A 132252-nucleotide genomic window follows, 5' to 3' on the forward strand; every position below is an offset into this window, starting at 1 on the left:
GGCAGTGACTGTAATCCGTGATGGGGGCGGGGGAGCGGCGTGGTGCAGCTGGGGGTGCGAGGGCCACGAGGAAGTCATCAATAATAGCTCAGGTGAGCGGGACAAATGCAAGGTCGGGCCACAGGAAGTTTCTGCGCAGCAGAAAAAAGTCTTTCCTCTCATTCCTACGCATCCATGAGGAGGAGGACGACTCAGTCAAGAACTGGGGGGGGGGGGGGGGGCAGTTAAATATTTAGCAGCGAAGGCAGCTGCTGTCGTGAGGGGGCCGGAAGAGTGACGGGTGCGATGAAGCTGTCTGGGTCTGTGAGCATCTTCTGGAGCGGGAGGAGTCTTGCCCCATGTCCCAGCACTCTCTCCTTCTTTCCAGCAGGAAGACTGAGAGGCGCTCGCAGCGCCGCTCCTCACGTCCCCATTAATCTGTCAGCGCAGAGAAATCGCCAAGGGCCCTCGACTCCTCCACCGCCGGGATCTGGGAGGAGGGAGGCAGCTGGGGGGGTGGGGGGAGGTACAATGGAAGGCGTACGCCCGGTGGGACAGCGTTCCGGGGTCTCCCTGCGTCACTCTTCGCCCTCTTCCACGTACGTAGAGGGGAACCAGCCCACCTGCCAGCACAATGAAGAAAAAGAGAAAGAAGCAAGAGTTCAGAATTAGCCTGGTGAACACACTGCAGTAATAACAGTGTAACACGATCCTCCTTCAAGAAAGGCATCTGCCAACACATAACCGTGATTGTTCAGGATGTTGGGAAGATGACACATCCTTCACGGTACATTGCCCACAATGCTTGCTGCACCGGGCTACTGAGGCGGCGCACTAGAGTTGCACTGGGGTAACAGCACGGTAATAATAATATCCAGTAGCAGTTTGTCACCGTCCTACTTAAGGCCTCAATCTGGCGACTCACCCACAGAGTCTGGCCTCCGTTATCTGTAACTAAGAGTAGTTTACCTTTCAAACATGCTGCTACTGCACACAGAGGCGATCCTCGACTTACAACACATTCGACTTAAAACCAACCGGATTTATGACCACCGTCCCATAAACCTTATTATATTATTTTTGAGTCCCAACATTTGGTCATAACGTCTATATCTCTGACCACTCCATCTGCTAGACGGTAACATCAGCTCTCGTGATCCCGCAAGACCCCATAACTGCTAACCGTTTGGGTCTCTGTCAGTGTTTGGGGGTCTATCACTGGTTTTGTTTGGTTTTTAAAACTTTCCATTTTGTGATTCCCTCAAGTTACTTTTTATTTAAAATGGCCAGCAAGCGAAAACATGAGTGTTTGTTATTCATTAATGAATATCGTAGAATATTAACTACGATATAAATAAATAATTACCTGTACTGTATTTCGTTTTACAATTACTGCACTCTATTTGGATCATTATTATTATTCTATGTTATTAGTTTAACATGAAATTAGTCTTAAAAAATACGTTCATACATGTTAATTGATTATATATCCTTATGGTTCACAAGATTGAATTTTATAATATATAATATATAGAAAATATAAAAAATAAAATTTTGAATGATGACAGTCGGATTATGATGGGTTGTTGGAATGGAACCATTGGTACATCCATGATAAAATGAAGTGCAATGTGAAGGCTACTGAGAGAGATCTTCGCAGCAGGAAATGTAAGTCCATCTTGCCGTCTCACAGAAAGCCCCGAGTTCTGGAGGCGGGTCGGGCTTTCTGGTCCTTCTCACATTGCCCCTGTGTGAGCAAGTGGAGATACTGGAAAAGGTGTCCTAGATGTCTCGCTCCTACAGTAAGCTGAGGTGAGACGCTGCGAGATGTGAAGGTGAGACGTCACCATGCTGGTGGCATCTGGCTGAAGGCAGAAGGGGCTGAGCTGTAAATGACGCTTTTAGCCACAGCTCTATGGAGGCGACAGGCAATTCGAATCCAGTCCACAGGACCATAGGCTAGATACCAGGGGCTGGGTGCTGAGACTGACGGCGCTCCAGGTGAGACTGAAGTGCGCATTCGGACCTTTCCATGGTGCGAGTTATGGAGACTCAGCAGGGATTTGACCTTAGTTATTTGGCCAATATGAGCCAAAGACAGCCAAGCCCAGAAGATCATCCCTGGAACCCTTGGAACGACACAAAATGGTTTGGTAAAGGGATGCAATTTTCTGGAGATCCCATTCCCATAAGAGGAATAAAGGACTCACAACAATCCCTGTGTTTGTTTGTTTGACCGTCCGTCCGTTTGTTCGTTCATTTGTTTAATGGGGCAGTTGTTACCAAAGTGGTTAGAGCTGCTGCTTTTGGACCCAAAGGTTGCAAGTTAGAATCCCACCTCCAGCTGTAGTACTTACCCTAAATCGCTCCAGTAAAATTACCTAACAGTATGAATGGGTAAATAACTTTAAGGGGCTTAACACTGTAAGCTGCCGTGAAGAAAAGTGTGAAGTTCGTTTGCTTCACTGGTGAGTTAATTGGGCGTAGGTGGCGTAGCGGTTAGTGCTGCAGCCTTTTGACTCAAAAGACAGGTTTGAATCCCACCTCTTCTTACACCCGGTTAATACAGGAAAAATTAACCTGCTGGATAATTAGGAAAGTCAGTGTAAGTTGCTTCAGGTTGTAAATTGCTTTGAAGAAAAGTATCAGACAAACAGAAACATAGTTCTGCCCTGAGAAAGTGGGGGTCTGCAATACCCACCCTGCCGTTGACCTCTCCTCTCCACCATCCATTAGCACCCATCTTGGTGTAGATTTTCACCACGTCCCCTTCCTGGAGCGAAAGCTCGCGCGTGTCCCTTGACGAGAAGTCGTAGCGGGCGATGGCGACGCCGACCACCTTGGGACTCAACACTGAAAGACACAAGACAAACGGCTGAGCAGAAGACCCAGAACTGTGTGTGACGCCACCACATATTTGCAGCCAAGGCATGTGAGTCTGGGGTTCGGAACCATTCATATGTACTAGCCGCCTGTTCAATATATATATTTTTATATATGTGTCTGTATGAATATCTATCTATAGCTATATATATTACATATATTCTGTAAAGTTGAACAATGACAAAATATTGTGTGTGTGTCTATATATATATATATATATATATATATACACACATACACTCACAATATTTTGCACTCACAATCTATTTTGCATATTAAAAATTATACAGTATAAAAAATGACTGGTGAATGGTTGTCTTACTGTCTTATTATGTCTTGGCTTTTATGCACATGAAGTGAGAAAATGGGAGCAGTGTTTTTTTGCCGCAGAGGATCAGACAAAAATATGGAAATCTGAGACAGGAGAGGCCTGCCGGCAGGCGTGTGTGAGCCTGCGCTTGCTGCATACCAACAACATGTTGCTCTCTCTGCTCTTATTGTGTGTAAATCATTACAAAGCAATGGTTTGAAAAAATGGTATTGATCTTTATATTTATATGCATTAGTGTGTATCGCTGTCAGTAACGCACACACACTGACTGAAACCGCTTGTCCCAAGCAGGGTCATGGCGAACCAGAGCCTAATCCAGCAGCACAGGGCACTAGGCTGGAGGGGGAGGGGGCACACCCAGGAGAGGACGCCAGTACATTGCAAGGTGCCCCAAGTGGGACTCGAACCTCAGACCCACCAGAGAGCAGGCTCCGTATATATATATATATATATATATGTGCACAGTGATGAACAAATACATACAGGGGAAAAATGCCAAAAAAAGAGCTTTTGGGGGGTGAAGAGAGGGAGCACTGTAGCAGGTTTGGATGGGACAGGCCTGGTCAGGTGGCTGAAACCAGTCGAAGGGGAGGAAGAGAAAGCTGTTACCTGTACCTGACCAGAAGGGAGCAGAGGTGGGAGGTGCAAAGCTGTAGCCGCCGGGAGTTACAAACGAAAAGCCACAGAGCAGCGGAGCTTTAGAGGGGGAGGGGAGAGAAGAGAAAACAAGGTTTAATTAGATGTGGCAGGGCAAGAAAAAGCTGCACAATCAGCTCCTGACTGGAATAAAGAGCAGCAACTCAAAGAGAAAGACGGCCGCTATCGACCGGGGTGCCCATGGCGATCGCTGACTGCCGCAGAGGCCGGAGGACACCCACCTCGGCACTGTTATCTAGCAAGGATATAGACATAGACTCGCACCCTCAACACACCATCGCCACCTTGGATCAAAAGAGGAGCACTTTCACCAACACGCTGGTCCAGCTGCGCTGCTCCAATGGTCGACCCGAGGTCAGGTGTAGGATGTAAGCTCTATGATGGGTCCTCACTCCATTGGCACAAATGGATGGATCTATCTATCTATCTATCTATCTATCTACAATGCATTCATAAAATCTTCACCTTTTTTTCAAATTTTTTTCCAAACCATGTCCAATTAATTCAATTTACAAAGTGCAGAAACATCTCAAAGACAATCAACAGCAATGGGATGTCAAGTGTCATAGCAAAGGGTCTGAATACTTATGTCAGTGTGATATTCCAGTTTTTTCTTTCTAATAAATTTGCAAAAATTTCTAAAATCCTGTTTTTGGTGTGTCATTATTGGGTATTGAGTATAGATTGAGGGGGGGGAAAAAGATTTTACCAGAAGATGAAAAATGTGAAAAAAAGTGAAAAGGTCTGAATACTTTCTGAACATCTATCTATCTATCTATCTATCTATCTAAGGTTCACATGTTCTCAGCCTTTCGGAAGCAGCCCCCCATGACTCTGTCTGGGACAGAAAGCTTCAATCATGAACAAAGACATCAACGGGGGGGCTGGGGGAGGTTTGTCTGCGACGCCACAGTGCAGGACGATGCAGCCTGACTGTAATCCCTGGGTGAAATTCACCATTTCCACTCACATTCTATCAGCCTCAGCTGCGTCACTGTTTCCTGTTGTGCTTCTCCACTTCTCTCTCTGTCTCCCGCTGAAAGCAACACACAGTCTCCCTCATGGTACACACTTTTCCAGCTGCATCAGGCCCCTCTTTCGCAATTTCGTTCTTTGCCGAAAAGATAATAGTTTAAGAAGGTTTCAGCAGTTACACCACTGATCTTTAAAAAGTGATTTTACATAAGAGTCCATGTGTGGGTAGATGGGACATAAAAGCACTTCTTCTCTACCTGTCTTTTTCTCTCCAGAAAATGAGAAGATCTTCATCTTGTTCAATGAAACAAGACTTTTGAGGCTTTCCGAAGCCTCCGGATTACATATCAAAACATCTGATTACATACCTTTTATACACATTGCTCCAAAGACTGAAGAAAGTGCATGTGTTTATTAATGATGCCGAGTAGTACAGTACAATGTGATGTCAGAGCACAGGGAAGGCTTCAAACTCACATGCACTTCATTAAGCCCATATTTCTTCCAGATACCATCAGGAAGTTGCACACCCAAAACAGAAATACTTTCATCCCAAAATATCCCAAAAAGATGCCGCACATTTCTTATGGTAATGCTGAAAGTTATATTTCTACCATCCGTGAGAGGGAAATCTTCATACATTTACATTTACTTTTATTCATTTAGCAGGCACTTTTCTCCACAGTAAGCAATAAACAAAAGTGCCTTTCCCAGCAGGTGAAGAGTTATAGATACAGACACACGATTCTCAAAGCACAGGCAGTTTGTCCAACACCACCATTTTTGTTGGCGCACGTTACACAAGTAACTGTCTATAGAACTGATCAGAAATACAGAGGTGATGGTGGCAGATATTAAGGAGCAGAGAGGAAATCAGGAGAGAAGTGAGTCTGAAAGAGATATAATTTGAGACTCTTCTTGAATGTTGAGAGGGACTCAGCAGCTCTGAGGGACAGGGGGGAGCTCATCCTCCAACATTGGAACCAAAAGCACAAAACTAAGGACTTTCAATTTTCGATTTTTCAATCATCTGGAGATGCGTGATGATGGAGGCAGGAAGATCAGACATTGGGTAGTTTCAGGGAGGGATACCACCATGGCCTGTATCAGAAGCTCGGTAGAGAGTGCTGTGTGATATGGGAAGATCCTGTAGATATAGTTATACAGGATGAATCTGAAGGATCAGGTTATGAATTCAATGTGTTGGGTGAAGCAGAGACTTGAGAGGATTGTTACCCTCAACCAATGAAGAGGATGAAATGAACAAATGTTCCTGTTTGATAGAGAGTTCCAGACAGGTGGAAGGACCTGCTGGGAGATGAAAGATCTCGGGCTTGGAGAGGGTGAGTTACAGACGTTGATCAGTCATCCTAGCAGAGATGTCCAAGAGGGAGGCAGCGATGTGAGAGGATACGTCTGTGTCGGTGGGGAGAAAGGAGACGCTGGGTATCATCAGAATAGTAGTGAAAGCAAAACCCAGGACAGTCAATGACAGAGCCAAGGGATGAGGTATAGATGCCAACCAAAGGGATCAAGCAGCAAAAAAGAATACATCGAGCATCACCACTGCTCCATAAAAATAAAAAAAAAACTATGAGTTACACAAGCTATAAATATCAAACACTGAGGCTCTATAAATCTGATCAGCCTCATGAGGCAACAAACAGATGAACTCTCAAAAAACCGATTTTAATCATACATTTACAGTATCTCTTGTGTAGACCTCTTAAAATGCTGTTTCTTTTTAACAGAGATAAGACCCACAACGCCGGGGCACTGAGGGCAAGTTATTTGTTCCGCTGTCTGCGTCAGTGGTTTGATTACACATTTCCTGCATGCGGTACGAGAAGAAAAGGCACATCGCAAAGTGATGATTTTAAAAGCAAGCAAATATTGCTAGAGCAACATAAAACAATACAGAAAATCGTTGGGAGAAAAGGTGTTTGTGTTCTTTGAAAGCAAGCCTTTGAGAGAATGAAGGGAAGGCAAAAGGAAGGGAAAAGAGGAAAGAACAAATATTCCCTCCTAAATTGAGCTCCCTTCACTGGGGGCTGTGCTGTTCCCACCAGCCCACCCTGTTTGTTTGTTTGTTTGCTCCAAAGGAGGAGGAATTTGAATGACAAGCTCTGCTCAAGGATAAAGCAGGAGGCTCACGATCCAGCCAATCTTCCCCACGTACCACGGCGACCTTCAGCAATCTCTGGAGTTTTTTTCCTCGACTTTTGTCTCATGACATATGGTGCTTCAATGAAATCTCATCTAAGCCCTGATTGCAGTGCGTCAGAAGCGCTCCATCAGTTGGAGATTGTGCTCGGCAGAGGCCTTGTGCTCACGACACAGGATTTAACCCATGTGCCTGTTCTGGTGACCACACGTGTCCATGCAAAGTGCCAGGTGACCCCTCATCGCCTGTACCTGCCGCCAGACGCATTAAAAACTGTATCACATAAATTATAGTAAAATCTACAACCTCAAGAGCTGTGTGTAAAAGCACACATGAATTCAGCACAGAAACAGTTAAAAGAAAAGCAAAAAATAAAGTTATTTGTGTCCTGCATCCACGCTGGACGTACCTATAAATTGATAGTTTAGTGTTTTGTAACTGTTATTCAGAGTCTAATCATTAAATTATTCATTTATATTAACCACCAGCTAGTGAAATGTTTAAAGCTGGCGCCTTTCAGCCAGAAGGACACATGTTCAAATCCCACCTCTGGCTGTAGTATCCTTGATGAAGGTACAGACCTAGAATTAATACAGTAAAAATTACCCTGCTCTATGACTATGTTGTAAATCACTGTAAGTAGCTTAAAACTGTAAATCGCTTTTGGGAAAAGCATCAGCTAAATGAATAAATTCAATCAAAATGAATAAAATTTTCTAAGATAGAAAAATCACATAGCAAGCGCAAAACAGAACAAAAAATAAATGAATGCACTTAACCAGCCACTTTATTTTGTACACCTGGCCGGTACTGACTGGTACAGAGGATGATTTTTGGCACATCACTTAGCATCATTTGAATGCCAAAGAGTACCAGAAAATTCTTGAAGACCAGGTGCATCCTTTTACTCCATTCCAGCCTTTCTGAAGACATAAGACAATGTGCCATGTCACAAAACACACATCATCTCAGGATGGTTCCCCAAACATGACAGTGCCCTTACTTTACTCCAGTGGCCCGCAGAGCCCATATATCTCAAGCCAACGCAGCATCTTTGCTTTGAGGTGGAACATGATGATATCAGAACGAAGGTACCGCCAAAAAATCTGTGTGAAGCCACTTCTAAACAGAGGAGCTGGTAAAGTAGTGACTAAAGCTGCTGTCTTTGGACACAAAGATTGCAGCTTTGAATCCCACCTCCAGTTGTAGTACCCCTGAGCAAGGTACTTACCCTAAATTACTCCAGTAAAATTGCCCAGATGAGTAAATAATGGTAGTTAGCTTAATGTTCTAAGTCGCTTTGAGCTGTACTTGTAATAAAATTCAATTACACTGTGGAAATGTCAGCAGCAGCTTGTTGCTATATTCATGTTGTTCTGGAGCCAAAAGAGGGCCCCCCATAGAACTTGCTATGTGTACCTAATAAAGTGGCCAGTGGACGTACGTTAGAATAATTACACTGTCCACATTCATGTACTCGGTAGACACCCTTATCATGAGCCCATTTACACACAGATGCACTCCCACAAATATAATACCTCCAGCAGCTCGTCTCTCCCCAGCTGGAGTTTTTTTTAGGAAAAGCTCATCCAAAGGCAGAGCATTGGCTCGACTGCTAATGGGTACTTACTGTTTGCCCCGTGCCGGTTGGTCCGTACCGCAGCAGCATTCTCAGTCTCTCTGTAGGGGAACTGCAGCGTGGTGTCCAAGCTGCGGAAGCCCTCCTTCAGGGAGTGATGCTTGTAGTAATCAATCAGCTCCTGTTTCCCAGGAAAGTAAATGCAGAGGTGTTCAAGCCAACATGCCAACACTCTTTCCACAAGCAAGCCCTTTTACTTCATACTCCAAACATTTTTAAATCTGGAACTTCAAAATCTAATGTAAAATAATGAAGTCCAGGAATTCAGGGTAATACGGTGGCTGACACTTTCTGTTCTACACATAACAAATCTTTGTCTCCCTCTCTTACATTTACATTTATTTATTTAGGACATGCTTTTCTCCAAAGCAACTTCCGGTGAACTCTATGTAGTGTTATGAGCCCATACACTTATTGACCAAGGTGACTTACACTGTTAGATACACTACTTACAATGGGTCACTCATCCATACATCAGTGGAACACACACACTCTGTCACTCACACACTATGGGTGAACCTGAACAGCATGTTTTTGGACTGTGGGAGGAAACCAGAGCACCTCGAGGAAACCCACGCAGACACGGGGAGAACATGCAAACTCCACACAGACATGAGTGGGGATTGAACCCATGTTCTCTCACATCACCCAGGTGCAGAGCCACTGTGCTGACACAGTAATGTATAATTCTTTATGTATTTAATTTTATACATATATACACACAGCCATCACTGTGGAAACCAAGCAAACGCTTAAAAAATGTTATGCACTTGCATTTGCTATTAGTATAGCACCCTCCAATAATAATGGAACCCATAAAATTTTAAATTGAATCGAAAACTATTTACTAGTTCATAATATATATTAAAACTATCATGGGCATAGCAAGGGATTCTGCTCCCCTGAAAGAATACTGCTCTGCCTCCCTCCCCCTTTTTCACACAGAATAAATTAATTATTACCAGAATTTTTCCAGGGCCTCACCAGGTGTTGGGCCCCTGGAATTGTCACCATCATTCACACTAGAAAAGATCCTGATTACTGTCATACTATTTCCAACTATTTTGAAATACCACACCTAGCAATGAAAATGTTACACATCTGTTTTTATACACTAAACGTCAAAGTAAGACATTGAAACAAAAATGTGACAAGGACGATTTGTATTCTAAACCGTAAACGCTTGCCTGCCAAGGTGAAGTCTCTAATTTCACCTTGCAAAGTACAGTTTTTTTTTGGACGTAGCCGAACGTTGAATCTGAACAAGCCGAGTACTTACTAATATACTTTGGAACCTCTTGTTCTCGGCGATGTAGAAGCAGCAGTCTCTTTTCAGGATCTTGATGTGCTTCACATCATTGTTGTACCTGTGGTTGATGAAAAAGTAATGAGTGTAATTTCCCGTCGACTGTGGCAATCGATTCGGACCTCTGCAGGGCTGAGTGCTGCTGTAATGACCCAAAAAGGACAAGAGGACCAGTCGAGGGGCCTGATATTCCATCACCCTACAGTATTTACAAGTCAAGGAGGCGGCCTAAATTTGAGGACCTGTATAGGAGTGGGACATAACTAAAGCGGCATCACATGAGCATTGGTTTTGGGAAGCATTCTAAATGTACATGGAACGTAAATGTACATAAAACGTAAAAAATATTAAAGAAAAATCAAATGTAAAAACAAAAAATATTGTTTCGTACATAATAGCTAACATTTCGTGTAGGGTGCTGGTGTTGCTAAGAACAGACCGGAGACCCGGGCGTGGACCCAATTGCGGGATCGTTTATTATTAAGATACTTGGGACAGGGCAATACTCTGAGTCGGGGGGAAGCATGGTTCAATACGAGGTGCAAACGTGGTCCGAGAGGAGAATCCAAAGATGTGGTCGATGATGCGAAGCGAGGTTCGGTGCTGTAGGAAACAGGAACATGGATGGGGAGACGGGCAAGGGAACAAGGAGCAAGGTTCTCGGAGGAGGATAGGTAAGGCGTTGAGGAAGCGTCATGGCTGTAGGAGGGATGGTTGTCTCTAAGAGATTCACCAACTAGGACGGAGCTGGGCATGGTTTTTATAGATGAATACTCCGATTGTGGACAGGTGCCTAATTGGAGTCAGGTGCTGCTGGTTGAGGTGCGTGCGTGGTCGTGACAGCAGGTTTGGGCCCGATGCGAACCATTTTGTCATCCTTGTCTGTCTTACGATACTTTCCTGAATGAGCCTCTTATCGCTTAGTAGCGGAATAAGCCCTCTAATATCGGCCCTAATCCATAATTTGTATTAAGAAATCCAATGACGTGCCTATTATAAACCGAAATGCCAAACTTAATTCAAAATCCCGGGGATTTTTATTTTCACGTACCGTACCCGTGACAGGAGATGTACTGCGCTGCCGGGGCTGAGGTTGAAGCGAGCGTGATATTTGTTTCAAGTACGTTTTATTTTGCAGGGTATATAACCCTACAAAAAGGGCCCCTTCCACACAATCTGAAGCACAAATGTAGTGCGCGTGCAGGCAATTAGGACTTCATTCCTGGTGAGACCGCACAGTCGCCAGGCTTCAGGAAGGGCAATAAATTAAGCGACGCTGCCGGGAAATTCATGGAGCAGCTCCTCCCTGACAAGCACACAGCACTGAAGCAATGTAAAACACCGGGTTATTAGAACGGACCTGCTTGGCGAGTGGCAGGGCTGCCACCGAACACATCCTTTCACAGACGTCGCCTCCGGCCTGTCGGCAAACTGTTATGTTGAGCATCTTTAATGGTAGCGGAAGCACAAAAAATACAGCAAATAATATGCTGAAAACAACAGAAATCAGAATAAGATTGTGTAAAAAAAAAAAAATCAGTTGACTGGATGCTGCAAAGATGAGCGCAAAGGAAGCCTCAGCAGAGTGGTGACTCCAGTCCTGATGCTGCAATTCATTGACTCTCAGTGGGACAACTGGAACCTTTTCGATTCTCTCATCTTCTAAGGTCCAAAGCTGTCATTACACTGAAAACTGTAGCGGCACTATAGCTCAAAACTTTTAAGAATTTGTCATTCTTCATGCAACAGGCTTATTGTTTACTAAAGCTGCTTTTTTTCACAGTAACACAGCGGTTTTACATGCACAACAGGTATTTTATTCACTGCCTACGCTATGCTTCACTCTGCAAATCGATCAGACGCTGTTCTTCATCCATACCAGCAAACTAATGACTGTACTTCAGACAATTATTAAGGTAATATACAATCACATCTGAAATGGCAGATTCAGATAACTCATAATAACATTAACTGGATAAACATGTAAGCATTAACTCAGTTAGCTAAAGCTTTAACCCTTAAAATACAGTAAATTAAATTTAGCTGACCCTTTTCTCCAAAGCAACTTATAGTGCTAAGGTGACAATTATTTATCCATTTACACAGCTGGGTAATTTTACTAGAGCAATTGAAGGTAAGTACTTTGCTCAAGGGAGGAAGACATTGTACCTACAACCTTTGGATCCACAGGCTGCAGCTCTAACCACTATGCCACCAGCTGTCAAAAACTGTGTTTCAACTGTGATTTACGAGTCGGATTCCAAAGGTGACAAAAATTATTCATTCCAGTGTTAATAGTTTGGATAATAAATAGTGGAATTCAATCGTTTCTGTTACAAATATTACAATATTCATTGATGTTATCATTGTCAAGAACAAAAAATGCTGCTAATATTTTATTTTACATAATATTTTTGTCCGGGAATGGTGGTATTCAGTTAGTAATTGTGGTAAAGCAACCCCCAATAAAAGGAATTTGCTTAATGGTGTGATTTCATGGGCCGCATTAACCCCGTGAGGTGTAAAGTGGTTTACAAGTGGCCACCTCTGCTCACACCTGTGGGTCACTTACTTTATGCTGATGGCGTACTCGGTGGACTCCTTGCTGCGGTGCCTCACCAGGTAGGTGCTGTTGCCCCTGTTTATGAGCTCCGCCTCAGCCTGCAGCCTCTCCATGGGCCCCGCAAACCTGAAGAATTCACATTAGCATCAGATAGGCCATCAGCTGGGCCACCAGACCCCCCCCAGTCGGAGGACAATGGTAGTGCCTTCCGGTTACCTCCTAAAATCGTTACCACATTATCACACTACTGCAGTTTGGCTAAGGCGACACAGGAACATTATGGATTATCTGGTCTGCTTCATTAATGTCACACAGAAAAATAGAGGACTTGGAGGTTATTTCTCCCAAATTGTGCTTGTTATTAAAACATAGAAAGATTTTGTTATTTATTTATTTATATTTCAACAATGGCTTTATTTTGTAATGGCTTTTGAAATTGGCTACTTACATTGTGACATCTCGCTATCATTATCGTTGGTGAAATGCTTCATTTCACCTTTCATACGCTTGAGAAATTATACATTTTTAATATAGGAACATACCAGGGCTGAGTAGAGAGGTCCACTGGCTTTGGAACCTATATCAGATAAAGACACAAACAAGTTCTCGCATTAGCAGAGTCCTAATGGCCAAAAGCATCACCTTCAAAAGGAGTCAGAAGAATTTCCAGAAAGTGCTTAGTAACAAAAATGTAATTTAAGCAATATTTAGGAAAAAAAAGGAGGCAAAGTAATACAACCATCTGAGCAACCTTGTTCTTGTGTAGCTCATTTGTCTAATAATAAAACCAAAAATACAGGTGGTTAAAACAAGGGCTGTTGAGTTGAATTTATCAGTCGCATTAATGGAAGTGGTTTACCATCTCCTTATTCCGCACGTCTCCGGAGTGTGAACACAGTTGTGAAATGCAAACTTACTCACTTTTGATAACCACTTTGAGTTCCGGGTTCAAAACCTATCCCGGAATCACTTGGAGGAAAGCTGAGGGGGACACCCTGGACAGGACACCAGTCCATTGCAGGGCACACACACACACACACATTCATACATTGGGGTAATTTAGCGTCACCAATTCACTTGAACTACACATCTTTGGATGGGGGGGGAGGGGGGGTATGGCAGGTTTGGCAGGGTCCTGCTCTCTAGTATGTCTGGGGTTTGAGTCCTGATAGGGGTGCCTTGTAACAGACTGGTGTGCTGTCCTGGGTATGTCCCTGTGCCCTGTGTTGCTGGGTTAGGCTCTGGTTCTCTGTGACCCTGATTGGGACAAGCAGTTGTGGGGGATAGGCTCCGGACCTCCACGGCCTTGCATTGGACAAGCTGTTACTGATACTGGGCGTGGTTTAAGTGAATGGTAGTTCACATGTTTAAGTAAGTAAAGCTAATTTTAGTGAACAAGTTAGTTTAGAAGTTCTACTTACGCACGGGCACGGCTTCACAGCATCACTTGGAAAGAATCCAGCATCTCTCGTAGGTAGGATCTTACCCTGAAACCACAACAAATTACTCTGTTTCATTAGTAGTGGTTACTCCATTTCCTTATTGTGGCAATAATGAATAGAAAACCATTGTTTATTTACTGCCAGTGATAATTATACTGCAATTTCTCTTAATGGAAGGACTTCATTAGTGTAAAAACACAAAGAGCCCTTGGCTGACAGCAGATGTTTGTCCAGCCTTTACCTGAACGGTACAACGATAGCGTGCTATGGTAAAAAAACTGAAGAGTGTCGGATCCAGGAGGGTTCTTGAGAATGGTACTTTACTTGAAATCCTCCAGTAAAACTGCCAAGTTGGATAAAATGCTTGCCAGCCAAGAAATTAATAACACCTTTTTCATCATTTTACACCATAAACCACATTTTTACATCAGTGTGCCGGAACTCCTGCAATAAATACGCTATTTGCATTTATGTCGGGTTAAAACATGAGCTGTCTTTGTCATACGAGCTGTCTACAAGAGAGACACATATTTTTGTTAAAAATGCTGCTGTTCCAAACTGGGGTTTTTGCTGAACGGCTGACTGCTCCATAATACGTTTTTCCATCTTCGAGCATCTGTAAAAATCTTTTTTTCAAATATTCTTGTAAAGAACCGATCACTCGTAACGGTTTGGTGCTATGTTTTGGCTCATCTATATCCAATACGGAATATGACACACGTCGACTGTGCCCCTCTCTGATTTATGTGGCGTTCTCCATAATGTAATACGGAATAACGCAAATTTAATCAATACTAATGCTTCTGCTGGTATTGTTGTATTAAATGATAGTTAAATAATCTGATGTGAATTTATGCCGTATTTGTTTCCTTTTTTTCTTCTTTGCCATCCTCTGGCCTCAGCAGAAAGCGTTTTCAGGCAGATCGCCCTGCGGCGCAAATTAGTTTAGGAACCGAATTCGTAAAACGTCCGCGATACATTTAGTGCAATAACATTCTATCAGTGCTCTTGAAAATCTCTTCTATTTGTTTTGCTGCAGATAAGTGCATGATAAAGATTAAACTTATAACCCTGTTAGAGTAAACAGATGCCAGCCAAAGGGCAAAATGAAATTACTGTGATTGATTGTATTTGTCTGGCACCAGTACAGAAATAATTGTCTCCAAGTTATGCGAGAGATGAATGTTTCAGCGTTCTGTAATTCTGCCCACTGTCGCCGAGGGGCTGTGGACATTAAGCAGTCTCCGTGCAGGGCCAGAATTTAATTTTGCATGAAAATAAAATAAATAAATAATGTCCATTTACATTTCCACCGTGCAGGATCTGCATTGCCCTAAACCTTGGCATCTGCTACCCCTGGATGGGAACTGTGCTGAGCCTACACACGAAAACAAAACATATGCATGTGAAACCCCCCAGTAGATCTCCAAGTGATTCTTTCATTATACATATTCATTTAGCTGATGCTGTCCTCCAAAGTGACTTGTAATTATTTACCCATTTAAGTGGGCAATTTTACTGGAGAAGTTTAGTCTAAGTGCCTTGCTCAAAAGTACCACAGCTAGAGGTGGGTTTTGAACCTGCAACCTTTGGAACTAAAGGCAACAGTTCTAACTACTACACAAGCTACTTTGTTCCTGTTCACATTTTTTGTGTTTTATGTAAATTTTCCGGGGGGTGCGGTGGCGCAGTGGCGCAGTGGGTTGGACCACAGTCCTGCTCTCTGGTGGGTCTGGGGTTCGAGTCCCGCTTGGGGTGCCTTGCGACGGACTGGCGTCCCGTCCTGGGTGTGTCCCCTCCCCCTCCAGCCTTACGCCCTGTGTTACCGGGTTGGCTCCGGTTCCCCGCGACCCCGTATGGGACAAGCGGTTCTGAAAATGTGTGTGTGTGTGTGTATATCCTTCATGTCATGGATTTGTAAAAACTAATCAAATATTTATTGTAATAAATTTAATTGAAATCAATAATGATCACTTTAAGTTTATGAATAAACAAATTCCCTGTACAAATTTACATTTACATTTATCTATTTAGCAGACGGGTGCATGTTATAACTGAGATTTTTCAGTAACTGCCATCAAACCCCTGGATGAAGCTGCACCTGTTGAATGACTATACAACCCATTGTGTTTGCATGCCTATTTTAATGTGCTATTGTGACACTTTAAAAACGAATCACTGATGTTGCAAGACCACCAATTTTTGAGTTTCCATTTACAAAAATGTGATTATCTGTTGTCACAAAAAAAATAAAAAATTCTTTGACACCATATGACCATGTCATGATGCCACATGACAGTTTTGGAGATTACTGCTTTGCTCCCAGGAGCCCAGATAAGGTTTTTCCACTATGTTGCCTCACCTGCCACCAGGTGCCGTGGGGGTCCGCACTCATCAGCTCTATGACGTCTCCAACCTGGATGTGGAGAGGGGGGCCACACATGGGACTCGGGATGCCGTAGTAGTTGCGGATCGCAAGCATCTTCGGCAAGCCTGCAGAGACGGAGAGGAGAAACATGGGTCCCAGTGCAGCATTCAGTCTGTTGATGTATCCCTTGTACTCAGTATGACCAAAGACCACCCTGGAAGAAGGGCTCTTGGAAAACAGACAGACCTCCTCACTGCAGCACCGCACTCTTCCCTTTTCTTCCTTTTCTTTGAGTAATTCAGGCTAAGCTCTTTGATCAGGGTGCTACAGAAGTGCTGGGAACCCATCAATCTTTACGCTACATGTCCTAAACCACTAAACTCTCTGTTGCCCTCTTTTATACTCGATACGGTTCTATTTCCAAGCCCATTTGTACTGTTTGTACCTTTACGTGACTACTGCACTTTGACCGAAAAACAAGGTAAACTGCAATCATAATAAAGGATGCAAAGGGTGCATGAGCAAAGGAAAATCAATATGATACCACATTAATTATTTTACTATTGATATCAGGGCTGAAATTTACACAGACATATAGAAAGACAGAAAGATAGATAGATAATACAGTAAAATTATCTGTTAATATATAAACTTTCTTATAATTACTTTTTACCTGCTTTTTTGTATTACTTCTTCTTTCCACTATGATTACAACCCACACAGAGCCTGTCTTTGAATTATGTTAATTAATAGCATTAATTAATTATTAACTGTAATTAAAACTTAATTACTGCTTTATCTGTGTGTCCAATAATTACTGCGTCATAACTTGTTACACTTTCCAAAAACTGTACATACAGTACTGTGCAAAAAGTGTTGGGCACTTAGATGTTTCACAAAAATATTTGTTTTGGACGGTTATTTAATGTCTTCTGCATTAGTGTCGATGGGAAAGAGTATATTTTAGATTTCTAAGCATTCCTTTTGCAAAAAGTTACAGCATTACAGTGAGGGTTTTGTACACACACACACACACACACACACACACAGTCTGAGACCGCTTGTCCTGAGCGGGGTCATGGCGAGACAGAGCCTAACCCAGGGAAGGGACACACCCAGGGCGGGACCCCAGTCCATCGCAAGGCACCACAAGCAGGACTCGAACCCCAGACCCACCAGAGAGCGGGACCCAGCCAAGTTCGCCGTGACCCTACGTGGGACAAGTGGTTGCTGACAATGGATGGTCACTAAGCTTTGTAGGAAGTTTATTAATTATGAGCATTATTTTTGGAAGCATTCTCACTTTACAACTTTCTTCTCCAACCAAGTCCCTAAAACTTTTGCACAGTACTGTGTTTATGTATATTTTGATGTAAACATGGTCAATTTTTGGCATTGCTTCCTCAAAGTTACCTATAAGCTTCTATAAATTATTATACGCTTTATAGCCCTATGTTGTTTTTCATCCTGGATGTAGAAAAATGCGTATGGTGCATTCCCAGCCATGTATTCACCCTGGCGGCTTATCCTAGAAAAAGCCATCTCTAGAGCCAGTCAAGAGTCTCTGTTCCTTCCAAGCTGCTTGAACCATAATGAAAATGGACTCCATTTATAATAGGGCACTAACACGCCATGCAAAATGAGTGATTCCCACCCGTTTGGGGCTAATGGAAAAGTCATGGACTCCAACGCCGTTATGAAGAGGCTTCCAGAGCAGATACAGAGTGCCATCGCGCACTGAATAGCGGTTGTGGCGGATCGTATTTGTTTTCATTATTCGGCCCGTTCCAATATCTGCGGACCGGCTCCAATTGTCAGTGGCAGGCTGGAAAAAATTATTCCAATTACAGATTGGAGAGATGCTTTTCATAATTATCATAATTGAGCTCAAAAGGTCTTTTGCTGCTGGTTAGGGAGCCCAGGCAGGCTCCTGTTCCTGGCAAACCCGCGCCGGGCGCAGGGACGCATGGGGCTGAGCCAGGCCCTGAGCCTTTCGTGCTTTTTTTCTGACAACTATTAGAAAAGAGATGTGCTTAAAATTGGGGCTTACCCCCGGCGGGTCACGAGAAATGAGCCTGAGCCGAGGAGCACAAGTGGCCGCCGATGTTGGACGTCGGGGGGGGGGAGCGGGTCCTGCTTGAAAGCGGTTTTGAAAGGCAGCGATGTCTCTGAAAGAACCCCCAGCCCCGCGGTTCTTGGGGGGAGGGCGGCACACGCAGGCCCCCGCTTTGAGGACAGGAGACAAAGGAGCTGTGCCAGTAAGAGCGACAAGCCTTTCTCTCTCCACGACAGCCTGTAAAAAGAGCTCTGGGAGCAGCAGCCTTCTTGCCAAAGCCTTAAAGGACCGAGGGGGAGTAAAAAGCAAGCAGAGCTCTGAAGCTCCTCTTAAGATGACGGAACGTTTAATAAGAATAATTCATCTGGAAGGCAAGCGTTTGCCGTTTTTGTGAAGTGCTTATAATTTTTTTCCGCCCCACATCTGTACGGAAAGTCTTTTGTGCGCGCGAGCAAACGGTACACAAAGCCGGGAGAATACAGCACTTCCAGGGCCTTCCATGAGGCATCTGAAGATGAGCTCCCAGGATTGTCTGTGTGTGTTTCTGTATTCTGTGTGTTCATTATCAATGTCAGTTCACGTGCCTTATGATGTGTGTGTTTCTTGTGCGTACTCTATGTATCTTCTTGTGTTTAGTATATATGAGCACTGCTGTTTTGGCTTTCTACTGTGTGTGAGGGTATTATGTGCTACATTGTGTTTTTAGATGTGTGTGTGTGTGTGTGTGTGTATATATAAATATGTGTGAATGTGTGTACAGTCAACCCCCGAGATACCCCCACTGAGGTTAGAGGAGTGCAACCTGATGCGGAGTTTTATTTAATACCCCTAATTTGTCCTACGAGGCATTTCTTCACTTTCATGAGCAGCGGATTTGGAGGTTCGAGACCCGAGCCACCCTGAGCTCTTCTTCTCAGTTACAGTTTGCCTCGTGTTGCGTTAAGTTCTCACCCTCCATCAGCCCTTGTCAGTGATCATGTCCCCGTTTGGACTGTCCAAACCATGTCCACTTGTCCACTGTGTGTCACTTCGTTCACGTTGTTTTCATTGATTTCTTTTCTCCTTACTGTTGAATTAATATATGAACACAGAATATCATATGTATATATGTTTTCTTTGTGAGTGTTTAAGTTTACAGTAAATACATAATAGGTGCTAAAGAGCTGAACAAGTTCAGGTAGACAGTCATACAGTATTATATAGTAATTAATTAATGAAGGAAACTGTACTGTTATGTTCTGTTATGATAACTAGTGTTAAGTACTGAAGGAACTATGTACTTTTTAAGGGGGTTTTGATAATATTTTAGAATAATGTCAGTTTTGGGTCTGGGGAATGCATAAAAATTCTTACTGTTGATACTGACTGTAGATATGTCTTTGACTTACAATAATTCAACTTATGAAGGGTTTTTTAGGAATTAATTACCTGAATAAGGTAGGCAAACACTGTGTGTGTGTGTGTGTGTGTGTGTGTGTGTGTGTGTGTGAGACGTGTAAGAATAGGCGGCAGGGCAGGCTCTTGGTGTGCTGCAGGCACCGGAGCTGGAAACCCTGCTTGTCATTCCAGGGTTCACCCCATTTACTTCAAATATTCATGAGTCCATTACAGCAGGGAGCGCAGCCCAGCGCTCCTGGCACAGCCGCCGCCGACACAGTACTCCATCCTCGGCGTACGCTCTGTCCGGCCCACGCTGCCCTGGCTGCCCAACAACAACCATTCGTCCTCAAGGGTTGAATTCCTCACTTCCTGCTTATTGATCCCACCCAACTCTAACCTACGGAAACATCATTCTACTTAATGAGCCCCTTTTACCCCTGTCAACAACAGAAAAAAAAAACTACGATTCGGATTTCTCCGATTTGCCCGTGAGGAATCAACTGGTTTCCCCGGCGTTCCGGAGCGGGTGTACTTCTTCATTACCTCTGACAGCAAATTACTTCTGCTTTAACTTCCACACCCCTCTTAGCGTGCCGTCCCAGCCGGGCAAGAAAACGCGAGGGATCTTCAAGAGTTCAACAGCGGGAGCCGTATGAACACACATCTGGGAGTTCAGCGTAATTGAATTAGCCTCCCGCTCTTCCCCGAGAACAGCGCCCCAAACCTGTGCTGCGTGGTTAAGAATTCAGCTGCGCTAGCAGTTCTCCCTGCGTGACGGACTAGCTTGGGGTTTTGTGGTCTACCAGCACTTCAAATGCCTGGTAAAGTTCCCTGGATTCGCCCTGGGGCAAAGCACCTTCCCCCTCATTATGGCTGCTATAAAAGTCGAGGCTTCCAGAACACAGGCAACACAAGTGTGAAAGCGGAGTGTCCCTCTGGACAAGGGCCCGCCATCGGTACGGAGACAATGTCATTGAGGGACATTCCTCCGCATTCTAACACAGCTATTACCAAAGACGACATATATTAGGCAACAAGCGAATTTCTTGGCTCTTCTGAGAGCCTCTGAGCTCAGAAATGCATCCTTTTCAGTGTCATTCAGCAAGGAAAGAAGATACAGTTCTACAAATGAAAATAAAAAGTTTACACTTTTACACAAACGACCCAATACCAGCGTTGCACTGTCGGGATACAATCCTTCACACATACAAACGTTGCTGATGTACAGTTAAGGTTTATCAGCAAATCTGCTCCCTACAAGACCTGATCACTTGCTTACACCCCTACCAGACTGCTGCGCTCCTCCACCTTTGCCCGCTTGGTGATCCAACGCACGAAAGGTCCAAAATCAAAAGCCCGATAGTTTTCAGTTCCGGTTCCGATGTGGTGGGATGACCTCCCCCTCTCCCTCAGACTTGCTGAATCTCTCTCTACATTTAAGAAGGGTCTCAAAACATATCTTTCGGACTCTCCCCTGATCTCTTAAGTGCATGACAAAATGTAACTGTTTATATTTCATCATTTTTGGATTAGAAATTGTTGAATAATGAGTAAACCTTTATGCAGGTACTTGTGTGATGTACACTGGTTCATATGATGGATTGTGACACACTGACTGTACTCTAGAATCACGTGTCTGCATCCAAACCTCCTTCTGTTAATGTGATGCACCCATTGTATTGTTTTCTGAGATGTACGTCGCTCTGGAGAAAAGCGTCTGATAAGTGAATACATGTAAATGTTTCACTTTTGGGAAAACCGACACAGTCAACGTAAAGAATATTTACCTTTTGGCTGAATTGGGGCAGTAGGTGGTGCATTGATAAGGACTGTTGTGTTCAAACCCACAGGTCACAGGTTCAAATCCCACCTCCTCCTGTCTTACCCGTGATCAAGGTTCTTACCCTGAATTGATTCAGTAAAAATAACCCAACTGTATAAATAGGAGGGGGGCGTGGTGGCGCAGTGGGTTGGACCATGGTCCTGCTCTCCGGTGGGTCTGGGGTTCGAGTCCCACTTGGGGTGCCCTACGACGGACTGGCGTCCCGTCCTGGGTGTGTCCCCTCCCCCTCCGGCCTTACGCCCTGTGTTGCCGGGTTAGGCTCCGGTTCCCCGCGACCCCGTATGGGACAAGCGGTTCTGAAAATGTGTGTGTGTGTGTGTGTGTGTGTGTGTGTGTGTGTGTGTGTGTGTGTGTGTGTATAAATAGGTGACTCATTATAAGCAACAATGGAAAAGTCTGAATGGTAAAGGCAGGTAATGTACCAATTTTCCACTAATTCTGAGGGAACTATCTACTGAAATGCTGCCAGTAAACCTGAATGTTCAAGTACTCATTTGCTCACCTGTACCCTGTGCACGGTAATTTAACTTTAGAGTTTGTTTGAGATGAGAAGAGAGATGGGATAAAATAGCGAAGAGCTCATGATGTTTCCATGGACAGGCATGTTGAGAACAGCCCACTGTGCTTCAGGCTGCATTAGAGATAACAGTTGAGGGATAAAACACAGATATGCGTCCCCTCTCTTCGACGTGCTGAGTTAGTGAGCTGAGTGCTGCCAATGCCCAGGAGGCACCGCGCTTAAAAACTAACCATAACAAGTTAAAACAAATTCAGAGTCCTTGACAATGCATACCACACGCATCAGGTGTCTGAGATTCACCTGCAGTTTCTGTTGTTGTTCAGAGACTTAAAGCTACCTGAATGTTGCTGCTCAAAATTCTCACCGAGGGCCCTGCACTGGTACCCTTGAGCGTGGTACTGCACTGCTACTTTACCAGAAAAGCATCTAACTGTATAAATATGTAAACAGTGCAAAGTTTTTGAGTATATAAGCTGGAAATGACGTTGAATCAAAGCATCCAGTGAAAACAACAATAAATATTATCATTGTTGTTGTTATTATAACTGTTATTATTATTACTATTGTTACAGTAATTAACACATTAAGAACAATCTAACCATATTAAATCATACATAAGGATACAGTAAAAATTACATACTGTACATTTTATATATATATATATAATATTATATATATATATATATAATATAATATATATATATATACACATATATTAGATGTATGAATACACATATATAAATACTATATATGGAACTGTCGTACATATACTTATTGCTATAGACACACCATATATACAGCATTTACAAAAACAAATAGATTAATTATTTAAGGTATTAAACAATTACAGTATAAGTAGTAAATAGAAGGAAAAATTTATTTTATTTATTTTATATTTAACAAATTTATATTTTGTTTTAGATCTAATTTTATATTTAATTTAATATTTAACTAATTTATCTAGAAAAATAAATTGAATTGAAAAAAAACTGTTACACAATCAATTGTACACACCTGGATCTGGGGATCTGATATGATCTGGTCTTTTCTGTAGGGGGAGAGAGAAAAGATCATGTGATCTGTGAATGCAAATACCTGCATGTAGACATGGAAACACACACTTTGTACCATCTTTGTCCTGTTGTCTCTGTTGCAAGAACTTGCACTCGCGGATATGATTAGATTATATGATTGCAACAGTAACAGCCATGTTTGCATGTAACAGAGACAAAATTACTACACGGACACAAAGTTGCACATCATGTCAAGCCTAAAAACTGATGGCATTGTTTTTAAGTATCTAAACGTCACCGAGCTAAATTTTCATTGCAACTGGAAGGAGGTGCTAAGCTGAACCTTGTCAACATGGTACAGATTTGATTTAAAGTTCTGTTTTTATGCAAGTATGAAACACATAGCTTTTAAGCACACATATGTCATTGATGTCCACAATTTAAAACATTACAAGCTTTGCTTGCAGGCTTGAAGAAGCATAAGTGTGTGTGTGTGTGTGTGTGTATGGGTCATGCAGCTGCACAGTTAAACCCTCCTGTTTTTTTACTCCAGTATGACCAGAAAACAAAGCAACAAGAATTTTAGAGGGAAAAATGTGATGCATCTACTCCCTGTTCATGCCTCCCTGACACACATACGTGTGGTGGTCACCCCAACAGCCCAGCAGACGGTCTGACAGCATTAGCGACAGCATTTCCCCACGAGCCCCACTCATCACCGCTCACCTGTTGTCTCAGGACACCGGAATCTGAAATGAGGTTGAAAACAGGCATGGTGAGCACACCGTTCCTAAAAGAACTTGTCACAGCAGTTGCAAAGACAAGAACCGTGTGTTTAGCGCCGAGCTGCAGCTACCTGACAGCAGCCGACGGTAAATAACACAGGGTGGAGCGAGCAACTCTTTTTTTCCCCCCACATTTATCTCGTAGTCTCCCTCGTGGGGCGCTGCCTAGCTACCTGTATCGCTCTGAACTTTGCCCAGGGACGCAAACACACACTTTACACATCATACGCAGCAACAATAAAAAGGTAACACGTGTTCTGGACGTGTGCTGCGTGGATTGAACACATAGAGGGTCTGATCAACATGTTTTGCACATCTCTTTTACAGCCTTCCCTCATATAACAGGGTAATAAACGGTTAAAAACTGCAACACTAATGAAAACAGAGCATTTTTTCATACAACAGCATTTTTCTCGGCAATGCATTGATTTTACATCCACGACGGGTATTTTATTCACTGACTACTCTGTTTCTCTCTAGAAAGCATTCCGACTATGCTTCCTCTAGCAACACTAGCTACTAACTACATTTCCTACGCCCTGCTTCCTACTTCCTGTTATACTGACTGTCTCAACCAATCACAGCGCTGATTGCGGTAAATCCACCTCACAACTAAAGCGGCAGATTCAATAAAAACTTTTGGAAATAAACTGTACAAACATGAAATTATTAACTCAGTTACACAAATCATATAATCTGCTTTTATATGCTTTTACATGGCTATGCACTATGAAAATAAAGTGTTTCTTCTGCCCAAAAATTCTTTTGTCCGCTCCATGTACAATTCTTGTTCCCGATTTTTTCATAATTTGGATAATAATTGATGAAGTTCAATATTTTGTTACATATTTTATAAAATATATTGATGGGGTTTTTATGTTTGAAAATGCCTTTATTTTTGTTATTCTTTTATTTTCGGTGAGACTTTTTACATTTTAACCCTCTAACACCAGGAATTGAGTTCATATACATACAGTATATGTACATACTTACATATATATGTATATATGTACATATCTCAAAACATCACGGCCAATATGTAGAGGTAAAACAGATCTTCAAACAAACACTGACTTTCCTTCATTAGGTTCCCAATTGTATATGCGGAGAACATGCAAAGCCTAAGTTCAAACTTTGGATAGTAAAAGTTTATAAGAGAAAATATTCAAGCGACAAGTATATTCACAGAGTGTCTCAAAGCCGTCTGCAGGGCACCGCGGAATCACGTTAGGACCTTGCAGTACCCAGGTGCGGATGGTGGTGCGGTTATTACATTCACACTATGGTTTCGATGAGCAATGCCAAGGCAAACAATATCAGGCGTTCCACGGGTACCTCTGCATACACACTGGCCCGCTCATTATCTTGTGGCATGCCGTTTATCTTACAACACACAAATGAGCAATATTCATTTTGCTATTATGGGGCCAAGCATAGCTACGCAAGAGTTTCATTTGTTTCTGGGCCGTGTTCCTAGATGCGACTTGTGAAAAGCTGTGCTTTCTAATTAATGTTTTAAATACTTTTAACCATCTGTTTTCACAAACATCTGAACTTTGGAAAGCAAGTAGCTTTACGATTAATGTACATGTTATTCACTCGGCTGACATTCTTAGCTACTGTTATATACAGTACTGTGCAAAAGTCTTAAGCACTTAGATGTTTCGCAAAAATATTTAAGACGGTTATTTAATGTCTTCTGCATTAGTGTCAGTGGGAAAAAGCATATTTTAGATTTCCAAGCATTCTTTTTGCAAAAAGTTATAGTATTACAGTAAGGGTTTTGCATGTTGTTAAAGAAAGTACACACACACACACACACACACACACACACACACACACACACACACTGTCTGAAACTGCTTGTCCCAAGCAGGGTCGCGGCAAACCGGAGCCTAACCCAGCAACACAGGGCACAAGGCTGGCGGAAAAGGGGACACACCCCAGACGGGACGCGAGTCCATCGCAAGGCACCCCAAGCAGGACTCGAACCCCAGACCCACCATAAAGCGGGACTCGGCCAAACCCGCCACGAACCCGCTCGGGACAAGCGGTTGTTATCGATGGATGGTTACTAAGCTTGTAGGAAGTTTATTAATTATGAGCATTAGTTCTGGAAGCATTCTCACTTTACAGCTTTTTTCCCCAACCAAGTGCCTAAAACTTTTGAACGTACTGTAGATGTTAGGTACTGAACAGTTAACATTTCTGAGATAACATTGAAAGTACATATTAAGAACTGGAAATTAATGCTAGTATTAGTGCTGCATACCCAGGACCAAATCATACTAGTAACAAGGTCGTAAACCAAATGATAAGGCACTGGGGTGTTTCTCTCATCATTTTCAGGCCATCAAGTCATCATAGATCCAAAAAACACAATAAGGGCAGCTTCTAAAGAGGAGCCTCACCGGGACTGGTTTTCCCACAGGCATCAAACCTCCCAAGACACTCCTTATGGGCCCCAGCCCCGCATCTGGAGCACTGGTATCCCTGGTTGAAGATTCCTCTGAAACAGAAGAAATGGATGTCAGTTTAGGCAATAGGGCATAGAGCTCCCCATTTCTTTCAGACATGGACTTAATGACCACCTCATACCACCCACTGGATTAGCCGCTTCAAGAGTAGGCCATAATTTCTGTCATCATAGACACAATGTCTGTGTTGCCCAACAAAGTGTTCTTTCGAGTTATAGACTCATCTTACACAGTCTCACTGTAATCGACTAGAATGCCCAGGAGGCGTGGACTGCCATTGGCACTTTATGGTTGGGAGTTTTTTTTTCATTTCCTCAGTTGCTAGCTGGCTTACTAAATTACTGTTCCTCTGCCTTTATTTCTGTTTCTGTTCTCGTCATTTGCGCTCTGTTGTTCAGCACTCTGCATCACTCGTGTAGTACGCTCTCCTACAATGAACTGAATTTAAAAATTTTACTGAATTTCTTAGCATGCGCCTCATCACACACCAAATTAAATTTAAACAAAATCGGCAGAAATCTTTGGTCTTAAAGGCTTAAATATGACAAGGTTGAGCACAGTGCTGAGGTCATTGGGCGTGACTTTGACATAGGTCATGCGTCATCTCAAAGTCATCAAATGTTCTTCCTTGCTATGCTGTCCTTTCTACCTCTGACCTTTGTGGAAATCTTCTCAACGTCCCACACTGTCCTGTGAACCTTCAAAGAAGGGGAATCATACCTCTGGGTCTAGACTCTTACTGAGGTGTAGATTTTGGGATGTGAAAAAACCAACCGAAGCCAAGAAGCCTTCCGATGCCCAGGAACTGGACAAGAGCATCACCTCAGTAACATGTGGCAGGAGCTGCAAGACGTGATCCTTTCAAACGTGTGCATCTTGAACTCGTGGAAGTTGCTGTTGCAGTTCTCAGGGCGGATGTTGGATCTGCAGCAGAAGGACACAACGATGCACTGTGTGTTCTGAATAATAAAATTTTTTTTTGGAAAAAATTCATTAGTGACTCCAAGTCATTTGCTAATTTACTTAATATAGTCCTGTTCTGTAACTCCCATTTATGACCTGAACGTCTGAATTTATTTTTTTAAGTAACCCAGAACAGAGTTACGAGAAAATGTCAGTACTAATTTCTACCTTGCAGACATATAAAAAATGAACTACAAAGAAAGAAAATTTTTCTTTTAATGTTTTTTTTTTTTTAATTATTCATCATGTTAGTAATTTAGAAATTAATCAACATCCTTTTTTTTTTTTGATCGTAGATCTGGCAAATTTCTTGTTATTTTTCTTTTTTAATTCCAGCGCTAGAGGTGCCAGCACTGTCATGTAAAAAACAAACAAAAAAAAAATCAATAAATTCATTTGGCTTTTCAAAGACAACTACTGCACCACCTGCTGTAAAATAACTGTAGCCGTTATCATTGTTTTCCACCAAGTGTTGCCCAATACAATAAAGTGCATCACGAATGTCCCTTTAATTGATATTTCTATGAACACGCTGCTCTATTTTTCTTTCGTGTCGTGTGCGTCACGTCACATCTGCGGTCAGATGTGCCTGTTTGATCAGTGATAAGACACCAGCCAGTGTAAAGAGACCAGATTTGTAATTCAACACAAACAAAACAATTTTTCAGGCTCAGTGCTGCTTGTTTAACACCACTGAGTCACACTTACTTATATCACATGGTTTCTACCTGTTTTTTTTTTCCTTCACAAATGTTTGTATATTCAAAGTAACACTTTATGGAAAAAATAGTTTTTCTTTGCATAATATATTACAATTCAGACTTTATAAGACAAAAAAAAACATTCTTTCATTTTGTGTCTGATGCACAAATTGTATTTTCTATGAAATGTACATCGCTTTGGAGGAAAGCGTCTGCTAAATGAATAAATGTAAATTTGTGTCTTTTTAAAGGGTAAATTGTTGAAAGACCCATTTCCCAGCGCTTGCTGCCACTCACACGGCCATGCCAAACTGCTCCAGCCACTTCTTCTTCAGCTCCTTGGTCTTGAAGCAGAACTCAAAGCCACTCTGTCCATGAAGATGGGTGAGGTAGAACCCATACGACCACTGCGGATATTGGTTGAAGGAGAGGCATGAGCGACAGCAAGTTACATGCGTATGGAACCCTAATTTATTGGAATATACATGCAGCAGGTCCTCCTGTTGTGAGGGTTCTTTCGAAGAACAATTTTTGGAAAGACACAAACGGTCCTCCATCGTATTCATTTAGTTATGTATTATTTATTCATTTATCTATTTTCTGTTTTTTTTTTTTTTTTTGGCTTGCCTATTTTAAAAGAATTTGTCGGTTCCAGAGAGAACACAACCTGTGTTACCACACACAGCCAAGAGTTGGCAGTAAAAAGCACTCAGACACGGCAGGAATGTTGGATGGATTATTGCAATTTGCTTCCACATTGTTTACAGCTTGTGTCTGGTGTTCCTCAGCATTTATGAACAATATCAAGAATGTCCCACAGGTGTATGGAACGAATCAGTAAACGATCAGCACTCAACAGGCACAGAGATTAGGTGTTTCTATTTTCAGTTAGATTCATTTCATTTTAATGTTGATATTTCTCAAAGTTAATAAAACTGAAAAAACTTTCACAGTATATTTTTCTTTATTTTTATTATAGCTATTATATTTGTGTGGTGAACATTTTCTATTGTTCTGAGAAAGAATTTAATAAATTTAAATATAGGTATGCTTTCACAGTGAATAAGTCAAGGTACGTTAATCTTCGTTATTAATGTTTAATAATTGCATTATTGTCAATGCACTGTTTTTTGCCTATGCAGATAGAGTATTTGAACAAACTGAAGGGGGCCAGATGCTGACGAATGCTGAACGTTCATGTTAATAACAGATAGAATAAAACTCCTGCCCACAGTATACTGTGTCTGACTCTCTATTTCAAGATAGGGTCTGGAACGCATTTGCAATGCCAGTGCCACATTTGATGACGTGCATCAAATGCGATTATTTGCTGAAACGCAATGGCACATTTGACGAGCAAATAATGAATACTGAATGCATACATAAAAGACTTACATAGATTTCTTTATTCACTAATGCTTTGTCTGAGGTTTTTAAGTAAACACATACAATGCTGAGAGAACCTGAATTTGGACACATTTTATTGTGAAATGCAATATATTGCTGCTTGTTCTTTTCCAGACTCAAAGGGCAAAAATGCGTGCGTGTTTTCAACAAGAACAACAAGTGTGCATGCAATCAGGGGGCTGAATTAACACTACAAGCACAAAACGGAATGGTTTAGGGGTGACGGTTGCCTAGAACTACGGTATTGCACTTAAGGCCTGGCTAGAAAAATGAGCTCATTCGGGAACAGCTGTTAGAGGACATGTCTCTCCAGGGGACAACAGGAGTGAGGACTGTGAGAGGATACTAATTAAATTTCTTTCCAATTTCCATCACTTAAGTATTTAAAGGTAATTAAACGGAATATAATAACTTTATCCCCAGCCATTACTGACCTGGTAATTATTTATTAGAAAAAAGAGGAGAGGTATTCAGGCAAACCCCCTCACTTTAAAGGAGCAAATTAATTTTGCAGGAAGAGGAGAGCCTTCTAAGCCGTCACATCAGCAACCGGGCTTAAAGTCCCACCTGAAAAGGACTAACGTGATTCCGAACAGTCACTCATTTTCTCTCGCTGCTTTGAGCTGCGCACCACTAGCTGTGCTGTAAAGGAGGCTGAAAAAAGTGTGACCCTCCCGTCTCAGGGGCATCAGATGCATGGCTCTCCACCTGCATTCTGAATCCACTCAGCTGCGGTACATTTGTCACTGCAAGTGCAAGAATTAAGCAGCGCCATAAGATTCAATTACCCACGTTTTAGTATAACTTGCATCCAAACGTGAAGCCATTGACAACAAGCAACAAAAATGCCGCATCGGTCACATACCACGAACGTCACATACCGAAAAAAGCCAGCCAGGTGCTGAGTAGCCGTGATCATAAATACCACAAATTTATCTGTCTATAAGAAGTCGTACATAAAGGTTTGCAGAAAAGTCCGGCTGAGTAATCAAATGGGGTCGAAAGAAAAAAAAACAGCTACACCTTTGACATGAGAATATTGAAGATGTCCTTCCTAAATTCTCATCTACGTATGTTCAGTTAATCTTTGTCTGATTTTTCCTTCTAAACATTTACCAACTGTCTCAGTTTGTCTATGATGCTCTTAATTATTATGGTTAATTCTAATTAAATCGAGGCACAACTCTCTATAGTTACATAAAAAAGTTGCTTATAGTTTCCCTAAAACAGCAAAAAAAAAAAAAAAAAAAACATACACTTTTTGCAGTCACATCCATGGTTGCCAGTAAAATACTGGCCTGATTCCATAGTGTTACATTTAACTAACAAGGCATGAAATAGGCTTGCTTCTCTGTACGATAAAATGCTCCTAATCCCCTATAATGCTCAGCTACAAGGAACTGGCTGTCTTGTGCTTCAAACGTGACAAAACCCTGAACTGGTGACAGATCTTTTCAAGCAGAACACATACAGTACAACTGTGAAAGGAATCGTACAGAAATAAGACGGTCTCAATATTTAAATCTGCTATGAAAATATTAACTTTTAAATTTCCTCATTGTTAGTTTCAGTGCTTACCAAAAAGGCAAGTTATATGCTTTGATATGTTGAAATATTCACCGTGTAGTTAAAGTGCTGGCTAGCGAAGGAAATTTTTTTACAGAGCTTCAGAATATATAATTATTCAGGAAATTACACATTGCTACACACTCCCAATGATCTGTCCCTGTTTCTTCTTAAAACTGGTATGTACCATAAGCTGTGATAAGGCTACTATACTGTCACATTATCCTAACATTCAGTACATTGCATACTTGTGTTCGAATGATAGTCATACCATTTAAAATATCTGCACATATTATAGTTTATTTTATTACATTTTCCTGCTATCTTCAAAAATTCGTTGAGAAGCAAATGTCACCTGCACTTCCACAGATGGCCATTAGTTGACAGTAAAGAGCAGGCAAATAAAGGAATGTGGGATTGGTTTCAGTTTACATCCAGTAGAGTGTTTTGTCAGTTTTTTTGATCAATAACAAAATGGGTAACATTGCACATGTTCATGGATAATTCTGTCAATATGCTGCATTACACATCAGTTTGTGGAGATGACGTAGTTTTATTTTAATTCATTTTAAATCAGTTTTAATTGTAATGTAACTAGTATTGCAGTTAATAAAAATGTTACAAGTCTTACACCATATTTTTATGAACTATAGCTCTTTTCATGAATTTTACAGAACCTATCCAGAATATAAATTGAGATGTGTCTGTATAATACATATAAATTGCTCATATAGAGAACAAAGAAAACTGAAATGCTAACAAACACTGCAAATGCTTATGTGATGAATGGGTCAACCATTAACTGGAGGTTAAGGATATGATGTATTTTATTTTAAAATTGTTTCAAGTGAATAAAACATAATAAAATAAACCCTCCGTCGTGTAACCTGCACACTATGTTTCCAGGATAGTCTCTGGATCGACCCAGCACTGGACGAGCGGTTGGTGAAAATGGGATAAATAAAATTTTGCCGCAAATTTTTATTCATTATATCTTCACCTAAGGCTTTTTCATTATTTTATAATTTACGAATAAATCGACCGAGGTCTGTATTGTTAAGCTTTTGTTTATTGTGACGCAGTGGTTGGATTTACAAATAAAACTACTTATAAGCAGGCTTCCGGTGCCAGTTGTGTTCATAAGTTGAGGACCCAATGTCATTTAACAAAATTAAAATTGTTGGAATTTAGCTATTGTTTTGAAAAAACGACAAGAAAGCTGTTCAACCCAATTTTCTGTTCTTGCGTAGCTTTCAAAGGCCCAGCCATGCTAGGCTGGAGCAGTTTGTCCCTTATATAGGTGAGAGCTATCATCACACTCAAAAGCTGAAAACCAGCCACAGATTTACTACAGACCTTCTTATTTTCTTTATCTGTTGAGGGGTTGTTAGTCACTTTGAAGTTGTTGAGATCGATCACCTCCTTCATCTCATAGTTGTCCCCCCGCCTCTTGCAGATGATCACGGCCCCATCAAAGAGGAAGATATGTCTGCATCGGTGAAGACAAGACGACACAGGGGTCCCCTCGTTGTTAACCTCGACTACATCGACTTACCTCAGCAAAAGGTAAGAAAGTGAGAGGTAAGGAAATCCGCTCACCTGTCTTGTTTAGCACGCTTGTCAACAGTGGCCATTCGAACCTCGCCATCGCCCTTTGGACGACCGTAGTTTTTAAGAGACTGATTCTGCAAGGACAGAAGAAGTGCACCACCGTCATACCACACCCATGGCACACTAAAGTATCTATCCTATTTCTATCCTAGAAATAACATGGCAAGGATATGAGATGAAGGTTGCACTACTGAAAGTGTGTGTAAACATGATCTCTTGGACATGGCTGAATTTCAAACACTGAGAGGTTGTTCTGTTGACTTGGACAGATGTGACATGACCATGATTATGACCTTGCCTGTTCTGAAGAGACTATTCACTGGGAATTCGAGTACAAGTGCAGTTCACATCATAACCACAGTCCTTCGCCAACATTCGAAAGTTACTACTGTGAATTAATTTTTTAAAGTGTAAATTCACATTTCGCTGCAGTCAGTTTGATGATTTACCAGGTTTTCAATGGACTTCTGGTACTGATCTATCTCCCGCAAGGTCTCGTTGTCTCTCTTGACTTCGTTCACGTACTGAGCGAGGTCCTGCACGACAAACAACATAAAAGAGCAGCATAAATCCACCGTCAGCTTGTCATGCAAATAAATTCCAATACCGACCGCTGCATCCCAGTCGGCGTGCCGAAGCGCGCAACCAAACACCTGCTCTGCGCAGGTTCAGGTATGCGTGGCAGCGCATCGAAAATGTTCTCACATACGTTTGTGCCAGGAGAGTTATTCATAGGTACCAGATTTACAGCATCCCGTGTCACACTCAGAGCATCTCGGCAGCACACATCCGTGATGACTGTATGATTAAATGGCAGCAAAACAGCCGCCGCATAAATCTCGCTGCAGATGCCGAGCCCTCGGCTCAGACGCAAGTGCCTCTCGAAATGCACCCTTCATCAGCGCTAAAGAGGCCGGAATCGCTCTGGCACGAATGCTTGGGAAAACACTCGAAGAAAGTGAACCATGTTATCTAAATAACACCCTTCCTCTCCACCGATCAATGTTAAGCTGATAATTTTGCCAAATGAAGTCATCAAGGCCATCGGAGCAATCTGCAATTTTCTTCTTCTAGTAATTTACTTCAATTACAGGAGCGTTGCCTGTCAAAGAGCATTATGGGATGCCTCAATTAAGGCCCAGGGTCTACCAATCAAGAGATGCTGTTTTTCAACACATTTCTCAGCTAAACAGGTCCACCAGTCAGAGTGTTATAACTGTAAATGCACATTATAACATTCACATGACAACTCTTATGAGAATACTTTGTGTTATTTAAAAGCCACCCATTGTCGTACACTTGTATGATCTACTGTGAACTACCGAAAAATTTCAGATATTAAACGAACCCAGGATCTCGAGTCTTCCCACGGTGCAGACACCTACATGAAACATGCAGGTTTACTTCGGGGTTAGTTTCCATTAAATTTAAATCAGTAGCATAAAATAGTTCCGTACAATTAAAAAGCATTTAAAATGCAGTAAATAGAACAATACCGTGATTCTTCGAAAGACCACTGGACTGGTAGCTAAATCAGAAATTCGCTCTTTTAAGAGTTACAGGGTCGATAGAAGCCATTGGCTCATGCACGTAACATGATAATTAAGTTGCTTAAATTGTTTATGCAGTATTTATACATAATCAGGAGATGGCTGGTAGCGTAGTGGTTACAGCTACTGCCTTTAGACCCCAAGGTTGCAGGTTTGATCTCCAGCTGTAGTACTTTTCAGCAGGATACTTACCCTAAAATTGCTCGAGTAAAATTACCCAGCTGGGTAAATAATTATAAGCTTATAACTTTAACATTGTAAATTGCTTTGGAAAAAAGTGTCAGCTAAATGAATAAATGTAATCACTCTATAAATATAACTAAAATTCAAGTTGCTTGAGACTTATCCCAACAATTTTTCGGTATGTTTTTGTCGCCTGTAAGAGAACGAAAATGATTATAACGTTATGCTATAAAACTGCAGCACATCGTAAATATTGGAAGAGCGCAGTACTGTCAAGTAAATTATCAGTGCGGAGTTTTTATTTACAGTGTCTTCCAAATTAAATCTTGAGACAAAAAACACAAAGAAGAAACACTGTGAGCTGGAGCAAAGAAACAAGATTCTGCCAGTTGCTTCTACAGCCTTATTCCCTTTCACAGATAGTCCCAACAGCACAGTGGAGCTCGGGTGGGCAAGGGAGGCTCCTAGAGCTCAGGGTAGCGGGAGCGCTGGTGGTTGCCTGGAGTAAGGGTCAGCTGGTAAATGCAGCCCTTGATCATGAAGGTTGCAGGTTTGAATCCCACCCTTAGCTGTAGTATCCTTGAGCAAGGTACTTACCATAAAATACTCTGGTAAAATTACTCAAATGGGCAAATAAGTATAAGTGGCTTTAGAGAAATACATTTATTTGCTTAGCAGACACTTTTCTCCAAAGCAACTTACAATGGATACTGTGTAGTGTTACTAACCCACACACCTTATACACCAAGGTGACTTCCACTGCTAAATGCACTACTTACAATGGGTCACTCATCCATACATCAGTGAAACACACTCTCTCTGTGCCACTCACTCACACACTATGGGGGAACCCCAAACAGCATGTCTTTGGACTGTGGGAGGAAACCAGAGCAACCAGAAGAAACCCACACAGACACTGGGAGAGCATGCAAACTCCACACAGACTGAGCAGGGATCAAACCCATATTCTCGACAGCAGCGCTACTCGCTGTGTCACCGTGCCACCATCACATAAATGTAAGGAGACTGTCTTTGACATCCACACTGTCCTACAAAACAAGTCATTTTCAGAATCGCAGAGAGAAAAGAGGGGATCTTCCATCTCAAGTCGAGATATCAGAAAACAAAGAAATCAGTTACGTTCATGTTTATCTGTTGTTAAGTCAACCTTTGGACCTTAATGGTTTTAATGTTGTGTTGACTCATACTCCGGCTGGGGAAAACTATCAGGAAAGTTCTGGGCTGTTTCGCTGAGAAAGTCAGGAAGCATGCAGAGGTTTCACACAGGAACGCAGAGGCGGCTGGACTGAATACGGCACCATGGAGCGTGGAAGTGCCGGTCATACAGAAGAGTGCGCGTCAAGTGTGTGTCACGAGCGAAAGATGGCGTGTGACCAATGTGGCCAAAGCATGTGCGACCGCTTACCTTCATGGCATCGAGTGCCAGCCGCAGGTTGCTCTTGTCTGTCACGTCATGGGTGTGTTTCACCAGCTCCTGTTTGGTCGAGACACAGGGAGAGGTGTGAGCCACACTGCACAATGTTGCCAAGGGATAACTCACGGCAAGACTCAAGATTGAGGAGAATCGGCCATCTGACAGCTCCAAGGTGGACAGTTGGTAGTGTAGTGATTAGGGCTATTGCCTTTACATCCAAAGGTTGCAGGTTTAAGTCCCACCTCCGGCTGTAGTACGCTTGAGCAAGGTACTTACTCTAAATTGCTCCGACAGAATAACCCAGCTGTACAAATGGGTAAATAAATGTAGGTAGACTAACGCTGTAAGTTACTTTGGAGAAACACGTCAGTTAAATGAATAAACGTCTGAATTGGGTGGTTTCCCTGGAATAGAACAAGATTCAGTGTTTATTTTCTTATCTCACACTTTTATCAAAACTGACTTATAATTTTAAGCTACTTATAGTCATTTATCCATTTACGCAGATGGGTCATTTTTACCATATCCACGGACAGCTGGGAATCCAGTGGTTAGAGCCACTGCATTTGAACCCTGAGGTTGCTGGTTTGAATTCAATCTCCAAGTGTAGCACCCTGAAACAAGGTACTTACTCTAAATTACCCATCTGTATAGATGAATAAATATTTTTCAGTCGCTTTGGAGAAAAGTATCAGTCAAATGAATACATGTAAATTACAATTCAGGGTGAGTACCTTGCTCAAGGCTACTACAGCAGAAGGTGGGATTCAAACCTTCATCTTAAGGCTGCCCTTAGCCATTACGCCACCTGTTGGCCCCATAGCCATACCGCTTATGACTATTCCTATAATTATTCAAATGAACCCTATTTCCAAGGAACTTTCAGTTTTAGGTTTGTACACTATGCTTCTCACACTTACATTTACTCAGCTGCAGTTGCTTTTGTCCAAACAGACATAGAACTCTGAGTAAATTAAAACTGCATTTTAAACATTCAGGGATACAGTTACCAGATCAGTTATTCACACATATATACAAGTAGTTTTTATTGTATCAATTCAGGATAAATCCCTTCTTAAGGGTACTGCAACAGAAGGTGGGATATGAGCCCTAAGGCATCAGCCCTAAGCACTACACCACCTGCTGGCCACAGAGCAAAGCTGCCTTGTGTATGTCACATCAATGCCTTGTACATTTTTTTTCTGAAGGTTTCTGTAAACGAAACAACAAAGAGCGAATGAGAGCTGCATATGTACAGCATTAAAATAAAGGGCGGCGGGGGGGTGTGGAGATAGCCGATGGAGCGCCAATGTAAGAGCCTCGCGAATGATTTCTTATTTTTCCAGCGAAACTGCTTTGCTTCGCTCCGAAAGCATAAGGACGAGACACCCAGCCGCCGCTGCGGATAAAGGAGGGCGTTGCGCAAGGCGTTTGCCGAGCTCAAGGCAGATGTTTTTTATTTCTCCTTGTCGCCTGGCCCCGTGTCCTGCGAGATTCCCGAAGTCCCCGGTGTCGGCCGAGCCGAACGCGTACCGTACCGGCGAGAGGAGGGCGGGAGTTCGAGCGAGGGGGAGAGGAAGGCAGGGCCACAGGTGCAGTCCGTGTGGTCACGAAACCACGTCACATTTCCCATCAGCCTTAGTGCCATCCAGTCACCCCTTCTGCCCCCCGCCCCCCGCCCCTCCCATTCACACACCTTCTAAAGCTCACTTCAGCAGTAGTCCCCGTTCGCTGGGGGGTCTGTACCGTGTCACGCCCACCCGTCCCAGCAAGACAACTGTGTCACGGGCGGCTCGCACCTGGCTCATCATCACGCACGCCGGCCCCCCCAGGAGGGACCCCACAGGTGGCTGCCTCGCCACATCCTTCTCTCAACCGGCCCTTCGGCCCCCAAAAACCCACAGAGGGACAAAAGGACCAGATGAAATATTTACCACTAGACATATTCTTCACAGATTTAACAAGCCCAGCATGGAAATGCACTTTTGTGCCGCGGCAGGCGGGTGGGTGGGGGTTGGCAGCATTTTACGAGAACTGCAAAATCAGCGAAGCCGGAACAAAGGGCGGAGGGCGCCCCTAGTGGTGGATGTGTTCATTGACGGCACAGCAAATTTATGAAGGAATATCAAGCAACACTTCGGTACATTAAAACACAGACAGACTGAAAGTGGCTCGGCGGCGTAGCAGGACTTGGGCCGTGCACCGTGATGCGGGTTCGAATCCGGCCCATGTTCGCTCCGTCTTGGTGCATTGTTAGTGTTTCTGGTGAATTAGTTACTCTAAACTGCCCACAGCATGTGTGTGTGTGTGTGTGTGTGTGTGTGTGTGTTACTCTGCTCTGCTGTATAAACTGGATAACTGCTTGTATGTCATGTACTGTATCTACTATGTGGGACAAAAGTGTTGCTTCAATACTATTTAATAGTAATGTTTAAATAATAATACTATCCATCCATCCATCCATCCATCATCAATAAGCGCTTGTTCTGAGTGGGGTCACAGCAAGCTGGGGCCTCGCCTGACAGCGGGGGCGTGTAGAGGACACAGCCAGGGTGGGACACCAGTCCGTCACAGGACAGCCCAAGTAAGGCTCGAACCCCAGACCCGCCACGCAGCAGGCACCACCATTCCGCCCTATAATAATACTATTTAATAATAATTGTGTTTGCAATTAAGTGCCTGCTGAGTGAATTAATTCAAACAGTTTTCTACTGTAAACTATGTTCTTATATTTACTGTGTTAAAAACAGCAATATATTGAGTGCGAGTGAGTATAAATAGCCAACGGCAAAGGCAAAAGGCAGAATTCTTCAGCCCATCCAGAACATATATTTATACATAAACCGAATCGTCATCATTTCCCACTTCACCAAGTTTCCACCGAGGTAAAGGCATGAAGACAAAGTGTCAAAGGGCAAAGGTCAGCAGCACCCTGGTTCTTCAGCGCAGGACTCAGACGCAAGAGTTTGTCTTTATGGCTCCACATCTATAAAGTTCTAATGTGCCTCCACTGCTCTGGATCAGACCATCTGATAAAATTAAAAGATGTCAAAGTAAAGAAAAATATAAAAAGTAAATTAAAAAAAACCTTCCCCATTGAGAATTTGTCTGAAACGATTTGGAAGTATCATGTATAAAACGCTACTGTTTATTATTAATTGCATTATTTATTATTGCATAGCAAATTCATTTTGCAACATTTCCTCTTTTTTGGCGTTATTCCTTCCCGTGAGCCTCTGAGCCTACTGTAGCTGTGTAACCACCTTAATTCTGGTCTGTTATAATTTTTTTGGGAAGGTGTAGAGGAGAAAACAGGCGAAAGACGCGAAACAGCCATAAGCACCCTGCGAGAGTCTCTTCCACTCATCCGCAGATCTCACTATCGAAAATACAAACTTATGACAGAGTGAACTTACCTGGAGAAGCAAATGGTACTTTAAAACCCTCTGCATGGGAACGACAAGCAGGTCTCTCAGTGTAAACTTGCCATTATTTGCTCTTTTTGAACATTCCTGAAACAAATCAGAGCACACTGCACAACCCCGACATAATAATTTACACATTTATGCGTACATTTATATGCATTTCGCATTTGAATAATCTGTTGTCACCCCTTTTCAATATTCTACTATTATTGTCAAGAATGAATTGTTTAAAAAACATGCTTACAAACACATATAAGCACACTGGCCTCTCTGTTATACTGCATTAATATTTTTACACAGCACATTTTACTGTGGAACGGAATACAGAGGAAGTTGCAATGTCCTGCTTTGACCACTAGATGGGGGTATCGGACAATAATTCACAATGAACAGCTATAAAACACATGACACCATCCTGAATGAATAGTTACATTTTACAGTATATGCAAATTATTCAAAATCGATGCAGATTCATGCAGATCTAACCTCTAGTTTGAGTCTGACATCCTCCCGCTCTTTGCTGATGTTATCTAGAGACGCGATGGCCGTTTCCACTTGACTGCAGTACTTCCCATAAATTAGAAGCCTAGAGCAGGACGGCGAGAGGGATGCTGTCACACACACAAACACACACACGTGCAGCACACAGAGCAGCAAGCACAAGTGGCACATCCATACGCTCGGAAGGAAATTACCTTTCTTTGTAAGTGATGAAAATTTCGTACAGGTTCTGCGCATTTTTGTTGAGAATGGAGTCTTTGACTTCAACCACCAGGGTTTTGTGGACTTTGACCAGGTCCTACACCAAACAAGACAACACCTAGTGAATCCCAGTGTCCTTTTGGAGGGGGGGTTGAGAGATAGGGTAAAGGGGAGAAAGCGAGCAAAGAGACAGGGACACACGCTGTACCGTACGGTAAATATGACACTGAGTGGTAAGCGGAAAAAAACTCTTCCCTTTGCTCTCCAGCGCTTGGAAACTGCTGACAGTTTTCCTTAGAATAAAAAATGTTCCTGCTGAACAGAAGTTACTGTGAGAAATGTCACTTTTCAACTCAATTTCACAATGTACACAGAACAGAACATACAGTAAATCAACACCGCTATAAATCCTAATGTACATTTACTTTATCCGACGCTTTTCTCCCAAGTGACTTATTATGTCAACCTACTTGTCCAATTATTTGCCCATTTATACATCTGGGTAATTTTACTGGAGTAATTTAGGGTAAGCACCTTGCCTCAGGGTACTACAGCTGGAGGTGGGATTTGAACACGTGACTTTTAGGTTTAAAGGAGCAGCTGTAACCTCTACACCACCAGCCATCAAAATGTCACAATAACTCACACGTTACTGTGTGTGATGACATGTTTTCCTAACGAGGAAATGTGCAGTGTGTCCATACACACTGACAGAGTGTGTCCATATGCACTGAGACAGAGTGTCCATACACACAGACACACCAATACACAAAGTAGGTGCAGAACAAGTGCCGCCGGCTGCCTCTTACCGGAATGTTGACAAATACTTTTTCCACTTCCCCAAATGAGAGAAACTTCCGGAGAGGAGTCATGAAATACTGTAGAGAGACCAGACAAAAGCAGTTATTATGTTCCAGTAAGAGAGGGGCAAAGGTGTCGCTGGTAAAGTGGGAGTTGGGTGGGCTTTTTGAGGAACCTTCCGCAGAGCCCTTTGCGAAAAGTAAAAATACACACGTGGAAAGAGTGAATGTCAAGAACGGTGCGAAAGATGGCACTACTGGAAATCGGCACAAGTTACGACAAGTCAGCAGGAAGGATATGGTGTCCACGGTTTGAGGAGTTGCGGGGGGGGCACCTGGAAAGTGCCGAGGGTAGCAAAGTGCGACTCAGCATCACTGGGCCCAGTGGACCCAACGGACCACGGTTCGACACGCTGGTGGAGAACGTACATAAAGGCAGTGCTCGACAGGAGCGTGTATCGGGCAGGAGGGTACCGCGGTAACACAACGACGTAATCGAATTACACACCGACACGTTGCCGCGCGCTTCATATTTCCTGGCAAGCGATGGGTGGAGGTCAGGGTCATCGCATCGTGGGGACAAAGGGGGTATGGTGAAAGAGAGTGAGAAAACAGAATTGCTAAAAAGAGGTTATTAAAACACAAGAACGGGTTTGCCAACGAGTTCCTGTGTGACGCACAGGGTCCGAACTGTACTACAGTAAATTCTTCCGATTCAGTTGCTCAGCTCCACAGAAAAGGGCTTTTTTCCAAACTAATGTCAGTGATTTATTTCATTTAGATTATCATTTAGTCATTTATATTATCAAAATGCAGATATTCAAAGTATAAACATAAAGAGGCAATTAGAGGCAAAGCAAAGACTCCATGCAAATTCTACAATTCTCTAATAAAATTTTCGCTAATTATAATTCTCTAACTCTAACTGTAATTCTCAAATTCCAGTTCTCCAGTTTTATGTCTCTAATTTTAATTCTCAAATTCTAATTTGCTAATTATAATTCTGTAATTCTCAAATTGTAATTCTAAAATTCTAATTCTCTCATTTTAATTCTAAAATTCTAATTCGCTAATTATAATTCTCTAATTCTAATGCTAATTCTCTAACTGTCATTGTAAAATTCTAATTCTCTTATCCTCTAAATGCCGACGTGCTGCTGAGGTTGAAAGAGCGCAGATCATCGGCCACATTTCGCACAGAGGTTTCTGGATCGTTGAAAACCCTCCACCTTTCGGCCGATCGCGTCTCGTGTTTCGGACACCCGAAAGGTGCCCTTAATAAGGGTAATATGAGTGCAAAGGCCAGTCAAGGCTGGTGGGGGCTATCCTCCTCGTATACTGGCTCAGAGTGCATCTCAGGGTATTTCCATGTTATTTTTACTGTTTTTTTTTTTTTTGAAATAGATCTATGTCTTTCTACTCACTAGGTAGGGGAGGTAACTTGGGAATTGACCGTCACGTAAAAATGCGACCCGTCACATAAAAATGCAACCCCCTCTCGCCGCAACTGCTCGTAAATGAGAAGACACAAAGAGATAGTACATATACCGTTGGCTAGAGGAAGGAACACCGCATCACACGACATATGAACGGCCGCTGCCGGTTCAGCCTGAGCGAGCTGGCAACGTTGCGAAACGGCAACGTTGGTAACGTCCCACATTTGGCTCATTATGGAGTTGCGGTGCGTTGCGCTAGATATCGCCACGTTTGAACCACATGTCATAGCGTTGACGCCAGCATCTCAGTTGGTAGCTAAAGAGCCGCGCTGTCGTACGCGTATCGTGCCGGCAGGAAAACCTAAATTTAGACCGAGGTAGGGGGCCCGAAGGCAGATCATCGGATTAAAAATTTCAAAAATGCCCAAGAAACGCGACGCAAAGTACTTTCGCGACCGACGGGTTGCACTTAGAGAGCAAGCCGAGGCCTCCGGGACTCGAAAGACACCAGCAAAGACACCGGCTCGGCGAAAGCGCGAGCAGCGTAAATCGACGCGGGCGGCCTCGGAGCCACAACCGTCGACTTCTCGCACACCCGACATCGCCGTGCAGCACGAGCCCGTGGACGTGGATGCAGCGGCGACCGACCTGATATCTGGGCCGAGTGGGTCGGGGCTCACCACCCGCACGTAGTTCTACGTAAAGATATGCAACATAGTAAAGCTATGCACCTGAACATTTTTTTGCAGATATTTGTTATCCAATGAGACGCACAATTTCACTATGAAAACAGCTAGGTGTGTTTTTACCGAAGCAACTCACATTAAGTACCTTACTCAAGGTACTTTACCCGTACTTTACCCTTACTCTTACTGTACAGCATTTTGAGAAGCTTCTTTAAAAGAAACAATATTGAATGAACGAACGAACAAACAAACAAACGAAAGAGCAAACGAACAAACGAAACAATAAAATTCAACTAAAATAAGTTTATTATAATTTTTACTACGGGACACCACTCCTGAGAGCTGAACTGGCGATGCGCTGAAGGGTCAAAACCCCCGTGTTTGCTCATACACTTTCAGATAACGCTATATCGATATATCCAGGGAAAAAAAAATCACGTGCCATCAGCTTCACGGGGGGCCTCACCTTTTCGATGGACTCCAAGGTTTCTGTGTATTTCTCCTCCGTTTGCTTGATCTCGGAGAGGCAGCAGCTGCGAACGTCCGTCTCGGCCTGTTTCTGCCGATCGATCGGAGCGATTGGCACAGACGGTCAGCGATTGATGCGAGCGGGACAACAGGACAGTCACAGAGCAGCAAGAAACTGGCTCTCTAAAGGGGGCCAAACACTCCTTTATTGCTACGCTTACAAGAGATGACCATCCGAGCTGTACTTCGGGGCACATTTCAAATGCCCACTGTACCCAAATCCCCCTTTTTGGTGATGCTATGGACCCTGGGCTGCGTGTTCAATTACTTTTCAAGGAAACATATTTTGATGTAACGATAAAAATACGTTCACACCTGAGAATCCTCTACGAATATGCAGATGGCCCAACTTTAATTTGCTTTAATTTGCATACACAATACCTGATCTGCTCGACAGCGCACAGGAATTCTGGAATGTCTGGAAATCCATCTGTATTTCGAAGGTCTGACCATGTAGCATCACAAAGACCTTCTAAATAGTGTAGCTTTTTGACCTTCTGGCCCTGTGTTACGTATGTGTATTTGTGAACCTATATCAATGATGTTAAAATAAACATAATGTTAATGTAGTTCTTAAACATTTTTACTTTGAATTCTATTGTTTTCTTACTGAATTTTCACTTTAACCACAAGAAAGTATGTAAATGTAAATACATTTAGGCTGTGCGTATGATATTGTAATTTAAAGGTATAATTTTAATTTTGCTAGTTGTTTATGTCACCACCTTCGGCGTTACATTCAGCGATATAGGGGAATTACGATTTACGAGCAACAATAGTACAAAACGAGGATTCTGTACGGTCTGGTATGGAAGGAGGCCCATGGGGGGGTGACACCAACCCTAGTGACGCCACTGACCATGTTTTCTGTACGGTGTAAATACAAGCAGAGCGAGGCAACATACCGGCGGGGCCACTGATTCTGCCTTCATGAGGTCCTCGTAGACTTCGCCACCTTCATCGTCGTCGTACACGCAGTCATACAGGTCCTCCTCATCTTCGACGCCATTCTCACTGTCACAAGAGGGGCATTTAGCTGCTGCATGAAGGCTGCCAGCTAACTGGAGCCGCACTCCCATCACAGTCTTTACACCGCGTGTGACATCCGATGCACCCTTTGTCACATAAATTACATACACCTCTTTCTCGGATTAGCGACCCAGTTTGTTCTGTGAAATCCATTCGTTAGACGAAAATTCATAAATCTAAATGACAAACGCCATTATTTCGGAGGGAAAACTCCGACTGATTCGCAGCAGGATCAAAAAATTTTAATTTTTTCTTACATTTACTCATTTAGCTGATGCTTTTCTCTAAAGCGACTTACGGTAAGACACCTACAATTATTTACCCATTTATACAGCTGGGTAGGTTCTACTGGCATAATTTAGGGTAAGTTCCTTGGTCAAGGGAACTACAGCCACAAGTGGAGACTGAATGTGCAACCTTTGGATCCAAAGGAAGCAACTCTAACTACTACCCTACCAGCTGTCCCCTAGTTTATTGTAAGTTTTATTTGACTTGCATTGTTTTTTCAGAAACATACACACATGTGAATATTCATTTCTGTTTTCATATTTCAAAACATTCGCCATACATTAATTTTGCTGATGCTGTTCTCCAAAGTGACTTACAGCATTAATCTACCTACAATTATTTACCCAATTGTACAGCAGGGTTTTTTTTTACTATGGTAATTTAGGGTAAGTACGTTGTCAAGGGTACTACAGAGGTGAGATTCAAAGCAGCAGCCCTTGGATCCAAAGGCAGCGGCTCTAACCACTACTGTGCTAATGTGTATAAATGTATATGTATAGTATACAAAACTATGAAACATCAGGAACAATGAGTTTTTGGAACAACGGACCCCATCTTCTCCCATATATGTGGAGTTTGCATGTTCTCCCCGTGTCTGCGTAGATTTTCTCTGGGTGCTCTGGTTTCCTCCCACAGCCAAAAGACATGCTGTTCAGGTACCCCATAGTGTGTGAGTGACAGGGAGAGTGTGTGTGTTCCACTGACGTATGGATGAGTGACCCAGTGTAAGTAGTGTATCTAGCAGTGTAAGTCACCTTGGTGAATAAGGTGTGTGGGCTGATAGCACTACATAGAGCCAGTTGGAAGTCGCCTTGGAGAAAAGCGTCTGCTAAATAAAGAAATGTAAATGTATTATGTTGTTCTGTACCGTGTTATTCCCATATCAGCAGAAAAGACAATCATGAAAATTCCTAAGTGTTATTAAAAAATTAGAAATACCCAAATAAAATGTAGAAGCAGGAAGGTGACCAGTCTAGCGGAGAATTAAGACTAGTTTGTTCTCTAAATAGTAGAAAATCACAGTGCACAGCACCAGCGAGCACCTTGAGGGAACGCGCAATCTAACATAGTCTTCATTCTCACAAGACACAAACACTGAACTGCATGATGCCAATTCAGAACCATGCGCTAAAAGTTGTTTTATATATGACTGGAAAAGGTCATATCCATGAAAACTTTCATTGCAAATCAGATATAGCGCCATAAATTCAATGGGTTCACAAAAGTGAAAATTCATCGTGCACATGTTTGCAAATCCAAGAATGGGTGTTTTTTTGCTTTCTGATTTTAAATTTTCCAGTACTACTAAGGGTCCTTCTGGAATTTGTATGAGCAACTTAAAGGTCAAGCGTCTACATCCTAGACTACCGCTTATTCTGGTTCATTCAGGTTCTACTGCAGAAGGGTCCTGGTCCAAAGGATCCATCAGCTGATGTGTGGAACCTCTTTCAGACTCTGTTTACCACCTGAGCACCCGTGTTGTATAAACACTATACGTACTCTATCAAATCCTCAAGGTGACTGTAGATGTCTTCGTCTTCTACGCTGTCCTCTGTCGGAAATGGTCTGTTGAAAGAAGAAAAAAAAGGCTTTGAAATGCATTCCACGTAATTTCACAAACACGCAGCAGATCGTTGCAGGATGATCTGTCTGGAATTTAATTGAAATGTAGACTTCACTTTTATCATTTTATGAAATAAATTCATCCCCAGGACACAAGAATTTGGTTGCTGAGAACTCAGGGTTGTAAATGTCTTCATTTAATGGGAATTTCTTTGTATTTACCAGAACTAAATTTGGATTTTTTCTCCCTCCCAAAAGTAGAGAAGTACGAGATCAGCCCCCATGAGCTCTTCTTCTCAGTTATAGTTTGTCCCGTGCTGCGTCAAGTTCTCACCCTCCATCAGTCCTTGTTTACTAGTTTCACCTGTTATAATGTCAGTGATCATGTCCCCGTTTGGACTGTCCAAACCATGTCCACTTGTCCACTCAGTGTCACTTCACTTACACTGTTTTAATTGATTTCTTTTCTTTTTACTGTTGAATTAGTAGATAAACACCGAGTATCACATGTTTGTATGTTTTGTTTGTTAAGTGTACATTTTCTTTTATTCATTTATCTGACAGTTTTCGCCAAAGCTACTTACAATGTTAAGCTACTTTACAGTTATTTACCCATTTATATACTGGGTAATTTTACAGGGGCAATTTAGGGAAAGTACTTTACTCAAGGGTACTACAGCTGGAAGCGACACTTGAACCTGCAACCTTTTGGTCCAAAGGTGGCAGCACTAACCTCTACAGGGGTCATACGGAGTCTTACAACACTATAGAGTAATTAATGAAGGAAACTGCACTGTTATATTGTGTTATGATAACTAATGTTAACTGTTGTAGCAACTGTACATTTTACTGGGATTTGGTGATACTTTAGCAAAAATATGTGTTAATTTTGAGGCTCAGAAATGTATAAAAACTTTTACCATTGAACAATTTAAACCATTATCATTAAAACCAAAGGTAATTATGTCTCATTTACAAGAATTCATCTTATGAACGTGAACTGTGAATTTACAGGTATGAATAAAGTATTATTCTTATTCTGTCTTACAAAGGGTTTATCAGGAAAGACTGATCATTATAAGGTGGAGGAAGACTATGTCTTTTTAGATGTCTTATGGAACCATTTGAATAAAACTCTTTCACAGCTCACCTTATTCCAGCCTGCTGTGCAACCACTGTATGCGACAGCCTGGACAGTGTGTCTATAACCTGAAGCAAAACAAAGAAAATAACATGGTCATTTAGAAGACAAAGTCATGTGACAGTTGCAGGTAAAAACTGCTGAGATGGGTACTCCAGTTAAATTGACTCAAAGTATATTACTAAAATTACGGAAATTGATTTTAGACGATATTGACATAATGGCCATTTCAAGGACATTAGAGCTCCCATCATGACTCATGTCATTCAGTCTGCTGACAATTCGATGAAAGCAAATTTTCAGGGCTTTCAGGTCAGAAATGACTCAAGGATTGAAACTGTATGTAATTTCATTGACAGGATATAAGCCACTTTATATTTGTTGTATAATAGGGATGGGGCTCAGGTCAGTTTTCCTGCACTTGAGCGCATTCTTTGCATGGGATTTGGACCTCCAGCTGTACACAGCAGTTTGGGAATAACAACTGTCTGTTCACGATAGAATGATATATTGATCAGTTGTTTCAGTTATACATTTCAAAAAAAAAAAAAGAAAAGCAACAAAGGTTCTCTTGGCTCCATGGCTCCAGTGTGGTAAATTGAGATCCCTCTGTCCCTCAGAGCTGCTGAATCCCTCCTAACATTCAGGAGTCTCAGAAAACATCTCTTTGGGACACACAGTTCTCTCCCTGATCTACTTCATCAGCTTCCACCACATTATCTGGTAAAAGATCTGCCAATCAATTCTATATACTGCTTTTTGTAGTGTAATGTATGCCGGCAAAAATAATGGCACTGCTTAAAGTAACTGTACTTTGAGAATCACTTGTCTGCTTTTGTAACTCTCTATCTGTTGGCGAACACTTTCGTTTACTCTGAGTTGTACGTCAGTTTGGAGAAAAGCATCTGTAAAATGAATAAATGTAAAGGGAAATTAAAGTGCGATTTTTCAACAGCCTAACACCACAAGTGGTGTTCGGTTCCCAATGGGCACAACTGTGGCCTTCTCATCTCTGGGGTTTTAAGCGACTTTGACTCTGAGATGATCCTTTTTGCTACAGGTCTCCATGCCCCCCCGTGATAACCATGCACCAAAATAACCGCACACTATAATCCTATGTTTTCCGCCTGCAGTTAGCATTCCTTTTCATTTCATGAATGTGACACCGAGTGTAATCTACCCAAGGAGCCCTTGACAAAAGCTTTCCTGTTGTTATGCAATGTACAGCAACTTCTTAAATTGCCTTTTCTTGGCTCGTCTGAGTTCACTTTTTCTTCCTTGCAGTCACTTGCACTTCCACATCCAGCCATTAGTTGGCAGTACAGAGCAGCCAAACAAAATCGGAGTGTAGCTATATTACATTTAATGTATTCATTTACCAAATGCTTTTCTCCAAAGCAACGTACATCTCATAAAAAATACAAGGTGTTCGTTATATTAGCAGGAAAAGACACTTAGATGCAGACGTGTGATTCTTAAGTGCAGTTAGTTTGTTTCTTTATACCATATGAACCAACATTCATCACACAAGTAGCTGCATAAAACTTTATCCGAATATCCACGATTCCTGATCACTTTCCTAGTAATGTTTTTATTTTTTTTGTAGATACATATGAACATTTACGTTACTTTACAGGAGTAGCTGTGTAAAGGTTTATTCGGGCATAATCTTAAAGTTATGGAAACTGAAGAGATCATGGGCAAAGTGGGTCTGGAGCTTCATCTGGTAATACATAATTTTTTGGTGAAAGTGCAAACACTTCACATGAGATCAACGTTGAAAATAACAAAACGCCACTTTGCGATACAGCAGACAGAGACACTACTGACCAGACTGCTGCAGAGGTGCATCTTATTTTATCCAATTTCATCTCGATTGATGCACACAAACTGGATTACCACCATGTAAGCGATACACAGGATGTTACCAGCAGAGACACATGAGGTTCAATAAAATGTCTAGCCATCCTGATGTCGGGGGGCCAAGTGATTTGACTCATTTGTTCAGTTTTTTTTTTTTTTCGCTGCCACGGCATTGTCCTGAGATGAGTCTTAAAAAAAAAAAAAATTACTGCAGCAAGTGGGACCATAAATTGTACCACCACAGAGAACATGCAAATAAACAGGCATGATTGCACCTTGGTTTTTATGCAAATAAAATTTCCAGGAGACTCAAAGCCCCCTCTTATCACTAATACATTTATTACCCGTAAAAGCTATTCACCCTTTGGACTTTTTGAAGTTTCGCTGCATTACGGCATGGAATTAGGCTTTTATTGGCACAGGAAAATACTATTCAGTGCCGATGCAAAATCACTTTTCCCTACAATTAAATTCATTGTGCTTCAGTGCCCTAAATAATAAAACATGAAAAAGTTCAAGTAATGAATATATTTTTATAGGTACCAAATGTACATATCCTTAAATTATATCAGATAATAATAATAATAATAATTAAAAATGTACCAAATGGTTCGTAATAATAAAAGCAATAGTAGTGGTAGGCCACATATGAATTTTTCCAAAGTATCACAGGAGGAATTCAAAGCTTACAAGAGGAGGCTGATGAAAACTTCTGCACCTTTATACTACTCATAGTCCAAACTCCTTAAAAAAATCCCAGAATGTTGTAGAAATGAAATATGAGGTAAAATATAAGGTTAGGGGTCTTCCAAATGTGGGAAGAGGTGATGCATCTAAAAAAAATCACAGCTAATTAGTGTCATGACGACACCTGACGCAGGTGGACTGATGGAGAGCAACCGTTCCCCCCCCCCCGTCTGCCCCCCTGTCCGGCTCTGTACCAGACCCTCCCCCCCACGGTGCAGAGCTGCTCTAATAAAGGTCGAGCTGCAGGGGACCAGCAAGGTGTATGAAGCTCTTCCCAGCAGACATGTAGAGCTCACAGGGTGACGACGGCCTGGGCTCCAGCACCTTCTGCTCTGCCATTCTGCCTCTGGCTGTCGATTCAAACTAAACCAGTCTCTCCCAGCATTGCTCTTTATGTACAAACATGTTGATTTATTTGCATGACGTTTTATCGATGATTCAATTCAAGGTTCTTTTTCTAAAAAAAATGGCTAGCAAGTGAGAATGTAAGCAAATGTTCTGGTGGTGCAGAAAAGAAAAAGCAAAAGAAAGCACATTCAGAAATAAAAAAAAAATACTGGACCATGACTCATAATATTACATAGTATTTTATTATTATTATTATTATTATTATTATTATTATTATTACCTTAATAAGGTATGAAATTATTGAAAAATAAAGCAAAGCCACACTATGCAATCAATCATTAATGTATGTTAATTTCCATGTGTTGTTATGTTTATATAATACAGTATAAGGGGATTTGCGACTTAGGACGAACTGGACATATGATGAGGATGTTAGCTGAGGATTACTTATATCTCATATATCCAGAACAGTAATAATAAAAACTCTAAAGCTAGTTGGAAATATTCTTGTTTTTTCCATTAAGGTTCTCATTAAAAATTGCAACCTCTCTCACTGCATAGCTGTGACAGTAAGAGATGAAAGCCAGTCGGTGCAGTGATTCTCAGCCTGGTACTCTGCGAATTTCTCCTTTTATTACAAGTAAAGTGCTGCTAATGAGAAGCAGATCTGCTCTGACGTTTTGATATCCCGTCCAGATGTGTCGTTCCACCGCAACAAGCAGCACCCGGTGCCTTTACGGCCGAATGACGCAGTCATTTCAACACCCGACACCAGCGCCGCCATCACTTCAGACCAACTTTGTGTTTATTATCACTAGTAAGTGCCATTTTTAGAGAGTCCAGGAAAACCTCTAACAATTCTTCAGAGGGACTCTTGCATAAGAAACAGGACAGAACTCTTCATAAAACTGTATTAAATATATTAAATAAACTAACTGCTTTTTAAGGTAAAATCCAAAGTGAATCAATGTGACTCGGAGTTGATGATAATTTTTCCTGTACCACTAAACCATGGTCCCAGGTCCATCCTGGAGGCATTGGGTGTGAGGCAGGGTACACCCTACATGATACACCGTATCACACTGCATTTACATACGCACACACACTGTGCTGGTAATTTCACCCAAGACACATGTCTTTGGACTGTGGGAGGAAACCAGAGCACCTAGAGGAAACCCATGCAAACAAACAGTGACAACATGGAAACCTCACACAGACTGGACAGGGATGGAGCCCATGTCCAACTGCACATCCCAGGAGCTGTGAGGCACCAGTGCTGCTCCTCCATAGTTAAAGCACGCACTCCACTGGTAAACAGCTGGTAAAAAGTACCTTAACAGTGTTATTTGCTTTGGAGAAAGGCATCAGCCGAATGAATAAATGTAAATAAACCCTTGAAGCAGTTGGTAGCATAGTGGTTAGTATTGCTGCCATTAGATCCAAAGGTTAGGGTTTGAGTCTTTAATCCAGCTGTAGTACCCTTGAGCAAGGTACTTACCCTGAATTTCTCCAATCAAAAATTAATACGCTATATAAATGGATAAATAATTGTACGTTGCTTTGGAGAAAAGTGTCAACTAAATAAACAAATGTTAATTATTTCGGACTTACTTTGTTACCATACTACAGCACCAAGTTATTATGTCCATGAACATATGACATACCGTACATGTCCAACCATAAAATAGTCTTCATATTTGCCACAACGTGAATGGCGAGCGCTTAATGTAGTTTTGAAATAAAGACGTTGCTTCAAAATAACAACAAAATGAGAAAATAAATCATTTTCTGCTCAAACATCTTTACAAGGGATCGCACATGGAGTACTAAGGATTTTTTATTCATCTTCTTTTAACATGATGCCTTTCTCTGAGTCAACCAGCAGCATTACATGACACATTTTTTTTTTACAATAATCACACAAATATACAGCAGGGTATTTTTACCGGACCAAGAGAAGGAAACTATACTGATTAAGGGTACTTCTACTTTTGATACTGTATAGTTTTCACTAGTGTACACAATGACTACATAACCTAAAAAATCCTTACTGCTCCCGTCATTAATTTTTACAGTCCACCGATTTAACAAAGAACTCATGTTCCTTATTTAAAGGATCCTTTTTGAATATATATTTTACAAAAGACAAAAGGTCGTCACTGACGCGTGTACCAAATGGCGTGGGGTCTGACAGCACCGTGGCCTTTTCCATTCCATCACAGCACCACGTTCCTAATTTCATATCATCAAGTCACAAGCAGCCAAGAAATAAATATTTATGGAGGACGTCATAAATTTACATAATTGCACATGGGCTTTATTGATAAAAAAGAAAATCCGGCTAGCGTCAGATGACAAGAAGCAGGGTCTATCCCTCATCCCTGGATTTTAAACACTGAAAATGCCTTTCCATACATGGACCGGTCCGTTTACTATGGTATTTTAGCTGCGTCTGCCGAGGGAGGTTTTGCGGGACAAAAACTCTCTGCTTCAGAACGAAGTGTACAAAACTGTCTGAAAATGAAAGGGAAAAAAGCTCAACCATTAAACAGAACACTGTTGGTGCGGTAAACGGAAGTGCAGCCCAGACAGGCACTGAAACTTGGTTGATAAGACGTCAGGTGGGAAGAGGTTCACAACCCACTTCTGCTTCCCTCTTGAGAATGAAGGGCCACACTTGTGCTTTCAAGCTTGAACGAAACGCAGGAACTCGGCTTGTGTAAAAAACACTTACGGCCCCATTTCTACAGGTGTCTACAGACCCTTGGTATTTTGCATATTTTAAAAAAAACTGACATTTTCAGTTAATCATTTATCTGACACTTTGTCCAGGGTAACTTACAATGTTGGGCTTGTACCCTAAGCTTCTTACACTGATTTACCCATTCGTACAGCTGAATAATTTTCACTGTACCAATCAGGGTAAGTACCTTGATCAAGGGTACTGCAGCAGGACGTGGGATTTGAACCTGGGTCCTTCAAGCGTACGGCGACAGGTCTGCACCACCTACTGCCCTGTTTTTAATCTTACGAAGGTGTACTGATTCATACGCTGACGAAGTTCATTCTTCCGCACGAAAGACGCGCTCTTCTTTATGAGAAGATGCAACCGGTTGATGCTTTTGAGAGCGGACACAGAGGCACGGAGACAAATGTTGCGAGATTAGGCGGTAATAGAGGAAGCAGCGGAAGGTCCCATTCAGGATATGAGCACAAATTCACACCATTGTTGACCCGCAGTCAGAGAACCAGAACACACACCACTGCCCTCACTCGGGCCCTCTGTTTGTGCTACTTTAAACACGATTGCACACACTTTCATCATCGAAGAGACCACTTTCTGAAATTTTATTTAACAATGATTACACATTCATCTCTCACAAGCACCACAAGGCGGGGCTTGAATAAGCTTTGCAATATTTAGAGTTTAAATAAACATATTCACATGAAATATGCACTGTAGTACTCAGCACTCGCATAAAAAAATAATAATCCTAATGTAACAAATGGTTTGCTAGCGTAAGAGTATGTGTTTGTGTCTGAGGAATGAAATCTGAATTGATAGAGTAAATTTTCATTCCGTACCGTGGTAGGCTATAGCGCTGCCGTGCCCAAGACGGGTGGCTACACCTGGGAGTAGCCTGTTAACTGGAGAACAAGCCCCAGGTGCGGCCAAAGGGCCGATAAAGGACATAACAAGAATTTGAACTCGAAAGAAAGAAAGAAAGAAAGAAAAAGAAAGGAGGCTTTCTGGTCTGAGGGATTTGCGCAAAAAACTCTACTGTTGAACTTTGCTGTTGTGTCACTCAGCTCTGTTTTCTTCCATTGTTGGAATTCTTCTGTTGTTATTATTGTATTTGTGTTGGGACCTAAAATAAAAAGAGTCACAAGTCCACCCACCCAACGCACCCTGCCCGGTTCCTTCCGAACCCGGCGCACCCAGCGTGCCGCATAGCGCCATGAACCGTCGGGTATACGGAATTGCAGAAGTGCACAAAAGCCATCCGCAAAAATACTTTTTTGGCCAAAGCAGAGTATTTGATGCATCAATTTACTAATACAGGAAAGTGGAACAACGCTATTTTGTCCGGCGGCAGGAGACTCAAAGCCATACGCAGTGGTTAGAGCTGCTGCCTTTGGACCCAATAGTAGCAGGTTTGAATCCCATCTCCAGCTGTTGTACCCTTGAGCAACGTACTTACCCTAAACTGCTCCAGTAAAACTACCAGGCTGTGTAAATAATTGTAAGTTGTTTTGGAGAAAAGTGTCAAATAAATAATAAAAATCATGAATATAAAGGAATGAGAGTGAACCTATTTTTCCTGTTGCACCAATAACTGTACTTCTTTTCGAATGCAGGCGAACATTAATTCCTGTATCGCCGCATCCAGATAACATCAGGAAGCTACAGCGATGAGAAAATGACCCGTACTGCTGCTCTTCTCAAAGTCACGTTTAGTAGAGGACGGCCATCAAAGGCGCACGTGACGAGGAAATGACTGCATCCTGTGGACACCCCCCCCCCCCATACCACCTCTACCAACGCCTCCTCGGGCCCCTCGGGGCCATCACAGGAAACATGAGTAAGCCCACTCGCTCGGCAAACGCCACACAGCAAAGGTCATGGCGACGGGGCGGGGCGGATGCAGGAAAAGGAAGCGGAGCCGCTTCGTAGCTGGTTACCCTGACGGTCGCCCAGGGTCCGAGCTCTCAAGATGCGGAAGAAATGACGAGACGCAACGGGTGCGGGACACGGGATGGGATGCGACAGGATGGCTGGGGGAGACGGGAGAAGCGAAAGAACTCCTCTCGCCCCGAGTCGAGCCGGACGGCCCCCCCTCCCGCAATGCCTTACTAGTGCTCCCTGTAATCCGTACCACGAGTCTATTGGAAATCAATAGGGCAGCTGGCCGTCTTCCTGCAGAGCACGGCTGAGCGCAGGAACCCCGAGACCACAGGAAGCCGCTGCTCGGGCTCTCTCTTTCTCTCTCACACACGCGCACTTGCGCGAAAATTTATTATCATCCTACAATAAACTACAAATCAGATAACAAATCCAAATTTATTACCTCCATTGCTGGTGTCCATGTCGCAGAAACAGAGAGGAAAAACAGCGACGTGATTTAAGCGCTACCCGCTCCAAATCCTCACAGGCGAACGGATTTTGAACTAAACTGACACTAATTATTCATCTGTCGTACGACATTAACCCGACAGAGCGGATTTGTCGACCGCAGTCACGTCTGCGTTTACATTTTTTCATTCAGCAGACGTTTTCTCCAAAGCGACGTACATCTCGCAGAAAGTAAAGCTAGTAAACACCGATGTCCACTTGCAGGTGCAAAAACTCCGGAAGTCATCTCTAAAGCTGCTCTCATGGCATATTTACGTTTATTCATCTATCCGACACTCCAGAGCAAGTGACAGCGCTAAGGTACTTACGCTGATTTACCCATTGATACGACTGAGTGATTTTTACCGTATTCATTCAGGGAACACGGGATATAAAGAATAAAAAAAGTGATATGGCATATAAACCTTAGCCATCAGACCCATTCACCCAGTGACCTAATTTAAAAGTATTTCTCTGAAAGCACTGTGTGTCTGGACTACATGGCACACTCCAGACTAGCACTGCAATGCCGGGGTGTTTCCATCCCCACTATAAATGCTAGAGTTAAACTGAAAAAAAATCACTGTTTCCAGCTGAGATCTCTCTCAGTTGCTGTATTCTAATGCTGTACCGATGCTCACCTGAACAACCAAATACACATCGTCTGAACCGCTTGTTCCATACGGGGGTCACGGGGAGCCAGAGCTTAACTTGGCAACACAGGGCGTAAGGCCGGATGGGGAGGGGACGCACCCAGGACGGGACTCCAGTCCATCGCAAGGCACCCCAAGCGGGACTCGAACCCCAGACCCACCGGGGAGCAAGACCCGGTCCAACCCACTGCACCACCGCGCCCCCCCAACAACCAAATAATTTTTTTTTTTTTTATCACACAACACTTTATATACAATTATTTATCCATGTTGGTAATTTTACTGTATCAGTTCAAGGTGGTACTGCAGTAGGAGGTGGTATTTGTACCTCGGTCCTTTGAGTCTAAATCCAGTGGTTTTAACCATTAAGCCACCTGCTGCCCCTGCAACAATGCGATGATCTTACTGTTGTCATGGTGTGAAAACGCGGACTAACTGGACGAAATTCATATGAGCAGACCGCTTCTATTTATGTCCCGGTGCAGACTGACTCATATGTTGTGTGTCAGCCTTCCGGAAATGGATTCATGCATTAGACGTGTCTCTGATACGTGTCACGTGTCAAACTCCCTTCCGACTAAAGCGGAGATATCCAGTAAGGCAGCTGTGAGGGCTGCAATTCCCAGGATAGAAACATTACAGACGTACAGAAAAAACCTACAGACCCTCTTAGAGGCCTGGGCCCTTCTCGTGCAACACAAGACTGCGGCAAACTGAGTCAATCAGTATTGCTATGAAAAAATGTTTTAAAAAAAACCATTTCAACGTATTACCGTCAACCATTATGGGAATAAGGAAAGCTGAAGAAAACTGGATCCTTCTGTTACGAACGTTCAAATAACGAATTTTTGAGCCTAACATTTTTATTAACTGTATTTTCTTCACTTCTTTATTTTAAAAAATTAGCGAATATTAATGTTTACAAAAAATATACAACTGAATGTCACCTGCGTTTCCAAGCCCTGCCATTAGTTGGCAGTAAAACACACTGAAACGGAGGAAAATTGTGGGACTAGATTAATCCAGCAGGCCTGCCCAGTGTTTCCAGCTCACGTCTGATGTTCCTGAGGGTTTTTGGTATTTATTATAGTTATATTTAAGACTTTTGCAAAACCTACCCAACGAGAAAATCGAGAAACATCTCTAATATTAGGCTTTTATTGACTGTACAAGGGGGTGCAGTGGTGCAGCGGGCTTGGCTGGGTCCTGCTCTCTTGTGGGTCTGGGGTTCGAGTCCTGCTTGGGGTGCCTTGTGGCAGACTGGTGTTCCATACAGGGTGTGTACCCTCCCCCTTTGGCCTTGCGCCCTGTGTTGATAGGTAGGCTCCGGCTCGCCACGACCCCGCTCGGGACAAATGGTTATAGACATCGGTTAGTTGGTTGGTTGACTATAACTCAGTGATCAGATCTGCAGAGTTAAAAACAGACTTCCAGTCCCAAATGAGTTCATAAGTTGAGGCCCAAGTGTACAGTAGAAACATACCATGGAAACAACCTTATGACCAAAGTTAGAAACAGCAACATGTTTCGAAATCACGAGTATAGAAATAGTAATATTTTCCAAGACAATGCGGTAAAAGCCGCATCACATTCCATTCCCCGTATTGTTCTTAACTTCCACATGATTCTTTGTAGAAAAATTCACAGCATGCAACAACCCGCATCTTACAACATTTGCGTGATTCTGAGAACAGTTACAGCTTCTTCTGGGCTGCAAGGACAGGACCGAACTCTATCAAATTACGTAACGGCGAACGAAGATCCCTGTCATTTATCAGACTCTCGAAGCGGTGAACGGAGGGCACAGCGGAGGATGGGCAGCCTATTGATTACAGACAACCTTGAAAAGGTCCGAGATGCTCTGCTTCACAAGACAGGAGAAAGTTTCCTTTCTGGGGTATAAATATTGATAGCTAAATAATAAAACATTAATAAAATAAAGATTTTCAAACTTACGGACATGTTTTTTGTGTTTGTTCTTCAAACACCCTTGACATAAATGACAGATTTTTTCATAGTTTTGTGATGTTACTCTTGTTAACCTGCTGTTAATATATACGGTGATTAAAATGAATGAACTTTAATTGAACCCCTTGTGATAAACAAACACACACACACACTTGTAATGTCACCCACGCAGAGGGAAGACTGTCCACCTGCCATATAACAGCGGTCTTTAATTAAAGCTCGCTAGAGATTTTATTAAACCACCAGCAGGTCCACTGGAGCCGCAGGGATGTGACAACACTGTGCTGTTTTGACAATCAATCTACTGCAATAGATATTTTTTTTTTTAATACGTTTAAAATACCGTACATTTATAAAAGTATTTTTGTTCTATTTTTATTTATAGCACCAGCCTTGTTTTTGTCTATTAGTTACAGGTTTCACTGTTTGACATAAGACGCGTGGAGGCGCCCTGGTGACCGTTAACATCCCTGGTAAGCAACGAGGGCGTGGAACATCAGCCACCCCACCTATTCGAGGGTTCTGGCTCAGTGTGGGCAACATGGGCTACCTTCATCACAGAACTTACGGGATGTTTACCACACCGAGGGTAACGGTCATGTAACCGTGTCTCAGTAACAGGAAGCTGAAGTCCAGTTCTGCCCGAAACCTCCTAACGCCACTGAAGCCAAGGACAAGAAGCACACGCTGTGGTGCATGTTATTACCTCCAGGTCCACGGAATCACCGCCATGATAGCCAAAAAATTCCCGCATAACACATTAGTGACGCATCCCTTTATCATTTATACTGCCTACTTTCAATAAATGCCTGAAACTGCCACCTACACTGAAATTTCTGGTGGCGAATAAACCGTAATATTTGACCACTACTGGGTAAATGTAAGTATGTTATAAAAAGCAATATGTACTCAAAGCACAGAAATAATGTCACGACAATTTCAAATGCGAAACAGCTTCTTACTATAAAACCATAACCAGAGGCATGCATTTTTTAAAAACATTTCCAAATAGAAAACTAAAAACACGCTGGAGGATAAGATGAAAGTAACAAGGTTTAGGGACATTTCTGCTCAAGATTTCATATTAGCAAATAAACTACGCTCGAGAATTTTTTTCCACGGGTTTTTAAGGCTTACCTTTCCAAAATCCCGAACATCAAAGAGGTCAAAAGCCTCGAAGAGTTCACTCTTCTTCATACCAAACACATCGCTGCAGGTGGAGAGGAACGTCCTGATGTTCTTCAAACAGAGGAACTGGAGAGGAAGAAGGGAATTTCTTATGAATATTCAGTTTCAACAACGTCATCATTTTTAATTGCAGGCATCATGGATTGTATTTAAATTACATATAAAAACAACCATAAAACATAATGGTAGCGTAAGCTCTCCTGTGTATTCAAATAGTGTAACAATAATGCTCTCATGTGGATGTAATATTTCAGTCATTAGGTGTTTTTGAGGTAAGATTCATATACAGGTTGCTATCAAGTCTGTGTGAATCACTGAAGCAAATTAGATTGTGGTCACAGAAATATTTTCGTAGGATAATTAATATTTTCTTTGCCCTGCCCCACAATGGCCTGGTACAGGGTGTACCCTGCCTCACACCCTATGCTTCTAGGATAGGCTCTGGACCACCACCACCCACCTTTAACGATGTACAGGTGGTCCCCGAATTACGATGAGGTTACGTTCCGCGAGACCCATCGTAAATCGAAAATATCGTAAGTCAAAAAAGCATTTAATGCACCTAATACACACCTCTGCGTGACAGACTGGGAGATGCGGATCGCTGCCGCTGCCCAGCATGACGAGAGAGCATTGCACCGCATATCACTTGCCCGGGAAAAAATCAAAAATCAAAATTCGAAGTACGGTTTCTACTGAACGTCTATCGCCAGCTCACCATTCGTAAAGCTGAAAAAATCGCAAGTCAAAGCATAAGTCGAGGACTGCCTGTACTCCATTAATAAAATGTACTGTGATAACAATGCACCTGTTATTTTCAGTGTTTTTTCAGTTTTCATATTCATTATTTTCCATACAGCCGCCCTCTCGAAAGCCTGTAGTTTTCCTCCAGCGCAATAAGGTGCGAGCAGTAAAAACCCGTGACGCGGCACCCTACAACGGAACCGATCCCCCATCAGCGTGTCCAGTGTCGCACAAGCAGCAAAGGGCAGGTGGTTCTGAGAAACCCAGCATCAAGTAAAGCAGCAGTTTGGCTGTAACACGTGAACTCCGTGATTTAGTGATGACTCAGTGCTGATCCTCCAAAAGACCCTTCATCGGACCATGGGCGGCATGGACTCCTCGTCAAAGAGACATACCGGGGCGCATTTAACGTCACCTAACGTAACAGCCGTCAACGGACATCGCTTAGAGGAAACTAATCTGGAAAACTAAGTTAAGGGAAGGAAGAGCTGGTTTTCCTGTCCTTTATTGTGTTTTATTAGCCCACTGCAGCAGTAAAAACATAAACCTAAATATTTACTGGTAAAAATTCTGCATTTTATTTCAAACATCTCTACCGCCTCACAAAACAAATAAATTCCTGAAAATCGTGTAATGACCATTAGTTCTGGTGGTAAAAATTTTTCTGTGTTCCTGAGCCCCAACTTCGACACACACACACACACACACACACTTTCCGAACCGCTTGTCCCATACGGGGTCACGGGGAACCAGAGCCTACCTGGCAACACAGGGAGTAAGGCCGGAGAGGGGAGGGGACACACCCAGGACGGGACGCCAGTCCGTCGCAAGGCACCCCAAGCGGGACTCGAACCCCAGACCCACTGGAGAGCAGGACCTGGTCCAACCCACTGTGCCACTGCACCCCCTAACTTTGACACCCATTTATACTAAAATATCAGGAAATACTACCGTTACTACAATAGTAAACATTAGTTATAACAACGTAACAGTGCAGTTTCCTTCATTAAATACTCTATAATGCTGTATGACTGTCTACCTGCACTCGTTCAGCTCTTCCGAACATGTTATGTACTGTACACTTAAGAAACACTCACAAACCAAGCATATGTCAGGCCCACGCCGTCTTGCACCGAATCAAAGCAGCAGGGTATAAAAGCACCAAGTCGGCTCACCAGGTTGAGGAACCTCTTCGGAACCACTGCTTCGACCGCGTGTCCACAAAGCATACGAATACCTTTCCCATCTCTCTTCGCCCCTTCGTTCTTGATCTCCCAGCTCCACGTCTTTGGTTCCCGACCTTGCCTTCGCTACATCGACCTCAGCTCCTGTTTACTCCCCGGAACAAAGTTCGCCCCTCGACCGACCGTTACCTGCCCCACAAATACGATTCTGCTTTGCCCTTTTGGTGTTCTTCATTAGAAGTTCCTGGGATTGGGACCACCTATCCCTCTGTCTCCAGTCTCGCCCATGACAACATACATACATACATATGATACTCAATGTTTATCCATTAATTCAACAGTAAAGAGAAAAGAAACCAACGTGACACTCAGTGGACAAGGTTTGGACAGTCCAAAGGGGGACATGATCACTGACATTATAACAGGTGATACTAGTAAACAAGGGCTGCTGGAGGGTAAGAATTTAACACAGCATGAGACAAACTACAACTGAGGAGAGGAGCTCATGGGGGCTGATTTCATACTTCTCTACTTTTGGGAGGGACACACACACTTTCAGAACCGCTTGTCCCATATGGGGTTGCGGGGAGCCGGAGCCTACCCGGCAACACAGGGCATAAGGCCGGAGGGGGAGGGGACACACCCAGGACGGGATGCCAGTCCGTCACAAGGCACCCCAAGCGGGACTCGAACCCCAGACCCCCCAGAGAGCAGGACTGTGGTCCAACTCACCGCGCCACCACACCACCGCACCCCCCACTTGGGAGGGACAAAAAATCCAAATTTAGTTCTCGTAAATACAAAGAAATTCCCATTAAATGAAGACATTTACAACCCTGAGTTCTCAGCAACCAAATTCTTGTGTCCTGGGGATGAATTTATTTCATAAAATGATAAAAGTGAAGTCTACATTTCAATTAAATTCCAGACAGATCATCCTGCAACGATCTGCTGCGTGTTTGTGAAATTACGTGGAATGCATTTCAAAGCCTTTTTTTTCTTCTTTCAACAGACCATTTCCGACAGAGGACAGCGTAGAAGACGAAGACATCTACAGTCACCTTGAGGATTTGATAGAGTACGTATAGTGTTTATACTGTAACGACCCCGCGTTACTGTTTTAGGAGGGAGTGTGTGTTTAAATGTAAGTAGTTGCATTATGGGAGATAATGTTAAATGTGTGTAACCACTGGGGGCACTTAGGGGGAAAATGGTAGGGTGACCATGTCTCGCAATGTGTTGGGGGAGGGGCGGATAGGAGCACTAAGATAGTTTAGAAAAGCTGGCTGTAAGCGCAGGTCCTGGAGAAAAAGGGGTCCTTGGACCGAAAGCATTATTTCCCTTGAGCTGGTGTTCGAATAAATTGTCCGTTATAAACGCTGCCTCTGCATCCTCCTTCGCCCCATCCAAACCCACGGCGCTGTGTGCCACAATACAACACGGGTGCTCAGGTGGTAAACAGAGTCTGAAAGAGGTTTCACACACCAGCTGATGGATCCTTTGGACCATGACCCTTCTGCAGTAGAACCTGAATGAACCAGAATAAGCGGTAGTCTAGGATGTAGACGCTTGACCTTTAAGTTGCTCATACAAACTGAGAAGAAGAGCTCACGGTGGCTCTGGTTTCGCATCGCTCAGCAGTCAGGAGGAGCAAAATCAGTCCTCATAAAAATGTCGAAACGCCCCCTAAGTCAAAATCGGGGTGTTAAACGAAACCGTTCGTAACTCGGGTTCTCGCTTCTATCTTGACCCACGATCGTATGCCAGAAGAACAAAGTAAGTGCTTGTTTTATTGCTACCTGATGTTATGTGCTAAATATTACACCTACACTGTGTGTAAAAGAAAAATACAGCCAGTGAATGACTTTCAAGCTGAGGGTGCCAGCCGCTCGAAATGATTACCGCTGTGGAAATAAAGGAAGTGGCCTCAAAACAGGAACTCAGATCAATGTTGTGACGCTAATCTTCGGCACTGCTGATAAATGAATTATACTGTTATGGTTTGTAAGATCCTGACCTTCGCCTCAGTCAAACTGCTGCAGAACAGGCCCAAATTACATTAGCGCTCAAAGCCCAATTCATCAGGTCTCCACTCAGTATTTATGGTTTTTACTGTTCCGGCACTAAACTGCGGTGAGATCCATCATCTCCCCTTTTTACCTCCGTGCTGCTTTTCATTTTCGGAAGTAGGAACATTACGCTGAGATTGAAAAAAGGCTCAGACGGTACATTATACTGTGTATCGATACTGATGAGGCTTTTCACAATCCCAAAACATAACTTAAGCTCCATATAATTTTTCGTGGTGTCGAGCAAATTATTCGATAACACAGGATCAGGATGTTTACCGCATTTTACATTTACTTTTATTAAATATAGAATTTTGAGCCCTTTGTAACACTAATGTTAGATCACACTCCCACCACCTATTCACATTATGTGCCAAATGGCTTTCAGTGCCAAGCTACTTACTCTGATTCACCCATTTATTTTATTTTACTTTTTCACCATTTTAATAAGCAATATTGATTTTTTTCTACATTTTAATTTTTTTATTGATTTTCTGCACAGTACAGGGTAAAAACATCATAAAGATAGACAATACACCAACAAAAAGAAAATAAGTCCACATACGTAGAGCAAGGGCTGATGAACCTGTTTATACAGCTGGGTAATTTTTACAGGAGCAATTCAGGGTGAGTACCTTGATGAAGGCCAGTACAGCAGGAGGTGGGATTTGAACCTGTGTCCCTTGACTGTAAGGCAGCAGCTCTAAGCACTATGCCTCCTGCGGAGCACATACCAATTTATTTGAGCAGTTTGTATGAAGAACACAATAATAAGCCCAGGGAATCAAGACGAATGACACAGAAGTGGAGAAATTGCTCAGTTCCACTTTATCGGAGAGCACATCTCAGAGACACCCAGGAGTCTCGGCGGCTCCCCGAGGGCCCGGTATCAAAAGGAAGCAGATCCGCGGTTGTCTGAACGCTGTGCGTCATGGCACCGCCCGCTGAACTGCTGCAAGAGGCCCCCATCCCAAACCGCTCGCCGCGCTTCCACATCACTTCTCGACTGTTTTCTGCATCAGGGAGCCTCGGCAAGCACAGGACCCGCTGGACGCGCGTCCTCGATGTCTCCAACACCGGAAACTCCTACGGGCAACCGCTCTTACATTCACATTTATTTATTTAGCAGATGCTTTTCTCCAAAGCAACTTCCAATGAACACTATGTAGTGTTATCAGCCCACACACCTTATTCACCAAGGTGACTTACACTGCTAGATACACTACTTACACTGGGTCACTCATCCATACATCAGTGGAACACACACACACACTCTCTTTCTGTCACTCACACACTATGGGTTAACCTGAACAGCATGTCTTTGGACTGTGGGAGGAAACCAGAGCACCTGGAGGAAACCCACACAGACACAGGGCGAACATGCAAACTCCACACAGACGGAGCATGGGTCAAACCCACATCCTCTCACACCACCCAGGTGCCGTGAGACAGCAGCGCTACTTGCTGTGCCACCATGCTCTTCTCTTCTGCTGTCATATTACCAAGAGCTCAAGGTCACGTCAATGAAGGACCTTCGAAAATTTCAAAAAGTTGTGCGGACTCGGTGTGAAGCTACACAGAGAAAGCATGACATGGCATTATATTTAACTTAAAGTACTTTAAAGTGCTTTTCCTGCTTCCATAAGACAAAAGGATGAGATTTATTGCATTGCCTAAAATGTTATTCCAAATCTAATTAGCTGATTGGCTGCACTGTCCTACTGCCAAGGACTGGTCAATAACTTATCGATATCAGTATCGGCAACACACACACTTAATCTTTACCAATTTGGCATCACATTACAGCAGTCCACCCTCCCCCCAGTCACCCCACTTACTGCATTTTACCATGCTTACCATGCTTCTTTGGGAAAAATATGCATTTTATTGTTTTTGTTCTTTTTAATTTAATAGTTTTTTTAAAATAAAAACCAATTTTTAAAAAAAAAAAAAAAACCCCAAAGATGACTGTATGATGTAATGTAACCAAAGAGATGAGAAGATTTTCGGAGATGTTACCAATCTGTTAACACAATTTCTCTGGCTGCGGTTGGTTGTGCTGCTGTTTATGGCACCGTTAACATCACGCAGCAAACTTTCAGAGCCTAAATCTGAACACTCATTTGATTTCAAGCAATCATGAAGCAAAAATCCAGCTCCAAAGTTTACCACTCTGAAAAAGCATGTAATCTGGTATTTACACTGTAAAATCATCGCGGATCTCGTGTCGTATCCCGTCCGACAATTTCCAGCTGTATATGTGGGAAACATGGATTCCAGCGTAGGCGGAAACAAGTGAACATGATGGAAAACGGATCCACGGTGACACGACGGGCAGCTAGAGGAACACGAAGAACAGAACAAAGCTTTTTACCCTGGACATCTACCTGCTCTATTCATGGATGGGATTATGCAAGTCAGGTAAACTTTTGCAGCAGACCGCCTGGTATTTATAAGCACCGGCACTGACACTAACCCTAACAGTAAAACTAACACTAAACTTAACATTAACACTAACACTGACACTGACTCTAACACCAATACTACAATAACAGCAACACTAACACTAACAGTGACACTAAACCTAACCCTAATACTAACTCTAACACTAACAATGACACTGACAATAACAGCAACACTGACACTAAACCTAACACCAACAGTAAAACCGACAGCTACACTGACACTAAACTTGACACCGACACTGACTGTAACACTAACACCAACACCGACATTAACACTAACATTGACACAAACGCTAAACCTAACACTAACACTAAAAATGACACCAGCAATAACAGCAACACCAACTCTAACCCTAACACTAAACCTTACACTGACACTGACACTGAAACCAACACTGAAGTCTCAGGTCTCCCTCATGACAGTTAATACCCTTCACTTCTCCTGTAAGCTTCCACACCTTGTTGCGCTGTGTCCACCCAATAAAGTCCTATAAACCTCCGAGAAAATGATGAATTATTATACGGCGCCACTTTCTGTCGCTCTCTCACTTGGCTCCCACTCTGGACCATCTGGTTCTGAACTCAGGAGCTCGGATCCCCAGACATCACGCTTGCAAGAATATCCAGAGAGAGGATCTGCATTTGTGCATCTCGGTCCCCCTTCCCGCAGCGACTTTACTGCAGCGTGGCCATCAGTTTACACCCTCCGTCCGCAAACTTAACGCGCTTTCATAACTGAATTATAAATATGATGCTATGGATTTTGAGCACCTTTCTTTAAAAGTGACTGGTAATAACTTTCCACTGTCGACCTTTACACAAAAGTGTGGTATATAAAGTGAGCCTGGAGTACTTTGTACAGATATGGTGTAGCGGTTTACCGCATTTCTCGGTACAAATGCAATTTCGGGCGTGCAGTGTCAGCTAAACATGCCATTACAGTACAGAGGTGTATTCAATGTATTTCTGTAAATCATTTCCATATGTAAATAATTTAACGGCCTCAAGGTGAGAAAGGTACATTATTTTATAGATGCACCCACCAGCACCGTGAAGCATCATTCGCTGGCACACCACTGTTACTGTTAATACCAACAGTGTAGTCAAAACAAGTTAGAGGCGTGTTTTAACCGCATTTTTCCACTTTGTCCCAACGTCAACTGTCAAATTTTTCCTCCGCATTTTTCATTTGCCGAACAGACATTAACGACAAATTGCATTATTATCAACATGTCAAGGAACCAGGCATCTATTAACCTGGTAATTATGAATACCAGCCTTCTCTTTGGGTAATTCATTATACATGCATACATCAATAAATGTCATTTCAGCAGTAATAACTGTAATTTTTGCTCTTTCTATGACTTTGCGTGTTCAAGCACCTATTTTTTTAACAGTATTTCCTCTTCTGAATTAATCGTGGTGTGATAGATATAGATAGGTATCTGCAATAGCTGTCACCTCCCAAGGCATTATTTACATATTCACACCAAATGGAATAATAAAAAGGAACAGTTTATTTTCACAAGCCGAACGCCTTCGCTTGACCCTCAACGTTTCGGGAAACGCGGCCTGCTGCAGCGAACCTAAGCCGTTCCCCGTCTCGCTCCTCGATGGCTGGGAAGCCAGTTACCTTGGCGACAAGCTAAAGGTCATTGCCAGAACGCACTGCGCCGTGTGTGTTTCGGGGCTCCACGTGTGGCGCGATGGCGAGGGATTTACTGAACCGTGTAAAGATTTGCACAAATCGGATCACGGAACCTGCGTGAGGCCCGGAGCCACGTTGATGGCATTATCATCCAACAGCAGCAAACAAGCCAGCAAACCATACATGAATCAGCTATTATTTAATAATAAAGTAATAAGTTAATAATAAATTAATAATTATTTAATAATCTTTCATAATTATCTGGGGAAAAGTAGAAAAATTGAAATAATTTTCAAAACCCCATGTTCAGACAAAAAATAACAAGCGTTTTTTTTTTTTTTTTATAGAAAAATTTAAATAGTTTTTGAGACGAAAATTATTTCAATGTTTATACTTTTTTAATTTGCTTGTTATTTTTCTCTTGAACCCTTCATTTTATGGTTAGAAAGGCCATTACCCTACCATAGGTGCTTATGGAAAAAATCAAAATGTTTCCCAATAAACTTTTTTCCTAAACGATGACTTCATTTAAACCTCTCAATTTTCATCTGTTCATGTGTTTAGAATTAAAATCACCAGCCTGCATGGACAGCCAGCATGAGGATCAGCGAGTCCACGGGAGGCCGGAATTACAGGGATGTTTTGGAGTTCACGCCAATGAGAAACCGCAAACACAAGCAACAGCATATTTATCTACTCTCAGCCAAAAAAAAAAAAAAATCAAATTAAGCTCTTCACTGGACTTTATTTCTCTAGTGGGAGGGATATGCTGACAACATTTTGAAAATTATATATTGTTTTAATAGAACTACCGCCAGCAACACACACTTGTGTGTCATAAGCTGTTTTACCACCCATACAAACATTTGAACTGCAAAAGCAGAATAAAAAGTACATTAAAACAATATGTTTTGGTAACAGCTGTAAAACTTTCTAAAATACAGATATTTCAGCTCCTGGTCAAGAAAGCGTACGCGACTGCGTTTTATTTCCTTTTAATTTTCTGAACCTCAAATGGACTTTTAGATGGGAAGATACATCCTGGAAATTCTACTTTACTTTGTCCCGAATGACACCAGATAAGGTAAGAATAAAATATGCAGCGTTAAAGAAATGAGGGAACTCTATCAGGCGGCTTGTCAGCATTTTTATTTATGGATTTCCACTCAGTATTGATTATACTACTGAATGTTTTCTTTCAAGACGAGAAATCCAAGACGCACTGAAGATATTCAGTATATGTCATAACTGACCAGTTTTCCTGAGGAAAGTGCAAGCAGCCACACTTTATTCTAGTGTCAAACTGTTGAGCTCTTCCGAAAGCCACTTTCAGACTGGTGACATAAAAACTAAATATTGAAAAGATAAGACAAAAGTGCTGTATGTGTACTATGGTATATGTAAAATAAGGCTGTCTGCAAATAGATAATACCGTTCCAAAAAAATGTATGCTAAGTAATATGTTAATGAGGTCATTATGTCTAAGAAATTACAGCTGCATTCGTTTCTTTAAAGAATAAGACAAAGTAACATCGATTTATGTTTGTTTCTTTTTTTAGAACAATGTGTTCAATAAATGTGATAATATATAATCACGAACGGAACACCAGGCCAGAGCCTTGGAGACTGGAACTGGAATTGGAGTAACAAGGGGAAATCCTTCAGCGCTTGTTTTTTCCGTGAGTGTTTTTTTTTCTTTTTTTTTAACAGAAAAATGGTAACAAACAAGACTCTTTGACTCCCCTTTGAAAACCGAGTTGGAAAACACCAGCTGTTTGGTGAAGCAACAATAAAAGTGTGGCCGTTTTAAGAGAGCGATTTAATTAGAGCTCTTTTGTAGTCCACAGAGCATAATGGAAAATATTTTCCAGAATATTATTTGTGCTGTTTATGCGGCGTCTTCGAGCTCCGAGGGGTGTTACCACACGGCAGCAGCGGTGACAAGGCGACCCCGAAGATTTCTTCCAGCTAAATCCTAGCGCATATCTTCCATCGTCTCCCCGCCATGTAACGCATGACCTTTGACCCCTGACACACGACACCGGCGGGCTCGCTTGTGGCCGAGGGGGAAGCTGTGTGCTCCGTGTGGTAAAAAGCATGGGCACGAGCAGTAAATGCTGCAGATTCGCTATCTCGCCGCTGCGACATGGAGTTAAGAGTCGGCCGGCACAGTCCGCTTCACTCCACTTCCTTCCCTTTCCCATTTCCTGGGTGTGTCCCACTCCGCAAGAGCCATAAGTGACACTTGTGTGTTTTTGCGGCGCCCTATTTTTACAAAGTTCACTGTTGAGAGCTTCACAGCTTCCTTTTGTGTGAAGTCCTTACAAAGCATCTGCAACAGACATGGTTATTTAAGTAGTACACATATAACGGTGTCCGGCACAGTGAAAACTTGCCAGAACAGCTAATGAAAACAAATACCTTTTCTTCATTTAGCGGACTTACTATTCAGAGCCCTTTTTCTCAGTAATGCAGTAATGTTACATCTACCCACTACGTGTTTCACTCCGCAAAGCATGCAGACACTATATTCCTTCCATAAGAAAACCAACAATTGCATTTACATCCTATTTCCTGTCACATGACAGTCAACAACCAATGACGGCCCTCAATTATGGTAAATCTAACCCAGGATTAAAGCTGCAAATTTACTAAGAACTCTTTGAAACAAACTGTATAAACTTTTAAAATGAACTGGTACAAACAGCTTTGATCACATAAATACCTTGCTAACATTGTAAATAAAAAGTCTCTCTTGTGGTCAGTCAGAAACTGAAGGAGACTGACAATTCAGAAACTAGTCCTTCTCAAAATTTCTGATATAATTTTAATGATATCAATATTATGGATAATATCAATATCAGTATATGAGAGCGAAAAGTGACATGATTCACTGTAAAATGTGTTATCGTCAAACATAAAAAATATAATTTATTTGGGTTGATTTTTAATTTCAGTTGACATATTTTTTGTCCAGGAACCAATTAAATCTTCCTTTACAAGAAATTATGATAATTCGACCCTCTAATAATGGCAATCTGCTTGACGGGGTGATTTCATGGACTGAATTAACCCCGCTAGCCTAAGGACGGGTGTAAATATGAAACACTCCTCAGTCGATCTGCTACAACTGACGATTGCTTTAATTTGTAGTGACAAGGGAATAAAACTCCTTGCAGTGTTTGCAGGACAACATTTGTATATCTTTCCTACTTATGTCCACCAAAAGCAAGACTGAGATCTGGAGGGATTTGCGTGATTTCAGTTCCTCAAGACTTCAGCCGTGAGGTGAGCGAAACGCGAGAAAGTCCGAACAAACCACTAAGGTTCGAGCCAGTTGTGGGTATTTCAAAAGTAACACATCCGTTCAGCTTCTTTTCCTTGGAAGGAAGATTTTATGGAGGAAGAAATGTCACACGCAGGGACACTCAGCAGCATGTGCAGGTCCTCACTTCTGCTTGCACAAAAATATGCAACAACTAAAAGGGTATGTTGGTGTACAATTGTAATGAACACCCTAATTTACCTAGCCAACCATCGAATTATAAAGCACAATTACACAGTATCTACCAAACACAAAGCTAAATAAATTTAAAACAAGGTGTTTCCTGCAATAATTTTAGTCTCAGAAACTGTTGACTCATATGCGGCGGGCCTGTTGTAGTTTCAGCTCTCTGTTCGGTGCACCATATTTTTTGCAGGGAAAAAAGATAATTCTCTGTAACCTCGCACTCGTTCTTCTGAGAATTTCGTCATACGGTGTTCTGCTGCTTTGCGCTGTAGGACGCAAATGCTCCGCATGTCCGCAACCTCCGCAAACTTTCCTTCCAGCAAGCCAGCAAACTCGTGCACCTGGCATGGACACCGGTGTTGCTCATATGATATGTCAGCTAATAGCTCCCTTTAAATCCCACTCTGCCAAGAAGTGTGTTTTAATTATACGGCCAATGGTGAGCAGTGGCTCACCGCTTTTAAGAGCACATTAAGGGCTGGGGGGGGGGTGAACCAGTCGAACCCAGTCTGAACATCTGAGTCAAGGCAGCTCTGGCCTTTGTCTTGCTCTGGTCCCAAGGGGTTCGCACAGCCTGGCTTCCTCCGGTTGTAATGAGGAGATGATAAAAAAGCTGTCTATGCCTTCATGAATAATTCACCCTGGAATTCACACCCCTCATTAATGTAAATTTAACCCCAATGCTCAAAAGGTTTTTTTTTTTTTTTTTTTAAACTCCTTTGTCAAGTGTGACTCAAGACAGAATTTTAGCATACGGTTTCTCAGCACGTTACGCACCACTGTACAGCATCTGAGCAGCATGTTTGAGGTAAAAAAAATGCTGAAAATATTAAAATCTCACATTTATTATAAATCTTTTTTTAATTTCTGATACGTTTAATCCAAGGCATCACTTCACCGCACACGCTGGATTGTTTTTTTTACTGTTAATTGAACTTGTTAAGGAGTACGAGGAGCAAGCAATATCACTCGGCCCAAGCAATCCAGCACCGATTCCACAGTTTGTGCAGGGCAATACAGCAAGAATTATGCCAATTCGAAAGATAGCAGCAGAAAAACAACTTCATTGTGACCCATTGACAGGCAACCTATGAATTACTGACTGAAAACTTGCGCTGCAGAACAGTGTGGAAAAAGTGGACCATGTTGCTTATATTACAGGCCTTGGTTTGATCCAGTTGTCAGACTAAATTAGAGGGTCCACCATAAAGGGAGAAGCAGAGGCTGGGGTTTAAAATCCAATTTTCTGCTAGATAAAATCAATAGGGAATCACTGTGTTTGCCCTTACCGTTCACCATAAAATACTGCTGTTGTCTTGGATTGGCCGACGTGCAGCTGAAAGCCCATATTTCTACTGCTGTCTACAGAACGGACTTTTAACTTTTATTGGACTATCCATCCAGCTTTGGAAGAGGATCCACAGAGTAATATATGCATTATTCTTAATCAGACTGCTAGCCTTTTAAAATACCTGGTTTACACAGCGAAAGCAGAGTACAAACAGTGTCTGGAAGTAGAGCAGCGAGTTTAACCTGCCTCATAATGTTATCATATTAAATATTTGGATGATTATGATGAGCGATACCACTTAGGGGACTGAGGACGTTGTTGTGCTTAAAACCAAAAAATCACATATAACAGGTTCACTATAAGATTTATAGGATCAGGCTTCAAGTTGACTTCACACGGCAATGAGGGTATCGAGGGTATGAGGGGTCGAGTCCCGCGGAAGAGGGGGGTGCGCCGTGCGCTCGCTCGGCGGCCTCACACACACACACACTTTCTGCGTGTTTTTTCTTCTCTTCTCTCCAGCAAAACAATACAGAGGCGAGGTGAAAAGGCAGCGGTGTGACCCGCGCGAGGCGGAGTGAGTCACGTGCGCGTGAGGTGCGGGTGCGCTGCGCTGCGCTGCTCTGCTCTTGGGCTGCGATACTGCGCTCTGCCCGGCCGGTGCGGGTAACGGTTCGCGAGCGCTTCCTCCGTGTGCGCAATTTCCTCGTGCGAGAGAAAAGCAAAAGGCGACCAAACCGGGCGCAAAACATTTATTCCCCAACAACTTGTTATTGTGTGCGAAGGTTATTATGTAGAAACGCAGTTATTCCACCAGGAAGACGACATCCGTGTTTATAATAACCCATTTTACTGACATGCCAATGCCATGGCCCATGGCATGGGGAAGGCTGACAATGGAATCGTTATTTGTGCGCGTGTATGCGTGCGCGCGCGCCTCACCTGGGACATCTGCGGCCGCAGGTTGATCTCCTTCAGGTTGATGGACTGCGGCCGCAGGTTGTTCAGCAGCTGGCACAGCAGCACCCCGTCGCGCAGCGTTTGCGCCAAGTCGAACACCTGCGCCGACTCCCAGGTGACGCGGTGGCTCGCGGGCAGCACGTTGCACTGGATGAGCCAGAGCGCGCACTGCCGCCAGTACTCCATGGCTGCTCCGGCGTGGCCGCGTGCGCGGGGTGTCAGCGGCCCGAGGACGAGCGCGGCGGCGGCGGCGGCGGCGGCGGCTCTCTGTCAGCGCGCGCGCGGAAAATGAAAGCGCTGGGCAGCGCCGAGCTCCGCTTCCCGCTCGAGCGGAAACATGCGCTGCAATAATAAAAATACAGCAGCGCGCACTCGACACTCACTGCGGCGCGCAGAGGGGTGTGCGTGTGTGTGTGTGTGCACGCGTGCACGCGTGTTTGTTCCTCCCCCTCTCTCTCTCTCTCTCTCTCTCTCTCTCTCTCCCGTCTGACTGTCTCTTTCTCACTCTCATTTTCACTGTGCTTTACTGGGAGAAAACATGTAAGCACACGTGTTTTTCCAAAGAAATTAACTTTTATTATTATTAGTATTATTATATTTAGCAGCAACAAATACTGGTATATTTCAAAATATATTTTAAAGTGTATTTTAAAACAAATAAAGCAGAAAACAAAAGTCACCCCTGCCCCTTGATCTTGTATTTACACTACAGGTGTGTACAACACTGCCAGATTCACACAGTAAAGTATCAAGGTTCTGGAAGCTGGAGGTCTGTATTTATGTGGGGAAACATCTTTGTCTCTCTCTCTCTCTCTCTCTCTCTCTCTCTCTGTGGTCTTCTGTCTGCCCCTTTCATGTTGTGTTAGGCAGGTCTGCAGCTTCACCTGACTTCAGCAAGCACTACTTTACGCTTACTTTTCTCCAAAGCGACTCCCAGTGAACTCTATTTAGTGTTATCAGCCCACACACCTTATTCACTGCAGTGACTTACACTACTAGATACACTACTTACACTGGGTCACTCATCCATACATCAGAGGAACGCACTCTCTCTGTCATTCACACACTATGGGTGACTTACAGTCCCCACTTCTCCAGAAAAACTCGTCTTTGGACTATGGGAGGAAACCAGAGCACCCAGAGGAAACCCACACAGACATGGGGAGAACATGCAAACTCCACACAGACTGAGCAAGGATCAAACCCACATCCTCTCGCATTACCCAGGTGCTGTAAAACAGCAGCGCGACTCGCTGTTCCACTGTGCCGCATGACTTGGCCTTTCTACTTTTCAGAAATTAAAACTTAACCAAAATTGCTATGTAGACCCGTCTTGACACCCTTATTGGATGTTTTGAATGTTCAGCAGCTCTGAGGGAGAGAAGGAGCTCATTCCTCCAGCTCAGCACCAAAACTGAGAACCTACAGACCTTTCTTTTTGGACCCCTTATGAGTGGGACCACCAAGCAGCCGAGTGGGGGCACGGTGTTCTAGTGTCATCGGTGTAGCGCTAAGAAACCAGGAGAGGCAATGACAGAGTCAAGGGTTGTGAAATATCATTTGCCCCGCTAGAAACATAGAAAGTTTCTATCTTTGTTTTTACTGCTTTTTGACATTAAGTTTGTTCAGATCTTTTTGTCAGTTCCAGTAGTGTATGAATGGAGCCTGCAGGAGAAAGAGTGGCACTAGTATTTTTTTTTTGTCTCATTTCCTTGCTGAAGAAGATAGATAGACAGACAGACACAGACACACACGCCACTTGGCCCAAGCAGGGTTGCGGTGAGCCAGAGCCTAAATCAGCAACACAGGAGGGGGAGGGGACACACTCAGGACAGGACGCCAGTCCATCACAAGGCACCCCAAGTAGGACTTGAACTCCAGACCCACCAGAGAGCAGGCACAGGACAAACCCACTGTGCCACTGCACCCCTTGAAAAAAGATACTGAAACCTCAAATGATGTGAAAAAGTATCGATGCACTGAGAGTGAATAGTTGGTTGCAACACCTTTAGCTGCAATGACCGCAACTGAGCACTTCCTATGACTGTTGACCAGGGTCTCACATCACTGTGGATGGATTCTTGGCCACTCTGCCATGCAGAACTTCTTTAGCTCTGCAACATTTGCAGGTTTTCGAGCATCAACCACTTTTTCCTAGTCTTGCAAGAACATCTCAGTCTGATTTAAATCAGGACTTTGACAAGACCACCCACCAAGTAAGTGACATAAAACAAAACTGGTTCCTCCTAGTGGGTGCAGTGGTGTGGTGGGCTTGTCTGCATCTTTTTCTCTGGCAGGTTTGGGGTTCGAGTCCTGCTGCGGGTGCCTTGCGACGGCCTAGAATTCGGTTCTGGATGTGTCCCCCCCTTCTCCAGCTTTGAGCCCTATGTTACCGGGTTAGGCTCCGGTTCACCGTGACCCTGCTCAGGACAAGCGGTTTCAGACTGTGTGTGTGGTTTTTTCCCAGGGTCCATTTATATACTCAAAGACCTGATGAAATGTAATGAATGCTGCAAAAATACAGAGAGATGGTAAATACATTTTTCAAGTACTATAACACCATATATGCTGTATAATACAATATATACACATATATAGATAAATTTACATTCACTAACTTACCAGATGGTTCTCTCCAAAGCAATGTACATCTCAGAGAAACATAAAATAAGTGTATTACATCAACAGAAGGTGAGAATAAATATGTTTCACACTTCAATGTGTATACATATATAACGAAATATAGAACAAACACGTGACTAATTGAAATAACTGACTCCGACTACCCTCAGTAATTTTACCAGTACTGAGCTCGAGTGTTTAAACCATTTGTTTAATAAAGATATGAAGAGATAAAATGTGTGTGTGTTGTTTATTAAATAAGACTGTCTTTATTTATTATTATTATTACTTTTATTATTATTATGAGTTGGATGAAGATCAGATCACATTTTCGGAACTGTTAGAAGTGAAATGTGAGAATGATATTAATGATTCATACGAATGATATGTTCACAGGAAAAGGCAAGCGCTCCACTGGCTTTTCTGGAATCTTCTCTGGATTTGAGATGTTGTCAGGAAGGAGAAAGATGAGGGATACGCGATGAGGCATTGCAGCACAGGAAGGAAGTGGAGAGCGAAGTGTGACCAAAGCCTACATCTAGCTGTACTTCCCCCCGAGTCCCCCTCCGAACAGCCACTATTTTGGAGGCCTGGCACAAGGTGCAGTTCACCCACTGAGCCGCCAGATGATCACGGCCCCAAAGCAGAGCTTGTTGCTCAGTGCAGACATTCCACCCAGATCCCTGGGCAACGACGCTGAACGTTCTTCTTATTCGTCTTCATTTAAGCCCCTAAACTCATCAGCAGCATTGCTTTTGGCCGCTTATCTTCCATCGTCCATCGAGCTACATTTTATGACTGTTATTGGACATAACTTTAATTTCCCACAAAAACCACACACAAAAAAAGTGATTTCAGCATTGCATACCATCTGGTGTGTGAGATAATTCTGTAAGTGGAGAGGAGGAGATACATCTTAAGTGCGAAGGTTTTCGAAAATCTCAGTGGAACAAAAACTGTAAACACTGTAAATTTCCCACCTCCGGTTTTTCATACCTTTGAGCAAGACATTTACCCGAAATTGCTCCATCAGTCACATTATTTGCCTGTTTTTACTAATTCATTACTATGGAATTTCTTTTTACATTGTGTTCAGTACTAATCATGAAATTTTATCATTTATTTTATCTTATTTTGAAACAGAGTGAGCCGATATCTGTATGTAGATTATATCTCTGTTTCCTTTCATTTCTCTGAATTCTCCGTAAACTTATTAATAGGTAAAACTGGAATTTTTTTGGCAGATTTTCTTTTTTTTGCTCTACGTTAGGAAAGTACCATGAATTTACAGTGTGTCTCATACCGCTCCCTTTATCAATTTCAGAGCACTCATGGTGAGAGGAGGGAACCAGCTGTGCTTTTGCAAACTGACAGCATGTTCTATAATTTCATTAAAACCTGTTTAACGCAGTTTCATGAATATATAAAAATTAAATGGAAATAAAATGCATTTTCTATAACAAAATAATTTTGGGAACTTTGTCTGTAATATATGGGTCCTGCTCTCCGGTGGGTCTGGGGTTCGAGTCCCGCTTGGGGTGCCTTGTGACGGACTGGCGTCCCGTCCTGGGTGTGTCCCCTTCCCCCTCCGGCCTTACGCCCTGTGTTGCCGGGTAGGCTCCGGTTCCCCGTGACCCCGTAAGGGACAAGCGGTTCTGAAAGTGTGTGTGTGTGTGTGTGTGTGTGTGTGTGTGTGTGTGTGTGTGTGTGTGTGTGTGTGTGCTGTTCAGGTTCACCCATGGTGTGAGTGACAGAGAGAGTGTGTTCCACTGATGTATGGATGAGTGGCCCATTGTAAGTAATGTATCTAGCAGTGTAAGTCACCATGGTGAATAAGGCATGTGGGCTGATAACACTGCACAGAGTCCATTAGAAGTCACTTTGGAAAAAAGTGTCTGCTAAATAAATGTAAATTTGTTCTGTACTGTAATATTCCCATATCAGCAGAGAAGACAATAATGAAATTTCTAACTGTTATTAAAAAATTTGAAAGATTCAAATGAAGTGCAGAGAAGCAGGAAGGTGACCAGCCAAGCGAAGAATTCAGACCAGTTTGTTTTTAATAAATAATAATAATAATAAAAATTTTAAGCATCTGCTAAGTAAATAAAGGTGCAAATGTAAACTACAACCGATGTTGTGCAGTCTGAACGAGTATGTAATATCCTTTGTGGATTGACTGTTTTCCCTTTGTTACCAAATCTGCAACTGTTTCCTTGCTGCTACAGTCCGTTATCTGTCGGAGACATGCGCTCAGCCGAAAGCCACGATAAACAGCATGGGCGCAGGAGAAGTATGTGGAAAGACTTGCAAACACCACAGTTACCCAAAACACTGCTGGCTATTTATGAAATAAACTAGAAAATAATATATACATTCAAAAAGAGGCAGAGAAGAGAAGCACCTCAATTTAGTTGGTAGCACCGTTGGAGTGTAAGAACAACGCCAAAGTAACTTGTGCAAAGAATTCTGATTTTGAGACTTTTGAAGAGTATGATAATTATTCATTATGGTGACCCTCTTACAACATTACTGTAAAGAGCAGTTGTGACACTATATGGTGACGATACTGTTAAAATAAAGTGTTTTCAGACACTGGTGCTGGTGGCAACCGACCTGCAAAAGCGCCAGATGGTGTTTGGAAACAGCACGTAAAAAAAACTCATATTATATATTCAATAAAAAGTTTCCGGTAGAGTCTCTCGACTAGAAATGCGGTAATGGGTATGGAGTTCAAGCTTAAAAGTTGCTGGTTCATAACCCACTCCCAACACTTAAAATTATCCTTCATTCTGATTGTAAAAATGCAAAAATGGGAAGTATTATAAATGGGTTAAAAAATGCATTTCATATTCCACTAAAGAGTCAGCTAAATATAAAAAGAACTTTGAAAAATAACTCAGTTATTTTATATTATTTTATTTTATTTTATTTCTCGGGGGGGCTGCAGTGGCACAGCGGGTTTGGCCAAGTCCTGCTCTCTTTTGGGTCTGGGGTTCGAGTCCCACTTGGGGTGCCTTGTGATGGACTGGTGTCCCGTCCTGGGTGTGTCCCCTCCCCCTCCGGCCTTACACCCTGTGTTGCCAGGTTAGGTTCCAGCTCGCTGCAGCCCCGCTTGGGACAAGCCTCTGCAAATGTGTGTATTTTATTTTATTTTATTTGGTTTTATTTCAACACATCCCTGTGTGCCTCTTTTTTCACATGGTGTGTCAAGGCCAGTCCTGGAAACAGTGCCAAGTCACAATACCTATAATCCTTCTCATCATGCTTGCAGCCCAACTCCTCCGTTGTATTTATGATCTTCAGAAGCTGGATGCCATCCTGTCATAAGAAGAACCAGTATGGGATGCCACTGTAGTCTGCTGGCCTTTTTTCCGAAGAGAGACGTCGTGGGGTCCAGGAGCCCAGGGGTCCAGCGGTCCATCCGAACCTCTGCAGGCCCCCAGTGGATGCGGAGATGCTGTCCCAGAGTACATCCTCCGCTTCTCCCATGAAAACACTGCTGTGAACCAAACATTGCGAGAACATTGTGAGGTTTTAACGTTGTCTTGGTGGTTTTCACAAGTTTACTTTTTCATGAAAACTGACATACTTTCATACTCACATGCTTAGAACTACATAAAATGTGTCAGTTTTCACACTTCAGTGAAATGCTCGATAACAATAATTCCGTGGGAATAAAACACAGATTTAACGTACTATTTCAGGTCTGAATGTGGATGACCTTAAGCAGCACATCTAATGCCTTTCTGATTTTTCGCCCAGGAAGTGAAACACTCAGCAGTTAATGTCAAAGCGAAAACAAATTTCCTCAAATTAGGCCAAGAACGATTCACTGTTGTTACTCCAGTGACTTTGGGGAAGTGCTGGGGTCCCTCCGCTGTCAAATCTCAGCTTCCTGGAGCACGACATTGCAGAGGAGACACATCCAAGGGCCCTGGATTCAGTTCTGGAGCATCTTAATAACCCTAACAGACAGGGCCCTCAAAACCTGGACGAATCTCTGTTTAGTCTGTGACACCTTAACCGCTTTCACTTCCTTGTACAGTACATGCATTGTTCAAATGAAGTCTGGATTGCTGGGCTCTGGAACTGGTTGCAGGTTCAAATCTCAGCACTGAACTCTGAAGGGAAATGTGGAGGGAAGTGGAAAAAGTGTCATGTGCTGTTCATCTCTTTATATTGTTTTGGGGCAGAACAGAGCATAGAGGTTACAGAGCTGCCTTCCGAAGGTTAGCGGTTCAAATCTCACCCACTGCTGTAGTACCCTTGAGCAAAGCACTTACCCTAAAATGCTCCAGCAGAATTATTCAGCTGTATAAATGGGTAAGTGATGCAGCTGCTGCCTTTGGCTGCAAAGGTCACAGGTTTGAATGTTACCTAAAGCTGTAGTACCCTTGAGCAAGGTAATTACCATAAGTTGCTCCAGGAAAGAAAATTCTCCAGCCATACAAACGGTTGCCAGAAGCTTAACACTGTAAGTCAATTTGGAGAAAAGGGTCTGACAAATTAGTAAGTTTGTTCAGAAAGAACTTCATCTTGTCCCAAATTGCTGCACGAGGCCCATGTCCACCTGGTCCAATCCAGGCAGCACTACTGGGGTCCTGCAGGTAAGTGGATTCACTTGGACTGTGAGGGACACCACGCTCCATAGCGGCTGAACCAATAGCAGAGGCTCGTTCTTCAGAGATGCTGGGGGGCTCAAGTGCAGAACATCCAAACTCCCTGACGTGACTCATATCATCACCTGTTCCACCACTATGTCTGTGCCAGCTAAGCTAATCTACTGAAAACTCACTCACTCTCTCACACACACACAGTCTGAACTGCTTGTCCCATACAGGGTCACGGGGAACCGGAGCCTAACCCGGCAACACAGGGCGTAGGGCTGGAGGGGGAGGACACCCAGGATGGGACACCAGTCCATTGCAAGGCACCCCAAGCGAGACTCAAACCCCAGACCCACCGGAGAGCAGGACCTGGTCCAACCCACTGCGCCACTGCGCCCCCTCTACTGAAAACTGCTTTAAATTAATTGTGGCTGACAAAAAGGAAGTAAACATATAATGGAAATTCCACACAAACTATTTGAAGTTTCTTAAATGAATGAGGCTGTTATGCCGTTCAGTTCTTCCAAACCTTACGCTGTGTGTCACACAGGGTGTCAGCAGCAGGGGGCATAGCAGTTAGAGGTTGCAGGTTAGAATACCACCTCCTGCTGCTGTATCCCTGTTCAAGGTACTTACCTTCAACTGATACAGTAAAAACACCCAGCTGTGTAAAACGGTTAGCGGTATGAGTAGCTTAGTATTGCAAGTTGCTTTGGAGAAAAGAGTTGGACAAAAGATTAAAAGTAAATGTGGAATTTGAGTTGGGGGTGCAGTGGTGCTGTGGGTTGGACTGGGTCCTGCTCTCCAGTGGGTCTGGGGTTCGAGTCCCGCTTGGGGTGCCTTGCAATGGACTGGTGTCCTGTCCTGGGTGTGTCCCCTCCCCCTCTGGCCTTACGTCCTGTGTTGCTGGGTAGGCTCTGGTTCCCTGCGACCCCCTATGAGAGAAGTGGTTCAGTGTGTGTGTGTGTGTGTGTGTGTGTGTGTGTGTGTGTGTGTGTGTGTGTGTGTGAGAGAAATTTGATTTGGGCAGTTTAGTGGGTGGCACAGTGAGTGGTGCTGCTGTTTCACAGCACCTGGGTGGTGCAAAAAGAGAGAGGAGTGATCCTTGCTCAGTCTAGGTGGAGTTTGCATGTTCTCCCTGTGTTGGTTTTCTCCAGGTGCTCTGGTTTCCTCCCACAGTCCAAAGACTTGCTGTTCAGGTTCCCCTATAGTGTGTGTGTTTCACTGATGTATGGATGAGTGACCCATTGTAAGTAGTGTATCTAGCAGTGTAAATCATGGTAAATAAGGTGTGTGGGCTGATAACACTACATAGAGTTCAATGAAATTGCTTTGGAGAAAAGCATCTGCTAAATAAATGTAATGTGTTATACTGATGCATTCATAACTCAACATGCAACCGAAACTTTCAGTGATTCAAAGAATACCAAACCTTCTCAGTAATATAACAGTTTTGCTCCAAGTCAAATTTGCTGTTTGTTTTCATATTTGATTCATTCATTTTAAAGTGTTGTATTTGGTTCATCGCATTAGTCTTGAGGGAATTCAACATTCTGGAAAGACCTGGAGCTTCAAATTCCTGCTCTGTTTCATCTTAGTAAAAGAAAAAAGCCCCGACACTGGTCAAAACTTTCCCCATAAAAGCTCTTTAAACACCGATCACCTTGTAAAGTACAAGCAGGAGACCAGCAGTGATGGTGACTCCCGTTCACTCCTTTAATTTTTCAGTTCATTGTCACCAAACATCATAAACTGTGCTTTTCTTTTTCACACAGCGTCAACTGAAAGTTCACTTTTACACACTGGAGGGATGGAACTCGATACTTCTTGCCAAGAACAGCACAATTTGCATTAGTATCGGATATCCATGTTAGCAATATACTGTACATGTATCTATGATACTGACAAAACAGATGAAAATTCTGTCCACACATGAAATGACTTTAACAGTCCTTTCCTCTAAAAATACTACTTTATATTCATGTGCTGTGTGTGAAAAGTGACAATGACTCCGAGAAAAATCTACAACCTATAATTTTTCATTTTACAGATCACTATGTCTTTTAAAATGCATGTAATAAAATGTACAAAGAGCATCCAGAAAAACATATGGCTGGTAGCACAGCGGTTGGAGCTACTGCTTTTGGACCCAAAAGTAGCAGGTTCGATTTCCATTTCCATCTGTAGTAGCCTGAAGCAAGGTATGTACCCTAAATAATCCAGTAAAGATTGCCCAGCTGTGTAAATATCATAAAATTATAAGTCGCTTTGGAGGAAAGTGTCAGCTAAATGAGTAAATGTGATATGGTGGGAATCCGAAACCTCTGGCCAGGTTAAATAAACTGTGAGTCTGCACTAATTTCAAGAACAGAAACTAAGAAAACTGGACCTCAGCGAAACTTAATGTCCTGGAATCCTGACAACCACAGAAATGAAACAAAAAAAAGACTCGGAGCAGAGCGGTACCCAGCAGACACCATCGCTCTCCTCCTACGGGTGTCAGCGATACTTTGAAATATCTCTTATCACTTCGCATATATCAATACCCACAAAACACATTTAAAATAGTTATATAGCACTAGGCTGACACAATCTAGGCAGCGTGTGGTGTGACTCTAGTCCCTCCAAGGTGTCATCATTAAGAACCATTCATGACCATTTTAATATGTTTATATACAGTCTATACATTCATATTCTCTATCATCAACTGCACTGATCGTTTTAACAGAATTAAATAAAGAATGTGTACTGGATCCTGGAGCAGCATGTGCAATCTCATCATCTAGTCCGCATTAAATAAAAATAAAAAAAAAAAAACAGGAGAGCTAGTATTGCAGTGGTTAGAGCTCCTGCCTTTAGACCCAACGGCTGTAGGTTTGAATCCCACCCCTGGCTGTAGCAGCCTTGAGCGAGTTACTTTTCCTGAATTGTTACAGTAGAATTATCCAGCTGAGTGAATGATGAGAAAAAGTAAACAATGAGTAAATAACTGTAAGTGGGTGCCACAGTGAGGAGCACTGCTGTCTCACAAAACTTTGGTGGTGTGAGAGGACATGGGTTCAATCCCCACTCAGTCTGTGTGGAGTTTGCATGTCCTGTCTGGGATTCCTCTGGGTGCTCTGGTTTCCTCCCACAGTCCAAAGACAAGCTGTTCAGGTTCTCCCATAGTGTGTGAGTGACAGAGAGAGAGTGTGTGTGTGTGTTCCACTGATGTATGGATGAGAGACCCATTGTAAGTCGTGTATCTAGCAGTGTAAGTCACCTTGGGTGTGTGGGCTGATAACACTACATAGAGTTTGTTGGAAGTTGCTTTGAAGAAAAGCATCTGCTAAATGAATAAATGTAAACTGATCTTTAAAAAATTAATAAACAAATGTCATGTGACATTACACTGATTTGCTGTTGTTACTTTATTGTTTCTTTATTTAGCTGATGCCTTTGTCCAACTTCTACATTAGAGGAAGAGTTTCAGCTGCACAGCGGACGGTAACAGTGAATCACCTCGTTCACATGGCCCTCCAGAAAAGCTGTGAGCATAGCAACGTTTTCATATCATAAATGCAAAATGCACCCTTCAGTTCCGACACACTTCACCTTTGCCGTAAAACACCGATTAATTAACATGTATGCTATTTTTTTTAATTAGAAACATTTATTTTGCTGGCACCTTTGAATTACAGCGTTACACAAATTTGTCATATTACAATATATTCATTAGATCTATAAAGTTATTTGTGACATTGGAAGAGCTCACCAAACTAGCAAAAAACAGATTTCTTTTTAGGTCTTCCTTTTAGATTCAAATCACTATGATTCAAACCTAAGTTGATGGCACTTAACTACTAACTATAAAGTTATTTACTTATTTATAGTTTTTACTGTATCAATTGGCCGTAAGTACTTTGATCAAAGGTACTACAGGGGCCTTGAGGGCCTCACCCCTACTTTACCTGCTCCTGCTACTGATTTTCATTCACTGAAAAATTTAATGTGAAAAAGTGTTTAAAGTGATTTTCAGTGATTTAAAGAAAGCCAAACCTTCTCATTAATATGACAGTTTTGCTCCAAGTGGAATTTGCTGTTTGTTTTCATCTGGGGGGCTGCAGCTGTGCTGGAGAAGAGCTCCGGTGGCCCCGTCCAACACGTCACAAACCGCCGCCAAATTCCCTGCTCTGGCCTGAAACGGCCGAAAATGTAACGCTGCATCGAACCACATCTGAACGGCAGTCATCCCTGACCCAGTTAGTGCCGTGCGAAAGAGGAAGTGTGCTGGCAGGCAGCTTGCTATTCATCACTTCCTTCTGGTGCTTTGTAACCTGACAGCTTTCTGAATTTCAAACAAAATGCTCTTTTTCTACGGAAACATACGTATTTTTTCTTGTAACAGAAAGCGAAAGTGTTGAAAGACATGGCACATTTGTCTGCATGTCATCATCTTAAACCTAAACAAAAAAAAAAAATTCTTAAACCTAAATGGACAAATTCAGTTTTTGTAAGTAACTACTTCTCCAATTCAGGGCCACTGTGGTCTAGAGTCCATCCCAGAAGCGTGGGGTGTGAGGAAGGGGATCCCGTGGATGGGATGCCAGTGAACCGGGGCGGAACAATCACACACATTCACACAAAGAGCAGTTTAGAGTCACCTGTTCTCCAGAAACACAGTCCTTTGGTCTGTGGGAGGAAACCAGAGCACCTGGAGGAACTCCATGGGAGCAAATTCTGCACAGACGGGGTTGGATTTAAAGCCACCTGCAAATCCAAAACCTGGGAGCTGTGAGGCACCAGTGCTACCTGCTGTGCCACTAGCTGCCCTTACATAAAAATAAGAAATGCACAACAGGGGGGCACAGTGGTGCAGTGGGTTTGTCCTGTGCCTGCTGTCTGGTGGGTCTGCTGGGTCTGCTGGGTCTGCTGGGTCTGGAGTTCAAGTCTGGCTTGGGGTGCCCTACACCAGACTGGCATCCTGCCTTAGGTGTGTCCCTCCAGCCCCGCACCTTGTGCTTCCAGGCTAGGATCCGGCTCCCCCCCAACCCCACTCGGGACAAGCAGTTTCAGTTAATGTGTGTGTAGAATGATAATAAAAGATTTTTTTAAGAACAATAAATCTATATGGTTTTACAGAGCGTCACCTTCTGCAACTGTCGTGCGGATTTTTTTTAAATTCACACAGCACACAAACATTGAAGGCGTGACTGTTAAATATTAAAACTAGTGTATCCTGCCATCTAGTGTACAAATTCAGTTTGTTATGCTGACGTCATAGAAAATGTACTTGACAGTTCGAGAGCCTGTAAAAGCCGTATTGAAATTCTACGTTTACATTTGACTCTTAGTGCAAAATCTAGTCCTAATTTATAAACCATGCTCATACAATAGTATTAAAAAATGTACATTACACTTACAATATATTTATTCATCTTGCTGATGCTGTTCTCCAAAGCAATTTACCATGTTAATGTATTTAAAATTATTCAATATTTACAATTATTTACTCATTTATACAGCTGGGTAATTTTACTGGAGCAATTTTTCGAGTAAGGAGTAAAAAAAACAAGAAAAATTATGTGTATGGTATTAAAAACTAGTAGGGGAGCACAGTGGTGCAGCAGGTTTGTCTGGGTCCTGCTCTGTGGTGGGTCTGGGGTTCAAGCCCTGCTTGGGGTGCCTTGCGATGGACTGGTGTCCCGTCCTGGGTGTGTCCCCTCCCCCTCCAGCCTTCCGCCCTGTGTTGCCAGGTTGGGCTCCGGCTCACCGCGACCCCGTTTGGGTCGAGCGGCTTCAGCCAGTGTGTGTGAAAATTAGTATAAAAAGTAGTGTGATTGACCAATTTCAGAGTTTGTTTCTGTATTAATATACATGAACGGCTGTTATTTATTACAAAAATATAAAGATTTCACAATTTATTCATTTTTAATTGCATTTTTTTCACAGATCCATTTTCTAACATTTCAGTCAGTGGTGGAGAGAATGTGACCTCTGTTTATGCACCCAGGCACTGTGTGGTGCCCCCTTAATTCAACTCACTTCCACTGTGTCTTCAGCTCTCTTATATTACGAGTAGCAAGACGACAAAGATTGTACATGTTCAGGGAATTAAATGGTTAACTATCAGAATATAATAGAAAATTCTGGGGCATGCCAGGGTTTCATCACTGCTCTTTGTATATGATCTGGTCCTCTTACCCCAGTCTGGATATTCTAAAATCTGCAAGGGCATCTTGATATCCTGTCCTTGTGTTACCAACAGAAGAGCAAACAGGACACACCTTTGGCAAAGTCCCATACCTGCTGAAGGAGTCCGAGCTGTCATGTGGGCCAGGTTTGTAAATTCATTGCGAAGGTGAAGAGCTGATCTACTGTTCCATGGCTCCACCATCGGCCGTAACCTCCTTTCCAGCACCGTGGAGGAGATTTTGCCAGGAAGGCTGCGAAGCACGACCCCTGACCCCTGTACAGTTGTTCAGAAATGCTTTTCCAGCCTTCCACACTATATTAAAGAGGTGTATTAACCAAGAACCCTAATCATATCGAGTACATTCTGTATGTCAGGATGAGTTTCACTCAGCCCTACAGCGCTGCCACTAGTGTGTCGTCTCACTGCTGCAGTAGCCTTGGCTTGAGAGATGGACCTTGATCCTGCAGAAGCTTCAGATCCTGGCTCCTAGAAAGAGTGAGAGCTGCTAGATGGCACTGCATGGCCACCTCACTATATTTTATTTCATTAATTGTTTTTTCTTGCTTATTTCCTTGTATGTACAATGCTGGTTGAAAGTATGTGATGGTCACAGGAAGGGTCACTATTCTTATATAAAACATTAAAATAAACACACACACACTTTCAGAACCGCTTGTTCCATACGGGGTCACAGAGCCCACCCGGCAACACAGGGCATAAGGGGAGGGGACACACCCAGGAGGGGATGCCAGTCCATCACAAAGCACCCCAAGCAGGACTCGAACCCCAGACCCACCGGAGAGCAGGACTGCGGTCCAACCCACTGCGCCACCGCACCCCATAGCATTAAAATAAACATAAAATCTAAATCTTAAAATTAACATAAAATGATGAACAAATGATTACAATTTACACAACTGATTCTACTTACCTACTTGATTTAACCAGTGCAACTTGGGGTTCACTTATTTTTACATCTGCACTACGACCTTGCTTCTACTACACGATTTCCTCATATGGAAATCACGTGTGTGGTAGAAACACGGTAGTAACATATGGAATTGGTCTTTACACACCTACTATGTCACATGAGAAGGACTGGCACTGATTGAAAAATTTATTAATTTTCTCATGATAAAAATAAGGGCCCCAAAGGGGTTTACATACTTTCAAGCAGCACAGTACATACACAGGTTCAGTGTCACCACTCCCTTTACTTACACAAACTCCTAGTTAGCTGACCTAAGGTACTCTGGTACCAAGTATATCATTTCCCTCATAATAAGGTAAGTACCAAAGAAAAGTCATTACAGCACCTTATAAAAATATATATTTTTTTTTTCCACATATTGGTCTTCCTGGCATAGCTATATTTTTGAAGCTTTTTTTTTTTAATGTTGTAATTTTGGGTATTTTATTCAATGTCTGCTATGTGTTTCACACTGCAGAGCACTTGGGCATTATTATGCTTTTTCATGGTTTGCTCATAAGGAGTGTGTGTGTGTGTGTGTGTGTGTGTGAGAGAGGGACTGCTCTAGTGTACAGATGGACTATGTAATAATATATCTAGCCTTAGATGTGTCAGTTAAATACTAGTTAATCAAAGCATCTTCTAAATGCGTACAAGTTGTCTCATATAAACCCAGTTTCAAGCTGAGAGACACAAGTGAACACCACACTCCAGCGGCATTTAATAAATTGTTTATATATATATATTCTCTTTTATTTTTTAATTAAAAAACACACTCCGGAAGCACAGCTACGTGGTTGCTAAGAGCGGCCCCTTAACAACGATACACACTGACTGCCTTTGGTTGGAGCTCTTTATTTATTATTATCATCAGTGCAGATTTATCCCACGTAATATCGACGCCGAAACCGTTTACTGTATTTTAAATATTATCTCGTGCACATTCTGCGTGTGGGAACCCTTTTGTTACACAATAGTCCACTTGTTAACGTGTTGCATTCCCTCTACCGTACTCTACTCTGCAGTAGTGTACCGTGTAGTGGGCGGTGAGACGCGGCGACCCACCGCCGACCGCGCAGCGCCGTCCCCCTTTTTCCGCGGTGGGAGGGACACTCGCGTCGCCTTCGCTCTCCACACTGCGGGCTCCGGAGAGCCGCAATCGGGACGCGTTATTTTGCAGGAGAAGCGAACGAGAAAACTAAGTTTGGAAAGGAAAAGAGCGGCCCCGGCCAGTCTCACATGATCGTGCACCCGCGCTGCATGGATATTCGGCGACCCAGGCAGTAGTAGGACAGACAGACAGACAGAGCAGCATGGAGTTCAACGTGAAGAGGCTGGCGGCGGACGCCGGAACCTTCCTCAGCCGGGCGGTCCAGGTGACTAATCCCGTTTTCAGAGCTAGAAGCGGGACCGGAATCGGGAGCGGCGCCGCCTGCGCCGTCTTTAAAAGACGCCGATGATGGACGTGGCGTCTCGCGCGCGGCCCGCTTTGAACTCAGACTGGACACAAAGTCGCGACATTTTGTGCCTTGATCTCGCGTGTGGGAGGAGGAAGCGGCCTGTCAGGGCGGTGGTTTCCCCGCTTCAGCCCAGCTGGGCAGCTCGCTCACCTTAACTAGCGTTAGTTGACTGACCACTTGTCGTTTTTTAATTTAACTGGCAGTCCGAGGGAAAACGGCCGACGAGCGGGCGCGTGAAGGCGCACGAGGGGCGCCCGCTGAGATGCTAGCGGGTTAGCATGGTTAGCTAGCGCGACCGTTAGCGCTCCTGGCAGGATTATTAAAGTAGTTGCTGCTGTCGGAGTGGAGTGTAACTGACGGCAGAATCAACTTGAGCTCTTGTTTGTGGCGTAAATATTTGAACACGTTCACGTAAACAGCCGCGAGAGGGAAACCGAGCCAGAAACGAAATCCCAGCCTTCTTCCACTGGAAAGTGGCGTCACGTGACCGCGACGGATCGACGCGAAATGAAATGAAATTTATGAAATGAGCTTCACTTCCCGCTTTCCAATCCAAACGTTTGATTTTTACTGGCTGCAAACGTGGCCTCTCCTATTTCTGAACACTGACGCAGACTTTGAGTTGCCAAAGAAACTGACTGCCCCCTTACCCAGATTTTACCACGGTACTGCAATTATTAATTACTGTTTTACTACTACATGATGATGACTTACTGATGCGACATAATATATATATTACTGCAATTATGTGTGATTAATGCTTTAATATTACCGTAGTGTTGGAGTAAATCTATAAGATGGATAATTACAATTGATTAAACCAGAAATCACCACTTACTTTGTTGCCTCTGAATGAAGTTAGTTGGAAGGTTTAGGTACAGTGGTCGGAGATTCAGTTTTTTAAAGTGACTCTGCCTGGGGGTCTTCAAACCCAGTGTTTGGGACCACTGAGCTCCTGTTTTTGTTGTAGCCCTGGTAACTGAAGAGCTTTGATTTGCTTCTTTCTAGGCGTTGATACCTGTATTAGAAATATTAAGTTATTAGGTATTGATCTTTTAAGGATGGCCTAGTACCTTGTACAAAAATTACATAATGCAAAATAGTTTTAAGCTGCTTTCAAATTATTTACCCATTGATACAGCAGGGTAACTTCTACGGGAGGAATTCAGGGTCGGTATCTTGCTCAAGGGTATTACAGCAAGAGTGGGATTCAAACCCATTTCCTTTAATTGCAAGGCAGAGCTCTAACCATTACACCCCCTGCTGGCAGCCCTTGAGTATTAGTAGTTGGAACAATCAGTTGATCATAACATTTGGCAGTTTATCATTATTATTATTTTATGATTATTATTATTACTGTGGGGGGGGTGCGGTGGCGCAGTGGGTTGGACCACGGTCCTGCTTTCCGGTGGGTCTGGGGTTCGAGTCCCGCTTGGGGTGCCTTGCGACGGACTGGCGTCCCGTCCTGGGTGTGTCCCCTCCCCCTCCGGCCTTACGCCCTGAGTTGCCGGGTTAGGCTCCGGTTCCCCGTGACCCCATGTGGGACACGCGGTTCTGAAAATGTGTGTGTGTGTGTGTATTATTACTGTTATTGCCCAAATAGACAAAGGATAAAAAAAATATTTTAGCATTGCAGTTACTTTGGCTGCCCTTTCAGCTTATGCTTACCTTAAACACAGCTTTAAAGAAATAATTCAAGAATGGCCAGACAGGTTTAATCAAAGGCCAAAAATAACTGACAGCTCAGTAATAACTATTTTGATTAAATAAGTCATTGGTTAAAAAGAGAGCCGTTGTCCTTACTGCACTCCCTTTTACCAACTTTGATTTTTTTAATTAGGTGCAGGAAACAGGTACTGGGCATCTTATTCCTACTGCTGTTTGGAGTGACCAGAAAACTGTGTTCCCTCCCAGTTTACAGAGGAAAAACTTGGCCAAGCTGAAAAGACTGAGTTGGACGCTCACTTGGAGAACCTCCTGAGCCGAGCAGAAAGCACCAAGCACTGGACGGAAAGGATAATGAAGCAGACTGAGGTTTTACTGCAGCCAAACCCAAGTAAGGAAGCGCTCCAGCTCCTAACCGTGAACAGGAATGTGCTAGCGGTGCCGGAACGCGAAAAGGCCACACGGATAACGGTGCTGAAACAAGAAGGGCAACATTTCAGGAGTCGTGTAAACAGGCTTTGTTATGCCACCATCATAAATTGATTTTTACTGTATGACAAACTTTTACATAGAGCGGCTTGTACAATTAATTATAGAATAGCTGGCTTTGTAAAGTGTCCAAATTAAAGATGGTCTTATAATTTGATAGGGATTAATAACATAAATAAGGGATTAATAACATATTGGTTATTAGTCGTCACGTTTTTCCTGAGAAAATTACCAAACCTGGCCTGAGGGAATATTTTACATATCTGCGAATATGTTATTAATGTACTGTTAATTAGTACTGTCTATGTCTAAATTTTGCTTTGAAGAGCAACTTCGTGTGTCACCTTCTTGCAGAAATCCAAATGGCTCAGGAGTTCTTGGTTTCGGTGGTGTTTCTGTGTGAAAACTTGTTCTTTCAGTTTGTAATTATGTATATATTCATATATTTATTTACATGTGTATATTAGAGATGAGTTCTGCCTGTTAACTAATTGGAAAACAAGTGCTACTTGTGTTTGTTATTGTCTAAATAGCTTGGCGTTTTGTAACCAGCAGTAGGTCAAATAATTTAATTAAATGAAGGATTTAATACAAAATCATTTTTTTAACTCGGAAGAATTGTGCCGTGAAAAATTATTAGAATTATACACATTGCAGAACACACTTCTAGACAGTAGTGGTAAGTTTGACAAATTAAGTTTGTACTTTCGATTACAGCCAGTTGTTACATAACAGTAATTATTCATTCCATGAAATTACCCTAGTTGGTTGGGGCGATTTCCATTATTTTTCAGGAAAAAAATAACCAGTTTGCAGATGAAAAATATGTCACCTGTAATTAATTCCAATAACAAAATACATTTTTATGAATGACAGCTCAGATTTGTAACAGTAATTACTATTTCTGGCTTGTTTTATAATGTTATATTTTCTTGTTTTGTCAGTGGCTGCTTGTCCGCTGTAGGGTCACTGTGGTCGGAGTGTATCCGGGAAGCACAGGGCATGAGACGCTCGCTGTACAACCTGGACAGAAAAGTTATGATAATTTGGCTCATGGATGTTTTCGGTGTAAAGAAATTAAGTTCACAAGATTACTGCCTGTATCTTCCACGCTGCAAAATTATGTAGTTGGATAAATTATTGTAAGTTAACATTTTAGGTCTTGTTGAAGAATAACATCAGCTGAACGAGTCTATAATAGAATCGAATGTGCTGTTGCGGTTGTGATATTGTATTTACGTAATCGAGGCTCGTGATTGGCTGAGACTCGATATGAAATAGGGAGTGTATACAGTAGTTGGTTTTGTTATGCAAGAAGCACAGTGTCTGCATGTTTAGTGAGTTAAATCGTTACTCGTTTAGCTGATAGCAACTTGCAGCGCTGAGATGCTTCCAATTATTTACCCTTTTATACAGCTGGGTAATTTTTACTGGAGCATTGTAGGGTAAGTACCATGCCCAGGGGAACTACAGCTGGGATTCGAATCCGCAACCTTTGGGTCTAAAGGCAGCAGCTCTAACCATTATGGTACCAGCTGTCCTCGTAGGTATCGAATGAAATACCTGTTTTGGAAATAAAATGACCACTTAAGTGGGTAAAAATGCCATTGCACTGTGTAAGAAACTCAGCATATGGAAAAGGGCTATATGAGTTAATATAAGGAGCTGACGTAACGTTTTTTGTTTTGATTGCATTGCAAGACTAGAAAAATGTTTTTCTTTTGCTCTGAAGGGGACTGCTGTGACGTGCCATTCCTAAATGTCTTTTATCCAACGGGTCATGCTGAAAACGGTGAGCGGTGCGTCTTGTGACTGAAATTTGTCCTAATGCAATTTCCGTGCTCCCGCCCGCAGATGTGAGAATAGAGGAATTTTTGTACGAGAAGCTGGAGAAAAAAGCCCCGACACGACTGAATAATCACGAGCAGCTGGGCCAGTCCATGATCGACGCAGGGAACGAGTACGGACCAGGAACCGCTTACGGTGAGCGATGTGCTCCCGCCTGTACAGCAAAGTTAAAACACTGAATAAAGTCTTTAAATTTCTTTGTTAAGGATCAGCAACTGAACAGAATGCAATTATTGTTTCCTTGGGTTTTTTTTTTTTTTTTTTAAAAACAGTAACTTGCAGTATTTTACTTTGTGTAAGGAAAGCCTGACACTTTCCAGCTTGATGGTGTGTGGGTGTCCCTGGAACTCCACTGTCCACCTTCTTATGTTTTCAACCCCGATGATTCTGTTTTCGCAAAAGCGGTCAAGTCTGGACTGCAATATTGTTCATTCTCAGTCCTGCAAAGTATAGGGAGGTCCTCCCTGAGCAGCGGCCGGTGGACAGCAGAATTATTTATTTCTGTAATATTTTGTTAATGTTGATTTCTGAATTATTTCTGCTTCCGTCATCAAGCTGATGCGAACTGGAAAACCAGACGGGAGAGCCGCCCGACTCGCCAACGAGACTGTTGAAATGCAGAGTACAAAACAATAAATGAACGTCGGCATCAGTTAGTTAGAAATGACAGTAATATTGGACTTTTACATTTTAGATACATCCACACAGGTCCTCTGTCCCTGCAGCAGAATGCCCAGGAGGGATGGGCATTGGGTGATTGGACTCCCAGAGGCTTTTGGGAGATTTTTGTTTCTTCTCGTCCCTGGCCACATGGCTTAGTCTACAGTCATCCGTATTCCTTTTAGTGTGTTTTCATTGAATTGTGTTCCAACCTTGTTCAGTGCTCTGTATCACTCCGGTGAGAGGAATTGAATTGACATTGCACGGTTGCTTTATTACGGTCATCATTTTGCATCGTATTTAGCAATTTTGCTTTAATTTGTTGTCCACCTGTCTGTCGAACAGATCGCAACCGTTCTACCTGTGTGACCAAGAGTATTTATGCAAATTTCCTGTCCTGGACACTCGGACAGTCGTTAACGTTACCGCTCAAATGAGTATGTGGTTTTTTTTCCCCTCTTTGTAGGAAACGCACTCGTGAAATGCGGAGAGACTCAGAAGCAGATCGGCAGCGCCGAGAGGGAGTTCATGCAGAGCACGGCGACCAACTTCCTCACTCCGTTCAGGAACTTCCTTGAAGGGGATTTTAAGACCATCTTGGTAAGCGGAAGCTTGAACCCATTGCCGTGACATAAACATCCACAAGTGAACGGGAGAAGTAGAGAAACCCACCTTTTACCACTACTTCTGTTAATGCTTGTGTGCCATGTGGGTAAAGGAGCTTAGATTTCTTTAGAAATCACTTGCTTGTCTGATAATATAATAAGAATAATAACTAACCGACCAAGCAATTTCAATAACCGCTTGTCCAGAGCAGGGTCGTGGTGAGCCGGAGCCTATCTCAAGAGACAGCGAGCACAAGGCTGAAGGGGTTGGGGGGGGGAAGGGGCACACACCCTGGAAGGGACGGCAGTCCATCGCAGAGCCACAACTAGGTACCCAGGCACACAGCCGGGCGAAGGTACTGGAGCAATTGCAGGACAAGCACCCTGCTCAAGGGCACTACAGCCGGAGGCTGGGATCGAACCGGCAGCTTTCGGGGCCAAAGGCAGCCGCTCCAACCACGACGCCACCAGCCACCCTTATAAGAATAGTAATAAACAGTGAGACTGCTCTGATTTTAAGGAACTTATCTTTTATTTACCCCATTCTATTTTAATAGAATATTTTGTTCCAGAGTCAGCAGCAAAACCCCAAATGTAAATCTGTGGATTGTAGGTTGAGTCACATGCCTTAACCACTTATCCACCCTGTTGAGACATGAGGTGAAACCTTGTCGTTGTTGTTACGCTGTTGAGCGCTGGTGTCGTCCCCGGGCAGTCCGGCGGTCTAATCACCATGTGTCACGTGTCCTTAGAAAGAACGAAAGCTGCTGCAAAACAAGCGACTGGACCTGGATGCTGCCAAGACGAGGCTGAAGAAGGCCAGGATGGCCGACGCCAGAGCCGTGGTGGGTGTTCCTCCCCATTTTACGCATGCGCCCGCACGCACACAATCTTCCTTACCTCTGGGGTTGTCATGTTTTTAATATTTGCCTGACTCAAATGTTTTGTCCAGCGGTTCTCAGATTGGTCTTTTGGAGATGTTGTGATCTGACGCACGGTACAGTTTTTGTTGTCATTTATTCGCGCGGATCCCCTAGAAACTCAGGAGTCCTACGAACCTCATGCCTATTGAGTTGAGGATGAGTAACCACCCCTCCGTAATGCTTGTTCACCCTTGTCACCCAAAGCTCTTAAAATAGCTCACACGTCTTGGAACATGGAGGTTTTAGCTGTTTCAGGTAAGTGCAGATCAACAGTCCCAGTGCCGGTAGTGTGTGTGTTCCTAACAGCCCTGCATGTTGGGTGTTCCATTCCCTTCCCTAGTTTTTCTTCATTGCAAAAGGTTCAGATGTACCTCCTTCAGCCGAAATCTCTGCTCTTTCTTTCACTAGTAGTAATGGAATATGGCCAGCTTTCAAATACCATGGTCCGGTGCGAGGAAAAACCACGGTGGCACCTTGTGAAAATATATTTTCATACAACAGGCTTATTATTCAGTACAACAGCATTTTTGCCATGGTCTGCACTTTGTACAATCTTGACAAAGATGCAACCGACAGCTTAACTGTACACAAATCACTGAGCCCCCAGACGGGTGATTCCTGACATCACAGCTCCCACCCCTGCGTTTGGTTCAAAGCAATCATTCAACACAACAGCTATCAGCTAACAACTATTAATGTTATTTTAATTCATTTAGCTGAGGTTTTTTTTTTTTCTTTTCTTCAAAGCAGCTTAGAGTGTTAAGCTTCTTTGAATTGGTTTCCCATTTATGCAGCCAGGTAATTTTTACTCTCTCAATTCAGGGTAAATACCTTAATCAAGGGTACTACAGCAGGGAGGGGTATTTGAACTCGTGACCTTCAGTTATAGTGTGGTAGCACTAACTATTACGCCATCTGTTGGTGCTATGCAGTCTTCATAAGGACATAGTGTCCATGACTTTGCAGTGTGAAAGACACAGGCAGTGATTTTACCTTTTTTCTTTATGTCAGAAATACCCCCGAGCCAAATTATGAAGGTGTGCCCATCCAGGGTGTACATGTCTCACACTTTGTGCTTCCTGGATAAACATATTTTCTTTCTGTATGAAATAAAGGTATTTCAGCGTCCACAGCTAACAGGGTAATTAACAGAATGTATCAACCCCATTATGTGGGGAACAGGTGTCACTCTGCAGCACAGTTCTAAACCATACCCATTGATCGTGTTTCTGAGCACTGAACCTTTTCAAAAGTGAACAAAAGCACAGATAGTGTATGAGCTTCAGGCGTCTTTAAATTTATCCCGAAATGCAGAAACTGGATATTTTTTAATCTTAAGTTGTTTATGTTATAATTGTATCTCTACAGAGTTTGTAAACACTTCAGAACGGAATGTGTGTCTGCTGTGTTTCCATGTTCTCAGTACCAGTTCTTTGCGGGCCAGGAACGCTAGACTGCTCCTCCAGCGGGAGACGTCGACCGCGCGGTAAATTTTACTTGTATGATGAACTTGCTGCATGTGAAATGAAAGCGGATGAAGGTTTGTCGCTTCTCTCCACCCCGTAGAGCCCTTTGTGTGCTTTTTTTCTTGCGCTCCACTGTGGTGGGAAGCATCTCCGATATGTGGCATATTGTGCTTTAGGCCTAGAGTTCCCTATCACTGCAGTTCATATTTTGGCCAATGAGCCCCTGGGAGAGTCAGTTGTTAGAATCTCTGCTGAATAATCTTTTAATTGCTTTTAAAATGGGTGGGATTATCATATAGCAACATATAGTACTATAGATTTAATTTTGTCCACATATATAGTTGGGATTCATGACTTCTGCTGTTTTAGCCAATGGCAGGGGAAGACATTGTGATGAATAATGTTTGTGGCGACACTGTGGATGTAGTGATTTGTAGCGTGTTCCATGCGTGTAAATGCTGACATCCTATCCGTTTAGTATGCAAAAGGTTTTTTTTTTTTTTGTTTGAACGTGTTATATTCCTGCTCATACACTTTGTGCGCGTAGTTGTGCTCCAGTTGTTTGTAATGCATAATTCCAATTTTTTGTGGTGCTTTCCTTGAAATAATCATCCCACCCTGAAAAAGGGAAGCGACAAAGCGCATCTTGTCTGTCGGTCACCATGCGTCTTTAAAAACAACAAGTGGGGACACGTCCAGTTGTCCACTTCTGGTTGGTCATTTCAAAGCTGTTCTAAATCTCCTGCTGCTTACCGTATCACTCTTTTTTTTTTTTTTTTTTTTAAATGCTTACCAGATGTGGGTGGCAGAGGTGACAAAGGTAAGTGGAATTTGTGGGCCACGCCGGGAGGATGTGACTGGCGAGGCAGGCAGGCTGGTACTGCCTTGGCATGTTTCACGGTAGCGCTCATTAAAATATGTCCCAGATGGACTAGTTGCTGCAGGCGCTGGAATTATGCTCTCAGTGAGCATTCATCGCAGCTGACAGGACTTTAACCGCTATCGTCTTGAGTTGTGAAGGTGAAATGATGTAGGAGGGTGTTGGAAGTACAGTCGCAGAGTCCCGGGTTCAGTGAACCACTTTGAACAACTCGCTATCTCGACTGAACTGATGTAACTACCTTTTCATCGCCCTTAGTGCAGGAAGAGGCAGAAATGCGTCTTGACTCCGCCCCCGTGACCAAAGGTCCATCACCCAGTTGTAGCACACTGAATCCTGGATGTCTCGAATCCTCCCCCCAGAGCACAACCTTGGCCTTACAGCTCCAGGTGTTGTTTTAGTGCTGATTCCAACAATTGAAAGTCCAGCAGCCATGGATATTTAATTTTCTTTCTTATGTATTGTCCTTTGGGTTTGTCGCAGAATTAAGGTTTGCCTTTTCCACTGCACTGGTTCCTCTTGTTCTCGGTGTTCAAGTTGTGATTTTTTTTTTGAAGATGCAGACATTTTTCCAGACAATTTATTTTTTAGTTTCGTTTTCTTCCCCATTTTTAAAAATGTGCATTTCTGTATCTAGCCATTAGTTGGCAGCAAAACACATCGAGGCGCCAGGAGTGTAGAGCTGCTTTGGATCAGGTCGCTTCCTTGGTGTTGATGGGTCACGTGTTGTTTGTGTGTGTCTAGAATGATGACACATGTTGCACACTTGTGGACTTTATCAGTCATATACATTAAAAATGAGTTTGTTGAGAGAAAGGAAGTTGGGAGTTTTTTCTTCTTTTCCTCTGTGGCCAGTAGGCTTACTTACAGCTTTAATAATTACACAGTTATTCTAGTAATATTTAGTAGTATTTAATTTATAGCCAGCCTTTTTTTTTAAAAAAATTATGCCTCTGATGTTTTGATCAGTGCTCTGTGTCAGTGTGCGAAGAGCACTCTATAAAAAAAAATGAAATTGAAGGCATTTTTAATCAGTTTAATCAAATTGGTTTTATTTTTAGATTTAATGTAATACATAGTTTAAAAAAAAAAAACATTACAGCATAAATGTAAATAAGTCGAAGGATTTCTGTGTTGTTAAACTTTTATTGACTGTAGATCATAAAAAAGTTGAAAATGGCCAGAAGCTGGTAAATGATTCACCCTCATATGGACTGAATGGGTCAGGCATCAGGAGGTTGCGAGCATATTATGTTTTATTTTTTGTAATTTTCAATTCATTTTAATACTGTGTGTAATGTTAAGTTAATGAAAATAATAAAATAAATATTAAGAGTAATTTTTATTAGAAAGAAGGCATTTATAAAACCTGACCACCAAACAGTCAAGGGACATCTGTACTGGTAGGCTTTCACTGACTGTGACCTCGTGGCTTTGGTCTTACGAGCAAATCGGGATGAGAACAACCTTCCAATCCCGACTGTGTGCCTAAACTGAGGGCCGAGCGTAGCGGTGTTTGAGTTTGGAGGTGATGTGCGATGTTTAGCGATGATCTGCGACTCTTCCCTCCGCATACAGGCAGAGCAGGAGCTGCGAGTGACTCAGAGTGAATTCGACCGGCAGGCAGAGATCACCAGGCTCCTGCTGGAGGGAATCAGCAGCTCTCATGTAAGCCCACCTCCCGGACCACCCACGGCAGAGACCCGTTTTCATCCCCGGTTGGGGTCAGGGGAATGAAGCCTTTTAACATTCATGGCACATTACCGCATGTGGATCACATGTTGCTCCACACACTTTTGATATTAGCTTTTCCAGTTTGCGAGGCACATTCACAAAGCTGTGACTCCTCTTAGTTCTTTTTCGCTCGAAGAGAAGAGGATTTGTTTATATTGAACACTTTTCTCCCAACCGACTTGCATTGTTGAGTTGCTTACAGTGATTTAGCCATTTATGCAGCTGGTGTATAGCTAATATTTACTTTATCAATTCAAGGTAAGTACCTTGAACAAGGGTAGTGCAGCAGGAGGAAGGATTCAGACTTAGGACCGTTAGGAGGAGGACTTCAGACCGTCATGTGTAGGGCGGTGGCGCTTAACCAGTACACCACCTGCTGGCCCACACAGGTTCTGAATTGTTGACATTGCAGGCACACCACCTCCGCTGCCTGAATGACTTTGTGGAGGCCCAGACCACGTACTACGCACAGTGTTACCAGTACATGGTGGACCTCCAGAAACAGCTTGGAAGGTAGGTTGTCGCGTCATCGGCACTGCTCTTTTGTGTTAGACATGTTTATTTTACTCATCTATTCTTGAACTGAAAATCCCAACTTGGGTCACTCGTTCTGGACCTTCAACAGAGCGATTCTCAGTCCTGGTCCTAGTAGGACGTTATCTAGAGGCTTCCGGTCTACTAACCGAGACTTTAAGCGACCGAAAGAGAGCTGGAATGTAGTTGTTTGGACATAGAGGGCTAGGCTGAGAAGCTCTGCTTTGGAAGAACAGTATCTTTGGTGAACAGCTGGGGTGGGAGATGCCATGTGTGTAAGAAATAATAAGGTCTACAGTATTGTACTTGTTTCTGCCAGGATTTGTTCCCTTCTGCTGAATTTTTTTTTTTCCCCTCCCTGTTGAGTTTTTAAGGATTCTCGATAGGTGTTTAAAAGGTTCCCATGTGGATAGATGTTGATTCAAGACATTTTTGTTCCACAGCTTCCCTTCCACTTTTTCCTCCAACAACAACCAGTCATCCACCAGCACAGCGGCCAGTATTTCAGTGCCAACCATCTCCACCTCGGCCGCCCTGCCCTCCCCAGCCTCTGGCATGGGCTCGCCAGGTTTCAGCGGCAGCCGCCGGGCACGGGTGCTCTACGATTACGACGCCGCTGGCAGCAGCGAACTGTCTCTGTTGGCCGACGAGGTGGGTCTCCGTGTCCCAATCCAGTCAATGGACATGTTTCAGAGCAAGTAGTTGCTTCAACATACGGACGTCCAGCTTCGTGAATTGTCTGTGATGGTGTATAGATGTGGGATACAGTGTTCCCCACCATACAAAGGTAATTTGCTACTGGAAAACACTTCTGTAGATGATTTCCTGTAAATGAAAGATGTAATTAACATTAGTTTCACTGGTCAAAGATTGTATGTGTTGAAGACGTATCAGTATCATTGACATCCGTTAATGCAACAGATTGCATTAAAATCTACAGTTACTTCAGTAGTTAACATGAGTTATCGTAACAAAATAGTGCAGTTTCCTTCATTAATTACTCTATAATAGTGTATGACTTGTACCTGCACTCATTCAGCTCTTCTGTAACTATTATGTACTGTAGACTTAACAAACACTCACAAACAAAACATGCATACATATGATACTGTGTTCATCTGTTAATTCAACAGTAAAGAGAAAAGAAAAGAAAAATCAATGAAAACAATGTGAATGAATTGACACTCAGTGGACAAGTGGACATGGGTTGGACAGTCCAAACGGGGACGTTATCACTGACATTGTAACAGGTGAAACTAGTAAACAAGGGCTGATGGAGGGTGAGAATTTAACGCAGTACGAGACAAACTATAACTAAGAAGAAGAGCTCATGGCAACTCTGATCTCGTACCTGCCTGATTTTGGGAGGTGCTTGAAACCCAAATCTGGTCCCAGTGTGTCTTCTGGGCTGTCAAAGCAGTGGGGATTCAGGTGTAATAACATGCACTTCTACTCTGAAAGATGCTGGTTTGAGCCTCATTGGAGGGAAGACTGCACTCCAACTTGTAGCACATAACCTGATCTTCTCCTAAATTTGCTAAAATTCAGAGTATCCTTGGAGGAAAACATTGGTTAGGTAACATTTATATGAACGTGTGTGGTCTCAGCACACTGAGCTGATACGGCAATCGCCTTCGCTGTCCTCAGGTCATCACGGTGCGCAGTGTCCCCGGAATGGACTCGGACTGGCTGATGGGAGAGCGAGGAAATCAGAAGGGGAAAGTGCCCATCACCTACCTGGAGCTGCTCAACTGAGCGTCTCAGTGTGACTTTAAAGGAAAGCGGCGAAAAAGTGTATTCTGGCTGTGATCTCATATTTATACCGTATATGCAAGTAACTTTGTGTGAAGCAGTCTTCCACGCTACCATGTCTTACAGAATGCTGTGCTGCCAGGTGGTATGGAGAGAACTGCAGTATTGCAGACTATAACTGGCAAAATTATTTCCCCAGCGCTTTGTTTTAATTAGGTTTTTTTCATGATGCAGAACTAACTGAAGCAGTGGCCGCCTGGTGCTAAAATCTTCAATATATTCTCTTACTGCCAAGTGTTTCTTCTGTTTCTTTTTTGCATGTTGCATTCTACATTTGAGGAATATTTGCGGAGAAACGCACTTAAGCGTCGACCGAAAAGACTGACGTTCGCTTTTCATGCAGCAGAGGTGACGGTGACCGCCTAGAATGCCGTGCTGCCCCAGGGGATGATCATTCTGAGGTCACGTGCCTTGTCACGCGGCTTCCTTTTCTGCTCAAAGAAATGCCGTGTAGGCAAAATCATCTTAAGAACTTTCCCGTGAACAGAATTAAGAAGTAAAAAGGTAATAAATGACATTAAGGCCTTCCTGGAGCCAGAGGTCGTGAACTCTTGTCGGTTCAGTCCATGTCGTCAGTGTTTGTCATCTTACAGAATCACAGTTACAGGGCTGGCCCTAAAGAGGATATCTTTTCAAAACAGACTTCCTGTAATTAATATACACAAACTCGTAGTGTATATGCATACACCGGTAAATTAAAAACTTCCCGTTATGTCTAAGTTTGTTGGATGCGGTAATATAACAAGGGACAGAATAATTTTTCCCCAATAATGTAAAAATTTTATTGAGACCAAAAAAGCAAAGCTACAAAAACAGTCTAATTTAGCAGCTAAATTTGGTAAAGTACTAAGATAACAATAATAGTATTTCTACAAGTACAAGAACAACGCTATTAAGAAATACTTTTAAGTAACAAGTTAAAATACAAAAAAATGATTTAAACTTGAAAACCCTGTAATCTGAGTTCTGGCTAAATCCAAAGCTAAAGTGAACAGTAACAATAAAATAACTGTAAAATTAATATAATTTCAGTGATTAATGCAGAGGAAAGAAACAGAGTGTTCTCAGTAATGTAACACACATTATTCCCTATCTAAAGCTGGCACTTAATTCAAAACAAATGAAATAAAATTGCAATTCAAATCCAGAACTAACACTACACTTAGCTAGTCGCTTTCTTATTTTTCTCTTCTCATTTCTTCATATGTTCTTTTTCATGACGAGTGACATTTGCCAATTTGCAGTCAAGGCGTTTCAGAAATAGCTCCTCATAAGCAAACTCTATTCGAAAAATAATTTTTAAGGGGGGCCTAAGAAGACGCCTGTTAGTTTGGGATGACTCTGCAGTCGAATTAGTCAGAATGCAGTTGTGTAGGAGCTCTATCAACTGAAACAAACTCGTTTTCATGAGCAGGTATGGAAATGTGTAGTTTGGACAATAATGAAAGTTGGTCTTAAAGCTGTACCATCATTTTTTCGGTAGCTTGAAATCGAAGGAGCGTACAGTACAGACAGGCACTTTGGCCACAAACTTACAATTGGATCTTTGTTAGAGTGCTGCTACATACGTTCTTTTTCAGTAATATGTCGGTAAAAATGTCTTAAGCATGTAATGCAAAAAAAAAAAGTTGTGCCTTCAGTAGCTTGAATGAATGAATGTTAGGAAAACAGCTTCAGCAGCTTTTATCGACTTACTGTCATGTTCATTTATTTCTTTAGACCTGAAAGAGCTGCATTTTAATGTATTTTAGGAGGAGATTTTTTTTTTTTTAATGTGATGATTTAGAGTCTTAGTGACTTTTAAGTTGAATTCAGTGAAACAAGGTTATTATACAGTTTTCAACCCAGGTTTAAGTATTTCTTAACAAACTGCAATAAACCTGTTGAGCGAGGTCTTATATTTCCACAAAGTTTAGTTCACTACTTTTTAAAGATTAAATAGTACGTTTCCCAGAAAACTTTTATTGCTTCGGCTTGCATAGCCGTGCGATTTAGTAACAGACGTTTTCGCTGGTAGTTTGTTGAAATTGTCGGTTCACCACAGCTCTCCGGCAGGTGGCAGGGTGGCCACTTCACGCCGTGAACCGGATACTTTATACTTTAACACAGAGACACTATAAGACAAAAATGAAAATCACGCTGGAAAATGAAACGATCTCCATAAATGGCGTTTGAAATACTAGCATGTATTTTTCTTTAGAAGGCAACAGTAGCGTTTATCACCAACTGGGGATTAATATTAAATTGCTGACAATTCTTTTAGCTGGAGGACATGAATTTCAGGATAATCACATGTTTTCAAAATGCATTTTATAGCAAGTTGTGGAAATATAAGGATGTGTATTTGGCAATCAGTGCTTCACTCACGATGAGTACAGCGTTAATGCAACTGGTCATTGATGCTGTGGGTGGGCGCGCCCGTGGGTGGGCAGGAGGGGGTTAAGTGGAAATGCTTGTGCAACACGCTCACTTCCTGTGCTGTGGCACGGTGGGTGTCACTGGCCATCACTCACCAGCATCCGCGGCCTGGCGCAGTTCCTTCCCTAAACACAACTGTGGAAAAACACACTGGCCCCTGTGGCTGCCACCACATAACGGTACTCTCTCTCTCTCTCTCTCTCTCTCACACACACACATCCATATACAGTATATAACTGTCAACCAGTGTAACTTTGTTCACCCCGGGACCTACTAACAGCAGTAAGTTGCGCTTTACAAAACTTCCACAGGTCTGGTTCTCAACATCAGCAGTGTGGACCTGTGGCTCTCGAAACCGTACGGTTGGCTCACTGCCCTCCTAATCCCATTAATTTCACTAAAAGAACATTTTGATCAAGTTATTATGTGCAGAAAATATCTTTTCTAAGGTTATAATGGTCTCCTCTAACAACCCTGTGTTTTGGCTGAAATTGGATTTTTGAAGAACCGGGTTATTTAATCTGTATCTTAAGTGTGTGTGTCAGGGCGTGTGCTCTAAATGTGTTCCGCTGCACCGTTTCCCATCACAAAATCACTCACGGCCCACAGAAGTGAAACTTTAATGCTAAAAAGGAAGTTCCAGTAAACCTCAGCATCTGACCGAACATTTTTTTTTATAATACTGTGGTATTAAAAAGCACACACACACACTTCAGCAGAATCAGGCATAATTAAAATTTAAGATGAGGAAGTAATTGTATATAAATATTTAAAAAAAAAAAAAAAAAAAACCTTAGTATGGGTTATATTAATCTTGTCTGCATTTAGTTATTTTCTTCATATCTTTTGATAAAATGCTCTTTTGGTCCTTTTAAAATCTTTTTTTGTGAAATGTGTTAATTTCTATCAGACAGCCTGTCTTGCTTGGGTTATGGAAGCAATATTCCACTCTGAGCATTGTAAAATGTAATAATGTGTAATATAGATATGAAAAGCTGTTTAAAGTGTGTTCTAATGTGCAAAGAGTGATGGAAATGTACCTGACAGCACAGTGTGTACAGAAACAAACATTTGACCGGTTGACGGCGGTGGCAATATAAGTGGGAATGAGGGACAAACCGGTGATCAGTGTTGCTAGATGCGCCCCCCCCGAGTCCGTGGCTGTCAAGTGAGGTGTGTGAAGCATGAAAGATGAGGCAGAAGAAGATCAACACGAAAGTGAGGATTGTGGGAAATTGGATGCGGGGAATGAAATAAAAGGGAAATTTGCACTTCTGGGAGAGTTTTCAGTCCCCCTTTCTGGACGGGGTTTACGGTTCCGCAGTAGATCGGGTTAAACTGGAGGACAGGAAATTCGAAACATAAGACAAACTAGTGCAGTAACTCAGTTCCTTAAATTCTTAAATTCAGTTGTTCTTTTGGAACACATTTTGTGAGAATTTTATTAATTGCGCAAAGTTCATCATATTGTGACTGTAGTGCTATTGACCACCGGCTCGGTCCACATACTGACCAACGCTTTGATTGAAATACCTGTAGTCCGACGCTTTATGTGATAAAGAATTAGCATTAAAAGGAATTTTATGCTGAAAAAATTCTGCTGTTTTTTTTTTTTTTTTTTTTTGTTTTTGTTTTATTCTACTGGTTGATACAGTGAACATCAGTTGAGTATAATGGAATCCTTATGAAATATCTTTCAAAAAACTGATTGGCAGTTATCACCCATCAACATGTCAACAGTAATAAATGGTGTTTCAATTCTGTTGAAAAATGTCGATTCTTAAAATGTGTTTTTTCGACTGAATTTTCAAACGATTGAAAACCTTACAGTCAGGACAGTAAGTCAACTCCAGACATTTACGCATTTATATACTGACCATGCACACACACACGTGAATAAGGTCCAACAGTATTTCATATAAATAAAACTGGCATTACCGATAAACATACAGAAACTGCCTGTGTCCCTCTTTATGAGTTGTTGGACATTTTTAAATTTTTTTAAATACTTTTGCTCTTTTGCAAAAGGTTTTATTTATTTGTACTTCATTTCATGGCATCATTTCCTTTATGTGACTCCAGTGAAGAATTACGGATTGTGTGTGTTCTATATGACAGTTATCATGATTAATTTAATACATTTTCCAGGGAAACATTTTCTGTCAGTCATTTTTCGTATTATTATTTACTTACTGGTTTGGTATTCATGTTTGAAAATAGTAATCGTGAGCAAGGATCTCTGGGAGGCAACGACTCTCTCCGTCTCTCTCTCGCTCTCTCTCTCGTTTTCTCGCTCTCTCACTCTCTCCCTCCCTCCATGCTCCCCCAACCACCATGACCCAAAGCATCACCACAGCGGTATTCTGGTTACACTCTGGTTTGCCTGTACGACTTGACTTTTGCTACGCTTCAGCCCCCCCCATGTCCATGCATGGGGAAAGAGGGCACGCCACCCACAGGCACAAGCAGCTCCATTCCACCCCTCCGCTCCCTATCTCGGCCCCAGTCCGCCAAAACGGGTCGGAGCGATAAGAGGGGGACCAGACGGTTAAACCAGACCGAGCGTTATCGACCCAAGGTGTCCTGTTTTGACATCATGGTCTCAGTCTGGTCATTGCAGAAGACGGAGCAGTCAAATTTCAAATTTTATGGGCAGTGTGACCATCTCCTGTGGTTCCTAACAAAGACCCTTCGTTACTCAGTCAGAGGAAGAGGAAATTCTCCAATTGCAAGTGTTTGTATTTCTGCATCATTTCTCATAACTTTTCATAATATTCATTCAATGCAGTTGAATGCATCCGTCTGCCATCAGCTGGGCAGCAGTCATATATATTATATATTGTATATTTTATATATATAGTATAATCACTTTCAGTACAGCATTGATTGTTTAGAATGTTATTGTTATTAGAGAATCTCTATTGTATGTGGTTTTATGCTCTTTGATATGAAGGTGTGTTTGCGCAGCTGCACGCTGTGAAGGGAAACCTCAAACACTTGTGTCGAAGATACAAAACTGGGCAGTTGCAGAACTTAGCAAAACAGGAAACTTAATGTTTCCTTTCCCAGTTTTAGCAACAGCTTGCAGCACAAGGCTTGCGCAAAACGCACGGCGCATGCTCACACCCTCGTGCCCCGCGTACCTCGGCGGACAAACACAGCCACATGCACGCACCAGCTCTCCAGGGACTGAAACAGGGTAAACCACACAGTGCTAAATCTGCACAAGGAAATTCGCACCCTGCAGCCAGTGAGTGCGGTTTCTGGATATAATTAGATGTATGAAATATGATTATTAATGTAATTGAGCAGTATGCTTAATCATTAAATATGCTATACGTTTTGGAAAAGGTGTCATTAATTCCCCCTTTTTTTTTTTTCAGTAAGTGTTAAACCGTTCAAAAAGGTGTGAAACCAGATTAATAACCACATTGGTGGTTCCATTCCGTTTGTTTTCCTGCTAAATAAACTGCAAAATTATTGTCACAGGAGCTCATTGTCATTTATGCCCATGCATGTCCTTTGCACCGATGTATGGTGGCACAGCTGGTAGCACTGGTGCCTCACAGCTTCTCCATCATGGGGTCAACTCCAGCTCAGCTCTGCCAGTGTGCAGTTTACATGTTCTCCCCATGTTTGCATGGGTTTCTTCCAGGTGCCCTGGTTTCCCCCCACAGTCAAGAGACCTGTTGCAGGTGGACCGGTGACTCCTGTTGCCCATAGTGCATGGGTGTGTTACTGCTGATGATGGGTGAAAGACTGTGGGATGCCGGATAAAGGCATCAGCTACATCCAAGACAATCATCATGTGCAATTTTGAAGAACAGAATTAAATGAATGTAATATCATATCAAATTTGCAGCTTATTTGCAATCTAAAAAAACCAGAACAAATTCAGCTACTTCAGTATGGTGCCGGTCTTTGCCACGTCTTCTTGATCACTTTCGGTAGCGTTCTAGGGTGGAATGTAGCTATGAAGATAATAATAATGCCCAACAGAGAGAGACTCACGAGCAGGAAGAGAACAATATACCACCAGCTGGGTTCCTCACTATTTTCTCCACACATGGCCCATTGTCTAAGATCAACTCTGCGTCTTGCCTGGTTAAACAAAAGACAAGTCACTTCCATCAAATCTTCAATGTTCACTGCTTTTGTCTCCTGAAAGAGTCGGTACCAGTCCAAAGTGCAACAGTTGAACGGGTTTCCTCCAAGGAAAAGGGTCTGTAGCCTCTGTGTGAGCACGTTAGCCTGACCAAGTGGGATAGTGGTCAACTTGTTGTTGCTCAGATCCAGCCACCTCAGATCAAGGGTCAGCAAGGATACTGGAAGTTCAACGAGTGAATTTCCAGAAAAGTTCAAAGACCTTAAATAATGGAATGGTGTAAAGTCAAAGTTCGACACACCAGTGTTTCCTAAACCCAAATGCTGCAAGGTCCTGCTAAGACTTGTTAAAGCATCTTCTCCAATCAGGAGTCCTGGGTTATCTGATAACTCCAAGTGTGTCAAGGGTGATCCCTCAAAAGCTGAGGGTGGAAGAAAACATAAACTGCAGCCTGCAAGGTGTAGCTGTTTGAGGGAAAAGGTGTTTCTCCACCCCACACAGTCTGAGTACTCAGCAGCCGTGTCCTCCACCTCTAAGGAGCAGATGCCCACTCTGTTATAACTGAGATCTACCATTGTGAGGGCAGGAAGGGAGGCGAAAAATTTAGAGGGAAGTCTTTGCAGATCGTTGAAGCTAAGGTTGAGATGTGTAAGGCTGCTCAGTTTATTCATAGAAGTTTCACTGGCTTTCAGCAGGCTTAGCCTGTTGTTGCTAACGTCCAGCTCGGACAGAGTCGCCGGGAGCTCCTCGGCTGCCAAGTCCAAGTACTCCAAGCAGTTTCTTCGCAACCTCAGCCTGATCAAAGACTCCAGTTTACTTAAGAATCCTCGAGGAAGGTAGCTCACCTGGTTTCCACTCATGTCGAGTAGCTCTATGGTGGAGAGGTCCCCATGAAGGCTGGTCTCATCCCACAGTCTGGCTGACACGAGGCTCTCTTTGCTGTTTAAATTGGAGAACAACACCGTAGTAGTCCAGTTCGGAGAGGTATGGTTCGCAAGGTGCTCGTAAAAGCTTATCCGGTTGTTGGAGAGAAGAAGGTTCCGAATGCGGCTGCGTATAGGTAGAAAGGGAAAGAAGAGAAGGCTGTTATCTGAGAGGTCCAAGATCTCCAGATGAAAGGTATCTTCCATGTCCTGACTGGACACGAACCATTCAACAGCATTGTGACTGACATTCAGCACCACCAGTTCAGTGAGCTGGAACTTAATTAAGCAAAGCAGGTTGTTGAAGGCCATGTTAAGTCGCTGCAGCTTGTGAAGGCCATCAAATGCACCGTCGATCTCGAAGAGCATGTTCCTCTCGAGGTCTAACTCCCTCAGCTGGTGAAGGTCGTGAAATGTTGTTTCATCAAGTCGCAAGAGGCTGTTCTTGGAGAGCGACAGGTACTCCAAGGAGGTCATGTTCTGCAACAGGAATGAAGCCATGTCTTCTGTTAGACCATTGCCTGAAAGATCCAGCTTCCTCAGCCGGACCAAGGTGCGAAGAGCCCAGCCCGACTGATGGAATGCAGCGTGGAGGTTGTTTTCAGCCAAATTCAGGCTCTCCAAGTGCTGAGCATTGTAGAAGAAATTGATCTCGATGGAGTCCAGGTGACTGTTCGTACAGCTCAGGCTGTGGAGAGAAGGGTACCGAGCGAGACTGTAGTTCCTAAGTATTTCAACCGAGTTGTCGTTGAGCTGAAGGTCCTCGATGTTTTCCGGCAAGTCTGTCGGCACCGACAACAGGCGGCAGCTGTTGCAAAGGGCGGTTTTTTGTATCTGTGAAGAGGGAGAAGAGATTCGTAAGTAATTCAAATGACCTGAACAGAAAGAGAGTGCATATTGTTTAAAGTTTCCCCTAAACGAATAATAAGGGGAAGTTAGCAACAGCGAAAAAGACAAGTGCGTTGCACCCATTATATTGTAACTCTAATAGTAAAGAGCGCGTATGGCGCATGCACACCGTTGTGTACCGTGCGCTGTGTTGTGGTTACCGCCACCCCAAGCGATCAGGCCTTTGAGCACGTGCACGCAGTTTTCTGGTAAACTGGTGTGTCGCTGCGCAGGATTTCACACCCGTCACTTGTCTCAGCGGGCTGGGTTGTAGCGTTCAGATCAATGAGGCTGAGTTCACACCTCTGCGTGACTGAATGTCAGGCCTTCTGCCCCGAAGCTTCCACTGCTCGCAGCACTGCAGGCTCGCCTTGAGCTCCGTGTGCCTCGGCTAATGGAAAGTTTTTTAATTCGTAAAACGTCAAATAAGCAGCCGCGCGTGCTATCGCTAACGTTTTATTCCCTTGAGTTACGGCACTGGCTTATCGAACGACATTCGAGCTTGTAACCAGCGATCGAAACAGACCCATACCTTTCGAACCGTCAAAACTCGCTCGTGCCGGTTTAAAAAGGCCTGAAGGAATGTTTGCGTTTCAGGGCTAATCAAAAAAAGACGTTAATAACACCTGCACATAATTAACAAGTGGCGTTTTTTTGTGTTCGGGGGCTGAGTTGTGGAGCGAATTCAATTAAAGGTCTTTGTGAAAACAATAATGTAAAACATTAACCAGATCTTCGCCCAAGGTGTCAATTATAACTGCGCAGAATATTCAGCATATGTACATGACACGGTTGCAACCATTTAACAAGTTAGCCAAGATGCTAGCCACAAGCGTGCTAACATGCAGCAGAACACTTAGTCAAGTGCTTCCTCGTCACCAAGAGGTGTCGAGGTGCGTAATGCAGCTCAAGCTGGCTCGGGGGGCGAGAGGTAGCATCACCACAACCTTCTGGTACCCTCGTCGATCAGTATGTACCAGTCTGCACGGCACGGAACGCGCCGTCTGGTGGCATAACACGTACCAGTCTGCATGGCATGGACGCCATCGCCTTGCGGTTGAGCGCCGGGCCCAGGGAGAGGCACAACAAGCAGGAGATGAAGTTTGAGATGATGAGCATCTTAGGATCACTGGCAAAGAGAAAAGATGGCGGTGAGCACGTACTTATTGACCAAGAAGCGAACAGTTCGTGAGAAAGCCACACCTCCGTGCACCGTACCACCTGGTTGCCACGGTTACCGTCCTCCCCAGACAGACGGTGCTCCCACGCAGCTGTAGCTGTGTCTCAGCAAGAGAATGAGAAGAACTGCAAATGTGAATCTCACCTTGCGCCATTCAGGGCTTCCTCACCGTTCCACGTGATTTCAAACAAAATATCCATACAATTATTCTCTTTGGCGATGGTACCTAAATATTTGACCATTTTAATTACAAAATCGGTGGTTCCTGTCAGAGGCCCGACACTTACACCTCATCCAAACAAGAACCCAGCATTATTCACATGACATGATTAATCGAGTAAAAATAACATTGTACGAAATTTTTACAAAAAGTTACACTTAAACATATGAAAACAATCTCTACCTGCAGTAACTGTCACAGCTAAATGTACTATTTACAAAGATATAGTGATTTGAAAAGCACAGAAGTGAGTAAAATTTTACTTTTGCACCTTTATAAAGCTGGAAATCTTGCTAAAGTAAATTATATAAAGTTCCATTGTGGACGGTTGAACATCAGGATTTTGATGCTCGAATCATGAAACTTTTAGTAACAAATGTAGCTCCTTGTTATTTATGCAATTTAAGTGCAATATGTGCACTTATTATTTACAGGCCGTTATTTTGTGAAGTGAGTGAAATTATTTTGAAACTCTTTCAAGAAGTTAACACACGCAGAATTACTCTTTTGAGGATTTATCTGTGTTAAACTGGGTTGGTTGGATAAGTAAGCTGGAAGTTATCATTGTAATATAATAATAATACTGTATACTGCACACTACATTAATGTAATAGACACAATATGAGCATCAACGCACAATTCTTAGTTTCCAGGATTATGCAAAGCTTGTTAATGGAAGTCCTGGTGTATTTCAAATAAATTCAACTTCAAACCAAGTAAAATCAGGGTACTCCTGTATGGGGCAGTTAGTACCACAGTGGTTAGTGCAGCTGCCTTTGGAGCCAAAGGTCATGGATTTGTGTCTTACCTCCAGCTATAGTACCCTTAGACAATGTACTTAACCTAAATTGCTCTAGTAGAAGTTGCCTTGCTGTATAAATGGGTAAATAACTGTAAGTTTCTTTAGAGAAAGGCATCAAGTAAATGAATAAACATGACCGTCTAATTAAGGAACATAATAATTGAGCAATATAGCCAAAATCAGATTATGTTCAGTATGTACATCCAACATAGGTACCGTTATTAATAATATCCTGATTTCTCTTTAGAAATTCTAATATAATTAAATGTAATATTTGTTGATATTAGAAATAATAAAACTATACATTGCTTGTGTCATTCATAAACACCATATCTATATCAATCAGTTAACCTATAACTTTAAAAAGTAACAATTTCAAGCCAGCAAGATCTTTTGAAAGTAACAGTTTCTATTGTATGTTTTAATTTTTCTGTTATATTGGCAATTTAATGATCCAGCAAATTCTATTTAAGTATTAACTACAAAAGATTTCAAAGACAATAACATCCCACATGAATATTCAGTTGTTTGTACAGAGGACGGAGCAGGAGTAATACAGTATATAAGTTAATAAAAATGTTAATAACCCCAATATTAAGACCAAATAAGGTAAATAACTAGATGCAGAAGAAGACAGAGTATTGAAAGTTTCTGTATTTGTATGATTGTTTATAAATGTGTTTGAAATCAGGCAGTGAAGTTTTTGGGGGTAAAAGACACGGAGAGTCTGAGACACAAACCCAAACCACTGTTCTTACGTATTAAACCCAATTTAGCGCCGTTCTTCACTGTACATTTAACCACAGGCTACTTTATAGCAATTTATTAAAATATCAAAATCCGAGTCTGAAACCGAAACCACACGATTCAAGGTAAAGGACGGATAGAAAATGATGTCTATGATAAGATAAATATCATGTAGGCGCTCAAAAAAAAAAATGCAGACAAAATGTCAATAATTTACCCTGAATCTTCCCACACTTACCTCGGTACAGATTTCCCAAGTGGGCTGGAAGTCCTGTTAGGATCCCAAAGGCCCGAAAAGCCTGTTGATCCGTGTGGGGTCGATGTTTTTAGCGCCCAGTTCCTAATCCCCACAAATTCATCCTATGGAGTTTCTCATTTCGATCCATAGATGGTTTAGTTTATCATCCACTTGACCCGTGTTTGCTGACGTCACGCACGCTTTCCGACACCTCCACGGCTGTCCACTGGACCCCACGGTCCTTCTGCGGTTCATTGTCTGGGAAACTTAATCTGCGCATGATAAACCACCTGCGGTCCGCTGAGCGCGCGCACCCCCCCTCCCCGACCAACCAACCAACCAACCAGCGGCAAGCACGCGGGTGCCACCTGTGTTTGGGGCTTCATGGTGCCGTATCAGAGATGTTTCCACACACCTGATGACCTGGCCCAACACACCTTACAGTCCTGGAGGAGCAGCCTTACACTGATTTACCCGTGTATACAGAACTCTATTTGTACTGCATCGGCGGGAAGGTTCGAACCTGTCACCTTCCAACTGCAAAGTGACAGCTCTAACCACTATCAGTTTATCTGACAGTTTCCTGCAAAGCACTCACAATGATTTACCACTTTATCATAAAGTTTATGCAGCAGGGTAATTTTTTTTTTGCTGAGCGGTGTGAGCTCCGGGTAAGTACCTGGGATTCAAACCCGGGGCCCTCACATTGCAAGGCGACCACACTAACCACTACGCCACCTCTTGCATGCACTTTATTAGCGCAGCTTCCTTCACCCCCCCCCCCCCCCCGTGTCACGGGAACCCCCCCAAAGATACACATATATATAATTTTTATAATTTAGATTTACCCCTCGGATTGTTCCGCACCGCAGTGGAAATGGCACTGAGCCAACGGAGCGGACAGCGCCAAGTGGGGGTTGTCACTCACGCGGGTGCGGCGCTCGCGGTCCTCCTCTGAGCTCGCGCTCATCATGTTCCCAGCGCAGCTCCTTCGCTCCGCTCCGCTCCGCTCGTCGTGTGGATGCGCGCGCGCATCTGGCCGCCGCATCTCGTCCTCGGCTTGTCGCACGCGCTTGCGGAAGGAGGCGCGCAGCGGAAACCGAGTCACATGCGCAGCTCAGGCCGCGGGGCCGCGCGCAGCACAGGGTTTGAACAACAGTAATAACCGACAGAACTGTTCGTCGACCACATCCTAATCAGATCCCATGTGGTTTATAGCACGCGCATAAAAATATACATACGGGTCTTTATCGGAAAAAATAAATGATTAGTTTCTGGGTGTGGGTGTAAGGGACAGCTGGAGTCACTGGGTTCTCACCCTTCATGGGCCAATCACCCCCGCCACACACACACACACACACACACACACACACATATATACAGAAATTAATAAGGTGAGAGATGCTTTTGTCCCTGCTGAGCCTTCCGGCCTTTTCTATGGAGGAGGAAACTCGTAACACTTGTGTGCTTCAAACTTCTGATCGGAGCAGGAGGAAACCACTGAAGTTCTCACACCCTTCTTGTGAAACAGCGGCTGCTGCTCACACACATGCACACGCACACACACACACACACACGCTGTGTCACAGTGTCATTTTTGTCACGGTTCACCCTCCAGCAACACTTTCAGACACATAAAACAACACCCAAGTTATAGGTGTAAACTGAAAGCACGAACAGCGTCCACATGCTATGCGCACACTCTCACACACACGCTATTTCGCACTTTCTAGTGTTTATCAATGAAAACATCTCGAGCAAGTTAAACTGCGAATTTCAGGGCACTATACCAAAAAAGTGACTTTCCAAAAGGACGATCAGGTGAAGATCTGAGCCCATTCTCTGCAAATTGGGCTCACAGCCCGACTGCATTTCACGCACACCTTGTATGAGGATGAGAAGCATGTTACAATTTCACCAAGTCAATGATTGGGACAATTGAAAGCTCTATTACTGTATATAAGATAATATTTTGGTCTGGTTATCCTGGGTGCTGCTAGTGTGTTCCACTTCAGAAAGACAAAGTTCACGTGTGTGTTCAGCTGACGCTTGGAGGACTCAGCCTGACTACTAGCGCTTGGTTATATAAATATTTCCAAGGATTTTCTCTCATTTCTGCGGAGTGTTACGTGTGTGGCACAGTGGCACAGCGGCACAATGAGTAGCGCTGCTGTCTCACAGCGCCTGGGTGGTGTGAGAGGACAGGGGTTTAATTCCAGCTCAGTCTGTGTGGAGTTTACATGTTCTCCCCATGTCTGTGTGAGTTTCCTCTGGGTGCTCTGGTTTCCTCCCACACTCCAAAGACATGCTGTTCAGGTTCCCCCGTTGTGTGTGTGAGTGACAGAGAGAGTGTGTGTGTTCCGCTGATGTATGGATGAGTGACCCATTGTAAGTAGTGTAAGTCACCTTGGTGAATAAGGTGTGTGGGCTGATAACACTACATAGAGTTCATTGGAAGTTGCTTTGGAGAAAAGCATCTGCTAAATAACTGTATTTTTTCCTCTATATTCTTATATTTTTATAGATCTAAAAGTCAATAAAATCCCCTAACTTGTGTAGCAGTGTTGGTTGATCAAGTTACTTACCTTAAATTGCTCCATTAAAAATTACAGTATAAATGACGAAAGAATTGTAGGTACTTACACTTTAACAGTATAAATCGCTTTGGATAAGAATGTCTACTAAATGAATAGATGAATGAACGTCTACTAAATGAACTATCTTTATTGTCGGATGTCATTTTCCATCTTGTGTGCTATATTTGACACCCCATACTGCCCACATTGTACAGAAGAAATTAACAACCTTCAGATTTCTGTAACCGCTTGCCCTGAGCATGGTCGCGGTGATCTGGAGCCTATTCCAAAAGCATTGGCCGAGTACCAGTCCATTGCTGGGTAGCCAGACACACACACACACACACACACACACACACACACACACACACACACACAATGGGCATTTTAGCATCACCAACTCACCTGAACTGCATGTCTTCAGAGTGTGGGAGGAAACCAGAGCACCCAGGGGAAACCGATGCAAAGAGAGAGCGAACATGGAAACTTCACACAGAGTAAGCAGGGGTCGGAGTGCTCAGGCCCAGGTGCTGTGAGGCGGCAGTGCTACTTTCTAGACCACTGTGCTGCCTATAAAATTAACACTATAATGTACTGTAATATTGTAATATAATTACTCAATCTTCTCTCTTCTCAGCTGGGTTGGCGTAGGCCGTCCTTTCTCAATTCACGTGTCCTAATATACAGTACTGTCTATCCAAGCCTCGTCACACGAGACTGTGTGAATCACTTCATATGTTCCCTATTTATGTACATGTTTAATAAATGTCCAGAATCGCTGAAGTTTTATTACAGTTCATATGTTCAGAACTGTGAGTGCTGACCTATATACACTAGAAAACAGCTGTTACCATAGTGGTTAAAGTTGTTGTCTTTGGACGCAAAGATTGTACGTTCAAATCCCACCTCTAGCTGTAATACCCTTAAGCAAGGTACGTGCCCTAAAATTACTAAGTAAAAATTTCCTGGCTCTATAAATGGATAAATAACTGTAGGTAGACAAACATAAAGAGTTTTTTTGGGGGGAAAAAGCGTCAGTTAAATGTAAATATTTATTTTGCATAAATTTGGTATCTTTCCAGTCTTAGGAAGACTTAAGAGGAAAAAGACAAGCCCCCGTGCGTACAGCTAGCGTGTGCACGCACTTGATCGTTGGCCCGGACCGAGGCTGCAGGGGATTAGGACTGGAGGTCAAGAGGAACAAGAAGTCTTGGCATTGGTGTCTTTTTTGTGAATTTGGCAACGTTCCTGGACGTCACCTCAACGACAGACAGGGCAGCCGGCGGAGTTTCACTGCACCGCCATGACATTCATGTTCTTCACATTCACAAACACGAGGGATGGAATTCCAACCTGGGATGGAGTTCCAGAAGAGAAGTGTGTGTGCGGTCATCTCCCGAGGTCAGCCCATTCGGATGATGACATTTTGACTTTAAAATGAGTTTCATGTAATACCCTTACTTTGGCTCATAAAACACACACACACACACACACACACACACACACACTATCAGAACCGCTTGTCCCTTACAGGGTCACGGGGAACCGGAGCCTACCCGGCAACACAGGGCGTAAGGCCGGAGGGGGAAGGGGACACACCCAGGACGGGACGCCAGTCCGTCGCAAGGTACCCCAAGCGGGACCTGAACCCCAAACCCACTGGACAGCAGGACTGCGGTCCAACCCACTGCGCCACCGCACCCCCTTGGCTCATAAAACGTTTCTCTAAATTTCCTGAATTTGGATTTGACGCCTTCTGAAAACTGAGAGGTACGAGATCAGCCCCCATGAGCTCTTCTTCTCACTTGTAGTTTGTCTTGTACTGCGTTAAGTTCTCACCCTCCATCAGCCCTTGTTTACTAGTTTCACCTGTTATAATGTCAGTGATCATGTCCCCGTTTGGACTGTCCAACCCATGTCCACTTGTCCACTGAGTGTCACTTCATTCGAAGCAGTTTTCATTGATTTTTCTCTTTCCTGTTGAATTAATACATAGACACAGAGTATCATATGTATGTATGTTTTGCTTGCATTAAGTGTACGGTGCAAAATAGGTATGGAAGAGCTGAACGAGTGCAGGTAGATAGTCTTACAGTATTATAAAGTAATAAATGAAGGGAAACTGCACTTATGTTGTGTTTTAACTAATTTTAACTACCGTAGTAACTGTACATTTTGATGGGATTTGGTCACATTTCAGCATAAATGGGTTCCAGTATTTAGGGATCAGAAAGACTTTTTTTAAATAATTGAAATTAATGGTAATGTCTTCAGTTAACCTGATACGAGTTTTTAAAACACATTTCCTACATAAGGACTGTATACATGGGTTTTTTAACCTTCATAAAGGAAGCGAAAGGACTGAAAGTTCTGCATTCACTCATCAGCAATAAAATATTCAGTTTTTCTTATTCAATCTTATTCACTCCAAATGTGGTTTCCCTAAATAAAGACCCTAAAAATTTTCAGCTTTTAAAACACCAATGTTTCAAGTATACCATGGTATTTTGACTCCAGGCTCGAATCCAGGGGACAGCTGCCTATCTTGTTACGACGGTATTAATATTTGACTTAGGGCAAGTGACATTTAATGTAAATGTACATTAAGGCTCCGGGGGGAATGTAAAAAAGAAAAAAAAAAGGACACATGAAGACTGGTGGTGTGTACAATGTCAGTTCCCCACTTGCAATAAGAATCTACAGAACTGTTGCAATTCTGTTAAAATATCAGTGTTTTACGAGGTTTAAATTATAAGTCACTCTTAAAATAACAGGAGTTTACAGCTGTTCTGTCATATAGAGGCATGAAGCTGCAGGAGCCAGAGCAGTGAGACGACTTCATCAGATTGCTTGTTGACAATGAAGACTCAACAGTCCATTTGTCTTCCCTCCTTTGTGCATTTCTTGTGCCTCTCCAGATTTCACAGTAACGACTGTGTGATCTGCAGTAATTATAGAAACAACAGCACACTCTTATGGAAAGGATGTGAAATACCCATTACCGTGGTGTTTCTCAGGGGACAGCTCCACCACAACACAACCAGTAATGGTAAAACCCCACATGCTGTACCCTGCCTTCTCCAGATTACGGGGCTGCACCTTATTAATCTGTCACAATAGTTCGGGCCAGTTTCTCATTTTTAAACTGCTACAATTTCAAGCATCGAGAGCAGGAGTCATCTCAAATGACAAACTTTGTTTCGCTTTCATGGGTTCATAATTTCTCAGCGCTGATCAGAAGGATGAGAACTGGTGTTGTGTTTGTTCCCAACTTCACACATGATGGAAAGTTTGCTATAGCAGAACCGCGTTGGCCAATATTCCACCAACTAGTTACACTAACCCAGTACTAACCCTAACCTAGGGTAAGTGTAGACCGAACTCACGCCATCTCACAGGCTGGCATTCATGTATTCTTTATTTAAAAGGCTTTTCTGACCTCACGGATACCAAAGTTAAAACCCAATAAATACACGTCATGTTGTACTACACGAACAACGGAGTAAATTAAACACTGTACAGCAAGTAACTTTCTCTCGTCTTCGCACATGCTCGGGAACAGGTTCAGTACAGACACATGCAGTCTCCTTGAAGACAAACCCGAGCTACAAAACAGGGGAGACAATAAGAGGTACGTAATATGCTGTGAAAATGTACAATATCTCACCACGCCCACCTTTGCCATTACAACGATAACAATAAATTATGCGTTTCTTTTGATAGATACAATGCAGGGATTCGACAAAGCTCCTAGTGGGTTTGGCCTCGTTTTCAGCAGACGCAAGGTGTCGTGCTCATTCATTTTAGCCTTGTCTTTTGATAAAATGAAATAAAAAGAGGTCCTTTGCTGTGTGCAAGTTTATATATATATATAAAAAAAAAAAATGCGCAGCAGCTGAGAGTCTGTACTGAGACATGTTAGTAGATTATCTGCAGCTGCAAAACGGCACTGGCTTCTCCAATTCTCCACTCTTCTGTGGCACTCCTGTCACGGGACGTTAACAGCGAGCATTCGCTGGCTGGGGAAAAAGGTCTCCTTGGCACATCTCTGCTGCCCAAGTGCCCTCGCCCCCCTGCCCCGTCGCCAGCTAAGGCAACATCAGCCATCCAGGGGCTTCCCCAGGTACACCATAGTCACTTCCGTGTTCCCGTACACGGCTGACACGGCAGGGAAAAGGCAGGCCTTGGGTAGCCCCCGGAAGGCCACCCCCAGAAACTCGAACCCCCTCTCGAAGGCCAGCGTCTTGTCCTCCATGTCCAGGATGACACGTATCCTCTCCCCGATCTGTAACGGCACACAAGGCTGTGTTAACACTCTTACAGTCTGGTCATTAAATCTCATACGACATTATTCCTTCTATATTTGTACCTTTAAGAGATTTAGTACCAGCTGCTAGTGTAATAAAGAAATTTATTTCCATGCATGGCTTATTTTATTCTTTTACTTCCTTTATTCTTTCCTGCAGCAGCGATTCTCATTTTCGGTCCTTGATACACATACAGCGCTGTGAAAAAGCATTTAACCCTTACAGTTTTCTCTGTTTCTGCCCGTTTTTTTTTTTTTTTTTTAACATTAAATTTCATTATCATTCACACCACTGAAAAGACATAAAAGTAGTATTTTGTGTCACTATTTCTCTCTCAGGCTCCATTCATACACTACTAGTACGGACACAATGATTGGATCAAATTTAATGTGAAAAAGCTGGGGGAGGGGGAAAGGGGAAAAAAAAAAAAAAACAGAAATATGGGAACAGGGGGTGGTCAGACAAGGTTTCTGCACAACACTAGCAGTGTTATAAAATGAGTTCACAGCCTCCTTTCAGTGTTTCCACAAGGACCATTAATTACATGAGTACAGCTACTGGTTTTGGTTAAGACCATAGTGACTTTCTACAAGCTCAGGGAAGGGGGGAAAGCCCGGACGCACGGTGCTCCATTGGTGAATACCCAACCTGGTATTTAGGTGCATTGTTACACTGGGGGAAGTTGCCGCTGACCTCCCCGTTGTGAAGCAGGTTGTTGTCCACCAGATTCCAGCCCCAGCTCTGATCGTCACTGCCCAGGAGTGCCACGTAGCCCTGACACTGCATGGGGGCTCGCTTGGTGGCGATGCCAATGACAGCGACCGTGCCCAGGGGCCCTTCCCACCAGATCTCCCAAGCGTGACGACCCTCTGTGAAGCCAATCTTGCCACGGGCCCCATCGGTGCTCTGGGCAATGGGGTTGCGGTGCAGGGTGAAGCCGTTCTTCTTGACGTAGACGTTGCGCGAGCAGTCATGGGAGCTCAGAGCATGTTGGAAGGCCTTCAGCTGGAAGATAGAAAATTGAAAAATGTCTTACACCGTACTTGAGCACCACATGTCAATTTGGGCCTTAGTACTTTGAACTTTTTAGGGCTTTCATTTCAGTTTATTTGAGTGAATTAGGCAGTGGCTATGGAGTACTCATTCAAGGAAATCATGGTTGGTTTGATAAAGCTGTTCACATGAACATTCACATGAAAACTCCTCGATATATACACTGAATATGTTGCGTTCTGGTTCTTAGAAACCCTTCACGTGCCCTGTGATGTTTCACTCAGTGCTGTGGAATCGGAAGCAATCGTTTCGTTACTGGAGTTGGGGTCTGTAAAAATTTACCAACTCCATGTACCGTATATGCTGGTGTATGAGACGATCCGGTGCATAAGTCGACCCCCAAAAGTCAGAGATGTAATATAGGTTTAGGCCTATATTTGCCAGATAAGTCGGCCCCCAAAATAATGCCTTTTGGGTAGTCGGAAGCAATTATTGGGTTACTGGAGCTGGAGTGGAGGTTTTGTGTACCGACTCCACAGCCCTGGTTTTATCACCCCCTTCAGACCCCAGAATCAGAACCACAGGTTTAGATGGACAGCGGCGCTTCAACAACAAGCAGATGAGCAAGACTTTGAGAAGATGCCGGGTGTGCAGACGTGCCAAAACGCTGGACCACTCCACACAAACACAGCATAACAGTGCCTAAGGAGGTACCAACGGCTGCAGGACTCTCACAGATGGAGGCAGTTTGCAGCTGTCAATCAAGTCACAAAAGCATGATGTAATTCAGATATGGCCTTCGCAGACACAAACAAACACATGAAATAAACAGCTAAAACCCGAGTGCTTAATTAAAAACATGCATACTTTCTCCTTCCTTCCGGACACGCCACAAACCGCAGCAGATATATTATAAGTGAAAGAATTGTAAAATGTATAAAAACAAAACAGTGCTTAGAAAGAAAGTGATTGACCTTCCATTCAAATACTCCGCATAAAAACTGCACAAACCGTGAATGTCACATTAAATACTATACTCAATTGAATAGTGAGGCATAATCACAAAAAATCCGGCATACCATTGCTCAAGGGGAACGCAGATTCATAATAACTGCTTTTTTAATAACCTTTTGTCGAATAAACAGTCAAGCCGCCACGTATGACCTAGTAAAGCCACGCAAGTCCTTTAATATGAGCAATGAATACGTGCCGCTCTCCGAGGCAATGAGTGAGGCGCACGCGAGCAGCGCAGACGGATACATTGTTTCATCGCTCAATACATTCGGCGGAGAGCGCGCGCGCGCGGACCACCCGTACCTTGCCCTTGTACGTGGGCAGGTTGCAGAGGATGTCGGAGCGCAGCGCCTCCTCGCTCAGGGTGCGCACGCACAGCGCGCGCCACACCTCGCTGTTCTCGTCCGACAGGCAGCTGTTCCAGTGCCAGCAGACGAGCGCGCAGCGCATGAGATCCGGCAGCTCCAGGTACGAGAAGACGTGCTCCAGCGCTCGAACCGGGAGCCTCCCGGCAACCCCGGCGCCGCCGCCGCCGCCGGCTCCCAGCGCCGAGGTCCCGGCGGCGCTACCGCTCAGCGCCGCCGCCCCGACGATGCACGACGACGACGCCCCGCCGCCGGCCGCTGCGGACATCATGGATAGGGGTTCGGACCGCAGCGCAGCGAGATGGCCGAGGAGACAGGGACGTGCAGCGTTGCACGAGCCGCCTACAACCACACCGGAGCCATAATATCGACGACGGACCGCGGACAACCTCGTTGTTTCGTACGTGGACCGAGAGAAGAACCAATAAAAACGAGGGTCCTGGTTGTACCACCAAACGCGGGTATTATGTTCCATTCTGACTGCGGAGAAAAATACTGTGGGTGTCGTTTTTTTCCCCACTTTTCAAACTTAAGTGTAAACATTGTACATTTAAGGGGATACGCTTGCAAATTTTGCATCGGAAATACGAATCGACTTTATCGCGCTTCCAGGACCTGAGGCGAGACTGCCCCGTCTGCCTGAACGCGGTGGGTCGGGCTCTGGCGCTCGGGGCCACTGGGAGGCTCTGCGCCTGTCCGGTTAGACCGCAATGGGCGCGTGAAGGAGGGTGGAGGTGGGGCCTGATTTGAAAGGAAAACATTGAATTAAAAATAAAACCAGTATATTGATAGAGAGATAAAAAGAAAAGCAGGGCCTTGTGTAAGATATTCTTGCGAGGCGCGATTTGTTTAAACAATTATACTATACTATGGTACTACTACTATACTATACGATACTCGAGTCGATACTATACTATATATACTATACTATGAACTGCATTCTACCTGCCTAAATTAATAAAACATAAAAAATGCACATTTTGAATTGATATTCTGTAGGACAAAAAATGTGGGGGACGCAGTGGGTTGGACCGGGTCCTGCTCTCCAGTGGGTCTGGGGTTCGAGCCCCGCTTGGGGTGCCTTGTGACAGACTGGCGTCCCGTCCTGGGTGTCTCCCCTCCCCCTCCAGCCTTACGCCCTGTGTTGCCGGGTTAGGCTCCGGCTCCCTGCGACCCTGACTGGGACAAGCGGTTCAGAAAATGTGTATGTGTGTAGGACGAAAAAATAATATGGTGTTGGATTCAGTGGACAGGCGATGGAGTGTACGTATCCTTCCAATAACCTAGCAAGTCTAGCATCTCCCATCATCAAAAATCTGTGTGTACCATTGCCAATGCTAAGGGGCACACCAGCACAAGACAAGGGGCCTCACCTCAGCCATGGCTGCATTACAGTATGTTATAATATACAAACGTTGGCTGGCAGCACGGTAGCACAGTGAGTAGCGTTGCTGTCTCACAGCGTCTGGGTGGTGTGAGAGGATATGGGTTCGATCCCCATTCAGTCTGTGTAGAGTTTGCATGTTCTCTCTGTGTCCATTTCCTCTGTGTGCTCTGGTTTCCTCCCACAGTCCAAAGACATGCTGTTCAGGTTCATGCATAAGACCTATAGTGTGTGAGTGATAGAGAGTGTTCCACTGGTGTATGGATGAGTGACCCATTGTAAATAGTGTATCTAGCAGTGAAAGTCATCATGGCGAATAAGGTGTGTGGGCTGATAACACTACATAGAGTTTGTTGGAAGTTGCTTTGGAAAAAAGTGTCTGCTAAATAAATACATGTAGTAACTGTAGTAACATTTCGAGTCCCTTTGAAGAGAGGTGTTATCTAAAATGAATAATTGTGGCATAAATGCAACTGCAAAACATATCCCTTATATTTAAGGCCCCAGTTAGTATCCCTATGTGTCCACCAAGCCAAAACCATGAGAAGAAGCTTTTATTTAGCCTAAGTTAAAATATTCATACATATCCATTACAGCGCAATCTATATGTTTTAAATATTAGTAATAGTTTTTGTCGGCTTAATTTGTCCAAATGTATGCTGAATGCTGGCTAGTGAATTCCAATAAAAACTGAAAATAACCACAATAATAAGAAAAATAATAAATGTTTACACATATTATTTATTTGTATATTATATAGTAATATAAATTATATGTATATATAATATATAGAGCTAAAGAGTGTTTCCAATCAAGCTCTGTGACAGATACTCGCTTCTACGTCCTCCTGTCCAACTCGACCGTGTCACGTGACGGGGGTTAGGCTGCGCGGTGGAAGCCGGAAGTGACGCACGTCGCGGCGGACTCGCTTGATGCGCAGCAGTCTGGGATCGAGCAGGGAGGACGAAGAGAAAAGCCCGACATTCCCAGGGAGCACGAAACGGTACGATGAAAGAACGCGCCAGTCGAGAAAGGAAGACGGTAACTGCAAGTCGGACGTGTCACGTGCACCGCGCGGCACCTTTAGCGGCGCGCTGTAGCCCGGATGTCTCTCGCTGGATGGAGCTGTGGGGAGAAGGACGGACGGACGGACTGACTCAGTCTGAGTCTGACTAACGGACGGACGGACGGACGAACGGACTGACTGACGGGGCTGCAGGTGCGCTCCGCGCCTCACGTGCAGCACGTGCCGTCTGTACGGCGGGAAGTGAAAGGGGGCAGGCAGGGGCACCGAAGCGGTGGTGCTTCCTCTGGGCGGGTCGGGGTGCAGAGCAGCGCGACGACGACGGTGTATCCGACCTGCGGAGCCGCGCGCGTCGAGCAAAAAAAAAAAAAAAAAAAAAAAACTCCCTAGATTCAATATTTCTTCATTTCTCTGACGCCTTTCTCCAAGCGACTCAGTGTTAGGCTACTTCCAATTTTTACAGCTGGGTAATTTTTTACTGATACTGGAGTAGTAGGTGGTGGGATTCGAACCTATCTCTGTTTGTTACACTGCCTCCGAAGAGAGGGCGCTACGTCGGTGTGGAAAGCGAGAGCCACGTCTGACAGTTTTTATTACAACGGGAAGTTTTACTTTGTGCAGATACTTTAGATCATTCATATGCTTTGTAATTTCTGATCACGTTCATTTCACACCTGGCCAGCAGGTGGCGCTGTGCTCCAGCACATGCACTACAGGTAACTTGGAGGTTGAAGGTTCCAACTCCGTTCTCCACCCCTGCTGTAGTACCTTTCATGAAGGTAGTTACCCTGCAGGTGAACTACTGTGCTATAAACATTTTAAAATATCAAAACTGCTGTAAATCATGTAATAATAACAGTTATAGTGATAAACCTATGTAACACACCATCTCATCTGCTAAATGTATAAATGTAACTTAGTCATTCAAAAATGATGTCATTAATAGTGCTGTGAGTTACGGGTTGTTGGAAAAACCAACAATATCTAATAGGAAAAAAGGCTGTATGAATTTCTTGGAAAGACAACATGGCTACTGCCTGAGGGTAAACAGGGTCATTTTACCAGCACTGCAGGGAAAGTGATTCCGCTCCATGTGGAAGTTGCTTCGACTCAAACTGATGACGGTGGACTGATCTTCGCCAAGCCGTTCATCCGGTCCCCTGTTTATGACTTTGTTTTTTTTATCATCTGCAGGTACTGTTGCATCATGAACCCCATTTACAGCCCTGCGCCAGCGGGGGCTTCCTATGCAAACGCCAAGGGAATTGGGTACCCAGGTAAACAGGATCGCTTTCCTGGCTGTGTGCTGGAGGTGTTTCAGCGAACTGTGGTCAAGTCTCTCTAAATTAATCTTTTTTTATTTGCTTGTGTGTGTGTGCACACGCACACAGCAGGGTTTCCTGTGGGTTATGCAGCTGCCCTTCCTTACACGCCCAGCATCTACCCAGGGACAAACCCAGGTTTTACGACCGGTAAGGGATCAGCCGCGAGTCACCTGACGCTCTCGTATGGACGTCCCCTCCTTTATTATTCTCAATAGATGAGATGCAGTTATTGACACTTTCTCAGTTTCTATTTTTAATTTTTGTCTGTTTTGTATCTGCTGGACTTTCCAACACCCCTTGTTTGCACATACTCTTGTGTTCTGAAAATGCGTTTCTAACCATGTCCTGTGCCTACACGTGGCTTTCAGGTTACGCGTCAGGTGCGCCGTACAAAATGTCGTGTTCTCCGACCACGGGGGCCGTCCCGCCATACTCTTCCTCGTCTAACCCCTACCAGACGGCAGTGTATCCCGTGCGAAGTTCTTACCCCCAGCAGAATCCGTACGCACAGGCAAGTGTCCCTGCATCTCCAGAGCGCGTCAGCAGGTGGCGTAGTGGTTATGGACTCGGGTTTGAATCAGGATATTCAACCAAAATTGTTCAAATTAAACATTGTGTAAAGATAGTAGATAGATTGTTGATCCCTGGGGATAAATCAGTAAAAGCAGGTTTAATTTTGGGTTCGTACACCATTCTTTATTTTTACTTTATTACCAGCGCATCACTGGGTCACATGCAGACACAGACAGTACACTGAGGAAATGCAAAGACATTTACATGACTAAGCAAGGGCAAAGGGTTATAGTAGTTCAGTAGCGTGATTGTGTATGATGACTCTGTGCATGACCGCTGTGTAAGGGGATCTAGTCAGTTGCCCGTATATTCCGGAATATTATCACGCAGATGCACTGTGCTCATCAACATACCATATTAACAGAGAGAACTTCAGCTCTCAGTCATAACAATAAAGTACTCCAACATACTTGGCAAGAAAGTGTAATCAGCCTATGTCCCATAACTTTGTTTATTAAAAAAAAAAAATAAAAAATTTGTATTGTTTTTCATGCTGTAACAAAAGGTTTTTTTTCTTTTTCAACACATATCTATTTAGAATAGCAGATATTGTGACCGAGAGGGACAAATGTAGGTACACCGTTCGACTAACTGTCAAAATGGGGCAAATAATGCTTCTTCGGTTGGTGCTCTTAAGTGCTGTGACCTGTGGGCCCTGTGGTTGCCGTGGTTACGAATCCGCTGTTTTGCTGTAGTGCTCAGCGATGGGAAAGAGGTTGTGTTCTGTCCATCTCCCAGCAGCAGGGCACTTACTTCACACAGCCGGTGTATGCAGCGCCGCCCCACGTCATTCACCACACCACGGTAGTCCAGCCCAACGGGATGCCTGCCGCCATGTATGCCCCCCCCATCGCTCCAGGTCGGGGCAACAATGTTGCCATGGGGATGGTCACCGGGGCCACCATGGCAATGTCAGCTGGTAAGAGCCTATTGCGTCACAGAAGAGTGGACTTAGTTTGTTTTTCCTCTTGTCTACAACTTGGGTGTGTTGACTCAATGTGACCCCCAACCCCCACAGGGACGTTGCTGACAGCCCCCTCTCCAACTCCGGTCACCCCTCACCCTGTCACGATCCCCCCGTACCGACCAGCTGGCACGCCAACCTACAGCTATGTGCCCCCCTCCATGGTGAACAGTTGGCAGTGTGAGTAGAAGTTGAAAAAAGTGTTTTTAATTAAACATTCAAATGAATTCGTGAAGTGTCATTTACACTGGAGGATAAATTGTGGCACTCAACCCTTCATGTTCGTTTGCTTTGAATTTTTAACGCAGCATTTTTTTTTTCCCTTGTTTGATCTCGGAAAAGAATATATATTCATTTTAAAATAATCACGTCTTTTTTAAAATTCTGTGTGGCTATACTAACAGAGAGACCTGTGTACGCTGTGTAGTGTATGAGTTCTCCCTGCCCCTGTCTAGCCTCTGCACTTTTTTTAAAATTCTGTTTGGAATACAGGTAAAGGGGAATGATTCTGTGTTTGTCACCCAGTTTTGTGTTTGGGATTGTTGGCATTGATGTCGTTTCAGTTGGAGGTTCTTCGGACTTTCAATGACAAGCCACAATGAAACTTGAGAAGCTGCTACTGTGACAGCTGGTAGTGTAGTGGTTAGAGCTACTGCCTTTGGACCCAAAGGTTGCAGGTTCGATTCTCATCTCCGTCTGTAGTACCGTTGAGCAAGCTGCTTACTGTAAATTGCTCCAGGAAAGTAGGAGCTGGTCAGGGCCCTGTAGCCTCCTGTCCCTCCTTCTGCGTTTTGCATTCTGGAACATTATACAATGTAAAATTTTCCTCCTGTGCCTTACATTCACAGAATCAAAAGCATACAAAGATGAATACCATAAGGTGACTATCATGATGGAAAATTTGAGTAAATCATAAACATACAACAGTATATAGTAATTAATAATTTAACAGAGAAGTAATAAAATAGTAAATATTGCACTCCCAACAACTTTTTTTCCTTTAAATTATAAATTAATGTTTTTAAAAGCTTTTAAACCTCCCATTTGGGAAGAGGTAAGAATTTTTTTTCCCTTCCAGGATATTGTATGAACAAAGGCAGTAGGTTTTTTTTAAAGAAAATAACAGATCATAAAGTATAAAACTGTGTGTTTTTTTTTTTTTTTTTTTAACAGAGCAACTATTTTATAGTCTATTTTTATTTACTGGGACTGTAGGGTAACGGCAAGCTGGTTTCGGGAGCCCACGAACGAAAGCCCACAAAAGCGCGGGAAAATCAGGGCGACACTGGGCTCCTTGTGATCGAAGTATCGCCTCGTGGCTTCCGGCCGGTCGACTAGTCCTTTGACCGCTCTCGGTGTGTCTACTCCTCCTCCTCCTCAGGCTGAAGCTGTTGGAGCGGCGCGTTCACATCGAACCCGGTGCTGACCCGTCTGAGGTCCTCATTCTTCCAAAACCAGAGCGACATTGCGAACGAGCGTTACGCCCAGAAGGAGGAGGAGAAGAAGCGGCGGCGGCTCGGGCTCCAACAGGTCCCCACTCCAGATTCCCTGTGGAAACACTCTCCTGCGCCTCACACCCGTCCGCGAGCTCTTCGCGCAAACTCCTGTCTCGTGGACTGTCTTGCAGTTTGTTTTAATTTTTTTTTTTTTTAATTTTTGTTTTTAAAGCTCTTTCTGTAAATGGTGGAAGTGAAGTTGGAATTCATTCTTGTGTGGGATCGACGTCGAACCGAGATGCACGTTTGATGTTGCCGCGCCGGGGGACGTGGCGCGCTCTCGGCGCTCCCCGTCCCCCGCCCGCCTCAGTGACGCACGGAGCACCGTCGCGAGCGAAGACCCAGCGGTCGTCGGCGCAGTTTGACGAGAAAGAAGAACCAGAAACTTCTCTAATGTGTAGTGTCTTAATGTGAGATAAACTATTTCTTTTCTTTTCCTTGGTTACGCGTCCGTTACGTTTACAAATCTCAGTGCAGTTTACGTGGAACAAAGTGACTTATTTGGTGTTGCCATTATCTTTTTTATTTTTTAAATTTACTAAGAATGTGTGTGCTGCATCAGCGTGTACCGTCTTTCCTGGCGTGTGTGTGTGTGTGTGTGTGTGTGTGTGTGTCTTTGTATGTCTGTCCACACATAATAAGGTATCGAAGTCCCTGGGAGCCAAGCAGTCTTTAAAGAACTAGTTTTCCTCATTTTGCTACTAGTTGTTTTTCTCTAGATTAAATATACAGTTGGTCCAAATTTGAATTTTTTTTTTTTTTAAAAGGTTCAACGTGTTTAAATTCATTCATATTTTAATTGTTCACTGATTGGGATTTGCATCTGTCTGTTCTTATAATTATGCCGAGGAGCACAGAAACCGTTGTTAAACTTTGTTTATTTTTGATTTTGTAAAAACTAAGCAAGTTTGTCTTATATTCATGTTTTTTCACGGGGCTGCACACTGACAGTTACCTCAAGTTTTCACCTAAATATTATGCTTCTGTCATTTTATTGTTCACGTTGCCTTTAAATCCCCTCATGTAGAGTGTTTTCATTTTTTATTATGTGGAAGACCAAAAAAATAAATACAGTTCCGAGTATTTCGGTCACAGCGAATGATTCGGCAGAGGTTTATTGAGGCCCTTCTGTCCCTCAGCAACACTTTCCGGCTGTTTTTTGCATCTGCAAATTTAAAACACACACGGGTGTGGAGCAGATTCAGAATCTGTCAAAAATGTCAGCTTTGGCCAGAATTCACAGTAGTAACTGAATAATTGGCATAGAAATAAAAACATTTTTCTTAATGTTCAAGTTTTCAGTTCAGACTCCACTTTTTTTTTGTGTTTGTGTTTCATTTGGCACCAACTACCTTGTGACTCCAGGTATTAAATCTGTCTCTAGAAGTAATATTATACATTAGAAACACATTGACTCCCATCGTTGTCACTAAGGGAAAAATATCTGATCTGCCAAATTCAGCTCTGTAGTTTATATAGTAAATAATTTTCATTGTAGTAAAATCCAGTTGCTTTAAACACTACACATTTACTGTAAAGTTTACTGTTAAAATTATGGAGCAGTTTCTAAGTCTTTTTAATCCCTTGGCAATATAATAACTGGAGATAAATGTCCTTGTGCTTGGACTGTCCATCTGGTCTCACCTTTGTCTTGTAGATGCCATGTACAACGTATGTACATTTTCCATGGAGATACCATGGCGATACCATATAGATTCTTTTGCCACATAGATACCATATACCGTTTGTGAGCTGAATATAGTTTATTTTTAATAGTCCTCTTTACACCATCCAAGACAGGAGGGAAATGAACCTTTTTCACCTGTTTCGCATACTGTTGTTCCGCTTCATTAAAGTGACAGTTTGCTATATTTAATTCTTCGACACCCCGACGCAGCACTAAAAATGTGAGAGAAATCCCTATTGGACTTTGATGTCTTTCCCCTCTTTTCTGTCTGTTTATGTTTTTAATTTGAAATTGTAATAACACCAGGTGAGGTGGTGGGGGGGGCGGGGGGAGTGTTTCGTCGGCATCGCTTCGTTGCTTTGATAAATTTTGTAAATGTGGTGTGGGATATTCCTGGCTTTTGTCAATACTTTTAGGACAGTTAAGAAAATAACTTGAATCAGCTTGCTTTGTGAAATATCCCACAGTCAATAACATGCTTTATTATTATCATTACTGTTCTTATTATTATGTATTTTAAATTAGTATTATTGCAACACATTAGCATCATTGTTGGTAGAAAGGCTTCAGTAACTCACAAACAGCACAGTCCACTGTGTCTTCTGTGTCGGCCACTGCTCGAATACACAGAGGTTCTTCTCCTCCGGATGTGGCTTGTACTTTATTCTTAGTAAGACGAGATATTTAGTTCGCATCTTAATTAGCAGTCCAGAGATATTAAGGAATACATAATATTGTCTGTTTAGAGTAGCCTTTGTGTAGTGTGGCAGTGTAGTACAGCATAGTACTGCTTTTGGACCTGAAGGTCCTGGGTTCAGGTTCCACCTCCTGCTTTAATACGCTTGTAAAACGGCACATGTTGAACCTTCTGTCCAGTAGAAATTGCTCTGCTGTACACGGTAAATGGGTAAGTGTAAGTAGTTTAACAGTGTAACTTATTATGGAGAAAAGTCTTATGTAAATGTTTGTCACATTCCTCGTGGACACACATCTGTGCTACAGCTCACGTCATGAGTCATTGCTTTTGGTTCCATAAATTGTGCAATTATTATTATTCTTTATTACAATCATTAGAGGTCTTCTGTATGGTTGGAACAAAGGCTTTCAGCCTGGGAATGGGGGCCCTGCACTGGGCCATGGGTGTCGCACTCAGTTCCCATCTGACTGTGAGCTTTATGACACCTACTTTTATTTATTAGGCTGCTTTTCTCCAGTGCGACTTATAACGCTGATACATATATAGTTGGGTGATTTTTACTGGGTCAGTTCGGGGTAAGTACCGTGATTCAGGGTACTAAAGCCAAGAGCCAAGATTTAAACCTGGGTTCTTTAAACACAAAGTGGTAGCTCTAGCCACTGCGCCACCTTCTGGCCCCCCATGATTTTCATTCCAGTGAATTTCTCAACCGGCACCACTTTAATC

At 43.0% G+C, this 132252-nt stretch overlaps 5 protein-coding genes across 15 annotated transcripts; 2 read left to right on the forward strand and 3 right to left on the reverse strand.

The window, feature by feature from the left end:
• Window positions 1-210: 210 nt before the first annotated feature.
• Window positions 211-73583, reverse strand: vav3 (vav guanine nucleotide exchange factor 3). 3 transcript variants are annotated; one of them, XM_018741206.2, is made up of 28 exons: window positions 73130-73583; window positions 59225-59341; window positions 47405-47463; window positions 46192-46257; window positions 44280-44388; window positions 43313-43405; window positions 40734-40802; window positions 39918-40021; window positions 39709-39808; window positions 39214-39309; window positions 35789-35857; window positions 33079-33165; window positions 32618-32703; window positions 32375-32507; window positions 28343-28452; window positions 27204-27305; window positions 26316-26413; window positions 23846-23868; window positions 23121-23154; window positions 16302-16432; window positions 13919-13984; window positions 13040-13074; window positions 12507-12623; window positions 9908-9995; window positions 8620-8749; window positions 3809-3889; window positions 2681-2832; window positions 211-602 (listed from the first exon to the last, which is right to left on the reverse strand). In XM_018741206.2, the coding sequence occupies exons 1-28, from the start codon at window positions 73331-73333 to the stop codon at window positions 558-560; spliced, it is 2604 nt and encodes an 867-aa protein (XP_018596722.2). In that variant the 5' UTR covers window positions 73334-73583; the 3' UTR covers window positions 211-557. The 3 variants fall into 3 exon arrangements, with proteins under 3 accessions (XP_018596722.2, XP_029102023.1, XP_018596723.2); XM_029246190.1 differs by having other exon boundaries at window positions 3803-3889; XM_018741207.2 differs by lacking the exon at window positions 3809-3889.
• A 14827-nt stretch (window positions 73584-88410) lies between these two features.
• sh3glb1a (SH3-domain GRB2-like endophilin B1a) lies at window positions 88411-104156 on the forward strand. Its single transcript, XM_029246289.1, has 9 exons — window positions 88411-88900; window positions 90899-91040; window positions 92993-93121; window positions 94113-94246; window positions 95004-95096; window positions 99099-99188; window positions 99667-99767; window positions 100232-100439; window positions 101436-104156. The coding sequence occupies exons 1-9, from the start codon at window positions 88838-88840 to the stop codon at window positions 101541-101543; spliced, it is 1068 nt and encodes a 355-aa protein (XP_029102122.1). The 5' UTR covers window positions 88411-88837; the 3' UTR covers window positions 101544-104156.
• A 2795-nt stretch (window positions 104157-106951) lies between these two features.
• nrros (negative regulator of reactive oxygen species) lies at window positions 106952-114167 on the reverse strand. Of its 3 annotated transcripts, none has more exons than XM_018741079.2 (3): window positions 114050-114167; window positions 110958-111063; window positions 106952-109880 (listed from the first exon to the last, which is right to left on the reverse strand). In XM_018741079.2, exons 2-3 carry the CDS (start codon window positions 111051-111053, stop codon window positions 107922-107924), a joined length of 2055 nt encoding a protein of 684 aa, XP_018596595.1. In that variant the 5' UTR covers window positions 111054-111063; window positions 114050-114167; the 3' UTR covers window positions 106952-107921. The 3 variants fall into 3 exon arrangements, with proteins under 3 accessions (XP_018596595.1, XP_029102164.1, XP_018596596.1); XM_029246331.1 differs by lacking the exon at window positions 114050-114167 and adding an exon at window positions 113970-113988; XM_018741080.2 differs by lacking the exon at window positions 114050-114167 and adding an exon at window positions 113122-113189.
• A 4935-nt stretch (window positions 114168-119102) lies between these two features.
• fbxo45 (F-box protein 45) lies at window positions 119103-122845 on the reverse strand. Of its 2 annotated transcripts, none has more exons than XM_029246364.1 (3): window positions 122315-122845; window positions 120698-121009; window positions 119103-119982 (listed from the first exon to the last, which is right to left on the reverse strand). In XM_029246364.1, the coding sequence occupies exons 1-3, from the start codon at window positions 122645-122647 to the stop codon at window positions 119797-119799; spliced, it is 831 nt and encodes a 276-aa protein (XP_029102197.1). In that variant the 5' UTR covers window positions 122648-122845; the 3' UTR covers window positions 119103-119796. The 2 variants fall into 2 exon arrangements, with proteins under 2 accessions (XP_029102197.1, XP_029102196.1); XM_029246363.1 differs by having other exon boundaries at window positions 120653-121009.
• A 1814-nt stretch (window positions 122846-124659) lies between these two features.
• LOC108927664 (myelin-associated neurite-outgrowth inhibitor-like) lies at window positions 124660-130436 on the forward strand. Of its 6 annotated transcripts, none has more exons than XM_029246136.1 (7): window positions 124660-124763; window positions 125979-126061; window positions 126176-126256; window positions 126478-126620; window positions 127421-127601; window positions 127701-127826; window positions 129028-130436. In XM_029246136.1, exons 1-7 carry the CDS (start codon window positions 124693-124695, stop codon window positions 129030-129032), a joined length of 690 nt encoding a protein of 229 aa, XP_029101969.1. In that variant the 5' UTR covers window positions 124660-124692; the 3' UTR covers window positions 129033-130436. The 6 variants fall into 6 exon arrangements, with proteins under 6 accessions (XP_029101969.1, XP_018596597.1, XP_018596598.1 ...); XM_018741086.2 differs by lacking the exons at window positions 124660-124763; window positions 129028-130436 and adding exons at window positions 124948-124979; window positions 125470-125563 and having other exon boundaries at window positions 127424-127601; window positions 127701-127834; XM_018741084.2 differs by lacking the exons at window positions 124660-124763; window positions 129028-130436 and adding exons at window positions 124962-124979; window positions 125470-125563 and having other exon boundaries at window positions 127701-127834.
• Window positions 130437-132252: the final 1816 nt, after the last annotated feature.

Source organism: Scleropages formosus, chromosome 19 (genome assembly GCF_900964775.1).
Source record: "Scleropages formosus chromosome 19, fSclFor1.1, whole genome shotgun sequence".
Taxonomy (NCBI): domain Eukaryota; kingdom Metazoa; phylum Chordata; class Actinopteri; order Osteoglossiformes; family Osteoglossidae; genus Scleropages; species Scleropages formosus.

What these genes read in the sequence shown, in the direction of transcription:
- vav3 (XM_029246190.1), bottom strand. Translation starts at nt 73,333, where the DNA reads ATGGAGTACTGGCGGCAGTGCGCGCTCTGGCTCATCCAGTGCAACGTG. An exon ending in CACCTTGAGGATTTGATAGA is followed by an intron (nt 44,389 to 46,191) that starts GTACGTATAGTG and finishes CTCTTGTGACAG; the next exon opens with TGAGAATGGCGTCGAAGATG. An exon ending in AGAGGTTCCAAAGTATATTA is followed by an intron (nt 8,750 to 9,907) that starts GTAAGTACTCGG and finishes CCTGGGAAACAG; the next exon opens with GAGCTGATTGATTACTACAA.
- sh3glb1a (XM_029246289.1), top strand. Translation starts at nt 88,838, where the DNA reads ATGGAGTTCAACGTGAAGAGGCTGGCGGCGGACGCCGGAACCTTCCTC. An exon ending in TCCTCAGCCGGGCGGTCCAG is followed by an intron (nt 88,901 to 90,898) that starts GTGACTAATCCC and finishes GTTCCCTCCCAG; the next exon opens with TTTACAGAGGAAAAACTTGG. An exon ending in TGTCTCTGTTGGCCGACGAG is followed by an intron (nt 100,440 to 101,435) that starts GTGGGTCTCCGT and finishes CGCTGTCCTCAG; the next exon opens with GTCATCACGGTGCGCAGTGT.
- nrros (XM_018741079.2), bottom strand. Translation starts at nt 111,053, where the DNA reads ATGCTCATCATCTCAAACTTCATCTCCTGCTTGTTGTGCCTCTCCCTG. An exon ending in CGTCCATGCCATGCAGACTG is followed by an intron (nt 109,881 to 110,957) that starts GTACGTGTTATG and finishes CCCTCTTCACAG; the next exon opens with ATACAAAAAACCGCCCTTTG.
- fbxo45 (XM_029246363.1), bottom strand. Translation starts at nt 122,647, where the DNA reads ATGATGTCCGCAGCGGCCGGCGGCGGGGCGTCGTCGTCGTGCATCGTC. An exon ending in TGCCCACGTACAAGGGCAAG is followed by an intron (nt 121,010 to 122,314) that starts GTACGGGTGGTC and finishes TCTATCTTCCAG; the next exon opens with CTGAAGGCCTTCCAACATGC. An exon ending in ACAATGCACCTAAATACCAG is followed by an intron (nt 119,983 to 120,652) that starts GTTGGGTATTCA and finishes GTGCCGTTACAG; the next exon opens with ATCGGGGAGAGGATACGTGT.
- LOC108927664 (XM_018741081.2), top strand. Translation starts at nt 124,693, where the DNA reads ATGCGCAGCAGTCTGGGATCGAGCAGGGAGGACGAAGAGAAAAGCCCG. An exon ending in CAAGGGAATTGGGTACCCAG is followed by an intron (nt 126,062 to 126,175) that starts GTAAACAGGATC and finishes ACACGCACACAG; the next exon opens with CAGGGTTTCCTGTGGGTTAT. An exon ending in CACCATGGCAATGTCAGCTG is followed by an intron (nt 127,602 to 127,700) that starts GTAAGAGCCTAT and finishes CAACCCCCACAG; the next exon opens with GGACGTTGCTGACAGCCCCC.